Source organism: Podarcis vaucheri (genome assembly GCF_965113315.1).
Source record: "Podarcis vaucheri genome assembly, chromosome: 6".
In the NCBI taxonomy this organism is placed as follows: domain Eukaryota; kingdom Metazoa; phylum Chordata; class Lepidosauria; order Squamata; family Lacertidae; genus Podarcis; species Podarcis vaucheri.
Window position 1 is genome coordinate 18004183 of NC_138764.1, and position 144179 is coordinate 18148361.

The following is a 144179-nucleotide window of genomic DNA, read 5'->3' on the forward strand; positions in this document are numbered from 1 at the left end:
TGGTTTGACCCCTTTCCGTTTTAGCAGTACAAATTCTACAAACACCCTCCGTATCTCCTCAAAATCATTTCTCTTGCGTATTCCCTGTCTTACCTTAATAATACATGTTAATTTATCATTAATAGCTATATCCCACACCTCTTTATTGAAATACTTCCTTGTCACTTGTACAACTTGTAAACAGTGAGATTACACGAGCACCCCCCGCACCCAGTTCTCTTAGTCTTAATTCCCCTTGTTTACTGATGCACACCCAGCAAACCCCAAAGTCAGTTGCCCTCTTGTTATCTTTTCATTCAGCAGCCTAACAGCCCACGGATAGAAGCTGTTCTTTACCCTGTTGGTGTGACTAATCATGATTTCATCCAGTGGATTCACGGGACAGCCTATAATATCTTGTGCTGTATTCACCACCCTCTGTAGGCACTTCCTATCAGATGATGTCAAACCAGCGTACCACAACGTGATGCAGACACTTTCTATTGTGGACGGGTAGAAGGAGATAATCAAATGTTAATTGACATCGTTCTTCCGCAATACTCTGAGGAGGTGGAGTCTCTGTTGGGCTTTCTTAACCACCTGCGTTGTATTTATTTTCCAAGTAAGGTCTTCACTGAGATAAACTCCTTTATACCATTTATACCATTTTTATACCATTCTTCCATTTTATATTCACCTTGTCCCTTCCACTTCCTAGCTATAATAACTCGTGCAGTTGTCAATAAATTTGTGAGCAAGTCCTTCATAGCCTGCGAACTTTCCACCCCATCATAAATTGATAATCATGCTACATCTGGACTTACGGTCAGCTTTAACCCAGTGATTTCTGTTATCTCCTTAAACACCCTTTGCCAAAAAAAATGTACGTTTACACCCCTACCACATGTGAATGTAAGTCCCAGTTTCCTGGCATCCCCTCCAACATAACACAGAACATAATTTTAGGACACATTATTCACAGCACAGTCCTATATATGTTTACTCGGGAGTAAGCATCACTGTGTTCTATGGCTTCTTCTACCATGCAAAAGTGTACTGGGTTGCAGCTGCAATTCCATACATACTTTCTTGGAAATAAGCCCCACTGAGCTCAATAAAAGTTACTTCTGAGTAGACGTGTATAGGATTGTGCTGTAAGACTGCTCCCTTTTGCCAGGCATATGGTCCTCCTGCTGGTTGCTTCCTGCTGGAACGTGTCCAGAGGAGGGCAACCAAAATGGTCAAAGGCCTGGAAACGATGCCTTATGAGGAACGGCTAAGGGAGCTGGGCATGTTTAGCCTGGAGAAGAGGAGGTTAAGGGGTGATATGATAGCCATGTTCAAATATATAAAAGGATGTCACATAGAGGAGGGAGAAAGGTTGTTTTCTGCTGCTCCAGAGAAGCGGACACGGAGCAATGGATCCAAACTACAAGAAAGAAGATTCCACCTAAACATTAGGAAGAACTTCCTGACAGTAAGAGCTGTTTGACAGAGGAATTTGCTGCCAAGGAGTGTGGTGGAGTCTCCTACTTTGGAGGTCTTTAAGCAGAGGCTTGACAACCATATATGTCAGGAGTGCTCTGATGGTGTTTCCTGCTTGGCAGGGGGTTGAACTCGATGGCCCTTGTGGTCTCTTCCAACTCTATGATTCTATGATTCTATGATTCTATGCTTAATATGGGCTCCTTTTAAATGGGTTTTACCAATATTTTTCCTTGGCAGTGTTGCTGAGTTTGTAAATTTTAAGTTTTAGCCCCCTCAGGAGCCGTTTTAAGGTCTAGAGAGCAGGGTATAATTCAGGAATGTGCAATCTGCAGCTCTCCAGATATTGCAGAACTACATCTCCCATCAACCCCAGCCACTGACCACAGGCTAGCTACTGAAATATAGTCGGAGTCGAGAGTGGATTTCATGCTCTTTATTCAGCTCATAGGGTTGAGGAGGAATGGAAGTTCCCCCAGAATGTCTGCCTTATATGCATTATTTATGCAATGGGCCCCACGTGATTGGCTAATTCCGGGATTCTCCTGAAGGCCAATCAGGTTGCGGATTCCCTTCCACCTGGAGCTGGATTGGGTGGCTGCTGTGGACCAATCAGACTGCTGCATTCTGCATCCTATTGTTCTAAGACCAATCAAACTGCTGCATTCTGAATCCTATTGTTCTAGGACCAATCAGACTGCTGCATTCTGAATCCTATTGTTCTAGGACCAATCAGACTGCTGCCTTTTGGATCCTGTTCAGCTCAGTACATAACAGCTACTGTAAACCTTTCAAATAAATTGGAAAGGTGTGGTGAGCTGCTTAAATAAACACACACCTGTTGCATTGAGCTTTGACTCAAAATCCAAGTATTACGGTCCAAAGAAAATGACTGCCGTTGACTAAGCCATAGATTACAGTCGTAGAAGTGACCTGGAAGTGAAAGGCTGCCCCTGTCTTATCTCTTAGACTAGCATGAAGCATCCTTTAGAGCTTTCACAGGAAGAAAGGGAAAAGGCCCGCCGTGGTACCAGGGAGTGGAAGCAGCTGAACGAGGCGATGAGGAAAATCATTCGTTTTCCTCAAGCCATTCGCCCAGCCTGCAGGCTTTTATTTTATTATTACTCCGGTGATGGCAAAGGTTAATTCATTGATCAGAGGAGGCTATGTTGTTCCAACAATTAAAATTAATTCTTGTCTCTGTGTACAGGAAAGAGACAGATGGCAAAGATGTAGGAGGGAAGACGGAGAAAATGCAAACAGGAGAGAGGGGGGGGGGAGAAACAGCAAGCAATTTGTTTTATTTTTGAGAAAGAAATATTCCTCAGACTTGAACTAGAGGTGGCTGGATTAAAGATCATTTCTCTCAAACCGCTGAGGATAAGATTTGAAGAGCACCAGATTGCAGATCGCACAGTCTCTATCCAAACGCATGTTCGGGCTGCCCAGATTGCTATTTGGAAATCAATTCCTTCCTTCTGTTGCACCTCCCATGTGATGCTGCCTGAGGCAGGTGACTTCAGGGGGCCTTGAATATAGGCACATAAAACATACTCTCAGATTACAGAGATCTGGAACATCTGGGGAGGGAAAGATGGGGGGAAACCAACAAACCCACCAGGCAATACTATTGCCCAACACTTTTCTGTCAAGGGGTAATATGTAGAAGGCAGAGCAAGAGAGAAAAGTGTGCGGGGTTAACTAATCCGGAATAAAAAACTAATCGAGAATAAAAGTAATCTGCAATGTGGTTTGTTTGTTTTTTTACAATTTTTTAAATCAATGCCGCATTTGGTTGTTCCGAAACGACATAGAAAGGGGGGAGCACTTTAAAAAGCCAGAAAAAATAAGGAGGAAATGAAAATGAAGGAACTCTGATGGGATGTGTTATAAGAATTTTAAGGTCACAAACATAGAATAAATATTATTCAACGTCAGATTCGTTGGACTGGTTATGTTGTGCCTGATTATCATCTTCCAAAGCAGCTACTTTATTCCAAACTTAAAAATGGCTTCGGGGTTGGCGCGATCAGCTAATGGCGGATTCCCTCCGAGCTCCGGAGGGAATCGGCTCGGTGGAAGAGGGGTCCTGCCGCGGCGGCGACGCGGGGACCCTCAGAAACCACAGGCGCGGATGCCTGTGGACTTGGTGACTCGGCGGGCACCATTTGCGCCCCTCCGACTTGCAAAGAAGCCTTTTTAAAGGCTTCGGAGCGGGTGGCGGAGAGTGGCGTGGTGCTGTGAGTAGACCGCTTCTTCCACGGAGTGAAGCCACAAGCCATGCCCGAAGAGCTCTGACTTCTTTCCTTGTTCATCTGGACTACAAAAAGTAACAACCCGTGAGTATTACGGAAATTGGAATTAAAAATCGTTTTTAATTAAATTTGGTACGACCAGGGGAGGTGCCAAAAGGAAGTCCGCCTCCCCCCCTTGCAGACAACGTAAAGCAAGAATTAGACAACTAAGGTTGAGAGACTGTTTTCCTCTCTTCAAGATAAAAAAATTTAATTCCACAACTTGGATATATAATTTATTACTGGAGGATTAGAACTGAATGTTAGGGTTGAAGTGCAACCCCCCCCCCCCCCGGAACCAGGAGCGATCCGCGAGAGAGCCTGCAGGATATTTACAGAGTTTGACAGCTGTCAAATGAGCTGTCAAAGTCAGGAAATTATATTTGTTGCTACTCGAACCGGTTATTTTTGTTACATTGGACTGTGAGTTCTTGAAAAAGGAGAGGACATAAGAACAAAATAACCTGATTGTTGGAGAAAGAATACTTAGTAACCAGAATCCCTCTAGAGGGGGTTCTGAGACATTACAATGGCTACAGATGGAAAATTACAAGCAGAACTGGATAGGGTGTTTGACTTCCTGGGAAAGCTGCAAGAGCAGAGTGATGTTATGGCTGCAAATCTGACAACCTTGAATCTTAAAGTAAACAAATCTGTTGAAGTGGTTAGGGACTTGACGCAAGAAAAATCTGCAGCTGGAAAGGAAGATACATGTGTTGTTTTGGAAGAAGGCGAAGGAGGAGCTGAAATGGTACAAGTGGAGAAGGACAACCAGAGGCCTGTCAAGTTGGAATGTAAGGAAAGCAAGGTTTGGATGAAGAAAATTTGGTTTGAAACGGAGAATGAGGACTGGGGACTTTTCCCTATGGGGAGTCCGGAAGACCTATGGATTACAAATTTGATCAAGGTGAAAATTGGAATGTTTGGGACATTTGGGACACTTGGACTTAGAAAGATTAAGAAGCCGGACCTGGACTCTTTCTTTGAATATGGTGGACTGGTTGGAAAAAATATTGATCCTACTGGGTCAAAGATGCTCCGAGATCTGATGTTCAACATAAAGGACTGCCAACAAAACCGGTTGAAAGGGACTGAGAGAGATTTAAGAGCCTCGGACGTGATAGATCCAGGCTGAGAGCCGACAGACTGAAGGATAATTTTGGGGGGATCGAAACTGGGGGAGGGGGGGAAGCTTTGGAGTCCAAAGGGGTATAACTATATGTTTTATTTGATAGGTTGTTTTGTAATTATTTTAATAATTGGGAACCTCGTGAAAGGGAACTTGGGTCGACCTTAGAAAAAGGGGTTAATGTTGAGTATTAAAAGGAGGTCTAGAAGTTTAAAACAGGCTAATTAAGACGAATTAAGTAAAATATTAATAAATATTAATAAGGGATAATTTGGGTATAAAGAACTTGTTGAGCTAAATTTTGGAATTGGGATGCAAGAAGGGGAGGTGGGGGAAGTCTGGGACAGTGGTTAAGAAAATAAGGTTTTAAAATAATATGTGTTATTTGTGTGTAGTGTTGATGTGTATGTTTATGTTTTTGTGTGTCTAAAAAATTGAGAAAATCCTAATAAAAATTTTATTAAAAAAAAATAAAAATGGAAAGCGATATGCTGGTGGCTAACAAAAGAGGTTTAAAGACTCTCTCAAGGCAAATCTTTTTTAAAAATGTAGTATAAACACCGACAATTGGGGAACACTAGCCTGCGAGTGCCCCAGTTGGAGAACAGCTTTTACCAAAGGTGTCATGTGCTTTGAAGACGCTCAAACTCAGGGCGAAAGGAAGACATGTGCTAAGAGGAAGGCACGCTTGGCAAACCCTCACAGTGATCAACTCCCGCCCGGAATCCAATGTCCCCTCTGTGGAAGGACGTGGGGATCCAGAATGGGCCTCCACAGTCACTTACGGACTCACTGTTAAGACCGGGTTGGCGGAAGACAGTATTACTCAGCTACAAATGATCACCAAAGAAGAACAGTATTTGAAAGAATGGATTCCATATACAGTGGTACCTCAGGTTAAGAACTGAATTCGTTCTGGATGTCTGTTCTTAACCTGAAACTGTTCTTAACCTGAAGCCCCACTTTAGCAAATGGGGCCTCCCACTGCTGCCACGCCGCCGGAGCACGATTTCTGTTCTCATCCTGAAGCAACGTTCTTAACCCGAGGTATTATTTCTGGGTTAGCAGAGTCTGTAACCTGAAGCATCTGTAACCTGAAGTGTATGTAACCCGAGGTACCACTGTACTAGTACTAACTAGTACGCAGGTGGTGCTGTAGGGATGCGGGTGGCACTGTGGTCTAAACCACAGAGCCTAGGGCTTGCTGTTCAGAAGGTCGGCGGTTTGAATCCCTGTGACAGGGTGAGTTCCCGTTGCTCGGTCCCTGCTCCTGCCAACCTAGCAGTTTGAAAGCACATCATAGTGCAAGTATGTTAAGCCGAGGTACCACTGTATCATTGAATTTGTCCATGGCAAGTCTGCCTTTATCTGCAGGTTGTTCATATGTTGTGAGTTTGTAGAAGTCTTCAATCCAATCATAGAAGGGAGACACATTTTTATTTTTCCAACTCCCCAGTATCCGTCTTTTTGCTGTGGTAAGGGCACAGAGAGTCCACTCGTATTGCCCCTTTGTCAGGTTCCATGTGCTGGGTGTAGAATTCGAAAGGATATTTTGCTCTGTAAAGGTACATTTGGCCTCAGCGATGGGAGTCCAGTAATGAATCATTTAGCTAGTGCAATGGAGGAGGAAGAGGTTGAAAATGCGAGACTTACTGGCACCTGTAGCAGCAACAGCAGCTGGAGTGTGGCCTGCAGTGCCACCTGGTGGCCGACCTCGGAACTTCCATGCCCATCCAAGATTTAAAGCTTTAGGCATGTGTTTTACACACACACACACACACACACACACACACGAATTCACAAGCAGGAAATATCCCAAACAGCTCTTCCCCTGAAATATACTCAGAGTCGAGAGTGGATTTCATGCTCTATATTCAGCTCATAGCAGCAAGGAATGAAAGTTCCCCCACAATATCTGCTTTATATACATTATTTACACAATGGGCTGCACGTGATTGGCTAATTCTGGGATTCTCCTGTAGGCCAATCAGGTTGTGGATTCACTTCCACCTGGAGCTGGATTGGGTGGCTCCTACGGACCAATCAGACTGCTGCATTGTTCTAGGACCAATCAGACTGCTGCATTGTTCTAGGACCAATCAGACTGCTGCATGTTGGATCCTATTGTTCTAGGACCAATCAGACTGTTGCATTTTGGATCCTATTCAACTCAGTACATAACATCCCCACAAACCACCCCCAAATTTCCCAACATAGGAATAGTGTGAGTGGAGGCTGGGTGCACCACATTGGAGACCCCAGGCGGAGTAGTAGGGGAATCTCATCCTTTACTTCCATACAAGGGTGACAGGCCAAATCATCTGTCAGGATAGCTATGGTGGCCACGATTTCGCTGAAAACCCGATGTCTTAGGATTCACAACAAAGCAACGGCAAACACCTGCTAAAGACCCCCTGAAATGTTTGGCAGGGAAAACCCCACATTTCATGGCACCCCCAAAAATGAGCCTTTGGCGCCCTAACTCACGGGATTCCAATTTCTCCAAAAGTCAGACGTTGTCCGATTCACTCCAAAGCAGCGCCAAACACCCAGAGAATGCCCCCTGCAAGGTTTGGGGGTGAAAACACTACGTTTCACATCACCCCACAAAATGAGCCCTCGACGCCGTAACCCACATGGTTGTCAGGTTGTCAGGGAGATCTTGCAATTAGAGGTCAAGAGATATGTAAAAGTCATTGCTTTATATGATTCAGCCACATGGTGGAGCCATACACAAAGATTAAAGAAGCCATGATAGCCAGCTCTGAAAAGCTGGGATGGTTTGTGTCTTCAAAGGCATGGCAGTGTGGCTTGAAGTTAATGACTTGTAACACCTCACAGTCATCATCATAATATAATAATAATAATTATTTATTATTTATACCCAGCCACTTTGGGCGGCTTCCAACAAAATATTAAAATAAAATAGTCTGTCAAACATTAAAAGCTTCCCAGAACAGGGCTGCCTTCAGATGTCTTCTAAATGTCAGGTAGCTGTTGATCTCTTTGACATCTGGTGGGAGGGGGTTCCACAGGGCAGGCACAACTACCCTGTAACTTGGCTTCTCGCAGGGAGGGAACCGCCAAAAGGCCCTCAGCGCTGGACCTCAGTGTCCAGGCAGAACGATGGGGGTGGAGGCGCTCCTTCAGGTATACTGGGCCGAGGCCATTTAGGGCTTTAAAGGTCAGCACCAACACTTTGAATTGTGCCCAGAAACATACTGGGAGCCAATGTAGGTCTCGGCGGCCACTCCCAGTCCCCGGTCTAGCTGCCGCATTCTGGATTAGTTGTAGTTTCCGGGTCACCTTCAAAGGTAGCCCCACACAGAGTGCATTGCAGTAGTCCAAGCAAGAGATAACTAGAGCATGCACCACTCTGGTGAGACAGTCTGTGGGCAGGTAGGGTCTCAGCCTGCATACTAGATGAAGCTGGTAAACAGCCGCCCTGGACACAGAATTGACCTGCGCCTCCATGGACACCATGAACTGAAAGGTCCCGGCGTTACCCTGAGCCTCAGCCACAAGGAATGTGCAGCAGCAGAAAATGGTAACACTGTTCTAGGTTGCATCAACGGAAGTCCAGGGTCCTGATGAAACGAAGTCAAAGTCCTAGTCTCTCCTAGCTTGGTCAGGCCACAACTGGAGTCCTGTGTCCAGTTCTGGGCACCATCATTTAAGAAGGGTGTTGACAAGCTGGAATGTGTGCAGAGGAGGGCAACCAAAACAACCAAGGGTCTGGAAACTAAGATTTAAGAGAAACACTTGAAGGAGCTGGGTAGGTTTGGCCTGGAAAAGAGGAAACTGAGAGGAGAAACCCTGTGGAGCCTACCTTTTTCCTCGAGGTACCTTCTTTTGGCCGTTGCTTTTTCTCCAGTCCTTGCAGTGTCTCCACTCAGGGACGAATGGCAATTCCTCCCACGAACTTGGCAGGATGTGCACTGGAACCGCGGACACCGATCCGAGCTGTTCACCGCAGGGACGCCTTGGACCCATGTCCCTTGTCCCCAGGGAATGCTGTTTCCCGGCCAATGCACCAAGAAATGTAGCCTTTTTAGCCTCGGGTGAGAAGAGCTTTGTGCCCGGGACGGGGAAATGGGAGTCAACAGACACTCAAGGAATAGTTTCGGAGAAAAAACTTTATTCTGCCATCTGGGGTGGCACAGTGGCGTAGCGTGGGGGTGCAGGGGGGGCCGGCCGCACCGGGCGCAACATCTGGGGGTTAGGGGGCGCAAATCCACGGGTTAGGGGGCGCAAATTACTTGCCTTGCCCCGGGTGCTGACAACCCATGCTACGCCACTGGGGTGGCAGAAGGAGCAAGTGTGATAGATTCACAAAACAAGCACGGCTTCACAGTCATTTCCACAGAGCATATATTCCCCTTCCAGTTCCCTCGCCTTTCTCCTCCTCTTCAAGAGTCCTGCCCCATGATGTGTTTCCTGAGCATGAACAGAAAGCTCCTGTCTTGGGACTCTTTTGGACTCTTCCCAAGAAAGAGGGATGAGAAGCCTCGCGTTCCATCGTGTCCAAGATATGTTTTCTCTTTTCTCTTGCTCTATTGGCACAGTTCCCAGAAAGAAAAGCGGCAAGTTGAATGTACCTTTTGGCAAGGTCCGCTAGCCTGAGAAGCGACCTTGGTTACAGCAGAGCGAAATGTTTCCGATGCCTTTTAGTTGCTGAGAAAATGATTTGGAAAAGCTTTGAGAAGCTTTGAGCCTGCTTTTTTTTTGGGGGGGGATGACTTCGGGCCTAGGTGGGGTCACCTGTCCTCACCTCCTTCACTGAGGTACTCCAAATAATACGGCGGACCCAGGGGATCTCCCCACACCATCCCTTAACTGCTTTGGGAGTCTTCTCTTTCTAGAAGATCTCTCCCCTCCGGACTCGAACTCAGCTCCTCCACTTCACTCCTGTCTGAATACTCTCCCTAGACTATTGGAAGACACAAGATTTACCCACTCTGGAAGAATGGCAGATGAAGGTGATCGACTACATGGAATTGGCAGAAATGACTGGCAGAATCCGAGACCAGGGAGAAGAGGCGGTGGAAGAAGAATGGAAAAAATTTAAAGACTATCTACAGAAATACTGTAAAATTAATGAATGTTAAAGGGATGTTGGATTGAAAATAAGTGGTGTTAGTTAAAAGATTAATAAAAATATGTAAATATGGATGACAATGGTGGAAAATATATATTTATTATAGGTTAAGATGTTGAGTGAGGATGAATGATAGAGGGTAAGGACTTGCTGAACTAAATATCTGAACTGGAATACAAAAAGGGAGGTGTGAGGAGGTCAAGAAACTAGTGAATGAGGTATAAGATATGAAAATACTAATCTTTTTTCTGTTTTCTTTTTTGGTGTTTTTTCTTCTTTTTTCTATTCTGTTAACTGTTTTTTATTGTGTACTTCTATGTGTTTTGTTTTGTATTTTCCCATTTTGTAGCTTTTTTTGGTTTGTATTTTATGTTTAAATTTTGAAGCTTTTGATTGTTTAATAAATATTATTTTTTTAAAAAAATGAATACTCTCCCTAGACACTCAGTCTAGAGACTCCTTTCTCTAGCTGTAGATATTTCCCTCAGGGTGGATGTGAAACACACTTTTCCTAACTCTACCTCACGGTTTCTCTTAAACCACCTCCCTATCGCTATCTATATCTATCTGGCATGAGCGCAGCCGTGTGTGTGTGTGTGTGTGTGTGTGTGTGTGTGGCACAGCGGGACAGCTGCCCCCCTTCAAATAAATCAATTAAATCCATACAAACTGAGGTTCTGCCCCCCCATACATTCTGGCTTTGCCCATGCTAGCTGGACATTCCCTCAGAAACGGTTCCTTTTATTTTCCCTCCAAAAGTGCTGCTCCCCCTCCCCCTCCCCCAACTGGATGCCTTGGTAGCCAATCAGAAAGAGGCCACAGCCGTCTGGGGGGATTTCTGAGGCACTGCATCACCAGACAATCTTCCCTGGCTCTGCTGTCTGTCACACCAGGCAAACCTCCTGGCGGGCTGGGGGTGGTGAGGAGGATTGTATGAAGTCCGGGGGCCACGACTGAGAAAGCCCTGCTCCAGTAGTCACTACCTGCTGCGAGGGAGGGGGCCTTTCAGGAAGGCCTCTGAAGATGACTGTAAGGTTTGAGCAGGCCCATGTGGAATAGACCCTGTTTCTTATAGATTAAAGGTAAAGGGGCCCCTGACCATTAGGTCCAGTCACGGACGACTCTGGGGTTGCGGTGCTCATCTCGCTTTATTGGCTGAGGGAGCCGGCATACAGCTTCCAGGTCATATGGCCAGCATGACTAAGCCACTTCTGGCGAACCAGAGCAGCGCACAGAAACGCGTTTACCTTCCCGCCGGAGTGGTACCTATTTATCTACTTGCACTTTGACGTGCTTTCGAACTGCTAGGTGGGCAGGAGCATATCGATGTATGTAATTTTTTTTTCTTAATTATATTTAGTGGTAGTATGGCTGTATTGTTTTTTGTAACATGAAACCATTCAATAAAAATTATTTTTTTTAAAAAAAGGTGGGCAGGAGCAGGGACCGAGCAACGGGAGCTCACCTCGTCACGGGGATTCGAACCGCCGACCTTCTGATTCGCAAGTCCTAGGCTCTGTGATTTAACCCACAGCACCACCTGCGTCCCATCTATAATCCTTAAGGATTACTATAAGTAATCCTTATAGATTACTTTGTGTTTTATTATGTTTCAAAAACAGTGTTTCTGGTGGTGTGAGACGCCCTGAGCAACATTTGGTGGACAGGTGGGCTATGTGGGCAAGAAATAAATAAGATTGATAAAGCTGCCCTTCTATCAGGGCACTAAGAGAATTTTTTAAAAAAGAAACATTTAAAAGATGTTTTCTGCTGTTCCAGAGAAGCGGACACGGAGCAATGGATCCAAACTACAAGAAAGAAGATTCCACCTAAACATTAGGAAGAGCTTCCTGACAGTAAGAGCTGTTCAACAGTGGAATTTGCTGCCAAGGAGTGTGGTGGAGTCTCCTCCTTTGGAGGTCTTTAAGCAGAGGCTTGACAACCATATGTCAGGAGTGCTCTGATGGTGTTTGCTGCTTGGCAGGGGGTTGGACTCGATGGCCCTTGTGGTCTCTTCCAACTCTATGATTCTATGATTCTATGAAAAGATAATGAGAGAAACAGAGCTGAAATACTGCCTGGGGGACAATAGGATCCTGGAGACACGAGTTCAGCGAAACCATTCCAGCTTGAAAGCACTTGGAACGAAGTTGGATGAAGCCACTCGGAAGTTCTCCATCCAGCAATGTATTTCGAGCAATTTTGTTGGCAGGGCTGGGTCTCATCTAATCCTCAGCAATGTGTGTGGAGAGGCTAAGCCGCCTTCCCGATGTCAGCGGCTCTGCTGCTACTTATCTGAATAGGGAAGGGGTGAGGTCGAGGCTGTGCAGCTACACCAGTGGAACTGCCACCAGCAATTCCACACTCCTGTGCATCCTCCAACCTCACTGTCACCCAGCCATCCAGGTAAACAGCAGAATTGCTTTGGGATGCAACAGGCATGTGTTCAGACAGAAGGCTAACCAGATCCTTGTCTTTGACAAGCTAGTCTGTCTGGCAAGGTGTCGATGAGCTTATGCAACGAGATGTGGTGATGATGTCTGACGTATTCATCTTCCTCTGCTGAGTTTTAGGATCAGCACTGGGCATAGCAGAATCGTAGAAGTGTAGAGTTGGGTCATCTAGTCCAACCCCCTGCAGTGCAGGAATCTCTGCCGAATGTGGGTCTCGAACCCTCGACCTTGAGATTAAGAGTCTCGGGCTCTACTGACTGAGCTGGGCAGTGGTTTTGGTATCTTTCAGAAAGACTTTGGGGCAGATTTATGGAAGGTAAGTCTATGAACAACTTTCAACCATGCGAGGAAATGGAACCTCCATGTTCAGAGGCAATGTACCCCTGAGTGCCAGATGCCTGGGACCTTTATTCTGCTAATACCCTGCTGCTTGTGAACTTATGGAGGAACTTGACTGGCCATCTGTGTGTTGAGCTAATCCACCAGTGCGAGTAGATAAATAGGTACCGCTCTGGCGGGAAGGTAAATGGCATTTCCGTGCGTTGCTCTGGTTCACCAGAAGCTGCTTAGTCATGCTGGCCACATGACCTGGAAGCTGTCTGCGGACAAACGCCGGCTCCCTTGGCCTATAGGAGCTGAGGGCACTGTCATACAGTGGTTCCGCTCCTTCCTCCTGGGCCGTGTTTAGAAAGTGGTGGGGGGGATGAGTGTTCAGACCCTTTGGCCCTCACTTGTGGGGTACTTCAGGGTTCCGTCCTCTCCCCCAAGCTTTTTAACATCTATATGAAGCCGCTGGGAGAGATCATCAGGGGATTTGGACTGGGTGTCCATCAATATGCAGATGATACCCAGCTCTACCTCTCTTTCAAATCAGAACCAGTGAAGGCGGTGAAGGTCCTGTGTGAGTGCCTGGAGGCGGTTGAGGATGGATGGTGGCTAATGGATTGAGGTTGAATCCTGACAAGACAGAAGTACTGTTTTGGGGGGACAGGAGACGGGCTGGTGTGGAGGATTCCCTGGTCCTGAATAGGGTAACTGTGCCCCTGAAGGACCAGGTGCGCAGCCTGGGAGTTATTTTGGACTCACAGCTGTCCATGGAGGTGCAGGTCAATTCTGTATCCAGGGCAGCTTTCTACCAGCTCCACCTGGTACGCAGGCTGAGACCCTACCTGCCCGTGGACTGTCTTGCCAGAGTGGTGCATGCTCTGGTTATCTCCCGCTTGGACTACTGCAATGCGCTCTACGTGGGGCTACCTTTGAAGGTGACCCGGAAACTACAACTAATCCAGAATGTGGCAGCTAGACTGGTGACTGGGGGCGGCTGCCGAGACCACATAACACCAGTCTTGAAAGACCTACATTGGCTCCCAGTACATTTCCGAGCACAATTCAAAGTGCTGGTGCTGACCTTTAAAGCCCTAAACAGCCTCGGCCCAGTATACCTGAAGGAGCATCTCCACCCCCATTGTTCTGCCCGGACACTGAGGTTCAGCGCCGAGGGCCTTCTGGTGGTTCCCTCATTGCGAGAAGCAAAGCTACAGGGAACCAGGCAGAGGGCCTTCTCGGTAGTGGCGCCCGCCCTGTGGAACGCCCTCCCATCAGATAAACAACTACCTGGCATTCAGAAGACATCTTAAGACAGCCCTGTTCAGGGAAGTTTTTAATGTGTGTCATCTTAGTGTATTTTTGGTCTTTGTGGAAGCCGCCCAGAGTGGCTGGGGAAACCCAGCCAGATGGGCGGGGTGCAAATAAAAAATTATTATTATTATTATTGAGCAAGATGAGTGCCGCAACCCCAGAGTCCTCTGCGACTGGACCTAACGGTCAGGGGTACCTTTACCTAATCCACCAAGCACTTATGTTTCAGTCAAATACCGCCACCTAATGGCACCTTGCAGAAAACTATATCTATACTTGGGAGATAATGATACATGTGGCCAATGAGCAACCAGTGCAGATGTTTTAACAGGGGTGTCCTAGGCTGTTGGCTACCCAGCTGCTTCATTCTTTGCTCTTCTGCAGGCTTTGTTGCTCTAAATGTAGTGGTAGTAGGTTCAGTTTTTGCTCAAATAGTGGGAAAGAATGCAACAGCAGTGCAAGGAGATTGGGGCAAGAATGCCCTAGTTCAGATGTTTTAATTTATGGCAACAGATGGCAAGCCAATATATCAGGGTTTCCTCCCACTTTGTTTCTGCCGCTCTGTGTGGAGACCAAATGCTTTGGGAAGACAAATTTGTAGTGGTGGTATGAGATCATTTGGCCTGGGGTGGAGGCAAGCTTTGTGAAAGAGCTGCACTGCCCCCTTCTTGAGATATGGAGGGTGGCCATCTACTTGTTCTTTTCTTTCCCTTTTTTTACTGCAATGATTCCTCTTGCTACCAACCTATCATGCAATTGCAGAGCAATGTGAAAAGGTTCTTATGCTTAATTCCTACATGCCATGTTACACAGTGGCGTAGCGTGGGGGGTGCAGGGGGGGCCGGCCGCACCGGGCGCAACATCTGGGGGTTAGGGTTAGGGTGCGCAAATCCACGGGTTAGGGGGTGCAAATCCACGGGTTAGGGGGCGCAAATTACTTGCCTTGCCCTGGGTGCTGACAACCCACGCTACGCCACTGATGTTACAGTTAAAGGAATAGGAACCAAAATGGGGGCGGGGGGGCGGGTTGTCAACCTGTGGGTCTACCAAAGACTCTGTGCTGGCAAGGTACAAAACAAGCCTGGGAAATTGTGTTTTGGTTTAAAGGGACACAATATGTGCAGGCATACACTGTATATGCAAAATGGCTTGTGCTTGGCCTGTCTTGATGGGCACCAATCTGAACTTATTCTGTGGTTTATTTCTGTAGACTGTGGCATCATTAGAGTTGGCATAAGTTTCAGTATTGTTGTGGCTTTAAAATTCAGCTCTCTTCTACTGAATATTATGCAAGATTTTCCTCATCCTGATGCCACCCATTTTTGGCTGAAGCAGGGTTCACTCTGCAGCTTGTTTCCTATAGGTGGGTTGTATACGCGGGACGTGGGTGGCACTGTGGGTTAAACCACAGAGCCTAGGACTTGCCGATCAGAAGGTCAGCGGTTCAAATCCCTGCGACGGGGTGAGCTCCCGTTGCTCAGTCCCAGCTCCTGCCAACCTAGCAGTTCAAAAGCATGTCAAAGTGTAAGTAGATAAATAGGTAAATGGCGTTTCCGTGTGCTGCTCTGGTTCGCCAGAAGCGTCTTAGTCATACTGGCCACATGACCTGGAAGCTGTACGCCGGCTCCCTCGGCCAATAAAGCGAGATAAGCGCCGCAACCCCAGAGTCGGTCACGACTGGACCTAATGGTCTGGGGTCCCTTTACCTTTATACTTCCTGAAGGAAGGCGATGTGGAGTTTCATGGTGTTTACAAAGCTGGCATAACTTGATATGTAATGTATTCCCCAATGAACTCTCTTGACCCTGGTGCTAGTCTTTATCTTAAATGTGACCTGGAAGGCATGCATGACATTCCTGACTTCATAAGACCTAAAGCACAGGGCTTTTGTGTTACCAGCAAACTTTAATTATCACCTCCTGTAAAAAGAATGGCTTCCATGCAATACACAGAAGGCAGGATTCAGGAGACATACAAGATAACCAGTTAAGTCATTTCCCACATATGGTGTGTGTGGAGCCTGTATTTACTATTTACTTCATCCAGTAGATTCCAGGGTGGTTAACAATAAGCATATATCTTAATCGAAAATAGAAAGAAAAACAGCTTGCACAAGTTAGTGCCCTTGTCCCCGTGTTACAGACTAGCAATGGGTCTGCTGTTTTCTACCATTAAAACTGCCCTCTTTGGCTGCCCCGTGTGACAAGGTGCTTGCCATATCCTGGTTCCAAAATGGGGCTGCCATATTCTAGTTCCACAAAAAATCTCATGAGGTTGGCTGCCATACTATGAACACTTCCCTTGGCACAAGCTGTATTAAACGCCGTAGGACAGTTTCCCGCGTCAGCTTGCCTTGAATCATTACCCAACTTTACTCCCAACTGTATAGTTTTCTGCAAGGTGCCTTTAGGTGGCACTGTTCGACTGAAACATAAGCACTGCTGGATTAGCTAACTAGCCCAGGTGTGCTGAACCATAGCCCCTCCAGATGTTGCTGAACAACCTCCCATCCCAACCTCCCACCAAAGCGCCCAACCTCCCATCCTCAAAGCTCCCAACCTCCCATCAGCTCTAGCAAGCATAGCCAATGTCCAAGGATGCTGGGAGTTGTCCTTTGGCAACATCTGGAGGATAAAGGTTCCCCCTGCGTGATTTAGTCCACCATTCTGTTTCCAAAGGGGGCAGCGACGTATCCTGTTCCCATCTCCTCCTCCGGCTTCGCCTCCTCTTTCGCCTACATGCCCTGACGAAGGCAGAGGAGGAGCCAAGCCATATAGCGCTCCCCTCCGCTTGCGGAGCTGCAAAAGACGCAAGGAGGAGAGAGACGCGGAGACTCAGGTGGGCGCTCCGGGGACGCAGGTGATGGGACTCGGACTGGGGCGAAGGGCGAGGGGCGGCGAAGGGCCGGAGAGGGGGCGCAGATACCCCTCCTGAATCTCCCGGTCGCCGTCGAGAAGGAGCGAAGGAAGCCTGCTGGTCCCCTCTTCCTCCTCTCCTTTCCGTGCGTAAAGGCTGAGCCCACCGGGTTCCAAGTTGGGACGTGGGAAAACTTTGGTTATTTGTACGATTTCTGGTTTAATTACAGCTTGGGGAAAGGGCTGTGTAGTTGGGCAAAAGGTTTGTTAAGGATCATCAGAACTGGCAGCAAGAAAGTGCTGTGTATGTGTGATTTATCCCTCTAAACTGAGATGTCACCTTAAACACAAGGGCTGCAAGTGGCGAAATCTTATCCTTATGGAAGATTTTAAAGGAACAAAGATCGGGTCAGAGAACATCTCCTGTAACTTTAACTTTCATTAATAATCAACCAAAACAAATCTTTTGAAAGATACAAGTTTAAGGCAGCTGGAAACCCCTTAGTTTCTATCCAACATCCTTCTAACATTCATTAATTTTACAATATTTCTGTAAATAGTCTTTAAATTTCTTCCAGTCTTCTTTCACCAACTCTTCTCCCTGGTCCCGGATTCTGCCAGTCATTTCTGCCAATTCCATGTAGTCGATCACCTTCATCTGCCATTCTTCCAGAGTGGGTAAATCTTGTGTCTTCCAATACTTTGCAATGAGTATTCTTGCTGCTGTTGTAGCATACATAAAAAAAGTTCTGTCCTTCTTTGGCACCAATTGGCCGACAATGCCCAGGAGAAAGGCCTCTGGTTTCTTCAGGAAGGTATATTTAAATACCTTTTTCAGTTCATTATATATCATTTTCCAGAAAGCCTTAATCTTTGGGCACGTCCACCAAAGGTGAAAGAATGTACCTTCCGTTTCTTTACATTTCCAACATTTGTTATCGGACGAATGATAGATTTTTGCAAGCTTGACTGGGGTCATGTACCACCTGTATATCATTTTCATAATATTCTCTCTTAAGGCATTACATGCCGTAAACTTCATACCTGTGGTCCATAACTGTTCCCAGTCAGCAAACATAATATTATGTCCAACATCTTGTGCCCATTTAATCATAGCAGATTTCACCGTTTCATCCTGAGTATTCCATTTCAACAGCAAGTTATACATTCTTGACAGATTCTTAGTTTTGGGTTCTAAAAGTTCTGTTTCTAATTTTGACTTTTCCACCTGGAAGTCGATTTTTTTGTCCAAATTATATGCCTCCATTATCTGATAATAATGAAGCCAATCTCTCACTTTGTTTTTTAATTTTTCGAAACTCTGCAATTTCAATTTGTCTCCTTCTTGTTCCAAAATTTCCCAATATGTCGGCCATTTGGCCTCCATATTGAGCCTTTTCTGAGCTTTTGCTTCCATTGGTGACAACCACCTTGGGGTTTTATTTTCCAATAAGTCTTTATATCTTACCCAGACATTAAACAATGCTTTCCTGACAATCTGGTTTTTGAATGCTTTATGTGCTTTGACCTTATCATACCATAAATATGCATGCCATCCAAATACATTGTTAAAACCTTCTAAGTCTAAAATGTCTGTGTTTTCAAGAAGTAGCCATTCTTTCAACCAGCAAAAGACTGCTGATTCATAGTAAAGTTTAAGGTCTGGCAGGGCAAATCCACCCCTTTCCTTTGCATCTGTTAATATCTTAAATTTTATTCTGGGCTTCTTGCCCTGCCAGACAAATCTAGAGATATCTCTCTGCCACTTCTTGAAGCAATCCATTTTGTCCACAATTTGCAATGTTTGAAACAGAAACAACATTCTTGGTAATACATTCATCTTTATCACAGCAATACGACCCAGCAGTGAAAGCTTCAAGTTTGACCAGATTTCTAAATCTTTTTTCACTTCGACCCAGCATTTTTCATAGTTGTCTTTAAATAAGTTCCCATTTTTGGCTGTCATGTTAATCCCCAAATATTTCACTTTCTTTACCACAGTCAATCCTGTCTCATTCTGAAACCTATCTCTTTCAATCGGTGTTAAATTTTTCTCTAAAACCTTAGTTTTTAACTTGTTCAATTTAAAACCTGCCACTTGACCAAATTCTTGAATCAATTCTAAAACTCTTTTAGTACTAGATTCTGGCTCCTGTAGCGTCAATACTAAATCATCTGCAAATGCTCTCAGTTTGTACTGTTTGGCTCCGACCTGTATACCTTTAACCCTTCTAATCATATTTAGCAGAACCTCCAGGACCGATATAAAAAGCAATGGGGAGATTGGGCACCCCTGTCGTGTCCCTTTTTCTATCTTAAATTCTTCCGTCACCACATTATTTACAATTAATTTAGCTTTTTGTTCAGAATATATTGCACCTATACCATTTTCAAAATCTTGGCCTACCCCCATCCCATGTCCCATCCTGAGATGTTCTTAGACTACAAGTCCCATCATTCCTAGCTAGGAAGACCTGTGGTCGGTCAAAGATGATGGGAATTGTAGTTCAACAACATCTGGGGACCCAACCAAGATTGAGAGAGGCTGGTTCAGAGAGTGAAGGGAACAGTTTGTGGTTTTGAACAAACCCTATCCTCTAAAGCTTTCACAACTTTCATCAGTCTGAAATGGTGCATTTAGAAATATTTTCTGGCAGCCAGGAGGCCTAGGGACTTGTTTTGTAAAAGAAAGATTGAGAGAGCACTGAGGTTCTTAGAATGATTATAATTATACATCATATAATAAAGAACGATAAGTGCATGGTCATAAAAAGCTGAGGTACTTCATAAGAGTAAGTTTTCTCCTCTACAGTGCGTTAGCCTGACACCATGGCGGGTGAAGAAAATATCTCCGTAAGGAATCGCCGATCAACTTATGAGACTGCAGAAGAGAAAGAAGACTTGTCAAAGAGGCATGAAGCAGACTGGTCTTTCCCACAATCAAGCAATGGTGAGATTTATTCATCAGTAACTGCAGAGATCTTATCTGATTTAGCAGATGAAATGATAAGCAGTGAAATGATTTTAAATCTGCATGTGAACAAAAGATCTGAAGTAAATATGAATCCAATTGTTTCCAGTGTTCACCATGTTCAGTGGGTTTATTCTGAATAAAACTTTGTTGACTACAACCCAGTGCATGTATCTTTGGTGGTGTAGTTCAACGTGGTACTCAGCCAGTTCTGAGCGTGTTTGCCTTGTGCTAATAAATTGACCTTAGCACTGTATTTATTCCCTGACTAGTTTTTTTTTAGCTGTGTGCCAAATTTGTGAAGCCAGCGGAGGGGATTCTTCTAGAGAACTAGTATGACCTGACTAGGAAAAGTATCTATACCTAAATTATCCGTGTTGTAGTTTTTGTTTCAACAGCTACCAGATATTTGCCTAAAAATATGAATACTGGCATTCATTGCTAAGCTTGTTTACTCAAATTCAAGCTGGGTGTGAAACTGCCTTCTACTGAGTTGGACCAGCAGTTCATCTGACCCAGTACAGCTTACTCTGACAGGCAGTTGCTCTTCAGGCCATGTTATTGTGGTCGGGTGGGATTCCACCAAGTCTTTGTGTGCGCAGAATGAGGTCTACTCGCCCAACCAGCCTTTCCCTGCCCACGGGCCTTAGGTTGCCAATCCCTGGTGTAGATGCATTTATGAGATTTCTTTATCAGTAACTGCAGAAATCTTATCTGAATAAATATAAGAATCTTTTTGGACCTGTTGGCACATCTGTAAAGTGGATTAATTGTTGTGTTGTTACACACACCCTACGACAAAGTACATCTTGTAAACTATCGTGCACTTAGGGCTGTCATATCGATGACCACTGGATTCTAACCATAGCTGAGAACTCAAATGATGAACTGAGTTATGATGAATTTGCGTAGCTGGCAAATTGTGTTTTCAAGCTGCTCCTGTTTTCTAGCCTCACAGCACTCAACATTGTAAGCTCAGTCCTGTTTGAAAGCTCAGACCCTGTCTCAGGGAGCAGGACCTTTGGGAGGCTGAGCGATGGCCCTAATTGTGGTCTGTCAGTTTGAAAATAAAACACATTTCAAAGGGGTTTAGGATGTTGATTCTCATCCCAGGCTTCCCCAGCTGACTCCTCTGCATCTCCTTACTTCATTCTCTGGACTGCTTTTGCTCCTACAAATTTCCTTGCTGCATGTGAAGTTCTACTTCTGGTGGGCTATGTGTACAGATGTGCACTGTTGCACTATGACAGCCTTCACTTACCTTGTGCCTTCCAGGTGCCATGACAAGTTTGTGGTCCAAACTTGTCATGGCACCAGGTTGGCAAAGGCTGTAGCATCAGAAGAAAATGTTGCCAGCGATGGGATGCTGAAACCACAGGAGGAAGAAACATGTGCCTACTCCACAATTTAACCAGTGCCCTGCATACATCTCATACGGTTCATTCCCATCTTCAATCACAGATATGATTTCTTACATCTTTTATCATCTCCCCAGCATCATGTTCCACCAACTTTGTGTCAGAGACTGGTCAGAGGAGGATGTTGGAGACCGCCTCTCTAGCTTGACCCTTCCGGGGAGGAGGAAGAGGAAGACAGTATAGATTTACAACAGGGGTTTGGTCACAGCTCAGAGGCAGATGAGGGGGAAAGCTGGGAAATCATGGGGGAGCCAGAACAACACTCGGCTGACAGGTTGTTATTAGAAAGCATCCCAGACCTTCCATCTCCCAGAACCTGGTGAGCCTTAAAAGTAGGAGAGCAAAGAGCTCAAAGACAGAGGGCACATAGCAGCACCTGTAGGAGAGACGATGAGAATGGCGAATGAGGAAGTGGGAGAGACGAGGTGGGGTGGAGATTCACTCGGGACAGTGCCATTATCCAAGAGGCTGGGTTCTATAGCCTCTCTCTGTAAATACTGAATAAAAAGCGGACAGTAAGAAACATTCCCTTGTCTTTAATACGTTCCTGGGCAAGCAGCCGAAAGTCGCTGGCAGCAGCTTGACACCTTGCTCAGAAAATTGATATCATTCCTCATAGACTTTTCTCTTAAGTCCTCCTTTGTATCATTACTACTTCATTCACAAATTCCTTGACTTGATGTCCTAAACAAAATAGACTTGAAAGACTCCACGTTAGGTCTTGGAGGGCAGTGTAAAGGGGGGCGGGGAATACCCATCAATGCAAATTCCAAAATAATTGTTTATGGAATCCCATTTTGGGACATATTCAGTTTGTCATGCATAATGAATCTTCTTATCTCCATGTATCTTATCTCCAGTTGTAAAGATCATTAGGTGCTTCTTGAGGTTCCACAGCCAGGAACAGCGCATTGTGTAGTAACAGTGGGACACAGTCCTTTCCCTTTGGAGCCAACTTAAAATTGTTTCCCCTGGCATTTACATGATGTAAATTCTGGAACTGCCCACATTTTAAAAGGTTTTTCATATCTCCTCTCAGTCTCCTCTTCTCCAGGCTAAACATAATCAGCTCCCTCAACCGTTCCTCATAAGGCTTGGTTTCCAGACCCTTAATCATGTTGGTTTCCCTCCTCTGAATGCTTGGATAAACTCAGGATTAAATTGATAAAAAGCAACCAGTGCATTCCATCAGGATTTCTTGTTGGTTATGAAGTTTAAAAACTTTAGCAATGTTATTAACTCAGGTCACATGGCCACTCTTTTCTTTTCTTGAGTAAAAAAAGCCTTTGAGCCTTTGATGTGAATATACCCGTTTAAGTGTTCACACAAGCAACAAGCACCCCAATCTTCCCTCCATGGGTGGGGAAGCAATTAATCACCTTCCCCCACCCCCATGTTGCTATTGCAATCTGTTTAACAGCTCCCTGCCTGGTTTTCCTAACATTCCTCCCCACAAGAGTCTGGAGGGTTGTCATGTACTTCTGCCTCCTTCTCTGCCTTCTCCTCAGTTGGTAATGCACGAGACTCTTAATCTCAGGGTTGTGGGTTTGACCCCACGCTGAGCAAAAGATTCCTGCCTGCATTGTAAGGGGGCTGGACTAGATGACCCTTGTGGTCCCTCCCAACTCTGCAATTCTATGATTCCCCTGTAATTTTAGTACTGTATAGCAACAATAGGCTACATTGCAGGGCGGTAGTAGCCCATGCTTCCTCAGGCACAGTACCCCCTCTGCAACATGGATATTGCTTGTGTGATAAATTTCTTTCCAGCACTTGCCAGTTACAGCTCTGACTTCACTCAAATCACTAAAATGTAGGAGCAGGCTCAAATCTCCCAAAACAATTTCTTTGAATGGTGTCTGTGTGCTCTGCTTTAAAGCTTTCATTCTACAAGGGCTAAAGAGCCAGTGTGGTGTAGTGGTTAAGAGCGGTAGTCTCGTAATCTGGGGAACCGGGTTCGCTTCCCCGCTCCTCCACATGCAGCTGCTGGGTGACCTTGGGCTAGTCACACTTCTCTGAAGTCTCTCAGCCCCACACACCTCACAGAGTGTTTGTTGTGGGGGAGGAAGGGAAAGGAGAATGTTAGCCGCTTTGAAACTCCTGAAGGGGAGTGAAAGGCGGGATATCAAATCCAAACTCCTCCTCCTCCTCCTCCTCCTCCTCCTCCTCCTCTTCTTCTTCTTCTTCTTCTTCTTCTTCTTCTTCTAAAGGGCTTGCAGAGTGGGTTGTGTGTGTGTGTGTGTGTGTGTGTGCGCGCTGATGTCTCTGCATGATACCTTCCAACTGGGCAATCAGCTGTTGGAGAGGGGAAGCCCTTGCTGGCAGTGACTGCCCAAAGGTTCTTGCCAAGGTACGTGACTTTTTAGAGCCTTCTGTCACAGAAGGATGACGTGTAGTTGCTCCCATCCTGTTTGTATGGATTAAAATCACTGCAGAGGGCTCCGAGGGTGAGAGGCATAGCTGGCAGGGATGCAGAACCACTTGTCCTCATATTGTTGGACTCCCAACTCCCAGGATGGCTAGTGATCAGGGAGCTATAGTCCAGCAACAACTGGAGGTCCACATTCTCTCCATCCCTGATACTGGATCTGCATTGGAGTCTCAGTCATACACTGGAACATGATTGATAGGTCCGTATAGTTAAAGCTATGGTTTTCCCAGTAGTAATGTATGGAAGTGAGAGCTGGATGCTGATCACCAAAGAATTTATGCTTTTGAATTCTGGTGCTGGAGGAGACTCTTGAGGGTCCCATGGACTGCAAGAATATCAAACCTATCCATTCTGAAGGAAATCAGCCCTGAGTGCTCACTGGAAGGACAAATCCTGAAGCTGAGGCTCCAAGACTTTGGCCACCTCATGAGAAGAGAAGGCTCCGTGGAAAAGACCCTGATGTTGGGAAAGATTAAGGGCACAAGGAGAAGGGGATGACAGAGGACAAGATGGTTGGACAGTGTTCTCGAAGCTATCAGCATGAGTTTGACCAAACTGCGGGAGGCAGTGGAAGACAGGAGTGCCTGGCGTGTTCTGGTCCATGGGGTCACAAAGAGTCGGACACAACTAAATGACTAAACAACAACAACAAGGGGTAGGATCACTCACTGGATCATCACCTTGTTGTGGTGAGTGGGCTTGCACGTTCCTATGAAACCTTGTGAGTGAAGCTGTCAGGAGTCTTGTACTCCCAGCGAGGTCACCCAAGGTGGTAAGATCAAAGGGGAGGAACTAGACAAAGAATGATTCAAGAAGTCCTCAATGGCAGAGTGGATGGAAGCTAACAAGTGGCATGTTACAACCGCTGTGTAGGTGGATGAAAGCTGCAGCAGATAAGAATCTACTGGTTGTTGGTATAGTGGGTGAAGAGATACCAAAGGGAGATCAAAAACTGTTTATGTATGCAACAACTGCAGCAAGAATCCTTATAGCCCCAAAATGGAAAGAACAAGAAATACTAACGAAAGAAGAGTGGCAGGTGAAGATGATGGACTTTGTGGAATTGGCGAAGCTGACCGGAAAAATCCGAAACGTGATCAAACTTTCCAAAAAGACTGGAGTAAATTTATACAATACTTGAAGGACCATTGTAAACAACTAACAACACTAGCAGGGTTGTAAGAAGGCTTGTAACACTAATTGTCACTACCCTTTTATATTTATTTAAAAATTGTGATATTCTGAATGAGTGAAAGGAAAAATGGAAAATGTATAAATGCTATGATATAAAAATAATTTTTGAAAACTATGAGGCAGGAGGGAGGGAAGTCGACAGGCTCATATGAGCAAAAGAAGTAAAGTGGATAATGAAGATGTGTTTAAATATTATAAAACGGAATATTAATAAAAAATATTATACAAAAAGAATCTACCAGTTGTCATTATACTCATGCCATCGGAATAGAGCCTTACTGTGATGACTGTGCGTTGGTCAGGGTGCACTGGTCTACACACATAAAACAAATTCAAGCACAGGCGTCTTCCAAAAAACCCACCCCAATCCCAAACCCAAAAAAGTCCCATGGTGATCGGCAAATGGCAACAGGGGCAGGACCGTGAAATCTGGAAGCCCCTAGTCATGAACCGGCACATGGATGGTGGATGTAGATTCACTTGTTCCGACTCAAGGAATGAGGCAGTTGAGCAGCTCGGCAGCTGTATCCATGAGTGAGCAGTCCTATTTAGGATCCACGCTGCTCACCCTGAAAAGGTGGATACTAGCGAGGGGAGGAGGCGCATTGTGCACCCCGACACTCCCCACTGTGGCGGGCGCTGTACTGGCTGTGATGTCGCATGGGGGCGGTGTGTGTGTTAGTCACGCACCGTCCCAACGTCACCTTCCCGTCCGCTGTCAGATCAGAGGGCAGCGGCGCGCATGCTTTAAATGTCACAATGGTTTTGCGGCTCCCAGGTGTTTTTTTTCCTTCGGAAACGGGTCCAAGTGGCTCTTTTTGTCTTAAAGGTTGCAGACCCCTGGAATATACGGACTTTGTTGGATAACACAGATAATGAGCATCCCGAATGCAGGACTGTCATCATTGCAAGAGAGTTGCAACGTTTCAACACTGAAATTGTAGTGGTTCAAGAAACTCAAAGAGCAGGAGAGGAACAACTGAAGGAAGAAAAAAGAGGCTACACATTCTTTTGGAAAGGTCTACCTGAACAAGAACATCAAATACCTGGAGTAGGCTTTGCTATCAAAAACAATCTTGTGAAGCTTTTGTCAGAAGTACCTACTGGCATTAATGAGCAACTTTCAACACTTCAAATAAAACTCGCCAAAAACTAACTGGCTACTATTCTAAGCACTCATGCACCAACACTGGATGCTGATAAAGAATTAAAAGTTTTTTTTTTACTCTCAGCTGGATACCATCTTAACAGAGATGCCTAAGAAAGATAAAATCATCCTCCTGGGTGATTTTAATGCAAGAGTTGGGTGAGATTTTGATCTGTGGCCTGGAAATATTGGGAAAGAAGGAATTGGCAACAGCAACCAGAACGGAATCCTACTTTTAACTCTTAAGACCGTATTCATGGAAGACGCTTCTCAAAAGTAGGTGATGATACAAAAAGATATAAGATGCATCTAGGTACAGTGGTACCTCTGGTTATGAACTTCATTTGTTCTGGAGGTCGGTTCTTAACTTGAAACCGTTCTTAACCTGAGGTACCACTTTAACTAATGGGGCCTCCTGCTGCTGCTGCACTGCTGCCGTGCGATTTCTGTTCTCATCCTGGGGCAAAGTTCTTAACCCAAGGTACTACTTCCGGGTTAGCAGAGTCTGTAACCCAAAGTGTTTGTAACCTGAGGTACCACTGTATCATCGTTCCAGGTGAGCGTCCCTGCTGCAGCCCTCTTGAGCTTGGAGATAAAGAGGGATATGTTGAAATGATCTTTCATAGGCGTGTGGTGCTTGGAGTGTCTTGTATGCACAGTGGAACATAAATAAGCAGCCTCTTTCCCCCTGCCTCTTGGAACTATGCCCATCAGAAACTACCGAAGAGGGAGGCATCATGTGCGCACATTTCTGATACTTCTTCCCTGTTACAAGTGTGTTAACAGTGGCTACCCATCCTGTTTGCACATGTCTGCAGAGCTTGTTGCAACAATTAATTAATATTTGTTGCCGTAATTAAGACCTACCTTTGGCAATGTATGTGATGTAGCAATAAATGATGTTCAAAGATGTTTGTCACAGTGCCAATGATACAGTACGTTTTGTGGAGGACTTGGAACTAATTGCTGAGGCCACTGCATTTCTGACTGTTGTGAAAGACAACCTTCAATACCCAGAGAAGAGTTTGAATTTGATATCCCGCTTTATCACTCCCCTTCAGGAGTTTCAAAGCGGCTAACATTCTCCTTTCCCTTCCTCCCCCACAACAAACACTCTGTGAGGTGAGTGGGGCTGAGAGACTTCAGAGAAGTGTGACTAGCCCAAGGTCACCCAGCAGCTGCAGGTGGAGGAGCGGGGAATTGAAATTATAGAATAATTTTTATTAAGAATTTCAGCATAACAATTTATCAAAGACATATCATCCTAATTTCCCCTCCCCAGGAAAAACCCACCCTCCCACCCCCGCCCGGACTTCCCTCAGCTCCTCTCTGTGGTTTTTCAGCACATGTTATTCTCTGGATATTATAAAATTGTAAAGATCCTTAACTTATCTGTCTATATGTAACCAATAATAAATTTGTGTTTGTTTATTCAAAACCTGCCAAGGAGTCCAGTTCATTTTGTTGTTTCTTTAAGTACTTTGTAAAAGGTTCCCATTCTTCTTTAAAGTCACAGTTGTCCTTATCATGCAGTTTGTGCCAGTTCCACATAGTCTATCAATTTCCCTTGCCACAGTTCTTTTGTCAAGATTTCTTCATTCTTCCATCCTTGTGTTATTAAGACTCTTGCCGCCATTGTCGCATACATCAATATGTTCTTCAATTTCCTTGGCAGGTCTTTTCCTACAATCCCTAACAAAAATGCTTCAGGCTTTTTTACAAATGTTAATTGGAACATTTTCTTCAATTCATTGTATATCATTTCCCATTTTTTAAAAAAAATTCGCTACAATCCTACCACATATGATAAAAAGTCCCTTGTTTTTTCTTACATTTCCAACATATATTTGAGCCAGTTTTGTACATTCTTGCTATCTGTACTGATGTTATATACCATCTATACATCATTTTCATATACAGTGGTATCTCGGGTTAAGTACCTAATTCATACTGGAGGACTGTTCTTAACTTGAAACTGTTAGCACCACTTTAGCTAATGGGGCCTCCTGCTGCTGCTGCGCCGCCGGAGCACGCTTTCTGTTCTCATCCTGAAGCAAAGTTCTTAACCTGATGTACTATTTCTGGGTTAGCGGAGTCTGTAACCTGAAGCGTATGTAACCTGAAGCGTATGTAACCTGAGGTACCACTGTAGCTTTCTTTCAGTACCACTGTAGCTTTCTTTCAGTAAAGAACAGTCTGTAAATTTTAAATCAATTTTCCACAATCTTTCCCAATCTTCAAACATTATGTTATGGCCTATATCTTGTGCCCATTTAATCATGACTGATTTCACCTCCTCAGCTTTTGTTTCCCATTCTAGCAGAATCCTATATGCGCCTTTCAGCAACTTTACTTTCCCTTCTACAACTTCCTTCTGAAATCTAGATATCGTATAACTGAATCCTTTCTTGTTATCTTCTCTGTATATCTCGTGTAGTTGCCAATAATGTAACCAACTCTGAAAATGATCTCTTAATTGTAAAGCTTCATGTGGTGAAAGCCACCAAGGAGTCTTCTGTTCTAATAAATCTTTATATCTCTCCCATATTCTCATTAGTGATTTCCTAATTATGCGCTTATAAAAACTTTTATGTACTTTCCTTTTCCCATACCAAAGATATGCATGCCAATCAAATCTATTGTCATGTCCTTCCAGTTCTAATGCTTCTTGCTTTTCCAACTTCATCCAGTCCCTAATCCATACCAAACATGCAGCTTCATAATATAATTTAATGTCTGGGAGGACAAAGCCGCCTCTATCTTTTCAGCCTGTAGAATAAGATTTGCCCATTAGGGGTCCAATGTGGCTTGCAAGGCCATTTCTGGATTCAGGAAAGGCTTTGCATGAAAACTCCCTGCTTTGTTTTAGCAAGGGATTCCAATGCAATCCCCTTCCTGATTTAGGAGATGGTTGGCACTGGAATCTTACTGAAAGGAAGGGCATTCAAACAACTCAGTGCTACCCTTTGAACCTCCAAAATCTGGAAGTTTTTGAAAGAAATGAAACAGTTTTCAAACAGCCCAGAATGAACATGTATGAACATGTATGAACCTTTGGTTTGCAAAGCTCATCACTGTGGTTTGTGGTTCTGAAATCACTTTTTGAAAGCAAAGCATCACCTGGTATGATCTCAATGACAGGTGGTGAGCGTTACATGTAATGAGCAGTAACCAAGCCCATCTTTTCATCTTAAGCAATCTGCATTTAATGAATCTTGTGATGCCAAAACCAGGGATTTAACAACCGGTACGTACAGTATGCTCCAGGGATTGTGTTTTTGATTTTTCAAAAAGGCATGCTATCAGAGGACTCAGTTAAACTGATAGAGAAAAAGCAATTTATATGTGTTGTACGTGCAATGTAACATTTTGCCACCAGATGACGACGTGGAGTCCTGTTTTTCTCTACCTGTTTTAAATTTACAATGCTTTAAACTACAATGCTTCTTTAATGTGTCTACATCCAGCCAGAGTTTAGTGATCTAGTGTATTTTTATTGTTTACTTGATATTTACTGTTTGATGATTGGAGTCCCACACTTGGAGGAGAAAACAGTTTATTGTGGGGTGCAAGAAGCTCAGACCACACCCAAACATGTGAAAGGAAACAGTTATAGCTTCACAGAACACAGAAAGATTCAATACCTCCAATTATAGCATTCTAGTATACGTGGCCTTTATATCATAAGGCACCCATCATGCCAACTCCTGAGGGATGCACATTGTGATCAACATGCTCTTGCGTGATCAACTTGTAGGCAGCTGCATTTTGATACTCCTTATTTTGTCATACATTGCTTAAGCAAGCATTGCCCAAGTTATCATCCTGGTTTCCAATAATATAGCAAGCCCAATAGTTCACATAGCAAGTTCTTCACTTATCAAGCTGGTGGTTTAAGCAGAACCTCAGGCATTCCTGGTACATTCCTACACGCTTACTTAGAGCTCAGCAAAACCAAGCTAAAGGGGATTTCATCAATAAAAAGGATTTTTATTTTTCATTGATTAATATGAATGTTCCCTTCCCTAGTTTGGCTGGAATTTTGTTCAAGATATGCCCAAATACAATTGCTGAATGGTTGTTTAATGAGAGGAATGTCAAGAAGAACCATCTAACTGCAATTCTGTTTCTGTTTTCAGAAAAACTTATTTCTATGCATTGTACACTCGTTTTGTCACAGTTGAATGTCTTGTGTGCCGTCTTGCTCTCACTTGGCTGGTGAACTGGTGCCTGGGCTGTACCACTTGAGGGTGCAGGGGGCAAGCGGTGCATGGATGGTTGAATCCTACAGATGTCCGGCAGGTGGCCAGGCTAGAATCCTTCTCCCTAGCACCTCCTTTTTTTAGTATTTGGGTAAAGGGACCCCTGCCCATTAGGTCCAATCGTGGCCGACTCTGGGGTTGCGGCGCTCATCTCGCTTTATTGGCAGAGGGAGCCGGTGTACAGCTTCCGGGTCATGTGGCCAGCATGACTAAGCCGCTTCTGGCGAACCAGAGCAGCGCACGGAAACGCCGTTTACCTTCCCGCCAGAGCGGTACCTATTTATCTACTTGCACTTTGACTGCTTTAAAACTGCTAGGTTGGCAGGAAGTATTTGGGTAGATAAGTTTAAATGATCTGCACCAATTAACTATGGTTTTAATGCACTCTAGGAAGCGAAGCCTTGGAAATTGGAATAGGTTGTTTTTCCTTTTGGTCAGTAGTGGACAACTAATACAGGTACCTCTGGGTAGGGGAATAAGTGAAATTTTGAGGGCTAGTAACATTTGTGGACTTATTTGCAGCACTGATATTAAAATACTTTAAATTTCCAGTTTGCATGCTTTTCCTGTTTGCCTTTCATACTTGCGGACAACATTTATTTATTTATTTATTTATTTATTTATTTATTTATTTTATTTATCATTGAAAATACAGCAACGGTTTGTTTTTCCCCTCTTAGGTCATGTTGACGTTGACCATTCGGTCACTCGAAAGATGCAGCTTTTGGTGGAGGCTGAGGTAAACTTATCTGAATTGTAGTTAATATGAGTTGACAAGGAGGAATCCCTAGACAGCAAAAGAAACCTCCCATTTGTGACAGATCTATGCATAGAATGGGCCTGTTAGAAATCCTAAATCCTGTAAATTGCGAGTCACTGAAACTGGACTGCTGAAAGATTTCCTCAAATGCAAAAATTATAAACAATGCTCACTTTCCTGTGAGCTCTTATAAACTGGAGAACTAGCTAATCATGCTTCCTCAGAAAATCAAAACTAGGGCTTCTGACATTTTATTTTATTTGAACCATTACAGTCCTTTGTACTTTTATTATCCCCAACCCTTCAAATGTTCATGCTTTTCTCTGATGCCGTAGAAACCTTCAGCTGCTGTTGTAGGGCACAGGAGGCGGATGGGCTGCTTTCCTCCTCTAGTCTATTAGCAAGTGGGATGCTTAAGGAATTCATTCTTTGTGAATTCCAGTATGAATAACCTGATTTGGTTTGATCCCCGGAGGCACACTCCATTGTCTCTTGAGACAGATGGATGCCAACAATAACAACCTGATCTGCACCTCCTGGCCAGACTGAAACTTAAACCATTCACCCACTTCCACCTTTCTCAAATATTCCAGCTCTTCGCTAAGAAAGCATATCAAAATGCATTTAGAAATCTTGAGAGAGAAATGTGTGTTTAATTGCATTAAAAGAAAAAGCAGGACAAAAGAGAATTGTGAGTGCATGAGAAAGCAGATAAGTTCTCAGATATTTGCTGTTGCGTGGCGAGTTCCCGCCCCCCACCAGGATAAATAAAGACACGAGACACCATAATTTAAGGTTAATTGGGCGAATTAGGCCACATCTCCGACAAACAGAAACAGCTGATATGCGGGAAACAAACGTGAGGACTAGCCGGCGAAAAGAGGGCGAGCCCCCTCTCTGCCGGCCCTAAATAGGACAGGCCACGCCCCCCAGCCAGCTGATTGTCTGGCTGGGGGGGCAGGCCTGGCCGGGATTTCCCTGCTCTCGCAGGGGCTGCGACCAGCCCCCGCTCACATGGGGTGGGCGTGAAGCCTGCAACCCCACCTCCTGGGCAAGCCGGAAGTGGCTTTGTATGTGAAAAATAAAAGTCTTTTATTTTAAGAAGAAGAAAGTCTCACAGACTGGTTATCCATCACTAGCCAAAGCATTGCTGCTCATATTTAGTGCAGCTAGAGCCACAATAGCTGCATATCCATGTTTTGGTAAACTGGGACTGGAAGGCTGTGGGATTAGGCTGTTCCGGCATGCTACTGCTTTGGACTGCAGGGAGGATTCACATGTGGCTCTGGAACTATTGCTGGGTACCCTTTTGAGTCTTTGAACTTATCAGGAATTAATTAGTGGGAGGATGGTGGAGAAGCTTCCCTGGGAATCAGCTTATCCACCTACCGACTTTTTCCTTGTAGTGAGCAGATAGAGGAGAGAAAGATCCATGTTCCTAGTTTCAGGTGGGGCAGCAGTGAAGCCCAATAGGTCTTGCCTGCATATCAGCTGCCTCACGGAAAAGGAGCCGCAAAGTACACACATTCCTTTCCTTTTGGGGCTGTGTCTGCAATATATGAATGGGTAACAGCAGGTGACCTCATTCCCCAGGCAAATTCCCAGGGCTACATGGAAAGCAAGAACTCTGTTGTTGCTCAGGTGCTGTTTGCCCTGTGCAGCTAAAACGCTGTAGCTTGCTTTCCCTTCTCTTGGTTCTTTCTCTTTGTTTATTTTTCACTCTGTCTTGGCATCATTCTTTGTTGACTGTGTGGAGCGGCAATGGCAGATCAATCGAACAAACAAAACACCCTGTGCTTTGTGAACACCCTGCGCTGAGCAAAGCACCCCAGAAACTTCCTATCACGCTTGTCTGCTCTTCTTGCTTAATGTCAGCCATCACAGCTTCTGTTTTTTAATAACTCTGGAAGTACAAGAGTATTCCTCTCTGCTGTTGCTGCCCTTGCCCCTGCCGCCCAAATAAAATGCCACATCAAAGCAATCTTAGTGCTAAACTTCTAAAAATGCGTGGGAAATCCTAAGTGAAATGTGTTTCCCTGTTTAATTTCTTTAGACATTCTTCCCTCCATTGGGAAGAGTTGTGAGAGACCTTTTTGTTGGGTTCTGCCGGCCAGGGTGCCACCTCTGAAGCAACTTCATTAAACTGTTAGCTGTTCATTTTTTAAAGAATCTTGGTGTGTATGATGGGGAGTTAACCAGAACTGAGCATTTTGTGGGTGAAAACTGTTACCGGAAAAATCTGAGGGCTCCCTTGGACAAAATAAAGACACCAACCAGGATAACTTGGAGCAAAACAGCAGCCTGTAGGCTTGGCCTTTATTGAACTGTTGCAACAGGGTGTTCCCCTCACTTGCGAGAGAGAGGAAAGACCCAGAAAGATGGTGTGCAAGACCTTATAAAAACTTTTGAAATTCCCATCCTCTAGGTCAAGCCCACCCCCAGAAACATCATGCATACATTACAGAAAGGAGGGGTTGAGGGAGGGGTGGTGGTGGTAACCTGAGTGTCCTGTCACCTGGCTGGTTCCTCATTTCCCCCTCCCCATGAGTCACTTCCAGGTGACAAAGGGGAGTTGGCAGTTTCCTGCCCCCAGAGGGAAGATCTGATCATTGTCCTTTGTTTCAGTCCATGCTGAATCCACTCCCATATGCAAGTTCTTTGTGATCTTGATGGTCTTCTGTCTAGGACCATCAGGGTTGGCATAGCAACTGGGCAGGGCTCCTATGGATGTGCTGGGATGGTGAAGGGATTATGGTGGACCAGAACCAAGCCACCCCCCTTTGATAGTCCTTGTCATATGGAGTAAAATAAAAATGGAACAGTGCAAATCCGATGTATGGTTGATTTTTCTATGAATCAGTGCAAATCCGATGTATGGTTGATTTTTCTATGAATTTATAACAGAAGTGGGGCATATGTAGTGTGTGAGTGTGAGTGTGTGAAGTTTGTACAAACTGAATGATTGGGGTGGGGGGTTCCTGCTACAGTGCCTTCTTATATCCTGTTCTTGGACTTGTCAGCTTTCCTTAAATTTAATAGACTAAAAGAGTGTGTTTTGCATACGGTTGGTATTTGACTAGTATAACAAAAACAAAACAAAAAGCCCCTGCAGAACAAGTCAGTTTTCTGGTCAGATTTCTGTTAGATATGTTGAGTGAGTTTATTTGTAAGCAAGATGGGAGGCAGCCAGGCTAACTATGGTTTTCTTAGAAAGGCCCTGCAGTTGGCGACTTTGCTTCCTCATTCTTGGGGAGCTGCTGATAGGTGGCTTAAACCAGGAATGGGGAACCAGATGTTGCTAGACTAGGAAGTCCTATCAGCGCTGACCATTGTCCCCACTGGCCGTGACTTTGACTGGGGTCCAAGAACATGTCGTCAGTTGTGAGGAAATGAGACACGTTCATGATTTGTTGTTAGCATGGTGTAAGGAAGTCAGCCTTGCATTTGAAGGTAAAGAGTAACATGCCATTTTAGCAGGCAAATTCCAGGCAATACTTATCAATTACAGTGGTACCTCAGGTTAAGTACTTAATTCGTTCCGGAGGTCTGTTCTTAACCTGAAACTGTTCTTAACCTGAGGCACCACTTTAGCTAATGGGGCCTCCTGCTGCTGCTGCGCCGCTGGAGCCCGATTTCTGTTCTTATCCTGAAGCAAAGTTCTTAACCTGAAGCACTATTTCTGGGTTAGCGGAGTGTGTAACCTGAAGCGTATGTAACCCGAGGTACCATTGTATACTTAAGGTGTTCTCTTTTTTATTTCTTCCTCCCTCCAAATTTTATCAGCAAATGAAGCCAGCTTTCATGCAGCGGATCGACAGCCACTTTACAGAATTCGTAAATGGCTTGATTGCAAAGTCTGTGCAGCTTGAGACTTCGCCCCCTGCCTTCTCAGCCGTGTGCTCAGAGAAAGACGGTGGCTTCAAAAGCAAGTATGTTGGTTCTTGGCTGAGCCTGAAGCAGAGTTGATATGTTGATTTGTTGCTGAATATTTGTTCTTTTCACAGGGAATTAAGAGCACCTCCAGAACACGGAAAAGTTTTTGTTGCTAGAAAGTCTGTCTTTGAGTGAGTATATTAATTAGATTTTAAATTTTACTAGAGCCCTTGCTAAAGTTAAAGTTGCCTTGATCCAGTGGGTGGCTTATCTTCACATCTCGCTTCTCCCTCCCAGTAGATCCCATTCATTTTTATACTGTGTAGACTGAAAGTTGGTATTCCTAACCTTTATAAGTGTTCTAGCCCAGGCTTCCTCAACCTCAGCCCTTCAGGTGTTTTTGGCCTACAACTCCCATGATCCCTAGCTAGCAGGACCAGTGGTCAGGGATGATGGGAATTGTAGTCTCAAAACATCAGGAGGACCGAGGTTGAGGAAGCCTGTTCTAGCCAATTGGCTATTGCACATCCCAAATTCTAACTTGGATGTGGCTGGATTCTGGATTCACAGAGGCTGTTCTGTTCTGTAGAAACTGGTCAACAGAATAGAATAGGCATCCCCAAACTTGGCTCTCCAACTGTTTGGGGACTACAACTCCCACCATCCCTAGCTAACAGGACCAGTGGTCAGGGATGATGGGAATTGTAGTCCCAAAACATCTGGAGGGCCGAGTTTGGGGATGCCTGGAATAGAATGTCTATTACTGGGTAATCCAAACTCCTCATGGGTGGTCTGGTTCTCCAATAAAGTTTGTCCCTAATTTCTTTTATATACTGCCTAGGAGAACCCATAACAGAATGGTACCTTGGCCCATGTAGGTTCAGACTTGGATATGATACAGTCCTGTGTTCTCCAGGGCTCCTTTGGAGGCCAGGTGGGATTATCAATTTAATAATAAATGAATAATAAGCACTCTAAGCCTGTGAGACCCAAATATTTACATAGCATGGAGTGGGGATTACAAAAGGCTTCAGTTGGTGCAAAATGGGAGAGTGTCCAAGTGAAATGTGGTCTACAGCAGCTCTGTGGAGTTTCTGGCCTGTTCCGGCATCCTAATTTGACCCGCAAGGCCACCTTCCTCAAACTGGGTACACCTGTGGGACAGGTAAAGATGCAGTTCCCTACTGAAAGCAGGTTTGCTGACACCACCAATCAGCTGATTGGCAGTGCCAACGAAGCCCTGTGCCTTTGCTTACATGGTTTGATTTCAAACCACGCAGGCACAGGAAACTGGGTTTGCTGGCACAGTTGACTATTGGTGCCTGCAATGCCTTGTCCCAGTTTTGATTTCAAACTGCATGGGCAAAGGACTTACCCTGATGTCATTATTGTAGCAATAAGGGTTGCTCAGGCTAGCATGAAAATTAGGAATCAGGGGTCTGGGTTAAGTTGAGGCATGTCCCTCTCTAGCTTAAAAGGCTAGTGCTGTAAATTAGCTTCTTAGTGATGTGGAGATTGTTATTTTAGATCATGCTTCGAAGTATTTGAGGAGTGTTGATTCTACTACAATAGGTAGAAAGCTGTGGTTTGATCTGCAAATTTCTGAACATTGGCCATAAAATAGGCCCTGGTGAGATGTAATTAAGGTTGTTTGATTTAATTGACCTGAGACTGCATCTGTTTTAATGCCGAGTGCTGGAATTGCCCATGAGTGCAGGCTATCTTCTGCTGAGATTAAAACTCAGATGGGGGATTCTCTTGGGACTACAACTCGATGATCAACTTCTAGTAGGCGGATATTTCCGGGATGTAGGTCGCATGTTGGGACTATGTAGGAGTCAAACAGCAGATTTTCATAGTCTGTATAGTCATAGCTTCAGTATCACTGGTGGCCAATGGCTTTAATAGTTAAAAGAGGGTTGTTAATTTCATCTATTAAATAAAGGATTTAGAGGGAGGGGAGTGCAATTAGGATTAAAATGATTGCGGGGAGGATAATTCAGATTATTTCCACTTCTTGGGCATCTATAGTATTAGTGTGAGTTTTGTTGATAATATAAGACTAATAATACTATATAGTATATAGTACTAAGGCACTGATTAAAAATATATATTAATGCATGGTCATGGAAGTGAAGAAGTTCTTATATAATGGGGGAGGCTGCATTTTCGAAGCCTAGTTATGCTGGGTGTGCCACATAGGCTTGATTGATCTATAATTTAGCGCTGACAGAGCTATGTAATTTATTTACTAGGACCTCATAAGGAGAGAAACTTAAGAGGTTGTGTGACTGTCTTGAAAGTGGTTAGAGGTGGTTCAAGTCCCCTCCCTTGAGGTTTGTACATAGGTTGATTCTTCGTAGGTATGATATGGGTGCGGGCATCCGAGAAGTCATTCCAAGTTTGTGTTTGTTAATTCAAGGGTAAGTACTTCATGTTTAGCTCCCAGAGCTTCTCAGATAATAAATATTATTATAATTACTGCTGTCAGTGAAATTAAGGAGCCAACTGATGAAATAGTATTGCAGAAAGTGTATGCGTCTGGATAGTCGGAGTAACGTCGGGGCATGCCTGCTAATCCGAGGAAATGTTGTGGAAAGAATGTTATGTTGACTTCGGTAAATATTACGCCAAATTGAATTTTTGTTCATGAGGAATGCAAAGTATAACTTGTAAAGAGCAGAAATCAGTGGGCAAATCCATCTATAATTGCAAATGCAGCTCCTATTGATAGGGCATAATGGAAATGGGCAACTACATAGTAGGCATCATGAAGAATAACATCTAATGAGGAGTTGGCTAAAATAATACCTGTAAGGCCGCCTACCGTAAATAAAAAAATGAATCCCAGGGCCCAAAATATAGCGGCATCCCATTTAATTGTTCCGCCATGAAGGGTTGAGAGTCAACTAAAACCTTTTACTCCAGTAGGAATGGCAATAATTATTGTGGCTGAGGTAAAATAGGCTTGGATGTCAATGTCCATACCTACGGTAAATATGTGGTGGGCTCATACAATGAAGCCTAGAAAGCCAATTGATATTATGGCTCACACTATACCTATGTAGCCGAATGGTTCTTTTTTTCCTGCATAGTATGTGGCGATATGGGAAATTATGCCAAAGCCAGGGAGAATACTTCGTGATGACCAAAAAATCAAAATAGGTGTTGGTAGATGTTAAGTTGTGGGTGAACATATCAGACGACACAGCGATTCTTCAAACAGCTCTTGTTTATTCAGAGGCCAGAACTGAACTGAACTGAAGGGTTCAGCCAGCCTGCTTATATAGAGCTCAACTAGCACACAACAGTAACCATTTTCTATAACTATCCAATCACTGAACGTCACTTTCGATCCCTTATTTGCATATGTGGACCTGAACTATCTACAGTATCCCCCTGCTGGCTGGCCCAGGGTGAGAACTTCAGTACATAACAGTAGAGAATTGGGTATCCTCCTCCTGCTGGGTCAAAAAAAATGATGTGTTTGGGTTTTGATCTGTTAGTAGCATTGTAATTCCTACGGCCAAGACGGGAAGCTTAGTATAAGTTAAGCGCATGTAAAATATTAGGCTTAGTAAAGTGGTTAAGGCGGGGGCAGTTGCTAGTGGGATGAGGTGGTTGGTAGTTAATTCTTCTAGAATTAATCATTTAGGTAAGAAGCCAGTTAATGGGGGGAGTCCCCCTAATGCTATAAGGGTAATTATTGTGATGGTGGAGAGTGTTGGAGAGATTACTCATATTGTTCCAAAATCTTTGGCGGTTTTTGCAGTTGAAGTGATGAAAATTAGGAACATGGAGGTAGTTATTAATGGATAAATTATTAAGGTTAGAAGAAGAAGTTTCTGGCAGATAGGGGAGATGGCAGCTATTCAGCCTAGGGGTCCGATTGACGAAAATGCTATGATTTTTCATAGTTGGGTTTGATTTAGTCCAGATCATCCTCCAGTTAAGGTAGAGGAAATAGCTAGTAGTAATAAAATTGTTGTTGGGAGTTGATTAGAAGTTATATATAGTAGAGATATTGGTGGTAATTTTTGTCATGTTGCAATAATTAGAGCAGTTGTTATGCCTTGTATGACTTCTGGGTGTCAGAAGTGAACCAGGCCCAATTTTATGGCTAGGGCAATTGTTAATATAGTTGGGGTTGGTTGCATGGTGAGTTGAGTAATATCTCAAATTCCAGTATGTCGCAATAAGAATGCTTGAAAATAAAATGATGGGTGAGGCCATTGCTTGATTGATAAAATATTTTGTTGTGGTTCAGTGGATCGTGGATGATGTTGTTTGGCCAGGATTGGGATAATGGCTAGGGTGTTTAATTCTAGTCCAATTCAGGCTAGAAACCAATGGTAGCTCCGAGGGCCAAGCTGGAAATTAAAATGGATAAGATGTAGGGGCTCATTAGTAAAGGAAGGGTGAAGGAGGTGATGACAGATGACCCCACCTAGGCCCGAAGTCACACCCCCCCCAACCAGGCCTCAAAACTGTCCAAAATTCATTTCTGTCTTCTAAAAAATCCACAGACAAAGTTTTCCTCTGTTTTCTCACAAGATGCATAGGAAAAATGTTATTCTTTTATCAGTACAAGAAGGCTTCAAAAGGCTAACGAATAGGCTCTGTCATTGCCAAGAATACTCAAGCCTGAGAAGTGACTTTTATCTCATTCAGTTGCAACATCGTGAACACTCTGAAACCCCTTTGCTTCTCCCCCCCCCTTTCCTGGGAAGAGTCCCAAGACAGGAGCTTTCTGTTCATGCTCAGAGGAACTCATGGGGCAGGACTCCTGAAGAGGAGGAGAAAGGGGAGGGAACTGGATGGGAAATATATACTCTGTGCAAATGGCTGTGAACTCGTGCTTGTTTGTGAACTATCACACTTGCTCCTTCTACCAGTTCGTGGATGGTAGAAATAAAGCTTTTTCTCCGAAACTATTCCTTTAGTGTCTGTTTGACTCCCACTCCCTCTCCCGGGCGCATTATTTTTTCCCACCCAAGGTCGAAGCCTCATAAGGCTACAAGGGTTTAACCACCATTTTTGGGATATGGGCCCAAGAGCTTTGTTAGCTGACTTTACTAGAAGGTAGTATAGTGGGAGCAGAGGGTCTTGGAGTCTCAGGTGTGGGTTCGAATCCCATTCTTCTAGAGGAGGTGAGGGATTATAAATCCCTGTGATTTACTCTATCAAAGTATTCCCTAATTTCTCAGGCACACATCTTGGTAACAGTTATTAATTTAGTGGCGGGAACCCTGATAGTGAGATTGGAAGTGAGATATACCACAAGTATAGTGCTAGTGTGGCAGGGAGAAATTGTTTTTATAGGAGGTGTATTAATTGATCATAACGAAATCGTGGGTAAGCGGCTCAAGCCCATAAGAATCCAGTGGTCAGTAGGGTAGTTTTTGCTATTAAGTTAAATGTCAAAAATTCTGTTTGTGTGGTTATGGTAAGTAAAGGTAAAGGGACCCCTGACCATTAGGTCCAGTCGTGACCGACTCTGGGGTTGCGGCGCTCATTTCGCTTTATTGGCCGAGGGAGCCGGCGTACAGCTTCCGGGTCATGTGGCCAGCATGACTAAGCCGCTTCTGGCGAACCAGAGCAGCACACGGAAATCCCGTTTACCTTCCCGCCAGAGCGGTACCTATTTATCTACTTGCACTTTGACGTGCTTTCAAACTGCTAGGTTGGCAGGAGCTGGGACTGAGCAACAGGAGCTCACCCCGTCGTGGGGATTCGAACCGCTGACCTTCTGATCAGCAAGTCCTAGGCTCTGTGGTTTAACCCACAGCACCACCCGAGTCCCTGTGGTTATGGTAGGGCTAAAGAATAAAATACATGAGAGTGTGTTTATCATCAAAATGTTTATGTATTCGGCTAGGAAGAACAGTGCAAACGGTCCTGCTGCATATTTGACATTAAACCCTGAGACAAGTTCAGATTCCCCCTCAGTTAAATCAAATGGTGCGTGATTTGTTTCTGCTAGGGTTGATACGAATCATATTATTGCGAGGGGTTATGTGGGTAAGATTAGTCAAATGTGTTTTTGCGTAATGATAAGGGTGTGTATTGAGAAGGTGACAGTCAGTCTAATAATTGAAAGTGGAATAATGCCCAGGGTAACTTCATATGAGATTGTTTGTGCAATGGCTCGTAGCGCCCCTATTAGGGCATATTTTGAGTTAGATGCTCATCTGGACCATAAGATTGTATAGACTATTATGCTTAAGAGGGCAAGAAGAAATAGAAGGCCTATGTTTATGTCTGCTAGGGGGTGTGGTATTGGTACTGGAGTTCATATTATGAGGGCTAGTAAAAGGGCTAAAGTTGGTGCCAGGATAAATAATATAGGAGATGTATATGTTGGGTGAATGGGCTCTTTAATAAATAGTTTTACTCCATCAGCAATTGGTTGTAAAATGCGAAAGACCTACTATATTTGGACCTTTTCAGAGTTGCATAGAGCCTAAAATTTTGTGTTCAAGTAGCATTAGAAATGCTACAGCAATGAGAATGGGAATGATGTATGTAACAGGATTAATTATGTCATAATAATAATAATAATAATAATAATAATAATAATAATTTTTATTTATACCCCGCCCTCCCCAGCCAAGGCCGGGCTCAGATCAGCTTACAAGCAATAATAGAAACAAGTTGAATGATTACAACTTAAAAACACACTTAAACACAACTTAAAAATACAACATTAAAATATTGAAACATTAAAATATTAAAATGTAGCCTCATTGCAGGAGGAGAAGGAAAGGGGGGGGGGAAGAGAGTGAGGGAATCAAATTGGCTCCAAGCCAAAGGCCAGGTGGAACAATTCTGTCTTACACGCCCTGCGGAAAGAAATCAGATCCCGCAGGGCCCTGGTCTCATGAGGCAGAGCGTTCCACCAGGCCGGGGCCAGTGTTGAAAAGGCCCTGGCTATGGTTGAAGCCAATCTAACTTCCTTAGGGCCCAGGACCACTAGGGTGTTGCTATTTATGGACCTTAAGGTCCTCCGTGGGGCATACCGGGAGAGGTGGTCCCATAGGTATGAGGGTCCTAGGCCGTGAAGGGCTTTAAAAGTCAGAAGCAGCACCTTAAATCTGACCCTATACTCCCCTGGGAGCCAGTGCAATTGGTAAAGCACTGGGTGAATATGCTCCCATGGCAGAGACCCCGTGAGGAGCCTCGCTGCAGCATTCTGCACCCTCTGGAGTTTCTGGGGCAGCTTCAAGGGCAGCCCCGCGTAGAGCGAATTACAGTAGTCAAGCCTGGAGGTGACCGTTGCATGGATCACTGTGGCCAGGTCGGGGCAGGAAAGGTAGGGGACCCACTGCTTAATGTGGCGAAGGTGGAAAAATGTCGCCTTAGCTGTTGCTGTAACTTGCGCCTCCATGGAAAGGGAGGCGTCAAGGATTACACCCAAACTCTTAATGGAAGGCAATGGCACTAATTGGGATAATGTATATTTAATTTTTCATGGGGTAAATCAATTAATGCACTATATACATAATAGTAAATAGATCATCACCTGTAGTAAGTACAAGTAAAGCGGCAGGTGTAGAAGGAGGCAAAAAAGCCGCATAAAGCAGCATGATGGCGATGGTGGCGGATAATTTTATAGAGGTTAGCATAGTAGTTGGAGTTGGTTTTGTTGGTAAAATAGTGGCTATGAGGATTAGGCGTGTTAGAAGGCTTCCAATCGCAAGACGAATAAGGGGGTTAGTAAGGGTCAGGGGTGTTTCATTTATAATGGATGTTGTTGTTTGTGGTGTATTTAATTGGACGTAAAAAGTTATTCGTAAGGTGTAGGTTGCGGTTAGTATTGTTGCAAAAAGTGTAAGTATAAGGGCTCAGGCATTTAGGTGGGAGTTATTTATGGTTTCAATAATTGTATCTTTTGAATAGAAGCCCAATAAAAAGGGAGTTCCTGTAAGGGCAAGATTTCTGATGGTTAAACAGGTAGCTGTCGCTGGTAATATTTTTTGTACGCCCCCTATTTTTCAGATGTCTTTAAGTTGTGACTAATTGCGCCGGAGTATAACAATAGTATAGCCTTGAAGAAGGCATGGGTTGAGATGTGAAGGAAGGCAAGTTGAGGTTTAGGCCAATAGGTATCAGGCCTAGTTGGCTAGAGGTTGAAAAAGCAATAATTTTTTGTTGTTGTGTTGTGTTAGGGCACATAGGGCTGTGAATAGTATGGTGAGTGTTCCTAGGCAGAGGCAAATAGTTAAGGCTGTCTTGTTGTTTTGTAAGATTGGGTGAAGTCGGATTAAAAGGAACGCGCCAGCTACAACCATAGTGCTGGAGTGCAATAGAGCTGAAAGGGGTGTTGGGTCTTCCATTGCTGCTGGAAGCCATAGGTGTAGTCCGAATTGGGCAGATTTGCCAGCGGAGGTGAGAATTAGGGCGAAGAGGGGTAGGAGAAGCGGGGTTTTTGTTTGAATGGTTATTTCTTGAATATTTCAAGTTGCTAGGTGTGTTGCAAGTCAGGCAAGGGCTAATATAAGTCCAAAATCTCCTACGTGGTTGAAGATAATAGCCTAAAGGGCTGCTGTATTAGCATCAGGGCGGGCAAATCATAATTCCCACACTTTCTCAACCAACGAAAAGTTGAAATATATTATTGGCTGTGACACGTATTAATATGGCTAGTAAAAATACTAAGAGGTATTTGAAGAATCGGGATATGTGGGAGTCTGGTGATATATATCAGTTAGCGAATTCAAGGATAGATCATGTAACAAATAAACTACAGTGGTGCCCCACAAGACAAATGCCTCGCAAAAGACGGAAAACTCGCTAGACGAAAGAGTTTTCCGTTTTGGAGGTGCTTCGCAAAACGAATTTCCTATGGGCTTGCTTCGCAAGACGACAATGTCTTGCGAGTTCCTGCTGGTTTTTTTTCCTCCCCCTGCTTTTTCTAAGCCGCTAAGCCGCTTATCAGCTGATCCGATCAGCAGATAAGCCGCTAAAAGCCACTAAAAGCCGCTAATAGCGCTAATCCGCTAATCCTTCAATGGGCTTGCTTCGCAAGACGAAAAAACCGCTAGACGAAGATCACAGAACGGATTCTTTTCGTCTTGCGAGGCACCACTGTAATTGGGATAAATGTGAGGGGGTACATGTGTAAGACAAGGTTAATATTAATATCTCCATTGGCAATGTTCATGTAAAATTGGTTGTTGAGTCTTCTGTGCCATAGTTTATGAAAATAGCTAGGGGGATTAGGCTGACTTTGAATGCCAATTGTACAGTGGTTTTTGCGTGAAGCATGCCTCATCCTATTATGAAAGGAATTGGGTTTATATTTGTGAGAACAGGGTGTGTTAGGATAAATAGAGCTGTTAGCATGGTTGAGTGTAGGAGGAGGTCGTGCATTTTTACTTTTACTTGGAGTTGCACCAAGATTTTTGGTCCCTAAAACCAATGGATTACTTCTTTCCTATAGAAGTAAGAGGTCTAAGGATTTCATCCTTAGTTATCTGAGTTAGCAGTTCTAATTGTTTATACAGCTCTTGGTAAACAAGAAGGTAGAACCTTCTATCTCAGTCACAGTCTAGTGTTTTTGGTAAACTATATTTACAGGTGAATAATCCTGAAATTAGGGTAGGTTTTAGAATTAGAAGTCCTAGGGGTAGCAAATGTAGAATAAGGATAAGATGTTCTCGAGCATGGGTGGGAGGGAGAAGGCGAAATTGATTTGAAATGGCTCCTTGTTGGGTTATTAAGAATATGTATCGGGAATAAGTGGCAGTAATGAGGGTTTCAACCCTGGTGATGATGATGGTGGGGGATGTTCAGTTAAATAGGGCAGTAATAATTAATAACTCACCAAGTGGGTTGATTGAGGGGGGCATGGCTGTATTGGTTAAGTTAATGAATAATCATCAAGTTGATATTAATGGGAAGGCAAGTTGTATACCTCGTACAAGAAGTAAAGTTTGGGGGTGCGCACGCTCATAATTAGTGTTTGCTAGAGCAAAGAGGGCTGAGGAAGTTAGGCCATGTGCAATTATTAGGGTTATGGCTCCGGTCAAGCCTCATGGTGTTTGTATAATAATAGCAGAGGTTACTAGGCCCATATGACTTAGGGATGAGTAGGCGATGAGAGCCTTCAGGTCTGCTTGTCGTAGGCAAATTGAGCTAGTTATTACAATACCTCATAGGGCTAAAATTATGATCGGGAATATGAGGGTAGGTGGGTAGGGGTTTAATATGGATGAAATACGAATCAGGCCGTATCCTCCTAATTTTAATAAAATTGCGGCTTATACTATTGAACCAGCGATTGGGCTTTTGGAAGTCAAAGATGTGAACCATATACGGGTAATTTGACTAAAAGGCACAGCGATCCCGGTGGGGTGCCATCGCAGCTGCGCCCCCACAAACTGTGTGCCACGCCCCCAGGACACACTCCAGCTACACCCCCACCTGCTCTCCGCGCCCCCCCCCCCGGTGCATGAAGCTCCGCCACTGCCTGCTGGTTGGAAACAGTTCGGGAATCTCTTTCTCCTGTACAGCGGCACTTCTTTCCATACTACCCCCTCTAGAAAGTGGTGAAGGTCTTATATTTGTTGACAGATGAATTTTGCAGAACATATGCAGAGAAATTGCACTGAGAAAGAGTGATCGCATGTTACATTTGAAGGAGAAAAAGCAAATGGCCCAGGGAAGCCATGGCCATATCCTCCGAATCTTCTGACCATATTCCCGTTGCTTTCAGCTCTTAAGTTTAATCACTGGAAGTCCTGGAGTTTGTCCCCACCCCCCGAAATGTTCTAATGTACTTCTTATAATTATTTTCCTCAGTGAGCTATTTGAAGTGAAAGACATCCGGACCCTACATCATGTGTTCCTTGCTTTCTTCATCATGATCATTCTCAGCACCCTCATAGTAGACTCCATTGATGAAGGAAGGTAGGAAAATATTGAAGGGATCAGCTGGAGGTTTGTTTGTTTTTGTTTTGTTTTAGTGTTGGACTTGAGTCATTTCATACCTGAACCAATGAAAATGTATCTGCATGCAAAGTCTTGGAAGATGTGGAGCCCTCCCAGTGCTAACTGAAGGGCTGCAGGCTATGCCACAATAACTACAAGTTTTCCCACATGCGTGTGCTTATCCAAGGCGTCATGGATCTCTGTAGGGGTTGTATCTGTCTGTATCTCTGTGTTTGTTTTCTTGCTTTAGAGTGTTCTGTGCAGTATAAAACCTTAGGGTGTATACTTAAGTTCAGTATTTGTTTCATAAGATTTATACGCTGCCTGATTCTAAAAGGAACCTCAAAGCGGTTTACGAAAGATAAAACAAGAAAATCATGAAAAAAATCACAACCATGCTCTAAAACATGCAAAACTTAGAATACTAAAACAGATTAAAATTACCTCAACTTTCATTATAGAATTCCTTAGCTGTTACTGATTTAACCTGATGGAATATATATTTTAACCCAAGTATATGATTTTAACTTTCTGTGTTGTTTGAATCTCTTTTGAAGGTTGGTGGTGAAGTTTGATCTCCTGGTCTTCGTTTTTGGCAAATCCTCTGTCGTTGCTTCCACTTGGCTTTACATGTTCCTGTCCACCCTGACTGTGCCCTATGGGCTCTTCCTGCTGTGGGCCCAGGGCTACAATGGTTCCTCCCACAAGACAATCCGCTCCGCTTTCTTTGGGGGTCTCCTCATGATCTTCCAAATATTTGCGCTTGGAGTGGTTCCAACTTACATTGTCATTGCCTACCATTTACCACCAGTTTCTGCTGCCATAGTGATCTTTGAGCAGGTGAGTTTCATGTGGAGACCTAGTTTCTTCTGGATGTAGCTCAAGGTCATTTCACAAAGCTTGAATTAGCAAAATGCTGCTTTATGCCAGGATTTGAGTCCTTAGCTAACCTGTAATTTTGTGTACACATTCTACTTTTGCTTCTGCCTGACTTGGGGAAATATTAACGGTGACAAGTTTTCATTTTTTCCAGGAGGTTGAACCTAAGGGTGTTAGAAATGGTCAGATGCAAAAAGAAACTCACCATAATTCTTAAGGTCTAGTAGGTACTTCTGTTTTCAGATATGCTGATGGTTTAAACCACTAATAACTTGCTGCAAACACCCTCTTTTTGAGCACAGTGATGGAGAGAGCAATGCCAGTACAACTGGAAGCATTCTTGGAGGATACCGATTCTCTTGACCTCTTGCATTATGGGTGCAGACCTGGCTTGTGACTGAATCTGCTTTGGTCTCGCCTTCATCAAAAGAGGGGCAGAGGAGCTTTTGATGCTATTGACCATGGTATCCTGCTGGACCATCTCTCACTTAATTGTAAGATGTCAAATACATTTTATCTGTTATTCCACTCCTTTAGGTGCGCCTGCTGATGAAAGGCTACTCTTTCATCAGGGAGAATACTTCTCGAATACTTTCCTTTACACCACAGAAGACAAGTGAGTGACTGTTTCCTTCAATAACTGTACAGCTGTGGTGATGAAGGCACCCTCCCTTCTTCCTGTTCTGAGAGTTGGGTTCTGTGACATGGAGACAATTCAAAGACCTGTTCTAGTTCAGAAGAATGTGTGTATGGGCCTCCCCACGTTTTGCAAGATTACCAATACCATGCAACTTGTCAGTCTTCTAATGCTTATTGGAATAGCATAACATCTTGCAAAGGATATAAGAGAACCCTGGGTTTAGTGGAACAGGGGAAAGTGCTCTGACAATAGGGGGCTCATTTGGGGTGGGAGGGCGTTAAACCTGGGGTGGACTAGAGATGAGGGGCTTGTCACAGACTTGCCTTACTCATTGTAAAAAAAAAAGTAGAATAAGAATGGCATACAAACCTGATAAATTGTATAAATTTATTACTGCTAAACTCAAGCATTAATGAACAGCTTGAGACCCATAGAAAATAGGATGGAACCCTGTGGGTTTATTTTTTACTCTGTGGCATTATCTGGTACTAAACGACTCTCTCCCTTCTGCTTTTTCAGACACCGTCCAAGTTCCTAAAGTTTCCCAGTACCTGTATTTCCTCTTTGCTCCCACCCTTATTTACAGAGATGCCTATCCCCGGTAATGTCAATGTAGTTGCTCCATTGTGACTTGGCAGTTCTTATAGCCATTGTGATGGTGAGGTTGGACAGGATGCATGCTTCATAATGGAGGGCATAACACACGGGTTGGGGACCTCAGGCCCAGGGGGCAGGTGCAGTCCTCTGCAGTGGTATGGCATGGTGGGGTCACAGTCACAGTTGCCCTGAGCGCAAAATTGTTATGGATGCAAAAGTTTAACACTCGGGGCAGCCTCAATATAACTGCACATTCTGTCGCTGGGGTCCACTGAAAACAGCTTCTCCATGCGAACCAGGAGTGACCTCTCCAGACCATAGAACGGCTCTTCTTATGTCTCCTGGGTGATGCGGATAGTATTAGGCAGTTGAATGTGTTTCCCTCCCTCCCACCCAACCTCTCCGCACAGCCCCAGGCAACCCACGCTACACCACTGGCCTTTGAGCCTCTCCATCTATTGCACTACCCACTTTTGCCTCTGACCCTACCCACTGCTGGGTCTCTAATTTAACTCATGGTCCTGAATTTCAGTGGGTCTTCTCTGAGTAAAGGTTAGTTGAAGACAACCATTTGTTTCTCTGAATTTTCCCAGAGCAGGCCTAGTAGGATCCAAAATGCATTGGTTCAATGCATATCTCTTTTGAGCACACTAGTACTTTTTGCTTCTGGTTCCAATGACAGGTGCTGAGTCTGACCATCTTGGCTTTAAGATATTCTACACTTCATGGGTTTTGATGGGTTTTTTATATATAAGGTTCTAGAGTTCCTTTGTAGAAGTTGCTGTGTTATACAGTACGGGGTTGTCTTTCTATTTTCCATGGTATTCCACATTCTCCAATCTGTATATCCTATTGCCCTCAACTACTCCTTTCCTTCTTTATGCAAAATAACGAACTGTTAAAAAAATAATAGTGCAGCTGCACATTTAGTAAAGCATGCCATTTGAGCAAAATCATAACCAGCAAACAGACTTTCTTACTTTAAATATTTGCTGTTCTGGAATAGAAATTGGATTGTGTTTACTGCAGACTACATCAACTCTGCTATTATTATTTCTTTTGCACTTATTAGTTGCTTTTATTATGGAAAGTAACTCAAAGAGATTTGCTGTCTAGCAGTTGTTTGTAAAATTCTCACAAATTAGGTTTCAGTTGATGCCAAGCAAGCTCTTGTCTTGATTTAGGTGTAATGACTGTGATTTCCTTTTCTTTTCAGAACTCCTACAATAAGATGGAGCTATGTAGCTACCATGTTTGCACAGGTTAGATATTTCTGTTCCTTTGGGGATTTCTGTGTTTCTGCAGATAATTACATAGCCTTGAAAGCTGATAAAAGAGTTACTGGTTCATAAAAATATGTACTAGCCTACTGGAGTGCACAAGCCTGTATTACTTATTTTTATTTTGGCATTAAAAAAATAGACACAATGCTTTCTGAAGCTTCCATGCCTGTTCACCTGGAATTGCATCCTATTCCCTTAGATTTGGATCGCTAAATGAATAATTACCCCTAAACTAATGACAAACACACCTTCCCATTGTAAGATAAATAAAACAGTTTCACTTCTCAGGATACAATAGTACTAAATGACAAGCCTTCCTAAACCGCCTTTTAACCGATGCCTGTGTGCTAGTCCTCTTATCATCTGTAAACATTTTCCAGAGTTTAGGAAATTATGAACAGTGCAGCATCTGTATACTGTATTTTTATTTTGCTGAGTGGAGCAGATCAACTAATTTCAAGCATGGTCATATTTCTCAAATGGAGATGTAGTCCTTTCCTGGGCTGGGCTAGCCGTGCAGTGTCACATATCCTAAAAGTTCAAAGGACAATCTTGGATAAAAAGATAGTCTGTTAATCAGTCTCTGCTCGTGGGACCTGCTCCTTGCAGGACAATGAAACCGCTCCCACGGCAGCTGCTGTTGGTAAATCAGGTGTTCCACCTGGGCCCCTCCACATATACACATGCCAGCAGCGCACCTACCCAGGCCTCCCAACTGCTGGCATGGTGAGTCTGCACATGGTGGAGCCCACGTGGAATGCCGTTTATCTGAAAGAAGCACGGACTGTCGTAGTGGCACTGAAACGATTGGTCAGCTGTTGCCTACGGCTGCATACACACCAGACATTTAAAGCACATGGCTCCCCCCACAAAGAATCTTGGGAACTGCAGTTTATTAAGGGTGCTGGGAATTAGAGCTCGGGGAGGTTGGGGTTAAAGTGCATGTCTGAGGATTCTTTGGGGAATGTCATGTGCGTTAAATGTATGATCTTTACTCAGCTTAGATCTGTACACATTGGTAACTGGGATCAGCTTTCTCTCTTACGGATTCCTCCTGTGCTACTTTTATAATCAAGGGCTTTTGTTTTTACTCCTGTCTAGGCCCTTGCGTCACTCTTCTATTTGCACTATATAAGTGAAATATACATCTTTCCTGCATTTCGGAAATACGGTGGAGAGCACTTTAATGTACGAGGGCTGGCCCTTTGCATCTTGCACACCATGCTTCCAAGTGAGTGCTTTTGCGTATCACCCCGGCCCCTTTTAATTCTGGAATTTTTCTAAGCAACAAATAAATAATCAGATACAGTGGTGATATTGGCAACAACTGGCAGTGTATGGCCTGTTGGATATATGATCTTAGCTTTGTGGTTCCCCGACTTGTAGGGTTCCTGAAAACCTGTTCCTGGGGCAATAGCTTAGGCTGAGCATGAATCTCACTGTTCTGAGAGAGAACATGAGAAGTTGCCTTACACTGATCAGACCACTGGCCCATCTAGCTCAGGGTCGTCCACACTGACCAGGAGTGGATCTCCAGGGTTTCCAGACAGGGAACATTTCCTGGCTGTACCTGGAGATGCTGCAGATTGACCTTTTGCATGCGCTCATTACCACTGAGCTACTGCTCTTCTCTCTGAACACCTTTTGCAGTACAGTGGTGCCCCGCAAGACGAATGCCTCGCAAGACGGAAAACTCGCTAGATGAAAGAGTTTTCCGTTTTGGAGGTGCTTCGCAAAACGAATTTCCTATGGGCTTGCTTCGCAAGACGACAATGTCTTGCGAGTTCCTGCTGGCTTTTTTCCCTTCCCCCCCTTTTTCTAAGCCGCTAAGCCGCTTATCAGCTGATCCGATCAGCAGAGAAGCCGCTGAAAGCCGCTAATAGCACTAATAGTGCTAATCCGCTAATCCGTCAATGGGCTTGCTTTGCAAGACAAAAAAAACGCTAGACGAAGAGAATCACAGAACGGATTCTTTTCGTCTTGCGAGGCACCACTGTATGTTCCTTAATAACAGCAGTCCTGGTAGACTGGAGAAGGTGCGATCCTGCTTCATCCAACACTGCTTTTTAGTCTTGTGTTGGGGATGCAAGCAGTTGTTAGTTTCTGGACTCAGTTCAAAGTGCTGGTTTTGACCTATAAATCCTCATGTGGCTCAGGACCCCAACACCAGAAGGGCTTCCTCTCTCCTGTTGAACCAGCCTGGTCACTTTTGCATAAATATCTTAGGGAGGAGTGGAGGGTGGAACATGGAAACGGACCCTTTTAGCGGTGGCTCTCTGCTTGTAGAATGCGGTCCCCAGGGAAGAGTGCCTGGCTCCATCATTGTCTGTTTTAGATGCCAGTAAAAAACAGACAATGGTTCCTAATGGGAGGGTAATCAGTTATTTACATGGTCATTGTCAAGCAAGGGGCCAAAATCACTCCCCAGGTTCGTCCCAGGCAGGGCATTAAATTAGAAATTCAACCAAGGATTCCAGCAAGACAGTACCCTTTTATTAACTTTACCGCAGTCAAGGACAGTCCCCTAAAATGGTGGGTACTGTACTGATCCTGTACTGTACAGGTTTCAAGACACTTTTATATTCTTTCACATACAGTTTACATCATGCTAAATATATAATGAATTCTACGTTGTCCATTATGCATTAGCGATGACATGACATCCTCATGGTCTGGTCATGACCTCCATGCTCTGGTCAAGACCCCCTTACAAGTCACCACTAGTACAACAAACTAACCTCAGATCAGAACAGCCAAGTCAAACAATAAACAGATGACACAAAAGTAAATCTTTAACTCAAACAGCAGATTCTTTATCCTTGGTTCTAGTCTATATAGTCTGATATTGGTAAAGGACTTTATATACCTTCTATTTATATATGCAGGTATATAAAGGTTCAAGCTAACTAATACTTTACCAAGTATGACTAAAGCAACAGAATTATCTAAAACATTAACAATTTTTAAAATAATACTTTTATTAAATTTCTGAACATTTTACACATAACATTCCAATGCATTTTTAAAAAGGGATCTATTTTCTGTTCTTGACTTCTCAACCCATTTTCTGTGATGTTTTCCTTATCCCCCCCTTTGCTACAGCCTATGTCACTCATTTATCATAATCATAACACAATCGTCTCTAATTTTTTCTGTTGCTCTTAGCTGAAAACCTAGTAGTGTTTCTTCAAAAAATCCAAAAAGGGCTTCCATTCTTCAAAAAAGTAATCATCATTAAATTCTCTTATTATAGCTGTTAGCTTTGCTAATTCAACATAGGTCCATTACATTACACTGGGCAACAATTTTTTACTTTTTGAATGTTGTCAAGACTGATTTAGGGTATTTTTGCATTGCTGAATCAGGAAATGGCATCCGTTTCTCTCCATCAGGTCAGCTTTACTGTAAACCGAATGGTGGGCATTGATAAAGGTAAATACACGTAAAGTGCATGTTGCTGCACCATTTTTCAAACTTCAGGGCTTGAACTTCCGTTTCTTGGAACTCCTGGAATGCTCAGTGGCAGGGAGGTCTCTCTTCAGAGTCCAACAGTAGTCAGCCATCATGACTGCGTCCCAGCGACCCTGATACCTGGTCTCCATCTCTTTCATGTCCTGATGGAATCTCTCCCCCTGCTCGTCACTCATTGAACCCAGGTTCTCAGGAAACCAGTCCATATGTGAAAATAGGTAGTGCATCTTGACGCTCATGTTGCAGCCCAGGTTTCTGAAAGCAGTCAGCATGTTGTTGCCAAGTTCTGCGTAGTTTCTGGCCTTATTGTTGCCAAGAAAGTTCTTCACTACCAGAACAAATGCCTTCCACGCTTCCAGTTCCACTTCGTTTATTGAGTTTCCGAACTCTGGATCTCTGATGAGCTGACGGATCTGAGGACCGTCAAAGATGCCAGCTTTCAACTTCTCCATGGTCAATCCTGGAAAAGCCTGGCACAAGTAAGTGAAGCAGTCACCATCCTTGTCCAGAGCCTTGGTGAACTGCTTGATTAAGCCGAGCTTGATGTGCAGCGGTGGGAAGAGTATTCTGTCTCTGTCCACCAGAGGGTCATTGATGACGTTCCTTTCTTTGCAAGGCACCAATTCCTCCCGCACAGGCCAGTCCTTCTTCATGTAATGCTGAGCACGGTCCCTACTATCCCACATGCACAGAAAACATGGGTACTTGGTGAAGCCAGACTGTTGTCCCAACAAAAAGTTCACCATCTTCAGGTCAACACAAATAAACTACTTATGCTGATCATAACCAATTTTCTCCAGCACATACTTCACTGCTTCATAGTTCTCCTTCAGTGTACTCGAGTGAGCCAGGGGTATAGAGACAAACTGGTTGCCGTTGTGTAGCAGAACACATTTCAGTGATCGCTTGCTGCTGTCAATGAACAGTCTCCAATCTTTGGGTTCGTACTGTGGCACTCCAAGCTTGAGCAGAAGCTGCGCAATATCTGCACAGTACACCAAGTCCTTCTCTTCCGAGAAAAAACGGAGGTACTCTTGATGCCTGTTGCGGAAGAAGCTGATGCGAGCACTGTCAGAGAGGAGTTTTTTTCCCCTTCAATCTGGATGCCAACAGTTCGGCAGAGTCCTTTGACAAGCTGAGGTCGCGAACTAGATCATTCAACTCCTTTTGGGAAAATGGATGTGGATTATCATCTTCAAGAACCACTTCTTCTTCATGTCCTTCAACACTGGAGGCATCTTCATCACTAATGTCAGGAAGTTCTCCGAAGATAGGCACTGGAATTCATCACAATGAGCTACAGGACAACGTGCTGATTGAAGATCACGATTAACTTAGTTTTGATCCCCCAACTTTAAGCTTTGCCGCACCAATTTATGGAAGATTTTGAGGTTTTATGACTTCAAACTGATCCCTTTCGACATAATCACCCAGAACTATCAGACCTGAATACTTCTTGTCATTAAAATAATCATTTCCAATCAAAACAATTATTCGACATGGCATTTTACCCCCACCAACTTCTTCTAAAATGCTCCACACAAGCGTACATGTGAACAAAAACGTAAAAAAAGACATGTGGCCATAGCTCAAAAACTTGACCTGATTGAGCAAAACCAATGTGATTTTTGGATTCAGCACATCAGATTCATCCTAAATCAACTGAAAAAACGCAGACAACAAATTTGTTGTTGACCAGTGTTATCCATTCCTCTTTAGTAAGGACTTCTTTATCTTTCCATTTCTGAGCATAACGAATCCTAGCTGCTGTAGTTACATACATAAACAACTTAACCATCCTTAACCTGGCCCAGGGGGCGTGGCCCAGGCCCTTTCTCCCAGCTATAAAGGGACTCCTGCTGCGGGGAGGCCTCGGACCATCGGCTGAGTGAGGACTGCAGGGCCTGCTCCCTTCCAAGACCTTCTCCAACTGGCCCAGGGGGCGTGGCCCAGGCCCTTATTTGGAACAAACTTTTGGGGAAGCTGGGAAGTGTTCTGCAATTGCTTCCCTGTTCCAATGTGTTTTAAAATGTCCTCAAGCAGTCGGTGGCAATTTAAATTTGTATTTCTTTTTCCCCCCTTTTTTCTCTTGTTGGGGGTGGGTGGGTGTAATGGATATTTGGTTGGGGATTAATTTTAGTATAATTGTTCTGTTTTAGCTTTCTGTTGTTTTATTGGTTCTGTATAGTTTGTGTTTTGTTTTTAAGGGGCGGGATCAGGGCTGCCTGGGAGTGAGGCCCCAGCCAACACGATGGCTGGGACAAGTTCCACGGGGGGGGGGGGGAGCACTGGGACATCCGATCTCGGTGATCATGGGCAGGAGGTGGAGTTACGCTAAGACCAGACCATGTCATTACCGAGGAGGCAGGTTTAGTCGTTGTTTGAAGACTATCCCTGCCTCCGGGTCTGGCCTTGACCGGATGGATACTGGAATCAACAGGGGAAACCCACATAACCTGAAGGTGTTGCTGTGTAATGCCAGGTCAATGATGAATAAAACCACTGCCATCCACGACCTGATTGTGGATGGAGGATTTGACCTGGCATGTGTAACAGAGACTTGGTTGGATGAAGCAGATGGGCCTGTTCTTGCCGCTGCTTGTCCGCCAGGTTTCTCTTACGCACAGCAACCCAGGTCATGTGGGCGGGGAGGGGGGTTGCAGTGATTTTTAGGAAGTCATTAGTTTGCACCAGGCGTCCTACTGGGAAGACCCAGTTTTCTGAGTGTATGTTCTGGAAGTTGGGCTATAGGGGCAGTACAGGATTCCTTTTGGTGTACCGACCTCCCCGCTGCACCAAGGATTCCCTGTCCGAGCTGCTTCAGGTCGTGGCGGATGTTCTCCTGGAGACACCTAGTTTGGTTGTCCTAGGGGATTTTTACATCCACGCCGACACGACCTTACAAGGGGCCGCTTGGGACTTCGTGGAAAGCATGGCCTCCATGGGGCTGTCCCTGAATAAGTTGGGCCCAACTCATAGTCATGGACATGCCTTAGACCTGGTATTCACCTCTAGTGACGTGGGTGATCTGACACTAAGTAAAAGTGAAACCAAAGAAGTGCCATGGTCAGATCACTACCTGGTGCAATTTGACTTCTCCGCGACCCTTCCCCTCTGCAGGGAGGTGGGACCAATTCGGATGGTCCGCCCCCGCCACTTAATGGATCCAAATGGTTTCCAGAGAGTGCTAGGGGATGCTTTATCCCATGTTGATGGCCTTTCAGCTGATTCCCTGGTGGCCCACTGGAATGCGGAGTTAACCAGGGCTATCGACTGTCTGGCTCCGAAGCGCCCTCTCCGATTGCATGGAGCCCGGACAGCCCCATGGCTTTCCCTGGAGCTGAGGGCGATGAAACAATCGCTGAGACGGCTAGAGCGCCAGTGGCAGAAAACTCACTCTGAATCTGACCGGACACAGGTTAGAGCTCAACGTCGAGCCTACCAAGTGGCGATAGCGACGGCGAAGAAGACTTTCTTCACTGCCTCTATTGCATCTGCAGAAAATAGTAGCAGGAGACTCTTTCAGGTGGTCCGCAATTTAACGGAACCACCTTTACCACCGGGGCCTTGTAAAGACCCCAAGATCTCCTGCAACGATTTTGCAAAGTTTTTCGCAGATAAAATCACTCATATTCGGAAGGAGCTAGACACCACTGTGAGAGCAGGGCTGGGGCGGGAGAGTGCTGGAGCTCTGTCTGGTCAAGTTGCATGGAATCAATTTCAATCCGTTACCCCCCGAGGATGTGGACAGGCTGCTTGGACGCGTGAAACCAACCACCTGTCTCCTTGATCCTTGCCCATCCTGGCTAATAAAAGCAAGCCGGGAAGGGCTGAGCGATGGGCTCTGCGGGGTGGTGAATGCTTCCCTCTGTGAGGGAACATTCCCAGATCTGCTGAAAGAGGCGGTCATTAAACCGCTTCTTAAAAAACCATCTTTAGACCCAGCCAGTATGGCCAACTATCGCCCAGTCTCAAATCTTCCATTCTTGGGCAAGGTGATTGAGCGTATGGTTGCTGAACAACTCCAGGCACGCCTGGAGGATGCGGACCATTTGGATCCCTTCCAATCGGGGTTCAGGCCTCATCATGGGACTGAAACCGCCTTGGTCGCACTGGTTGATGATCTCCGGCGAGCTAGGGACAAAGGTGAGAGTTGTTTCCTGATTCTGCTGGATCTCTCACCATAACATCCTTCTGGACCGTCTAGAGGGGTTGGGAGCTGGGGGCACTGTTATACAGTGGTTTCGCTCCTTCCTCCTGGGTCGTGTTCAGAAAGTGGTGTTGGGGGATGAGTGTTCAGACCCTTGAGCCCTCACTTGTGGGGTGCCTCAGGGTTCCGTCCTCTCCCCCATGCTTTTTAACATCTATATGAAGCCGCTGGGAGAGATCATCAGGGGATTTGGACTGGGTGTCCATCAATATGCAGATGATACCCAGCTCTACCTCTCTTTCAAATCAGAACCAGTGAAGGCGGTGAAGGTCCTGTGTGAGTGCCTGGAGGCGGTTGGAGGATGGATGGCGGCTAATGGATTGAAGTTGAATCCTGACAAGACAGAAGTACTGTTTTGGGTGGACAGGGGGCGGGCTGGTGTGGAGGACTCCCTGGTCCTGAATGGGGTAACTGTGCCCCTGAAGGACCAGGTGCGTAGCCTGGGAGTCATTTTGGACTCACAGCTGTCCATGGAGGCGCAGGTTAATTCTGTATCCAGGGCAGCTGTCTACCAACTCCACCTGGTACGCAGGCTGAGACCCTACCTGCCCGTGGACTGTCTCGCCAGAGTGGTGCATGCTCTAGTTATCTCCCGCTTGGACTACTGCAATGCGCTCTACGTGGGGCTACCTTTGAAGGTGACTCGGAAACTACAGCTAATCCAGATTGCGGCAGCTAGACTGGTGACTGGGGGCAGCCGCCGAGACCACATAACACCGGTCTTGAAAGACCTACATTGGCTCCCAGTACGTTTCCGAGCACAATTCAAAGTGCTGGTGTTGACCTTTAGAGCCCTAAACGGCCTCGGCCCAATATACCTGAAGGAGCGTCTCCACCCCCATCGTTCTGCCCGGACGCTGAGGTCCAGCGCCGAGGGCCTTCTGGTGGTTCCCTCATTGTGAGAAACAAAGCTACAGGGAACCAGGCAGAGGGCCTTTTCGGTAGTGGCACCCGCCCTGTGGAACGCCCTCCCATCAGATGTCAAAATGATAAACAACTACCTGACATTCAGAAGACATCTTAAGGCAGCCCTGTTCAGGGAAGTTTTTAATGTATGATATTTTAGTGTTTTTTTGGTTTCTATGGAAGCTGCCCAGAGTGGCTGGGGAAACCCAGCCAGATGGGCGGGGTACAAATAATAAATTATTATTATTATTATTATTATTATTATTATTATTATTAGGATTTCTAACCATATAATCCCTAGCAGAAAGGCTCCAGTTTTGTTTGCTTGTTTGTTTTTGGTAAACTCATTTTTTATCTTTTAAATTCCTCATGGAGTCCCCCCCCCCCGAGAGATGGGAAAGTCTGCTTGCTCAGTTCGTGGCCTGAAAACAGAAGCACAACATTATACGTCTTCTATTTATATACCGTATTTTTTTGCTCTATAAGACTCACTTTTTCCATCCTAAAAAGTAAGGAGAAATGTGTGTGTGCGTCTTATGGAGCGAATGCAGGCTGCGCAGCTATCCCAGCAGCCAGAACAGCAAGAGGGATTGCTGCTTTCACTGCGCAGCGATCCCTCTTGCTGTTCTGGCTTCTGAAATTCAGAATATATTTTTTCTTGTTTTCCTCCTCCAAAAACTAGTTGTGTCTTGTTGTCTGGTGCGTCTTATAGAGCGAAAAATATGGTATATAAAGGTTCAAGCTAACTAATACCTTAGCAAATATGACCAAAGCAACTAAAATGCATAGCTTTACATTTACACATTAACAATCTTTAATGATCTTTATTGCTAAGCCCATTTCTTATCCTTGCTAGCTTATTTGCTGCCATTTGCACCTCACAGAGCTTTTGCAGTACAGTATATGTGGCATATACGCGGGTGGCGCTGTGGGTAAAACCTCAGTGCCTAGGACTTGCTGATCGTAAGGTCGGCGGTTCGAATCCCCGCGGCCGGGTGAGCTCCCATCTTCGGTCCCAGCTCCTGCCAACCTAGCAGTTCGAAAGCACCCTTAAGTGCAAGTAGATAAATAGGTACCGCTTTATAGCGGGAAGGGAAACAGCGTTTCCGTGTGCTGCGCTGGTGCTGGCTCGCCAGATGCAGCTTCGTCACGCTGGCCACGTGACCCGGAAGTGTTTTCGGACGGCGCCGGCTCCCGGCCTCTTAAGCGAGATGAGCACGCAACCCCAGAGTCGGACACGACTGGCCCGTACGGGCAGGGGTACCTTTATATGTGGCATAAGATCAACAAACCTTTGCCCAACACTATTAGCAAATGGTCAAGAGCAAACATCCTCAGATATTGTCCTAAGCAAGGTCAATCAATACTTTCATTGCTTCTATTTCAAGTGTTTACTATTCTAGAGCCAATACAGAGGGGGGAGGGCAAGCCATTTTCCCCTCCACATGATTGAAATAAATTTGCCTGAAATACATGTTTTCTTCATTGCTCCACAGATTTATTGTCGACATTAATCTTATTTTTTTTACTCCTTCACTGCTGGCTGAATGCTTTTGCCGAGATGCTGCGCTTTGCTGACAGAATGTTCTACAAGGTAATTGATGTGCAAGGCTCATGATATCTCTCTCTCTCACTCACACATGCACAAAACACAACACGCAAAGAAGTATTTGCTATCAGTTTTAGTGTACCTTGGTTCGTGGAACCCTCCTTTTGCTAGAAATGTCAAGAGAGAGAGAGAGTCATTTTGCCATTGATGAGGTTTCTCCTGCCTAGAGAGGCCGATCAGATACCATCAGTTTTCTGGACAACCTGTTAATACATTCCTTTACCTCTGGTTAAAAAGGGAGCCTGTGCCTTTTTTTCTGTTGACATTCCTGATTCAAAAGCATTTGTTGCTATGTGTTGTGTTACTGGGCTTTTTGGATAGAATTTTAACCTTGCTGTGACTTTTAAACATGTAAATAGTTTTGGGTATGGCGTCATGGAAGAAAAGTATGTCCACTCTATAAATTATTTAGCAGAACTCACCTGCAGCCTTCTTTTAGTGTTGGCATATACTGGCGCCTTTATTTTATTTTTTTATATAAAGATTTTATTGATTTTCACAAAATTATAAACAAAACAAATAAACATGGATCATAATCTTATTAAAATTACACTTATTAACATTGTTAATTGTTTTAAAATTAAACATATTGATTCATCACTTAACTTACATGAAATCCTAAGCCAATTAAATATCTGCAAGCTATTTCTAATGAATTTAAACATTAACTTACATGAAATCCTAAGCCAATTAAATATCTGCAAGCTATTTCTAATGAATTTAATTTTATATATTTAACTAAATAATCATTAAATTTTGTCCATTCTTCCTGATACACCTCCTCTGTCTGGTCACGGACTCTTCCAGTTAGGTCGGCTAGCTCCGAAAACTCCTCATCTGCCATTCTTCCATCGTAGGTAATTCTTGCGTTTTCACTTTTTCACTAATAAAATTCGAGTGGCAGTTGTGGCATACAAAAATAATTTATTATTCCAAGAAGAAAGGCCTCTGGTTTCTTTATAAATGTATATTTCAACATTTTTTTCCAATTCATTATAAATCTTTTCTCAGAAGTCTTTCACCTTGGGACAGGTCCACCACATGTGATAAAAAGTTCCTTCTTTTTCTTTACATTTCCAACATAAATTATCACAATTATGATATATCTTTGCTAATTTAACAGGGGTCAAATACCATCTACACATCATTTTCATTATATTCTCCTATAACATTGTACATACAGTGAACTTAACCCCTTTCTTCCACAATCTTCCCCAATCCTCAAACATTATGTTATGTCCTACATCTCTTGCCCAATCTATCATTACTGATTTAACTTGTTCATCCTTTGTATGCCACTCCAACAGTAACTTATACATTTTAGACAGATTTTTTCCCCAGATAAATTTTTATTATTTTCTTTATATAATCTTTTCCCAACAATTCTAATTATCACAATATAGTCCCTTTGACAAAGTGGTAAGGACCTAACAGAAGCAGAAGACATCAAGAAGAGGTGGCAAGAATACACAAAATTATACCAGAAAGATATGGATGTCTCGTACACCCCAGATAGTGTGGTTGCTGACCTTGAGCCAGACATCCTGGAGAGTGAAGTCAAATGGGCCTTAGAAAGCACTGCAAATAACAAGGCCAGTGGAAGTGATGGTATTCCAGCTGAACTACCGTATTTTTCGTCCCATAGGACGCTCCGTCCCATAGGACACACCTAGCTTTTTGGGAGGGAAATAAATGATTTTTTTCCCCTTTATTTCCCCCCCCAAACCAGGTCGGGGAAACCGAACCAGGTCGAGGAACAGCAGGATGGCAGTGCTGCGCCTCCCTGCTGTCCCCCGAGCTTGTGGGGCTGGCCGATGTCTGCCCGGCGTGCGGGGCACTCTGCTTCGGCGCGCCCTGCCTGCCGGGCGGCAGGCTGCTATCCACAGCGTGGGGAGCCCTGCGGGGAACTCCTGCAGGGCTCCCCACGCTGCGGATGTCTGCCCGGCACGAGGGGCGCTCTGCTTCAGGGCACCCATCACGCCGGGCGGCAGGCTACTATCCGCAGCCTAGACAGCCTAGTCTGTGGATGTCTTCCTGAAGCCTGGAGAGCGAGAGGGGTCGGTGCACACCGCCCCTCTCGCTCTCCAAGCTTCAGTGAAAGCCTGCATTCGCCCCATAGGACGCACCCAGATTTCCCCTTCATTTTTGGAGGGGGGAAAGTGCGTCCTATAGGGCGAAAAATACGGTATTTAAAATTTTAAAAGATGATGCTGTTAAGGTGCTACACTCAATATGCCAGCAAGTTTGGAAAACTCAGCAGTGGCCAGAGGACTAGAGAAGATCAGTCTACATCCCAATCCCAAAGAAGGGCAGTGCCAAAGAATGCTCCAACTACCGCACAATAGCACTCATTTCACACGCTAGCAAGGTTATGCTTAAAATTCTACAAGGAAGGCTCAAGCAGTACGTGGACCGAGAACTCCCAGAAGTGCAAGCTGGATTTAGAAGAGGCAGAGGAACCAGAGACCAAATTGCAAACATGCGCTGGATAATGGAGAAAGCTAGAGAGTTCCAGAAAGACATCTACTTCTGCTTCATTGACTATGCAAAAGCCTTTGACTGTGTTGACCGCAACAAACTATGGCAAGTTCTTAAAGAAATGGGAGTGCCTGATCACCTCATCTGTCTCCTGAGAAATCTCTATGTGGAACAAGAAGCTACAGTTAGAACTGGATATGGAACAACTGATTGGTTCAAAATTAGGAAAGGAATACGACAAGGCTGTATATTGTCTCCCTGCTTATTTAACTTATATGCAGAATTCATCATGCGAAAAGCTGGGCTGGATGAATCCCTAGCCGGAATTAAGATTGGCGGAAGAAATATCAACAACCTCAGATATGCAGATGACACAACCTTGATGGCAGAAAGTGAGGAGGAATTAAAGAACCTTTTAATGAGGGTGAAAGAGGAGAGCGCAAAATATGGTCTGAAGCTCAGCATCAAAAAAATGAAGATCATGGCCACTGGTCCCATCACCTCCTGGCAAATAGAAGGGGAAGAAATGGAGGCAGTGAGAGATTTTACTTTCTTGGGCTCCATGATCACTGCAGATGGTGACAGCAGCACGAAATTAAAAGACGCCTGCTTCTTGGGAGAAAAGCAATGACAAACCTAGACAGCATCTTAAAAAGTAGAGACATCACCTTGCCGACAAAGGTCCGTATAGTAAAAGCTATGGTTTTCCCAGTAGTGATGTATGGAAGTGAAACCTGGACCATAAAGAAGGCTGATCACCAAAGTATTGATGCTTTTGAATTCTGGTGCTGGAGGAGACTCTTGAGAGTCCCGTGGACTGCAAGAAGATCCAACCTATCCATTCTGAAGGAAATCAGCCCTGAGTGCTCACTGGAAGGACAGATCCTGAAGCTGAGACTCCAATACTCTGGCCACTTCATGAGAAGAGAAGACTCCCTGGAAAAGACCCTGATGTTGGTGGGCCGTGAGATGTTTGGAGCTGTGGGGGCTCTCAATTTTGGAGGGATTCTGAAACATCTTCTTAAATACCACATGGAGTTGAGTCTGGACTATGGAAAAGGGGCTGATTTGTTGAAAAGGGTCAAAAACATCACCAAGCTGGAGTTCCCACGAGTGAAAGGAGAATATGAAGAAGAGCTGTGAAAGGGACATGGAAGAGATTTAAGGGCCTCGGATATAAGGTTGCCAGGTTAATGCGCTAGATCAATGGGATAAAAAGGACTGACAAAACCTGGGACCAGGAGAAAGGGACGCTGGATGAAGATTGGATTGTTTTTATTTCTCTTTTTATTATCAGGATTGTTGTATAAAATTGATGAATGTTAGAAAAATGTTGTAACAAAATTATTTGGCTCTAGTAAAAATGTTTAAAGAATTAGGTAAGAATATTATGGTTGTGAGAAGTCGGTAAAAATAAGATTTAAGTTTTAAGTGTTTAAGGTTCTATATAAGATAAGATGAAAATAGATTAAGGTAACGTAATGACAGAATACTATGAAATATGGAAAGGATTTGCTGCATAATTATTAACCAGGATACAAAAAAAGGGAGGAGGAGGAGGTCAAAGAAAGAAGGTAATGAGAGTTGAGGATTTGAGAATGATGGATTTATTTTTGTTTGTTTGCGGTGTATTTTTGTTTTTTTGAATTTGTATTGTTTGAGGTGGTTTGTTTTTTCTTTGTTTTTTCTATTTTCTTTTTCTGCTTTGTTTTTTCTTTGTAATTTCAAAAATTTTCAATAAATATCATATTAAAAAAGAAAAAAGAAAAGACCCTGATGTTGGGAAAGATGGAGGGCACAAGGAGAAGGGGACGACAGAGGATGAGATGGTTGGATAGTGTTATTGAAGCTACCGGCATGAGTTTGACCGAACTGCGGGAGCCAGTGGAAGACAGAAGTGCCTGGTGTGCTCTGGTCCATGGGGTCACGAAGAGTCGGACACGACTAAACAACTAAACAACAACGTCCCTTTGACTCTGCCGAGTCTTGACTTCCCTCTCTCCTGGTAGCTGGTATATACATCACATTCTTATCGCGTATATTATTCTCATATCTCTGCTATTTTACATTGAAGGTATTATTCCAGCATTTTAGACAGATTTTTAACTTTAGATTCCAGCAACTCCGTCTCCAACTTGGATTTTTCAGAAGCAAAACCATTTTTCTTATCTAGTTTATACAATTCATTAATCTGGAGGTAGTGTAGCCAATTTAACTTATCTTTAACTTGATCAAATGGTTTTAGTTTGTATCCTTCATTATCCTCCAATAATAAATCTGAGTATCTCAACCATTTGATTTCCGTGTTTAACTTTTTCTGGGCCTTCGCCTCCATTGGTGAAAGCCATCTGGGCATCTTCCTTTCTAAAAGATCTTTGTATTTTATCCAAACATTGTACAACGATCTATGCATCATTTTCATTATATTTTCCTTTATACTGGCATCTTTAAACGTCCGCAATAAAGTGTTGCTATATTCCTTTTGGCACCTGCTAAAAACATTTTGCCTATCCAGACATGTAGAAATTGAAATGTGTCTTAATATGTTTTAGCTTATCTGCTGATTTTATCTGATGTTTTAAACTTTTATTGGCAATTTTAATGCCTTATGTATAATGCTCAGAGGTTCTATTTGTAGTCAAGCAGTATATATATACATGTTGTTAAATAAATGAATAATTCCAAGGGATCATACAAATGTGTGTTCTGATCCTGCTGCTGCTTCCACTTGGGGCCATTAATGATTAGTTTGAGCAGTTTAGAGGACAGTGATAGAAAAGGCCTCTGAATTTCAACTACCTTCTATATTTCTCTTTTCTGAATGTGGTTTGCAGGTTACCCCCCCCCCACATTGAATTAGTGTTTATGTAGAGAAAATGTCACATTTGATTTAGCTCTGATCATTTTGGATCTGAGCCTTGGAGACCTAGTGTAGCTACAAATACTGGGACACCAGTGACTTATTCTCCGGGTGGCTGTTTGGGAAGGAGGAGGTTAGGATTTAACGCCTGCAAATGAGCTCTTGGGGAATTTCAGTTATACATTGCAACAGTACACCAGATGTTCATAGAGATTGTATTGCCAATTGCTCTGTCACGGCTAAAAATTGGCCGCTGTTTCTTTAATGCTTAAAAAAGCTGGGTCAGCATGAGTCAGCGGCCTGCACCAAGTTGTATATAGAGACTGAGAAATGTTCGTTTGGTGTTGGGTTGGTTGGTTGGTTAGTGAAAGCTGGTAGTGTTGATGGGTGTACAGTTGGTCAGTCGCTTACTGTCTGTAAGCTGTTTGATTAAAGCAGGGTATAGTGTTAAGTTCACGCAGGATGGTTTTCTGATAAAGAATGGAACTCAGGTATGCGGCCACGCAAAGATGGAAAATGGGTTATATGTAATGCAGGACAAGCCTGTTAAAGCAGCCCAGGTGGTTCAGGATAATTTGCCAGTTCATAAGGGGTGTGTACATGAACTGCACTGGAAACTGGGTCACACAAATTTCTGTGTGCTTTCAGAGATGCAAAAGGTGTGCAAGAACCTAAGAGTAAATAACTGTAACTGTTTCCTAGATTGCAATGTATGTAAAATGGCCAAATCTAAGAGGAAGCCTGTGGCTTCTAAAAGTGACAGAGTATCTAAAGAGGTTTTAGAACTTGTCCATTGTGACATGATAGGTCCTTTTCCACAGAAGACTGAAGGGTTTATAAAAGGAAAACCCTTGCATCTGGGGAACCACATTTTCGAGCCAGATTAGTAGCCAGAGGGTTCACTCAGATTAAAGGGGAGAGTTATGATGAAGTGTTTTCTCCCACTGTAAAGAGTGAAAATTTTCATTTAATGCTTTCCATTGCTGCTGTAAGACAACTAGCAGTGCACCATTTTGATGTTGATGCTGCATATCTGCATGCAAATTTAGACCATGAAGTGTTAATGAGACAACCCCCTGGGTTTGAAGAGGGGAATGCTGCAGTCTGGTGTTTGAAAAAGGCTGTCTATGGTCTCAAACAAAGTGGAAGGTGTTGGAACCAGTGTTTAAATGAAGCCCTTGTAAAACTTGGTTTTAAAAGAAGTGTGGCTGATCCATGCCTGTACACCAGGGGAACAGGCAACAAATATCTAATGCTCTTAGTCTTTGTTAATGATTTGCTTGTAGCAGGGAGTTCCACAGATGAAATCCAGAAGCTCACACGTCAACTGGAAAAGAGGTTTAAGCTTAAAGCCTTAGGGCCTGTAAGCAATTACTTGGGAGTAGAAATAAGGCAGGAAGCTGATGGAAGCTTTCTATTGAGCCAGAAAGAGAAAATTCTTCATTTGATAGAGCAGTTTGGCATAGAAAACTGCAAGCCGGTTCAGACTCCCATGACACCAGATTTCCCAAAGACAGTGTGTGATGATGAATTAGATCTGCCTGAGTTGTATTACTCAAAAATAGGATCACTGTTATATTTAAGCCAGTGGTCAAGGCCAGACATTGCATGTGCTACAAATGTTCTGAGCCAACATGTATCTAAACCCAGTACTGCCGATTGGTGTGCTTTGAAAAGGGTTATCAGACATCTAAAGGGGACATTAAATGTATGTTTGAAGATATCTAGTGCACAAGACGAAAAACTAGAAGTATCTGTTGATGCGGACTGGGGAAGCTGTGTAACTATTAGAAAATCTACAAGTGGAATGGTTATGATGTTTGCCAATTCCATAATTGGATGGAGGGCAAAGAAACAAGGATTTGTTGCGACCTCATCCTGTGAGGCAGAATATGGGAGCCTGTCGCTAGCATGCAATGAAATCATGTGGTTTATACAGATACTAAAAGATCTAGATTGTAAAGTAGATTTGCCTATCCAAGTGTATGAAGATAGCCAATCGTGCATTGCATTAGCAGGCTCAGAAATAATGAAATCCACATCAAAACATATTGCTATCCGTCATGGAAATGTTAGAGATTGTGTACAGAATGTGTTAATCAAACTGAAGTATTGTCAATCACAACATAATATTGCTGATTTATTTACCAAGCCTTTGCCAGCAACATGTCATAATGAATTGATGACAAAACTGGGTTTATGTATATAATGTATGTATGTATTGTTTCTGTTGGGTTTTTTTGCATTTAAGAAACAGAAGGGGTGTCACGGCTAAAAATTGGCCGCTGTTTCTTTAATGCTTAAAAAAGCTGGGTCAGCAGGAGTCAGCGGCCTGCACCGAGTTGTATATAGAGAGTGAGAAATGTTAGTTTGGTGTTGGGTTGGTTTTGTTGGTTAGTTAGTTAGTTAGTTAGTTAGTGAAAGCTGGTAGTGTTGATGTGTGTACAGTTGGTCAGTCGCTTTTGCAGAAAGACTTTTAATAATAAAAGCAGAAAGTACTCTGCAAGGATACTTTTCTCGTGGACTCTTTTATGCCGACAAGGGTCCGAGGACCAGGCTGAGGCAACAAAGGGAGGTCAGAACCTTGTTTTGCTTTTTACAAACACTGACATGCTCTAAAACACTTGAGTAGCAGGAATGCACTTGGCACTTTGATCCTGCAGTTTTAAACACTGTCTCTAAGGTCTCTGCTCTTTTTACTTCCCTGATCCTCTCTTACAGGACTGGTGGAATTCTACATCTTATGCAAGGTATTTCCGAACCTGGAATGTGGTTGTGCATGACTGGCTGTATTACTATGCATACAGAGATGTCCTTTGGGTAAGCAACCATCTTTTAACGCACCCCCTTGCTTCAGCTCTAAAAGAAAGACATTTTTTAAATGGAATGGCAGAGATCTTTACATTTCCCCCACAAAATGATTTTATTAAAGTTCTAATGTAAAGGTGAATTACACAACATGTAAAATGCCTAGTCACTTTACCCATACAGAGATCTGACAGAAGGTGGAAAGAGAGAAGCTTGTACTTATGCAGTCTGGTTTATATCCAGTATTTGGGAAGTCACTTTTTTTTTACCAGTCTACCACTAATTTCACCCCTCTATGCCATATCCCACACTGTTCCAGCTCTCACGTTAAGTGTTTGTGGGGCTCCATTGAGTAGGAGGGATCAGCAAAAATGAGCTGCCCTGCCTTGTGCAAGTAAAAGTCCTTTTGATAGAGCAAGGCCACCACTGGAGACAACCCTCCCTGTGCAATAAATGTGAATGGGCAATTTAAGGGTGGTTATCACAAGCTGTTCACTGTTGTTTTTGAAAAATGGATATTGTCTGATACATTCACCTATCAGAGAGTCACCCTTCCCCTTATTTGTCTGTGTCTCTCTCTCACCACCAGTTATTTGGGAAGAAATTCAAAGCAGTCGCTATGCTGTCAGTCTTCACTCTTTCTGCTGTTGTGCATGAATACATCCTGGCGATGAGCTTTGGTTTCTTCTATCCAGTATTGTTCTTCTTCTACATGGGTTTTGGAAGTAAGTACCAAATATAACGGGATGCGGGTGGCGCTATGGTCTAAATCACACAGCCTAGGGCTTGCTGATCAGAAGGTCGGCAGTTTGCATCCCCGTGACGGGGTGAGCTCCCATTGCTCGGTCCCTGCTCCTGCCAACCTAGCTGTTCGAAAGCACATCAAACTGCAAGTAGATAAATAGGTAAGGTACCGCTCTGGCGGGAAGGTAAACGGCGTTTCCGTGCGCTGCTCTGGTTCGCCAGAAGCGGCTTAGTCAAGCTGGCCACATGACCCGGAAGCTGTACGCTGGCTCCCTTGGCCTATAGAGCAGGATGAGCACGCAACCCCAGAGTCGTCCATGACTGGACCTAACGGTTAGGGGTCCCTTTAGTTTACCTTTCCAAATATACCTCCCGGCAGCAGCAGTTTCTGTAAATTCTGAGGATTAGCTTTTAGTTGCCATCTATACTTAATGTTCTAAGATGCAAGGGGCTTGTGTTGCAGCCTGCCTTACCATTTGCTCCCTCTAAACCTAGAAGCCTCTCCTGACCCTAGTTAAATCTCCATTTTCTGAGACTGATCATGGCCAGAGTAGGAGGGAGGACTTCCTTGGTTTGGCTGAGGAAGAAGTTCTGATAATGCTCCAGACTGTAATATGCGGCTTTCTCAAAGACTTCTGAGATGATCCTTGGAGGTCTTCAGCTTGCAACCTGAAAAGAGGTGCTCTTTCCCCCTGTTTGGCACTGGCAGTATCAACCATCTGTCATGGTGGACAAGTATTTCTCCTATCATATAGCCAACTTTGTTTCATATGAGAAGGTGGCCCACTGATTTTTCTGTGTGATTTAAAGGGAAAGCCCTGTCTCTTTTCCACTGAAACTCCAAAAAACCATTGAGAGCCATTTATTTCTATGGAAAGAGGTACAACGTGTCATACTGATACGGACACTTTGCTAACTGGGGATCAAGGAAAGAATGCTGCTGGTGTCCTTAACAGGAATTTTGAGTGCATTTTAATTTTCTTCCGTCAGCGTTTTTCAACTTCATTCTCAGCGACCGTCGGAAAGGCCCCATTTGGACGGTGATCCTGTGGCTTACGCTTGGGCTTGGTATAACTATGATACATTACCTCTACAGCCTGGAATGGAATGCCCATAAGCACTGCCCTTTGAAAAATGTGAGTATACCACTTGTCAATGGAAATAAGAGGAACAGAGCTGAGCTGCTATTCTGGACTTCATTCAAGGCCTAAGATGTGAACGTAAAATTCAAAAACCAGATTTTTGGAAGGTTGCATTCTGCCCAGAATAGCTACCGTAGAGGTTTCTTTCTAAGAAGAATAACAAGCAGCAGGGTCAGGAAAAAACACCTTTGGAACTTCCTCCATGTCTTTTTATATGAATACTGTAAAGCTCTGAGCGAGTTTCTGCCTTTCTGGAGAGGTGAAAGCAAAAGGTTCTCAGAGGATGGAAGGGGGGCAGTAAAGAAGGGAGGGAGAGGAAGGTAATGGAAAAGAGTGAGAGGCCTTAGTGGAGCACAGTGGTTTCTTCATTCTACTTGCTGTGTTCTCTGATTCAGCTGCCACCTTTGGATCTCCTGGGTTCAAACAGAGAGAATTCACTACATCTTTGCCACATTTAATATGCGGTGCCCACTATCTTTCCTTATTTAATATGCAGTGCCAGATCAGCCCACATGCATATGCATAACCCCCTGGGGCTGGTTCTGGGACTGTCGAGGCCTCATAGTAGCTGGAGCCAAGTAGGATTGTAGTTTCAGGATTACAGACAGCAGTTCTGCTTGACCTGGAAGACCTGCCATTCAGAGAGTTAAAGCGTCTGGGTGAAGCTGACCCAAAGAAAAGCCAATTTGGGGGTCTTACAGGGAAAGGCAAGCCTTTCCCCACCCCCACCCCACTTCTAATTGCCTAGATTGGCTACTGCAAGTTGGGTGGCTGCCCAGGCTTGAGAGACAGCAACACTTTGGTTTCATCACTGGCATTTGTTCACATGGCTAACGGATAACTCTACAGAAGTGAAAGTGCCCAGCATTTCCTGCCTAACATTACTGTTCCTCTTGTGTTTTATAGCCCACTTTCCTTGACTATGTGAAACCGCGTTCCTGGACTTGCCATCTTAAGGTCTGACACCCTTTGGGATATCCCTCCGCGTCAAGGCCAGAAGATGCTTGTCTTTTAAACAATGACAACAAGTTGGGCTAGTGTGTTAAAACGACTGCAGACTTTTTCAAGGGAAACTGTCTTTAGCTATGGGAAAAGTGGGTGGTGTCTGCTACTAAGGGCTGTATCATTCCCATTTTATCCAGAACCAGTGTCTTCAGGGGTTCCTGCTCTCTAGCTAAGGACACAAGTGGACCTGATGCTGTTTATGCAATTAGTTCTTTTGAAAATAAATAGCATCTGTCGAGCCCCAATGCGGATTGGAATTGTGGCATAGGGCTGGGGAGCTTTAACAATAGGCTCCCAGTTTTGATCAGGGGGATCCCCACAGTGCTATGTGGATTAAATTTTTATAAGCAGCGAAATGCTGCCCTTTGCTACATGTCCAGTTTTAGGTTTCTTGCATTCCTCACTGAGGATTACTGCAGCGATTTGGAGGGCAAATGCAGTTTGTGTTGAAGAAGCTAGAGAGGGTGTTGGCTTGCAATGATCATGCTGCTCCACTGAAAACACTGGTTTACTTTGTGAGACAGCCTTGGGGGGGGGGGTGTGCTTAGAGCCACAGAAGGAGGGACTGTCTCATTGTGAAAAACAATACCCCTATATTGCTGACTGCTCACTGTGTAGTCTATAATCTGGAGCTTTTCTCTCAGCCGCCCTAAAGTGCATTTCTGACATGTTCTAAGAGTGCAAAGGAGTGAGTGCTATATACTAGCATAGGCACATAGGGGAAATGCAAGTTTTTTGTGTTCTTGAGCTGCTGTCCTTTGTATTGTATCGAACTGTCTGTTATGACCTATTCTTTTACTTGCAAGGGATTATGTGATCTACACTGTACTACAGAAATTGAAATCTATTTTGCTATCCATGAAACTTGTCTGCCTGCATTCATTCCAGCCTTGATGTACTGCACCTAGACAACGAACTGGTTGAAAGTGTGGTACAGTGGTACCTCGGGTTACATACACTTCAGGTTACAGACTCCGCTGACCCAGAAATAGTACCTCGGGTTAATAACTTTTGCTTCAGGATGAGAACAGAAATTACATGGCAGCGGCGCGGCAGCAGTGGGAGGCCCCATTAGCTAAAGTGGTGCCAGGTTAAGAACAGTATCAGCTTAAGAATGGACCTCCGGAACGAATTAAGTACTTAACCTGAGGTACCACTGTATTCTCCATTCTATGTTTTTGTTTTATGGTGTATTTTGTATTCTCATTTTGTATTTTTCTGCTGTGAACCGCCCTGGGATTTTGGGATGAAGGGTCAGCTACAAATCTAAATCATCATCATCATGATCATCTATGCGCATCTGTGGTGTGCACTGAGACGTGGAGTGTGTCTGTTCAGTGTGCCAGTCCAGGAGGGCTTCAGCCATTAACATTTAGTCTTCCCTTCAGTTTTCTCTTTCTCTGCTCCCCTCCCCAGACACTCCACATTCTATGCCCACCGGGGTGCCGCCTTGAATAAAATGGGGGGGGGGCAGGTAAGCCCCACCCTGCAAAACTGATCACATGATATGGTGCATGCACACAATTTGAATGCCCATCAGCTGGGGGTTGGAGGGTGGCCACCTCAAATATTGGGGGTAGTGAAGGGACCTTTGCCCTTAGGCGTAGGCTCCTATGATGCCCACTGAACAGGCTGAGTTTGCCCTACTATGATTCCCCTTTTCCAGGCAGAAGTGATAGATGCTTTTATATGTAACCCATCTAAGGGGCCATCTGGATTCATAGCAGAACCTGGCATGAAGAGTAGGCCTTTATAAACCAGTCACCTATTATCCCTAAATGGGAGGTTGGGGGGTGGGCTGTGGTGAAAAGGGTTAAAGATAACCCGCTGATAATTTTTGCAGGTTTCAAGGGTGAGGTGAATAGCAGTGGAGAGATCAGGGCAAAACCCTGGCGTGTCCTCCAGTGTTGCTATCCCTACACTGCAGTTTGGGGGACAGGGTGGGGCAGAGCCCTGGAGGACCCAGCAATACCCTGTGTTTTATCCCTATCTCGCTTGGAGGGCAGTAGGGGCCCACAAGCAACCCAGGTCATGCTCTCTGCCTTGTCAAATGCAGGGAAGGGGCAAGACCGGGCCTTTTTCCTGCTGGAACTCCCCAGGACTGAGTTATGGCACCTCTCCAAGGCATAGCTGTCAACTTTTCCCTTTTCTTGCGAGGAATCCTATTCGGAATAAGGGAATTTCCCTTAAAAAACGGGAATCGTTGGCAGCTATGCTCCAAGGGGCACCATGGCCAATTCTAAGGGAACGAAGAAGGCGATCCTGGCCAGTTCTGGCACCTCTTTTTCCAGAAAAATATCCTTGGGCAAGACTCACATAATTACAACTGACAGACATCAAGACTGGCATCTGTTCGATCTTAGTAAAAGCAACCACAACTGCTCAGTAGGCCAGTAGGCAGGTCTCAGGAAAGATTTCCCACTGCATGCTGCAGTTATGGCATTACCCCCTCATAAATTAGGGGACCGCAGGCGAGTGTGGGGTGGCGACACCGAGTGGGGTACTAAGGCGCGGGGCTGCAGCCCCTCGGATCCAGGAAGGGGCCACTCCGCCTTCCTTAAGTGGCCCCTCGGCTGTCAGCTGCATTCACAGCCACGGGCTCTACTGACCGGCAAGGGGACGCAAAGCACTTTCTAAATTGGGTTTTACTATTCGTGCCATAGCTGTCCACTTCCCCCTTTTTGCAAGGGAAACCCCCTTATTCCGAATAGGATTCCTCGCAAGAAAAGGGAAGAGTTGGCAGCTGGGCTTGGACTCAGGGAATATACAAGGGACCCCTCCCTCCCTCTGCGCGCGCATCCTTGGCCTGGCAGGGGAGGCGGACACGTCACTGCCCTTCCTTCTCTCTCTTTGGGCGCAAGCGCGGCGGACCGGCCTTTCCTGGCGCGCATGCTCCGTTGCGTCTTAGGCCAAGGACCCTTCCCGGCTCCCATCGCCGTTGTCAAGGCGTCTAATTCGGTGCCTTAAAACAAAACAACCTTTCTAAAATGGGGCGCGTGAGAGAGAAGCGGGCAGATAGCGGGGGTGCAAGCAGGGAGACGCCTGGCGCCAGTTCTGGGCGGAAGCGGCCTCTGCCCTGTCAGGCGCTGCGAGGGACGCCTGCCAGAGGCGCGCGCGGTTCCCATGGCAACAGACGCCGACGGGAAGCGCGCGGAAAGAGGTAAAGGGAGCCGCCGCTTCTCCTCCGCTTCTCCCCCCGAGGTGCTCCGGGCGGGGGGGGGGGCGAGGCCGAGGTCCCGGCGGGGCTTCTAGTCCTCATGGAAGGGGGCGAGGGAAGGGAGAAGGGGAGCTGCCCGGGAGGCCATTCACACGTGCGCCCTTCCCCCTCAGGACAGCGGGGTCGCCATGCAGCGGGCGGACTGAGCCTCCGGCAGCCCCGAGGCCGCGAACCTTCTGCGGAGGTGAGAGCGGAGAATGGGGATCAGGACCGGACCCAGAGCACCTCTGAAGGCAGCCTGCCTGGGTCGGGAGGGCAGACTCATCCTGGCCAGGGATGAGGGGAGAGGCAGCCCCAAAAACTCCTTCCCCAACCCTGGCAGAAGGAAACGGGGCTCCGTGGGTCCTACTCGGGTGTATTCTAAGGGTCTGCATAAAAGGCGGATCTACACGGATCCTCATGGATCCTCCACTTTTTAAAAAATAATTCCAACAAATGCAGTGTCAAATCACACCTAGAAGGCACGCCTACAAACTGGACTATAAAAAACGTGGATCCAACACTTTGCCGTGCTGCAGCACCATAAAAACATGGATCCGAGGCACGGATCCTCATGAATTCATATGATTTTTATACTGAAACAAAATAAAAACACCATGCTACTGTAGACCACATCTTAGTCTGTAGGAGGAACCAAAAAAATCACGCATCCACTGTTTCGTGGTGCCGCAATGGCGCAAAAACATGGTTAAAATACACGGATCCTCATGAATCCTCATGATTTTTGCACTAGATCAGCCCAAACTCACTTTCAAATTACACATCATGTCCAGGGGCACAACATCCACCACAGAAATCACGGATCCATAGCTTCCTGGCGAAACCGTGGCCCAAAAACGTGGTTTTCAAGAACGGATCTTCATGGATCCACACACTTTCTGCATCGGGCCAACCCAAACTCAGCGTCAAATCACATATCATAGTAAGGGGCACAGCCTACACCACAAAAAACTCGGATCCGCGCCTGCCTGGCCACGCCCTGGCCCAAAAACGTGGTTCCGAAGCACGGATCCTCATGAATCCTCATGATTTTTGCACTAGATCAGCCCAAAGTCACCATCAGATCAAACATCATGGCCATGGGCACAGCATCCACCACAAAAATCACAGATCCACGACTTCCTGGCGAAACCGTGGCCCAAAAACTTGGTTCCGAACCACAATCCTCATGGATCCTCACGCTTTTTGGATCGGACCACCCCAAACTCACCGTCAAATCACACATCATGTCCAGAGGCACAGCCTGCACCACAAAAATCATGGATCAACGGCTTCCTGACCATACCGTGGCCCAAAAACGTGGTTTTGAAGCACGGATCCTCATGGGTCCTCACGCTTTTTGCATTGGGCCAACCCAAACTCACCGTCAAATCACACATCATGTCCAGGGGCAGAGCCTGCACCACAAAAAACTCGGATCCACAGCTTCCTGGCCACTCCGTGGCCCAAAAACGTGGTTCCGAAGCACGGATCCTCATGGATCCTCACGCTTTTTGCATTGCGCCACCCCAAACTCACCGTCAAATCACACATCATGTCCAGGGGCACAGCCTGCACCACCAAAAACTCGGATCCACGGCTTCCTGGCCACTCCAAGGCCCCAAAACGTGGTTTTGAAGCACGGATCCTCATGGATCCTCACGCTTTTTGAATTGAGCCAACCCAAACTCACTGTCAAATCACACGTCATAGCCAGGAGCAGAGCTTGCACCATAAAAATTATGGATCCACGGCTTCCTGGCAACGCCATGGCCCAAAAAGGTGGTTTTGAAGCACGGATCCTCAAGGATCCTCACTCTTTTCGCATTGGGGCTCCCCAAACTCACCATCAAATCACACATCATAGCCACGGGCACAACTCACAAATCATGAGTTGCACTACAAAAATCACAAAAATCACAAAAATCCCCTTACCTGCACTGTTAATGTCACCACTGCAATATTATTATTAGAGCCAATAGGAGAATATATGACTACCGTATTTTTCGCTCTATAGGACACACTTTTTACCTTCCAAAAATTAAGGGAAATGTGTGTGCGTCCTATGGAGCGAATGCAGGCTCCTTGGCTTCAGCGATAGCAACACGAAGCCTCCGATGCGCAGAGGGAGCGCTCCCTCCACGCTCCAGAGGCTATGCGTTGCTTTCACTGAAGCCTGGAGAGCGAGAAAGTGACCCAGAAACTACAACTAATCCAGAACGCAGCAGCTAGTCTGGTGACTGGGAGTGGCCACCAAGACCATATAACACATGTCCTGAAAGACTTACATTGGCTCCCAGTACATTTCTGAGCACAATTCAAAGTGTTGGTGCTGACCTTGAAAGCCCTCAACGGCCTCGGCCCAATATACCTGAAGGAGCATCTCCACACCAATCATTTTGCCCAGACACTGATGTCCAGCACCAAGGGCCTTCTGGTGGTTCCCTCACTGTGAGAAGCAAAGTGACAAGGAACCAGGCAGAGGGCCTTCTTGGTTGTGGCGCCCGCCCTGTGGAATGTCCTCCCATTAGGTCAAAGAGATAAACAACTACCTGACATTTAGAAGACATCTGACGACAGCCCTGTTTAGGGACGTTTTTAATGTCTGACTTTTTAATGTATTTTTATTTCATTTTTTGGGAAGCCACCCAGAGTGGCTGGGGAAACCCAGCCAGATGGGCAGGGTACAAATTTTTTTTTAGTAGTAGTAGTAGTAGTAGTAGTAGTAGTAGTACTTTGTAGGATTTGATAATCTTTATAGGTCTTTTAAATTTCTAATCTATCTATCTATCATCTATCTATCTATCTATCTATCTATCTATCCCCTCCCCCGTTTCCCTTTCTGTACTTCCTTATCCTTATAAAATTGAATATATATATATATATATATATGCTTTCGTAGATTTTCACGGGTACAGGAATGCAGGTTTTGGTGTCTTCGGGTGTCTTCCCGTGTAAGAGTCGGGGTGTCTGTGCGACGTTTCGACGAGGTCTCACTCGTCATCTTCAGGCTGGTGCTTTCGGCTTCTTGTTACTGGAACAGAGCAGAGTCTGGTGTTTGAGTTCCTATAAATACTGTTGAGGGGTGTGGTGTATAGCCTCCAACGTTCTGGGCAGAGAGGAAGTTCCTAGATTAGTGTGCCTTTTCTTCTTTTGTTCCTTAATTACTTGAGGGATATCTTGGGTGATTTCATGAGTGATATTCTGAATACCACTGGGTGGGTCATTAAGTGTAGATTAGTTGCTAAAGCTAAAGTTGCTAAAGTTGCTAAACCAATCAACCACACCATGAGTGATATTCTGAATACCACTGGGTGGGTCATTAAGTGTAGATTAGTTGCTAAAGCTAAAGTTGCTAAAGTTGCTAAACCAATCAACCACACCAGACCCAAACCCAGACCCTCTCCACAGACATATTACAGACTCCATCCAGTAGCCAAACTATAGTGGCACCTCCGGATGCTGCACCCCCCTGCAATCCCTACACAGATCTGGCTGGCACAAGGCACAAAACCACAGCTCGCCCCTATACACGAAGCCAAGCCAGAGCACAACTAAATGCAGCACAGCCATCTTCTCAGAAAAACTCTTCACAAGCTCAAGAGGTCAAGACACGAAAGCTTTAGCAACTAATCTACACTTAATGACCCACCCAGTGGTATTCAGAATATCACTCATGAAATCACCCAAGATATCCCTCAAGTAATTAAGGAACAAAAGAAGAAAAGGCACACTAATCTAGGAACTTCCTCTCTGCCCAGAACGTTGGAGGCTATACACCACACCCCTCAACAGTATTTATAGGAACTCAAACACCAGACTCTGCTCTGTTCCAGTAACAAGAAGCCGAAAGCACCAGCCTGAAGATGACGAGTGAGACCTCGTCGAAACGTCGCACAGACACCCCGACTCTTACACGGGAAGACACCCGAAGACACCAAAACCTGCATATATATATATATATATTTAAAATTTACGGCTCCACAGTTTTCTGGGTCGCCCCATATTCATTACCCAACCACCTATGTTGCTCATGGCCAGATCACTTTGGGGCACTGCCATGCTGTAAAAAGATTCTCATGAAGCACAGATCCCCATGGATCCCTAGGTTTTTTTATGTTTGGTCACCCTGAAATCACTATCAAATCACACATGATGTATATGACCACAGAACGAACCACAAAAACCACAGAGCACAGCCAAGGAACAAACACTATATTAAATACTTTAATCCTCATGGATCGGCATGATTGTTAAATGGACTCCACCAAATTATATTATAAGATCACACCAATGTCCATGGAATGACCGAAATACAAACGCTATCTGAAATGTTCTGCATTAGCAAGAACATTGAAATAAAATGACATTCATATTCATAGCTTCCACTGTGAAGAACTGCACCTGGAAATTTTTGACACTGCTAAACCTCAAGAATGTCCAAGGCAGAGATTGTGATGATCTTACCTGTGAATGTAAATTATCAAACCAACTAGATGAAGACCACCAAAGTAACCATGAAAAACAATCACCTGTCTTGCGTCAATTCAGCTACAAATGGTTTTGGGACAAAAGTTGGTTGCTTTGCAGGGATAGTAATTATAAATGGAGGTTTAACTGCAAGTTTTTTTGAGAACAGATTTTGTCAGTGCAAACTTTGAAATAGGGGGTTTCCAACGTTGTGCCCATGGGAATCATGTTGCCTGCTGACAGCTTTCCTGGAGTCCACCACGTGTTTTTAGAAAAAGAACAGGATTAGTGGTGAATTGTGCCCAGCATGACTTCAGATTGTTCATAGTACATTTGATTGACTACAGGGGCATATGAAGGGGCAGCGGGGTGATGGTGCCCCAGGGTGCCATGCTGGGGGGAGAGTGACAGTAAGGTCGCTGTACTGGCTGCCGCTCTTGCGGCAACTGTACAGGCAGCCCCTCTCGCAGCAACCGTATGGGCCATACGGGCAGCTGCTCTCGCAGCGACTGTACAGGCTGCTGCTCGCGTGGCGTCCGTACAGGCAGCTCCTCTCACGGCGGCCGTACAGGCTGTGTGGGCAGCCGCTCTCCTGGCGACCTTCTTAGCATGTCTGTATAAGATGGATTCAAAATATCCCTATAGTTTTGCGGCTGATCATTTTTTGCACCAACTGATATACCCAGGCAAGGTACCGTAATTCCAGTGACTACGGTCCTTTCACATGTACCATTGCCCATCTGATTGCTTCTGCTGCCCAATTACAGTTCATACAAAAGGATATGGCTGCCATTAGACCCTGGATTGCAAAAGAAATAATACAGTACTGTGGGAAAACCTATTTTGAAGGACAAGACAAATATTTTCAAGTGGAAATTGATGCTGTTCCTCCCAAGAAGAGACAAATCTTGAACGAGAGTTACATTACTGTGTCTCGATCATGCCCAGAGGGATGGAAGGATACACTAACCTATTGCTCAGATATCCTTGTTTGAAGGCTGCTGGTCACTATGTTTCTTGAAGGAAGGGTGCAGGAGGCCCAGTGGTGACCTAACTATGGCTTACTGTGAAGGAAACTGCAAGGACTGGTACCACTGCTTTCGCATAGGCATTGATTCAAAAGATCTTCCAGAGGTTTTTGTGTGTCCAGACTGTCAATCCACTGTGGCCAAATAGATTTTGAAACTGCGAACTGTCATATTCCACAGGTTGGTATAATACAGCAAAATCCAAACATATAGTTTTCATCATCATGGCAGGGATGGTCCTTTTCCATAGAATTCTTATTTATGGAGTTAGTTTTTATATCCTGCTTTTCTCTACTTGAAGGAGTCTCAAAGTGGCTAAAAATCTCCTTTCCCTTCCACCCCCACAACAGACACCTTGTGAGGTAGGTGGGGCTGAGAGAGTTCAGAGAGAAGTGTGACTGGCCCAAGGTCACCCAGCAGCTGCATGTGGAGGAGCGGGGAAGCGAACCCAGCTCACCAGATTAGAGTCCACCGCTCTTAACTACCACACCACAGAAACGTATCTCTTAAAACTCTGGAGCAAGCTGTTCAGTTCAGCCTCATAGTGATACTGATTTGTGGAGGGAAGGTTGGTGATGAGCAAGATCTGTTCCCATTTCCCAACACAGAGACCATAGAGCAGTTTCTTTTGGGGGCAGAACCTGCAGAGTGTTTCTGTTCAGAATTTCCATGGCAGAAATTGGCTAAGTGCCTTTATAAACATTCAGCTTCTCAAATCGAACCCCATCATGAAACTTTCAGGTGTAGCTGTTGGAGGTGGAGGGCAGAGAAGGTGCTAGTCCTTACCTCCCTCCTCCCAGCCTATCATTGCCCAATGGGCTGAATTTCAGGGCTTTTGCATGTAAAGGGCAAGCTTGTTCTTTACTTGTTTAGACTCTTTAAACTTGGAAACAGATATTTGGCTCCATGACCAAAATGACCAAAAGGGTCAGCTTCTAGAGGACTGGAAAGATCATAATTGTACTTCCCCTACCCTCAGCCCTAACTCCGTTGAGTATTTTTTGTTATGAGACTGAGTGTTTGGGGCTGATGCTGTAGCATTCTTGTCTGGGGGCTTGATGGAAAAACAGAAAAGTGACCCTCACCTAACTCTCCAATGCCCTTCAACAAGAATGCTGTAGGAAATATTGCTAAGCCCAAAGGGAGGCAAGAATTTGCTTCAGCTCACCTTGTTAATGGCAGAGCAAAAGCTATGCGTGTGTCATTCTCAATCAGTCTACTTTCAGGGCTGATTTTAGAACCCTCTTATATCAGGCCACATGGTCACTGGAGGTGGCCCCATCATGCAAACATGACTATCCACACAGGGACCATCTATTTTTGTTTTTTTTCCTGATACTGGATTTTAAGTTACAGTTACATCTTTTTAAACAGCTGTCAGTATATCACACTGTATTCCACTTGCCTTCCGAATGAACACGTGGCTCTCACCACATAGCGGGTTAGGTTGAGACTGCTGATCCAAAGTAATCATTATTTTTTACGGTAATTACAATCCTGCTTTCCCATGTACCAGCTTACCTTGACTTCAGTAAGGCCTTTGAAAAGATCCCCCATGATATTATTGCAAAACAAGTAGTAAAATGTGGGCTAGACAAAGCTACTGTTAGGTGGATTTGTAATTGGTTGATGGGCTGAACCCAAAGGGTGCTCATCAGTGGCTCACCTTCATCCTGGAAAAAAATGACTACTGGGGTTCCACAAGGTTCTGTCCTGGGCCTGGTCCTATTCAATAGTTTTATAAATGATTTGGATGATGGAATAGAGGGTGTGCTAATCAAATTTGCAAATGACTGCAAACTGGGAGGGGTTGCTAATACACCAGAGGACAGGGTCAAAATTCAAAATGACCTGAATAGCCTAGAGAGCTGGGCCAAAACCAACAATATGGAGTTCAATAGGGAGAAATGTAAGGTACTGCACCTGGATAGAAAAAATGAAATGCACAGGTGGGGGACACTTGGCTTGACAACAGTACCTGTGAAAGGGATCTGGGAGTCTTAGTCAACCACAAGCTGAATATGAGTCAACAGTGTGATGTGGCAGCTAAGAATGCCAATGCAATTCTGGGCTGCATCAATAGGAGTATAGTGTCTAGATCAAGTGAAGTAATGCTACCACACTATTCTGGTTGGTTGGTCAGACCACACCTGAAATACTGTGTCCAGTTGAAGAAGGATATTGTCAAGTAGGAGCATGTCCAGAGGAGGGTGACCAAAATGTAAAAGGTCTGGAATTCAAGCCCTATGAGGAGAGACTTAGGGAGCTGGATTTGTTTAATCTAGAGAAGAGAAGATTAAGGAGTGACATGATAGCCATGTTTAAATATTTGAAGGGATGTCATGTTGAAGAGGGAGCAAGCTTGTTTTCTGCTGTTCTAGAGACTAGGATGCAGAATAATGGATTCAAACTATGGGAAAAGAGATTCCACCTGGGCGTGGTAATCCAGTCAGGGAAAAAGGGAGGCATACTATGTTTAGGGCACCGTTTCCAGCCCCTTCCCCTTTTCGGGGTGAGCATAGTGGATCCTAAAAAGGGCTGCTCAGTCATGGATACAGCTGCTGAGCTGCTCAACGGCCTCATTCCTTGAGTCAGAACGACTGACCTCCCATGTGTCGGTTCATGACTAGGGGCTTCACATTCCTGCCACAGTAGCCATTTAGTGATGGCCATGGGGGGAGGGTTTGGGGAGGTTGGGTTTTTGGTTTTTGGAAGACGCCTGTGCGTGAATTTGTTTTATGTGTGTAGATCAGTGCACGCTGACCAACGCACAGTCTTCGCAGTAGGGCTCTGTTCTGATGGCATGAGTAGTCACGACAAACTGGTGGATCCTATCTGCTGCAGCCTTCATTCGCCTTCAGAGCCGTTGTAACACACTGCTTGTTATCACCCGCCTGTTCTGCCGTTGAGGACTTCTTGGATCATTCTTTGTCTAACTCCTTCCCTGTTATGTACTAAGTTTGGATCCTAGAACAATAGGCAAGTAGGATCCTAGAATGCAAGAACTGATTGGCTTGCAGGAAAAGACCAATCAGGCTCCAGGAGGGAAGCAGAATCAGCTAGTCAGACGGGACTCATTGTGTAAATAATGTCTATAAAAGCCTGAGGTTTTGGGGGAAATTCAATCACTGTTTTACAAGCTGCAATAAAGAGCATGAAATCACTACAGGACTCTGAGCATATTTAATTTTCTTTGACCTTACCACCTTGGGTGACCCTGCTGGGAGTATACGAGATTCCCAATGGCTTCACTCACAAGGGTAATAGGAATGTGCAAGCCCACTCACCATGACAAGTGAGAGAACTGAGATAGATTGCACTGAGCCCTGGTTCTCATTAGACAAAGCGTTCCACCAAAAAGGCTCTGGCTCTGGTTGAGGACAGCTGGATATGTTTTGGGCCAGGGACCACCAGTAGGTTGCTGTCAGATGAGCGTCACACTCATGGGGGGTGTATTGGAAGAGAATTCCCACAGATAAGAAAGGTCACAGACTGTTTAGGGCTTTAAAGATTCGCACCAAAACATTGAACCTGATTCGATACTCCACCTGGAGCCAATCCAGCTGATGAACAACCAACTGAATGTGGGCTCTCCACAAAGTCCAAGTAATAACTCATGCATCTGCATTTTAGACCATTTGGAGTTTCTGGAGCAGTCTCAAGGGTAGCCCTGCATATCTATCTCTCTCACTCTCTCTCTCTCTCTATCACATTTATGCCCTGCACTCCCCGGCTCAGGTGTACAGCAAGTTAAAGTAGTCTAGTCTGCAGGTGACTACTGCATGGTTCACCATGGCTAGGCTGAAAAGGGACAGGTACGGTACCGATCTCCTAACCTAACATAGATTCAAAAATTCCAGTTTGGCTACATTTGTGACCAATGCCTCCATAGAGACAGAAGCATCCAGGACCACACCGGGACTCCTGATAGCGGCTACAGGTGACTATTGCGCCGCATGAAGAGCTGGGAGCTGGCAAACCAAACTGAAATTATTCTGGCCCAGCCATTGGACGCCCATCCTTAAAGGATAGAGATTCAGCCGACTCAGTTTCCTCCATCCCAGCACACCCACCTAAAAATTGGCCAATATATCCAGGGTAGCATCTGGCAGTAGATCCATGATGTTTGTGGTCAGATCTGTGGTTATGTACAAGATATTTGAATAAAGGGTGAATTTGGGGTTCCCGAATGCAAAAAGTGTGATGATCCATGAGGATCTGTGCTTCAAAACCACGTTTTTGAGCCATGGAGTGGCCAGGAAGCTGTGGATCCGTGTTTTTTGTGGTGCAGGCTGTGCCCATGGCCATGATGTGTGATTTGAAGGTGAGTTTGGGTTGGCCAATGGAAAATGCATGAGGATCCATAAGGATCCATGCTTTGAAACCACGTTTTTGGGCCACAGTATGGCCAGGAACCCGTGGATCCGAGTTTTTTTGTGGTGCAAGCTGTGTCCCATGGCATGAAGTGTGATTTGACAGTGATTTAGGGGTAGCCCAGTGCAATAAGTGTGAGGATCCACGAGGATCCGTGCTTCAAAACTACATTTTTGGGCTACGGTGTCGCCAGGAAGCCATGGATCCGAGTTTTTTGTGGTGCAGGCTGTGCCCCTGTGAATGATGTGTCATTTGATGGTGAGTTTGGGCTGATCTAGTGCAAAAAGCGTGAGGATCCATGAGGATCCGTGCTTCAAAACCACGTTTTTGGGCCTTGGAGTGGCGAGGAAGCCGTGGATCCGAGTTTTCTGTGGTGCAGGCTCTGCCCCTGGACATGATGTGTTATTTGACTGTGAGTATGGGTTGGCGCAATGCAAAAAGCGTGATGATCCATGAGGATCCGTGCTTCAAAACCACGTTTTTGGGCCATGGAGTGGCCAGGAAGCCGTGCATCCGAGTTTTTTGTGGTGCAGGCAGTGCCCCTGGACATGATGTGTGATTGGACGGTGAGTTTGGGTTGGCCCAATGCAAAAAGCGTGAGGATCCATGAGGATCCGTGCTTCAAAACCACGTTTTTGGGCCTTAGAGTGGCCAGGAAGCCGTGGATCCGAGTTTTTTGTGGTGCAGGTTGTGCCCCTGGCCATGATGTGTGATTTGACTGTGAGTTTGGGTTGGCCCAATGCAAAAAGCATGAGGATCCATGAGGATCCGTGCTTCAAAACCACGTTTTCGGGCCATGGTGTTGCCAGGAAGGCGTGGATCTCGGTTTTTGTGGTGCAGGCTGTGCCCCTGGCCATGATGTGTGATTTGACGGTGAATTTGGGCTGATCTAGTGCAAAAAGCGTGAGGATCCATGAGGATCCGTGCTTCAAAACCACGTTTTTGGGCCATGGAGTGGCGAGGAAGCCGTGGATCCGAGTTTTCTGTGGTGCAGGCTGTGCCCCTGGCTATGATGTGTGATTTGACGGTGAGTTTGGGTTGGCCCAATGAAAAAAGCGTTAAGATCCATGAGGATCCGTGGTTCGGAACCAAGTTTTTGGGCCACGGTATGGCCAGGAAGCCGTGGATCCGTGATTTTTGTGATGGATGCTGTGCCCCTGGCCATGAAGTTTGATCTGATGTAGACTTTGGGCTGATCTAGTGCAAAAAGCGTGAGGATCCATGAGGATCCGTGCTTCAAAACCACGTTTTTGGGCCTTGGAGTGGCCAGGAAGCCGTGGATCTGAGTTTTTTGTGGTGCAGGCTGTGCCCCTGGACATGATGTGTGATTTGACAGTGAGTTTGGGTTGGCCCAATGCAAAAAGAGTGAGGATCCATGAGGATCCGTGCTTCAGAACCACGTTTTTGGGCCATGGAGTGGCTAGGAAGCTGTGGATCCGAGTTTTTTGTGGTGCAGGCTGTGCCCCTGGACATGATGTGTGATTTGACGGTGAGTTTGGGGTGGCCCAATGCAAAAAGTGTGAGGATCCATGAGGATCCGTGCTTCAAAACCACGTTTTTGGGCCTTGGAGTGGCCAGGAAGCCGTGGATCTGAGTTTTTTGTGGTGCAGGCTGTGCCCCTGGGAATGATGTGTGATTTGACGGTGAGTTTGGGGTGGCCCAATGCAAAAAGAGTGAGGATCCATGAGGATCCGTGCTTCGGAACCACGTTTTTGGGCCATGGGGTGGCCAGGAAGCTGTGGATCCGAGTTTTTTGTGGTGCAGGCTGTGCCCCTGGACATGATGTGTGATTTGACGGTGAGTTTGGGGTGGCCCAATGCAAAAAGCGTGAGGATCCATGAGGATCCGTGCTTCAAAACCACGTTTTTGGGCCTTGGAGTGGCCAGGAAGCCGTGGATCTGAGTTTTTTGTGGTGCAGGCTGTGCCCCTGGGAATGATGTGTGATTTGACGGTGAGTTTGGGTTGGCCCAATGCAAAAAGTGTGAGGATCCATGAGGATCCGTGCTTCGGAACCACGTTTTTGGGCCTTGGAGTGGCCAGGAAGCCGTGGATCTGAGTTTTTTGTGGTGCAGGCTGTGCCCCTGGGAATGATGTGTGATTTGACGGTGAGTTTGGGGTTGCCCAATGCAAAAAGTGTGAGGATCCATGAGGATCCGTGCTTCAAAACCACGTTTTTGGGCCTTGGAGTGGCCAGGAAGCCGTGGATCTGAGTTTTTTGTGGTGCAGGCTGTGCCCCTGGGAATGATGTGTGATTTGACGGTGAGTTTGGGGTTGCCCAATGCAAAAAGTGTGAGGATCCATGAGGATCCGTGCTTCGGAACCACATTTTTGGGCCTTGGAGTGGCGAGGAAGCCGTGGATCCGAGTTTTCTGTGGTGCAGGCTCTGCCCCTGGACATGATGTGTTATTTGACTGTGAGTATGGGTTGGCCCAATGCAAAAAGCGTGAGGATCCATGAGGATCCGTGCTTCAAAACCACGTTTTTGGGCCTTGGAGTGGCCAGGAAGCCGTGGATCTGAGTTTTTTGTGGTGCAGGCTGTGCCCCTGGGAATGATGTGTGATTTGACGGTGAGTTTGGGGTGGCCCAATGCAAAAAGTGTGAGGATCCATGAGGATCCGTGCTTCGGAACCACGTTTTTGGGCCATGGAGTGGCCAGGAAGCTGTGGATCCGAGTTTTTTGTGGTGCAGGCTGTGCCCCTGTGAATGATGTGTGATTTGACGGTGAGTTTGGGCTGATCTAGTGCAAAAAGCGTGAGGATCCATGAGGATCCGTGCTTCAAAACCACGTTTTTGGGCCATGGAGTGGCGAGGAAGCCGTGGATCCGAGTTTTCTGTGGTGCAGGCTCTGCCCCTGGCTATGATGTGTGATTTGACGGTGAGTTTGGGTTGGCCCAATGCAAAAAGCGTGAGGATCCATGAGGATCCGTGCTTCGGAACCACGTTTTTGGGCCACGGTTTCGCCAGGAAGTCGTGGATCTGTGATTTTTGTGGTGGATGCTGTGCCCCTGGACATGATGTTTGATCTGATGGTGACTTTGGGCTGATCTAGTGCAAAAAACATGAGGATTCATGAGGATCCGTGCTTTGGAACCACGTTTTTGGGCCAGGACGTGGCCAGGCAGGTGTGGATCCGAGTTTTTTGTGGTGTAGGCTGTGCCCCTTACTATGATATGTGATTTGATGGTGAGTTTGGGTTGGCCCGATGCAGAAAGCGTGTGGATCCATGAAGATCCGTTCTTGAAAACCACGTTTTTGGGCCACGGTTTCGCCAGGAAGTCGTGGATCTGTGATTTTTGTGGTGGATGCTGTGCCCATGGCCATGATCTTTGATCTGATGGTGACTTTGGGCTGATCTAGTGGAAAAATCATGAGGATCCATGAGGATCCGTGTTTTTTAACCATGTTTTTGCGCCCCTGCGCCCCCCCGAAACAGTGGATGCGTGATTTTTTTGATGCTTTCTACAGAGTAAGACATGGTCTACAATATCATGGTGGTTTTATTTAATTTGGATGAAAAAATCATATGAATTCAAGAGGATCCGTGTAGATCCGCCTTTTACCTTTTTCCGTATTCTAAGAGCAAAACACAGAGCACGAAAATAGAAACAAAACAGTCCCACCAAATGTCCTCACACTATTCCCTATTCTTCAGTGCTCCCTCCTCTTGCCGTTTTCCGAAATCTACTGGCCATTTCAAAACAGATACATGTAGCTTAAGACAGCATTCATGCCTCTCTCTACTCAGTTTTACAGGGAAAAGGTGGTGTGAAACGGAGTATATCTTGACGGCAAGTGACTCTCTACTGCAAGAGTCCAACTTCTTCCTTGTGAATGGGTTAACGGCCACAGATGGAGCAGCTTGCAGCGCAAGCAGAAATGTAGGAACACAGTGTGTGCCTCCTGCAATTTATATCCTTTCCCCCAGGCTAGCATACCTTCTTAAACCGAATCTGAAATTGAATCACATCCATCGCGGTCATACAGTCTATCCATGTAGGTTATATATCCCTTCCAGATACATGCAGCAGCCAACAATCTGAGTCAGTGAGCAAGCCAGCCAAAATCAACATTTCGTCATGTCTGCAAACAGAGGACTCACTCCTGTGCCGCCATCTACTTCAAAGGAAGAAAACAAAAAACTGAGAGATGCTTCTTCCTTAGTTTCTGCCAGCAAGGATAGTAACGGTAAATCTTGCAGCAGGTTGTTCAGTATCGAATAGCTGCAGCCAGGGTTGAGTTTTGTTGACTGCCTCTGTCTGCAGTGTTTGGATTCCTGAAAGTACTGTGATATATTTGTAGGAGTAGGACTGTTAATATTTGGTTCAGTTCAAGCACATTTTGGGCCTAACAAGATATGCGGTTGTTGCCATCCGAGTGCATGGGGGGAGCAGGTCCTTCAGGACTGTATGGAGAGAAGGAAGTAGGACGTGGGGATCAGGTTAAGAAGAAGTGGTTGGACCTGAATCCCTTGTGCCTGCTGTTTGTTACTGCCTATAGCAGGAATATCAATTCTTCCACCTCTTCTATAAGTATCCTTTAATATGCCTCTTTACATATGGTTGCTTATCATTTAAAGAAGTCACTTTCCAATAATTAAGATAACTGGAGGAGAAAATGTCTAACTAAGGCTATCTTAGTTTTGTATGTAGTCCTAAACCTTTGGTGAGTCCATCATCACTATAAAATCCTGTCCATGCCATGGATTAAGTGAGGAAACTAGCCCTGCTGCAGTCTTAAAAATCAAATTATAATATTTTAGCATTGATAGAGGAGGAGTTAAGCAACCTTGAACTTTTAAGGGGGGGGGGCATAATTCATGAAATGCCAAGTTGGTGTTGAAGCCAGGAATGTTAAGCGCTACTCATGTTTAACACTTTTAAAAATAATTTTTTTAAAAAACCAATTCTTCATTAGTGGCAGGGTGCTCATTTGTTAAAGAATTTTAAAAAACTTAGAATGAAACACATGGTCACGAAATGTTGCAGGCATCGGGGAGGCCAATCTGTTGCTAACTGTTAGTGTGGGTAAAGGTGCTATGTAATAAGTGAACATTAGAGTCTGGTAACCATGTTCCACAAAACTGGAGGTGTGTGTACCTGTATAAAAACCCAACTCTACATATCCTCTTGGGAGTGTGTGGATTCCTTATGTCTCAGTAGCATATTTTAAGATCTTCTCTGTCTGTTCTGTCTTTAGCCTACAGGTATAGCAGACAGTCTTGTTCCAGAGGAATTTCATATTCTAAAGAACAGAGGTGTCCTGCACTTGGAGTATTATGATGAGTGAGTGTTCCTGCACTTCTTTTAGTTGCTCCTGCGTTGCATCCAGGAGTGACTCACTTGGCTAATAATAGCCTCCAAGCAGTGGACCTGCTACTGCTTACTCGGAGGGAACCGGTGAGGCAGTGGTGAGGCTGTGCCTGTGTACCAGCTGAAGCTCCAGGTCAGTTCCACTGCCTTGCCTTGCCCCTCCATGTCCTGGTGAGCAGCAGTGACTCAGCTGCCAGGAGGCCAGTGCTGCAACTCCACCCCACCTGGCGATCTGCTCCTGGTTGCGCCTACTAAATGGGATGATGTGGCAAGGCCAAAAGCACCTGCATCTGGGCAGGAAACCTATCAAAATTCTATTTCACCATTTTGCCAAGTTCAACACTTTCAATTTTTCAACTAAGGGATGCTCAACTTGCATATATTCTCAGACAGAGACCCAGGGACTTAAAATGCCACCCAAACTGAATTCCTCATGGATGGCCAGGCAGTATAATGAAGTTGGTCTCAGTTAGAATTAGATTTTTTAAATTAAAAAATCTCAAACGTAGATGTGCACGAGGGAAACTGCAAGCAGATTTGTTTACTATGGATCGATTAACAGAGCCCAGAGGCCAGAAATCTGAATTAGGACTTGAAAGCGTGAATCAGGGTTGCACTCTGCCCATTGGGCATCTCTGATCTGGCACTTTTCTCCCAGCCTGATTCACTTCTTGTACTGGAGTTAGACTGGAAGGAAAATAAATTTGAATGACACAAGGTGGGAAAAGAACAAAGACAAACATGGATGCATAATCTCATCTAGCCTAGCCCTTCATTTGGGCCCCATTTCTGCATGAGAAATATATAGCAGATTACCATTCCCCAGCCCCACTCTTTTCCTTACGCAGGTTCATTGTAGTTTTATGTCACCGTGAGTCTCATTGTAACAGAGAACATCTTCAATTAATTCACTTGCCTGCAACAGAGTGGCCCGTCTCTTAGTCTAATGTGCGGTATTTTTAAATTTACACAGTAAAAATAAAATAAATGGTTGAGTCCTAGAGTCCAAAGAGATTTTTCAAGTACAGTCGTCTATTGCTGTTAACATCATCATTATTAATCCGTTGCAGTAAATATACAACCCTGCTAGAAGACGATGAAAACAGACTGCGGGTTTTCCCATCCATGTGAGTGACACTCTGAATCAAGATGCTTTTGTAGCGCATGCTATAGAAGGTGTTGTGACTCAGAGGCATGTTGTCCCTTTGCTGCTGCCTTGCTAGGAAGCCGTCTGGGAGGCTGGAGGTCCTGCAGCTGATGAAGGTGATGGACACCATGCTGGAAAGGGCTGGAACAAATAATAAGGATGTTGGCGTAACAGGGGTTTCCCAGGTAAATAATTCCTGCCAATTCCTCATTCAATCGCATCCTCCTTGATATTGCCCACTTCTAGTTATACTGTACATCATTGCTGGTGAACCTCTACTTTATGGGCCTCGTTAGGCCTGCCGGACCTCAGAGGCTGTCCCCCGGCCATTTGAGGCAAGCGATCCCCACCTCCCCTAGACCTGACGTCATATATGAGAGTTCAAGCTGCAGTTCTGGCTAAAGGAAGGGGAATTGGCAATGCACTCTTAAGTATGCTACTGATTCTTCCTTTGCATCAAAGTCATCATCGCTTTTTGAACTTGGCACTCTTTTTTATTGTCTTGCCATGACAATGGCAAAAGGTGCCACATTCAAAAAGAACTGACTTTTTGATGCAAAGAAAGAAGCAGGAGTTCACTCTCAGGACACTCCCAATTCTTCCTTTGCATCCCTGGCTTAGATTTAAGTTGCACCTGCAAGGGAGCATTTTTCTACTGCAGCCATGGCTTATATTAAAGCCAGGCTACGAAGGAAGAATCTGGTGCACACTTGATTCTTGATTCTTTGCTTTCAAGCAGAATCAGCACCCCACAAAGTGGTTGACGCTGGGAATAGGTTTAGGGTTCCGACTCTGGCTACACATGTTTACTAGGAACAGTTGACTGGCAGGTTGAAAATCAGCAGGTTGAAAATCAGAGTCGAGCACTCTATTCCTGAACATTTTGTGCCAGTTGTTCTGTCAAAAACAGAGGTTCATGTGGATTCCGAGAAGGCAAAGAATAAAGATTTGCTCCTTCATAACATAATTTATTTAAAGGCAGGGTAGTGCAAAAGCAGGCAGCTGGTGTCCCTTCAGTCACTGGGAACGTAATAGCAAGAAATGGAGGCTCCAAGAGCAAGCCGTGGCACATACCATGGCCCTGGTCATTGCGGGCGCTCCAGAGACTTGTGTAGCTTAAATTATTCACACTTTCATTTGATTACCTTTTGTATGTGATGCAGGCCTTCACTGAAGTCCCCAAGACGCAGGGGGACTGCATATGATACATCATGTCATTCTTCTCCTGCATACATTGAACTTACATGCAGCTTGCCAGGATGGTTGACTAACGCCTTTTTCTATTAGCAGTTCTCTAAGGTGTCCAGGTGGGATGCGGGTGGCGCTGTGGTCTAAACCACAGAGCCTAGGACTTGACGATCGGAAGGTTGGCGGTTCAAATCCCCACGACGAGGTGAGCTCCCGTTTCTCGGTTCCAGCTCCTGCCAACCTAGCAGTTCGAAAGCACGTCAAAGTGCAAGTAGATAAATAGGTACCACTCCGGTGGGAAGGTAAACAGCATTTCTGTGTGCTGCTCTGGTTTCGCAAGAAGTGGCTTAGTCATGCTAGACATATGACCCGGAAAAACTGCGGACAAACGTCGGCTCCCTCGGCCAGTAAAGTGAGATGAGCGCCGCAACCCCAGAGCTGTTCACGATTGGACTTAACTGTCAGGGGTCCTTTACCCTTTACCTTTAGCTTTTTAAGGTGTCAAGAAATAGTAGCCACTAATGGATTGGGTGCTCAGGTCCTGAGGATCCTGATACTATCCATGCTCCCCAGTAACTGATTTCTTAACGCTGTTGCTCATCTTGCTCTTCCTGGTTTAAAGCTTTCTGTGTCGATCTGAAATTTTGAATCCTTATCAGCATATACGCCATTCTTAATATCCTTCTTAAACATTTCATTTATCTGAAAATAATGCAACCAATCATATACATTTTCATTAACCTGCAAGCTTCTCCCCACCGCCAGCCTCCAAACCAGGTCGGGGAATAGCGGGATGGCAGCGCTCCACCTCCCCGCTATCCCCCAAGCTTGTGGGGCTGCCCAATATCTGCCTGAAGCTCGGGGTGCGCTCCAGAGCGTGCCCCGTGCTTCGGGCTGCAGGCTGCCGCCCGCAAGCCTTGCGAGCCTGGCGGGAACTCCTGCCGGGCTCGCCAGGCTTGTGGATAGCTTCCCGAAGCCTCCAGGCTTCAGCGAAAGCCTGCATTCGCCCCATATGACGCACACACATTTCCCCTTCATTTTTGGAGGGGGAAAAGTGCGTCCTATAGGGCAAAAAATACGGTAGTTGTAATTCTGGAAATGGATCTTCACTGGAAGGGGAATATATTTTGGTACCTTGGTATTGTAGGCATCCACCAGAACTCAAAACATCCCTGTGCATATGTGGTGCATAGCATAATGCACTAAGTTTAATTTCAAACTAATTAGAAAGGATAAATTTGCAGAGTGCAAACTGCTGCTTATTTTTGTGGGGGGCGGGGAAGAGAACGGTGATGGTTTTGCCCCTCTTCTACTGCTGTTGCAATGCACCTTCCTGGCCAGTGAAATTCGCAATTCCCTCCTCCTCCATGTTGTAATCTTGAGTGCTATTTGATGAAGAAAGCTGTATTGGGGGAACACACCTTAGGTCTTTTTGTGAAACAAGGAGACTACTGAACAGCTGTCTCAATGTTATCATGTGATGCCAGTAGGCGTCCTCGTGAAAAGACATTCCCCATCTTCTCTCCAAAGAGAAGCGCTCTTCTAAGAGGGTGTCTGCCACTCAACAAGTGCTGGGTTGTGATGCATGCATGAGTTGTATCGGGTGTCAGGTTAGAAGAAATATCCCTTCTTCTATAAGAAGGAAGAATGCTGCAAAGAGGACATTTGCCACCTGTGGTTGTTGTTTTTTAACACTTAAAACATGCTGCTCAAATTAACTGAGAACCGATCAACAGCTTTTAATTTAGTTTTACAGCTTTGTTGACGAAACACCTCAAAAGTCTAAGCTGTGCTGTGCATACTTAATTGGGCACGCTCCATCCCTTTAATCATCTTATGTTCCATTTCAGGTACCGTAATTGAAAAGAACAAGCTGATCTTGGCTCACAGAATGTATGACAGTGAAAAGGCTTGGGTCAAAGGCATGAGGCATTTCATTATGATGTTGGCATCACAGGTAGAATTGCTTAAGAGCACCTGACTGGGAAAGGGATGTCAGCTAGTTTTGTTCGTTTGTTCCAGAATGGCTGTGTGTGAAAGGTGGCTTGCTGGTACTCCTGGATCCTTTGCTGTCGCTTGAGGCTCGAGTACTTTCTATCAGCTTCAGCTGCTTACTCAGCCGTGCCCCTATCTAGACAAGGATAGCCTATGCTCTGTCACCTGTGCTTTGTCAACCTCTAGGTTAGATTACTGCAATGTGTTACACATAGGGCTGCCTCTGAAGACAGTTCAGGAACCTCAGCTGGTGCTAAATTTAGCAGCCAGGTTGCTCACCGGGGCAAGATGGTTTGAGCATACTATACCAATTCTGGCATGACTGCACTGGCTGCCCATTAGTCTCTGGACCCAATTCAGAGTGCTAGTTTTGACCTATAAAGCCTTAAATCAGGGGTCAGCAAACTTGCCGTGCCTCAGGCCGGTGTCTCCAGCGCCGATCACGTGGCGGGCCGGAGGGCGGGGGAGCGCGTGCCCATACACGTGTGCACACGCTATTTCCACGCACTTCCAGGTTGGAGGAGCACCGGAAATAGCTTGTGCGCATGTGCACGGGCCTCTTCCGACCCGGATGTGCACCGGAAATAATGCTTGCGCATGCACAAATAACGCTTGCGCATGCACGAATAACACTTGCACATGCACAAATAATGCTTGGGCATGCGCACAAGCTATTTCTGGTGCTCCTCTGACCTGGAAGTGGGCAGCCGCTCAGTGCAGCACCGGTGAGAGCGGGCAGCGGCAGTGGGGGTTCTCTGTGAGCAGTACCGTATAAGGATTTGTGGAGATAATGGTGAGAAACAGCTGGGTTTCCCCAAAAAGATTTTCTGGAGCACCTCTGGCAAAGGAAATTAAGAACCTTTTCCTGATACGATTCATAAGAACATAAGAGCGTGCTGGATCAGGCCAGTCGCCCACCTAGTACAGCCTCCTGCTCTCACAGTGGCCAACTAGATGCCCATGGGAAACAAGCAGAGCATGAGCACGAGGGCACCTCTCCCGTTCTGTGGTTCCCGGCAACTGGTATTTGGAAGAATTGCTGCCTCCAACTTGGAGGTAGAGCATAGTCTTCACGGCTGGTAGCCACTGATAGCCCTCCATCACTGCCTCCTGGGGAGGAAGTTCCATAGTTTGTGCACTGTGTGAATAAGTCCTTCCTTTTGCCTGTCCCGAATCTTCCAACGTTCAGTTTCATTGAATGGCTGCAAGTTCTAAAGTTAGGAGAGAGAGGGAGAAAAAACTTCCTCTCTCCATTTTCTCAATGCCACGCATCGTTTTATAAACTTCTATCATGTTGCTTCTCACTCGGCGTTTCTCTAAACCAGGCACCCCCAAACTCGACCCTCCAGTAGTTTTGGGACTACAGTTCCCATCATCCCTGACCACTGGTCCTGTTAGCTAGGGATGATGGGAGTTGTAGCCCCAAAACATCTGGAGGGCCGAGTTTGGGGGTGCCTGCTCTAAACTAAAAGGTTCCAAAGGCTGCAGCTTTTCTTCGTAGGGCAGTCATTCCAACCCTTTGCTCATTTTGCCCACCTTTTTCTGATCCTTTTCCTTTTTAAGATGAGCCGACCAGAACTGTAAACTGTACTCCAGCTGTGGTTGCACTGTAGATTTGTGTAACAGCATCGTTCTGTTGGGCAAGCAGAAATGCTTGCTTGCACTGGCGAAACCATTGCCTTGCCAAATCAGTGTTGCATCCTTTGAAATGGAAATTATACTTTCAGCTTGACCAGTGTGTGGAATTTTATTCTCAGCTCAGAATTTGGGGCTTCTTTGAGCCCATTTTAATAATGATTTTGGAAGTTAAGAGTCTAAGGTAGCGTCTGGTCCTGACCTAATTGGCTATGATGATGATGATGTTGTTGTTGTTGACTGAATTGTTTCCTTTAAGGTTGGTACCTGAGGATGTGTTCAAGAAGATTCAGCAGTGGATCCTGACAACCACTAGTGGTTCCGAGAAAGAAAATGATCAGCTCAGCCATGAAGTAGGTGTCCTGGTGTTTTTCCAACTTCTAACAGCAGAGGCACACTTGTTTCAAACTAAAATGGAAGGCAAACTTCACTCTTAAAACACTCTAAATGTAAGCCTTTTTATGTGTAAGGTAATAATTACCTGTGCTTAGAGGAGGCCCTCCTTGTGTTTCTGCATGTGTCACTCTTCCGAGCGTGTGTCTTGATTAGAAGCAGCCAATCCCAAAGAAGTAAGTCAGGCAGAGAGAGAAGAGGCAGCCTTTTTTGAAGGCCAGCAGTTCTGCTGCGTGTCTGTATTGAGAGCAGTTGAAATGGTCAGTTTGCAGCTGATGCAGAATTGGAGAGATGTAGATTTCTATAGCAAAGCTAAAAAAAACCCACAACATAAAAAGTGGGTCTTGTTGCAGGCTAAGGATAATGATAGGTCTTGGATCTGAAAAGCTCCCCCTTTCTTCTTCCTATATGATGTCTGTCTTGTACATGTGTACAGATGTACAGAGAAAAGAAGTAAGTCCCTGGGACTTGTTCCTGTGCAAGCGGACCTAGGATTTCAGCCCTAGTGTTCATGCTGTGACTTTGTGGTAGAGCTTGAATCCACCTTGCTCTAAACTTCCTACAGCTGAACGACTTCCACAATGCTCTGAGCAAGTGGATGGTCAACCTGCTCATCCACATGGCTCCAGACCACATCTCTCGTGATACCCTCCCCTTGACTGATGCAGAAGCGGCAAGGCAGGCGGAAAGGAAGCTGCTGAACATTTTCAAGCTGGAAGGAGAAGCCACAGGCCTGGCTGCAAAGCTGAGCACATTCTCCTGCTACATAGTCAGGTATTGCTGATCCCACTGAATCTCATCCGCTTCATAAAGTCACCCCACCAGGCGGGAAGGAAGTCCATGCATGACAGAAAAGCTGTGTGGCAATGACAGAGAGCCCCATGATAGGGCACATCTAGTGATATCTCTGTCTCAGCTTCCCATACAGTAAGTGAACAGTAATGTTTCCCTCACAAGGCTGTTGGAGGATGAACACACATTTTTATTTATATGTGGTATAGATGTAGATCATGACATGACCAAGTACTGAAGGAGGTTTTTGTGGCCCGGTTTGTTTTAGTGCCTCCGCCCCACCTGTTCCACCTGGTTCTACAGGGAACCAGGCAGAGGGCCTTCTTGCTAGTGGCACCCGCCCTGTGGAATGCCCTCCCATCAGATGTCAAAGAGATAAACAACTACCTGACATTCCGAAGACATCTGAAGGCAGCCCTGTTTAGGGAAGTTATTAATGTGTGACATTTTAATGTATTTTTAATCTTTGTTGGAAGCCGCCCAGAGTGGCTGAGGAGACCCAGCCAGATGGGAGGGGTACAAATAAATTATTATTATTATTATTATTATTATTATTATTATTATTATTATTATTATATTAAAAGGGGCACAGGTAACGCTGTGGGTTAAATCACAGAGCCTAGGACTTGCCAATCAGAAGGTCAGCGGTTCGAATCCCCGCGATGGGGTGAGCTCCTGTCAACCTAGCAGTTCGAAAGCACATCAAATTGCAAGTAGATAAATAGGTACCGCTCCAGTGGGAAGGTAAACAGCGTTTCTGTGCGCTGCTCTGGTTTGCCAGAAGCAGCTTAATCATGCTGGCCACATGACCCGGAAGCTGTACGCCGGCTCCCTTGGCGAATAAAGCTAGATGAGCGCCGCAATCCCAGAGTTGGCCACGATTGGACCTAATGGTCAGGGGTCCCTTTACCTTTACCTATTATTATTATTATTATTATTATTATTATTATTATCATTATCATCATCATCATCATCATCATCATCATCATTATGCTGGTGTTGCCTAGGAGATGTTTTGACTCTTGCAGTTGTGATGAACGGGGTATCATTAGGCAAGCTCAGCCCTCCCTTGCAAGATTAGACACAATAATATTGACCTATCTAGTTGCTGTAAGGATTGCCATAAGATAATGTATGTGAAGCTTTTCATACACTCTGAAAATATTCTATAAATACTAAAATTCATCTGGGTTATTAAGCAAGCCTCCTGGGGACTCTCCCAGAAATCTAGGCAACAAAGCCAAAACCAGGACTGCAGGCAGCAAACAGACACCATTCCATCTCTCTAGATATGAGTCAGCAGAGAGGGAAGCAGGTAAAGTTGTTCCTGGCATGTCTTCAGGTCTAATTTTCCAGAATAATGCTCATCAGAAAAGCTTGCTTAGAAAATGAAAGATTTTGTGTCCTAGATCAAATGATAATTATTACTAATAATTATACTGAGCATATAATGATGTCAATAAGAATGGCACTGAGCACTTCAGACAGAGTACTCAATGCATACATTCTCTCAGTAATCCTGATCAATGCTATTAGTTAGGTTTAGTATTATTCTCATATTTCAGAAGGCAGAATGGGGAGGGAGGCTGAGATAACGGGCTGACATTTTTCAAGGCTTCCTAGAGAATTCACAGAGATAAGATTTGAAACAAGTAATTCCTGGCTTTCAAATAGTAGTGTGTCGTCCCCCCCCCCCCGCCCTTGCCTACAGTTAGTTGCCTCCCTTTTCTCATTTGTAAACTTCAAATGTAAATGGTCCTCGCGACAGAAGGAACGTGATGAAACTGGCTTTCTCATATTAAAGTGGCATTGCTGTGCCGTAACCTATTGCTGTGGGTACAGTGACATCATGTATTTCCTCAGCTGTTGCAAGGAGATGGTAGCAACGATAACACGCCAGAAGATGGTAACTCTTCAACCAGATGCAGAACATGAATTGCAACAGTTAGAGAGGATCAAGGTAAGTGAGACCAAATGTGGTCTCTTGCCATTTGTGCATCACTGTCCAAATCCATCCTACTGTTTTTGGTTTTGAAGTTGGTCATTGAATAAGTGAAATAGTTCCTCAATTGGGTCACTCTACTTGTTCTAAAGCCTTCACAATATTTAAAACCCTGAGATGGTCTTTGTTGCTGTTCCTGCCGCTGCTGTATTGATTATGGTGATGATGTGAATTTATCAGCTGCTGTTCAAAATTAAGTATTTTTTCCACGGCACTGCTGTTCAAAATTAAGTATTTTTTCCACAGCACTGCCTTATTTATTACCCTGGAATGTCTTCAAGCCTCAGCACAGTGCACAAAGGCTGTCTGAAGCAATGGAGATGACTTCAGCTGCTGGGCACTTCTCGGTGTGGGGCTTAAAGCTGTCCCTCATTCGCAGCCTCTGGTGAGCTTTCTAGGTCAGATGGGGATGTCGGATGGCAGCCAGTCCAGCGATAACAAGAGAGTTGCTGTGTAATGTGGCTTCAGCCGCCACCATTTTTATTGTCCCGGAATACCCCTGGGCACGACATCAGAACCCCGAGGCATTCTGGGGTGATAAAGATGTCATTGTCTCTCTCAGCAGCTTCAGCCTGTCACTTCTTTGCTGAGCACTGGACCAAAAAGGAAACACTAAGCAAATAGAAAAGAGGATCAGCCGCTTTGACGGGTCTTCTGAAGGCCATGGCCCCACTGTGCCAAGTGCTGCTTCTGGGCCTGGCTCCCTGCACACATAGTTCTGCGGTCCCCATGTCTGCATGTAAGCAATGGCAAGCATTTTTCACATTCTCTTGTGAGCAGCTTTCCAGGGTCCGCATGCCAGGGGTGGATGGGGCCGCAGGCGAAAGAGGACAAGTGGGATTCTTGTGACTCTTAACTTTTGCAGAGTAGGCATCATTCCAGCCACACAAAAGCCAGAGGGTTCTACATTTGCGGCTAACAAGCTGCCATCAAAATTTCTGTACATCTTGGTACATTGTGTACCTCTTGCCTACTTTTAAAGATGGCTTGCTCACAGTTGCCCACGGGCAATGCCGTGCGTACTTTTTAAAGCCCAGCCAGTTTTCAGTTAAGTGGTTTTTCTTACGCATTGTGAAATTTGAACTCTGTTAACACTTCCGATCCGGGCTGTGGTGACCCTTGTTCAGGAAGTTTCAGGATCCAGCCTGGGCCGGTGCTGTTAAGGGGGTGCCTAGTTGGAGAGGAGGAGAAAAAGTCTGCAGTTGAGCCCAGTAGTGTCACAGAAATCATGACGGCGCATGGAAGGTACCCCCAATATTTCATGTTCCTCCCTAGGCAGGAGGAAGAAAAGCCTGAAAATTTGTGGTAGTGTCAATTATGGCAGCCATCAGCAAGGGAGGACAGGAGTCTCATGTTTCTGTGAGCCATTTTTGAGAAATAGATTGGAAAAGAGAAGTGTGGGCTGTTTGAAGGCATGCAGGAAGGTCTGGGCCGCTTCAGGCTGAGTGGGAAGGCAGGCTGAGGCTGGGCTGTTCGGAAAGTCTCAAGTAGGGTTGGGACAATCATGTCTATCTTTGGCCCATGTTGCTTTTCCGACATCACTAGGGATGTTGGATGATTCCGATGGAAACGGAAACAGGTGCAAAAATTGCTGCTCTTCACATCGTCTCTCATTTTCAGGACAAGGTTCACTTTGTGTGAATGAAAGCAGCATTGACTGACACCACTGTTTGTTTGTTCCAAAGCTGTGAACATTATATAATAACATTACAGAAACTTGATTACCTTCCTCACGTGCAACCTCCTTTGAACCCAGTGGAATTTGCTTTTGTGTAAACATGCATGAGATTACCCTGTAAATCTCTGTGAGGCAATTGCAACTTCACTTCCGCAAGGCACCTACTGTTTCTTAACAGTTCCCATAATCTGGAGTTTCTCCAAGCCTTTTAATCCCTGCCAGCCATGTCTTCTGCAGTGTGCAAACCTTTTTCGTGCAATATTGTGTGTTTATACAGTCGGCTGCTGCTACTGCATGCTGGGAATTGAAAGGCGAGGAAGTGTGCCCACATTGGCATTAGAAGCCTAAGAGAGCAGGCCTAATCCTGTTTTATCAGAAGTAAGTCCTATTGAGTTCAATGAGGCTTGCTCTCAGGCAAGTGGGTTCTAGATGGGATTATTTATTTATTGAATTTATATCCTGCCCTTCCTCCCAAAGGAGTTCAGGGCAGCAAATTCATAAGCCCTGTGATATGAGAAATAGCTGGTTCCAAACAAAAAGCAAGTTGGAATGAGTCTTAAGAGCACAGGCTAGACTCAGAGCACAGAGAGCACAGAGTCTACTCAGAGGTAAGTCGCATTAAACTCTATTGTGTGAAAGTCAACTCATTTGGTGGAAAGGCAGGAAACAAATATAACAAAGAAATAGGTTCTAGTAATCAAATCAGTCTGATAGATGTGGATCAGTGCAGTTCATGTCAGAATTCACAAAGACTGAATTCTTGGGTGAAATACTGGGATTTTGGAACGCTGGGGCTCTCTGGAGGAGATGTGGCATAGTGATAGCGATAGGGGCAGGGCATTGGCCCAATGGGACTTCAGGTTTTAGCGGGCCTTTAATAGTCCTCCCTCTTAATCTTCATTTATGACAACAGTACCACTGAGAATGTAAGAAACAGTGTTTTTCATTGGTGGGTGTTACACAAACACAAGCAACCACAGCACACCTGCAATTAGGGCAACCCAAAGGCTGTTACTCCCTAGGCAGCAAATACGTGGACTTATTGATGATAGTACAGGTGTGAATGACAGGTCACAGTATGCATTTGCAGGGAAGATAATGGCTGGGATTAATGGTGGACCTCTCAAAAATCCTTGGCCCCCTACAAAGTCCAGCTCCACCTACTGCCCATTTGGGTTGGGAAGCTGAAATGAAATGGAATGAATGGAGCGCATGAAATCATTGATCGGTCGGGGCTCTCACACGGAGCCATATGCTAAGCAAAACATTGTACAACTTCAGAAGTTTGGAAGTGATTCCTCTAAGCGTAGTTCAACATAAGCAACTCTGTTTGAGCCCTCCGGAAGAGCACCACAGGGCAATTGTTTTTACAGTGGTACCTTGGGTTAAGAACTTACGGTAATTCGTTCTGGAGATCCGTTCTTAAGCTGAAACTCTTCTTAACCTGAGGCACCACTTTAGCTAATGGGGCCTCCCGCCCCCGCCACACGATTTCTGTTCTCATTCTGAAGCAAAGTTCATAACCCGAGGTACTATTTCTGGGTTAGTGGAGACCTGAAGTGTCTGTAACCTGAAGCGTCTGTAACCCGAGGTACAACTGTATTTCCCCTTTGGTGATTGGTTGCTTCTTTCGCTCTCTCTTTTTCCAGACAGAGTGCTTGGATTGGATTGAAACCTGCAACCTCCTCCTGTCTGGGATGAAGACCACTCCCACCACTTTAATCAGCCAAGAAGACCTGGTCAGCCTGTTTGGGTTAGAGGTACTGGCAGAAATAACCTTTGGTGTGACTAGTGGTGGTGGGGATTTTTTCTCCCTCTCTCCCCCACCCTCCACCTCTCTTCTGGCGCAGGGCGATAGCTCAGAAAGAGAATTTCACTAGCAGCCTTTTTGCAGGTGCTTCAACTGAAACGACAGCTGCCTCCTCGTCCGGAGCAGAGAGTGGAGAGCTCCTCCACCACAGATGTACCTGTGGAGGAAGAGAAAAAAGACAAAGAAGCTGTGGATGTTCTAAAAGATCAGGAAGCAGCAGAACAGAAGCAAGCGTTAGAAGCAGAGGTGAGCATCTCCATTAGGAAATGTACAAAGCGGTCCCTCTTCTTTCAGGGCTTTCTTTTTCACTGGGGCTCATGGCCGTGTGTTTATTGCTATCTGGTGGAAGTTTTGACATCATGAAATGGGAAGCCTGCAGTTTACAAACAGAAGAAATATATATCTGTAATGGGAATTGTAGTTGCTTGTGTGTCAGTCACTGACTTCCCTAAACTGCTTGTTGTTTAAACCTTTCCCTAACTGAAGCGCACTCCTGTGCATCTGCTTCAGTCGCTGGCAGAATCCGTTAGTGGGTGTTTCCTAAATTTTTTCCAACATAAGAATTCCTTGACAGCCAGTCTCCGCCTAGCCTCTCTGCGCGGAAGCCTTCTGCGCAGAGTAGGCGTGCCCAGTGGTGGTCCGGCACTCTCCCCACTGATCTCACTGAAAGAGTCCCTGAGCCTTCCCTCCAAAGTGCTCTCATCCCCTCCTGCCTTCTTGGTGTCACCTTGATTCCCTTCCCCCTCGGAAACCCTCTCTCTCTCCTTGCTGGTTCCCTCTCCTGCACTATCGGGGCGACTTCTCTCTCTGCTGGTCTCCGATGTCAGTTCCCTGACACTATCTATCCCTCATGACTATGGAGAAGAGATTGGAGACATATGGTGGATGCTACCTGGAAAAGCTACTTCCAGTAGGCCACACAGAAGTTGTTAATGGTGTCAGGAGTGGCATCACTGCTGTGCCCCTGGGTTGGTAGTGTGGAGGAAGCAGATTGCATGGATGGGGCTGTCAACGTGGCTGTTTTTCTTACAACTACGTCCCGCGTGATAAGCTTCCTTTACATATTAACAGGAGCAATGGGGTATTCGTTGGCTGCATCACATTGCTGGATATGTATGAACTGCCCATTTAATGCTTTGCGTTCTCCCCTTCTGTGGCTTAAATTTCTTGCTGTTCTGATCATACATCCAACATCTTCCTCTTTGATCACTTCCTGAAAAATTGCAAAACCTTTGAAAAATCTGAGGAATTGGAATTTGATGCCAGTAAATACTGGTCACTGAACTGAGAATTCCTTGCTACCGATTCTGGATTCTGGTTTCTTCTGGTGCAGAACATAAGCAGGACTGTGGGCAATGCAGCAAAAGCAAGCCTCGCAAAGGAAAGGCACCCCCTTTCTCCAGCTGTTGGTCATAAAGTGTCTACTTGAGTCAGAAACTTTATGCTACAAAGTTGTATACCACTTTATCTTTCTTAGCTTTCTCTCAAAGCATCCTGGGAACTGTAGTTTGATGAAGTGCTGAGGATTCTCTTTTCAAGGGTGGTTGAGCATGTTTAAATATGGAAAGTGGATAAGCCAAGAGTGTATACGCTTCCGATTCTCCAGCAGCAGAGAATCAGCCCCAGAATTCATGCATGGTCTGTGAACCAGGGGCATAGGAGGGGGGGGCGGAAGGGGCAGGTGACAAGATGGCCCCTGCCTCCCCCCAGCTGTAGAGCGGCCAAGGGCGCGCGCAGTCCATATGGGCGCTGCTTGCGCGGTGTCCATACGGGCTGCCACTCTCACACGCCATCTGTACGGGTGTCCGTATGGGCTGCCACGTGTGCGCACTCCGTACGGGATGCCGCTTGTGCAGTGGCATGTACGGTCGCCGTGCAAGCAGCAGCCCGTATGGATGCTGCGTGCAAGTGGCTGCCCGTACAGACTGCACATGTGCAGCATCCCATACGGTCACCGTACATGCGCAGTCCATACAGGATGCCGCACATGCTCACTTCGTACAGGCTGCCGTTCCCCTGGTGCCTGAGAGGGTTCCTCCGCCACTGCTGTGAACACTGACTCCAGGAGCTCCTGAACCACAATTGACAGCGTAGCCTTATGTGGAATATGAAAATAATTGAAGATTGTGTTGATCAGAGCCTTTTTCCTAGAAAAAATGGTGCCGGCACTCACCGCGAAGTTGTTACAGTTAAGTGCCACACTTTTAACATATCCATTAAAAAGGTGCCGGTACTGCATACTGTTGAGTACCCCCAGGGGGGAAAAAGGACTGGCGTTGATCATCATGATCCTTCCATACACCATCTGAGTCTCTTCTGTGCGCAGTTTCCTTGATGATGAGGAAACAAACATTGCATTGTGTGGTCCTTCCATTTCCCCTTGCTCCTTCTCTTTGTCCTTGCAGGAACAGCCGCCCATGCCCAGCACCAGCACTGGTGAGCAGGCCGAGAGTCTTGCGGTCACTTACCCAGTCAGATACATTGGAGATGATTCTAATGTGTATGTCAAAACCATGCAAGTGCAAGAAATCACAGTGTCACGGGTATGTATGTACGTATAAATAGATAGATCTTCTCTGGAGAGGTGTGTCTCTTTGGAAGAAGGTGTAGCAGCTGCTTTAGAGTAGAGGTTCTCAGTGTTAGTTATTTATATCCCACCTTGCAGCAGAAGAATCGTTATTTGCATCAGCCACTAGCCATAGCAATAAAACCAAGTAAAATGTACTGAAGATAGAGGTAAAAACTTAACTGTAGAAAATACATTTGGGGGTTTACATCAATAATCAAATAATAGATCTTATTCTAATTGTCCCCTCTAAAAACCATGCAGTTTTTGCTGTCACCTGATCATCTTGATCTGCTAAAAGAAAGGATGCAGTAGGAACGGTTGAGTGACCTGGCATGGACAGTAATAGAGGGGTAATAACCTCCCTCCTCAAATCTTTATAAAGAGTGCAAGCCAGAAGCACATGAGCCACTGACTCAATACTGCCATCTCTACAGGGACATAACCGTTTTTCCAGTGGAATTTTTTGAAATTGACCCTCGAGTACAGCCAAAGGCAGTATATTCAATCATGCGAAAGTGAAAGCGTGTCTGTATTTTGAAATTGTTACATTTTGCAAATAGGGTGCCAAAGTGACTAGGTGGAAAATAATCATACCATGGACAAAATTTCCTTATTTTGGCCAGATTATTCTGTCGCTCAGTGTCATATAGGCACTGTCTAATTAAATTATTTGCTTTACTGAAGCCAAATGTTAATAACTGTTGTGGTGATAAACCAGAAAAGTAGAGCTTTCGGTTGACAATTTTAGTCCAAGTGCTCGCATGACAATCTTGCAATACTAATGGTAGTATACCAGTGTAGCCCACCGTTTTTCCCCAAGGAGCTAAAGGTGGCATAGATGGTTCTCCCCCTCCTCATTTAATCCCCAACGAAACCCCTATGAGGCAGATTAGGCTGAGAGAGGCAGTGACTGGCCCAAAGTCACTCAGTGAGCTTCATTGCCGAGTGGGGATTTGAACTTTGGACTCCCAGGTCCTAGTCCAACTCTATGGCCACTACAACACACTATTACAGCAGGAAAACAGATCTGGGAAGTTCTCCTGCACTGGCCCCATTGAAAAGAACAGCAGTGGTGCATGGACACCGTTATGGGGTTTTTACAGGAGATATTCTCAGGCAATTGTGCCCTGTATAAACCTTTTCTTCTCAGAGGCAGAGTAATGGCAACTTCCAACTCTGTGCAAACAGTACAATGACCCTGTAAGGTAGGCCAGAATTATCTTTATCCCCATTCTGAAGATGTAAGGGATGAGTGAGCATCCCTTGTCTAAGGCTACCTAGTGTGCTCATAGCTGAGGCAAGATTTGAGCCAGGGACTTCAGTATGCCAGTTCTGAGACAGAAAGTAGCCTGTTGATTTATTTCCTTTCATTTCCTATAAGTTATTCACTCTTCTTATTCCAGAGGGAGTTGCATGCCAGCCAGTGGACCACAAAGGCCTCAAAGAATGAATTTGAGTTGCTGGCGTCACTGGAAATTCTGGAAGAGCGACTCGTGTGAGTATAGAACCACAGGGAAGAGATGAATGGATATGTGCATTCTTGTACAGACTAGAGACTACAGGGTATCTTGAACAGGTGGCCTATGTGATTGCAGGTGTCTATTCCGCCACAACACATTCCATTTTTAAACAAAAATAGGACGCAGGTGGCGCTGTGGTCTAAACCGCTGAGCCTCTTGGGCTTGCCGATCGGAAGGTCGGCGGTTCGAATCCCCGTGATGGGGTGAGCTCCTATTGCTCGGACCCAGCTCCTGCCAACCTAGCAGTTTGAAAGCACACCCAAAAGTCCAAGTAGATAAATAGGTACCGCTCCTGCGGGAAGGTAAACGGTGTTTCCATGCGCTGCTCTGGTTTCGCCAGAAGCGGCTTAGTCATGCTGGCCACATGAGCTGGAAAAACTGTCAGCAGACAAACGTTGGCTCCCTTGGCCAGTAAAGCAAGATGAGCGCCGCAACCCCAGAGTCGTCCACGACTGGACTTAACTGTCAGGGGTCCTTTACCTTTACCTTTAGTGATATGTGAGTTCTCATGTGGTTTTGAAGTGCTAGGAATAAAACCTCTCCTGTAGGTTTTAGAGACTTGAAATGCACTAATCAGGTGTGGATTCTTACATAGGTTGCAGTAATATTGGCTGTTAGGAACATTTTTGGGGAGTGAAGAAGCAAGAGAAAATGTATTTTTCACAGTAGGAAGCGACCAGCTAGAGTAAATCAAATTAGTGTTACTGGTTTCTTGCCTGGTCAGGGCTATGAATTCTTTCTGACACCTACTCTTTCAGAGAGGCTGAAAAGCGAGCACAGCAAGCTGAGGAAAAATCTGAAGTCCTTCATGAGGACTTGGAAGAAGCTCTGGCAAAAATCCAGAACATGGAGGGTGATCAACCAAAGCTGAAGGACTCTGAACCAAAAGAAACAAAACTCAAAGCAGGTATGGCTAAAGACTTGAAAGGTGGAATTGCAGGCTCTAAAAAAATGCTCTGGAATTTTAAGGGCAATTTCATGCACCACACGTTTAGGCGTACGTTTGAAAACATAAAATGGGAATGTGATAAACTGGTTTGCAGGCTCAGGTGCGTTCAAGGTACAAATGTGTCGGAGAACCAGGATTGCCTGCACTTGCATCTCAAGCGTACATTTGGGTGGTATAATTGAGTATGCTGCTGCTGCTGCGAAATGGCTCAAAATAGACAAAACAGGCATAGGGAAGTCACGTGTTGCACGTCTTGCTGAGCTGTGCCATTTCAGACTATGTGTATTATATTTCCATGCTGCCTACCACACAATGGGGAAAAGATGTACAGGAAGTGTGCTTTTGGAGGAGAGCGGAGAACATTCCCAGATACAGGTTGTGCTAAATACGTTGTGCTAGCGCAATGGGGTTCCTCCTCCCCTTGACATCCCCAAATCTGCTCTGGAAAGGTTGAGGGGAACTAGAGGGCAGGCTCTGGCAGAATGCTTGGCTTGCCACTACTTTGGATACAACCCACCATCTTCCCCCCTCTCCACCCGTAGTCAGAAATGGAATGTTACTGCAGAAGTTGTCCCAGATGCCTTTCTGTTCCTTTGTTTCTGCTCTTAGTAAGTAACTATGTGTAGCCACTTCCCCATCATTACTACTCCCTGAAAGTTGCAAGAATCAAAATGCTAGGCTGTACCTAAGGCAGGCTGGGGAGAGAGATGGTTTGCTGATTGAAGGTCTTTTCATTCCCCCCCCCCTCAGTAACAGCAGGCTGTTTATTTCTCCATTTAAAAATGGTAACGTGAGAATTAGCTGACTTGCCCAGTCCACCTCCTGAGTCTAATAGGGGAATCCTTTCCACATGGGCAACAAACAGAGGCCTAGTTCACACCTGTGTATCAGTTGCTTGATTTATCTGTTCTTGATTTATCTGTTCTTGATGACTGGCAGCTGTCACCTGGTCTGCCCAGGAGGGTGAGGTAGTAGACTGGACTGTGCCACTACAGACAGCAGCCAGGAAAATCACATTTTTGGTTGTTCTTTATTATAAAGTGTATCCTGTAAGCAGAATGTTAGCACAGCAGGGAATGGACTAATCTAGAACTTTTCTCCCTGGTGTGCTAGGTTTCCACTTTCAGAAACCTATTCCAAACTTAAAAATAGGAAGCGTAATGCTGGTGGTCAACAAAAGAGGTTTAAAGACTGTCTCAAAGCAAAGCTTTAAAAATGTATTATAAACACTAACAAATGGTGAACACTTGCCTGTGAGCGCTCCAATTGGAGAACAGCCTTTACCAAAGGTGTCATGGGCTTTGAAGACACTCAAACTCAGGACGCAAGGGAGAAACGTGCTAAAAGGAAGGCAAATCCACACCGTGATCAACTCCCACCTGGAAACCAATGACCCCACTGTGGAAGGACGTGGGGATCCAGAATTGGCCTCCAGAGTCACTTACGGACTCACTGTTGAGACCGTGTTCATGGAAGACAATCTTACTCAGCTACGAGTGATCGCCAAAGAAGAAGAAGACCATTCTTCCATCTGCATTGTTAAAGTGGCACAACCCATTATGCATACTCAATCTGCTACATGTGCAGCTCTGGCCTGAATAGGTGATGTTTCTGTTGAAAAGCAGTGTGTTGTGGGGTGAAAGGAAAGTTCTTCATTGCTTAATAATGTCATAATTCACTTGATGCTGCAGTCATGAAGTAATGAAGATGCATGTTACGAACCAACCCAGGGAGCTGAAGAAGCAAACTGCATTGCACTGGCTAAGAATGTGAGCAGGGAAGTCCCTAGTTGAACTCTTACTTTTATCAGCCTAAGCTGCTCATCTGCAGCGTGATACTGATCGTATCAGGATTGTTGATTTACTTTGAACAAAGTACTGTGTACATGTCAGAGATCAGTGTGTCTTAGATCATTGAAATAAGTGGGGTTGAGCACACAATGCTCTGTTGGAATATTCCCATTATGGATGAGGTTCCCACTGAGAACAGGTATACTTATGAAATGTGAACATGACAAACATGGGTTTGTGGATGCATATGCTGTTCATAACCATTCTTTGGGCAGCTGGGTTTGGTCTTGATTCCCTCAAGGCTATGCTTGGGCTGAAGCCTGGACTTGTCGCAGAGTAGAGTATGAGGTTTCTCTGAGCTACTAGTTCTCATATTGTCTAGGTGTTGACAATGTAAGTGTGTAAGTGCTTCTTGCTGTGTATCTGTCGTTGCAGAAGTTGTCGTTAAGGAACAAACTGAATCACCTTCACAGCCCAGCACTCCTAAGCCACGAACGAAGAAATTCCCCAAGCCCAAGCGCTGAAGAAGAGGCTGACCTCCAGAAGGCCTTTGGCTCCTGCTTGTAGCTGGCACTGGACACAGATGGAGGGTTGTGCATTAGTGGCTACTTGGAATTCTCCCAGCTCTGTTAAACTATTGGTTCAGTACATGGAAAGGAGTTAACTCAACCAAGTGGGATTGATTCCCAGTTTCTGTTATTTATATAGAACATATTCAAGGTCTAGGTTAGAGTTGCCCTGATATTTCACTGTATTTACCTATACAGGTTGAATTGAAGAATAACTCAATAGGAAATATTTGGGGTTTTTGTTTGAACTCCCCCCCCCCAAAAAAGAAAAGAACACTCGATCCGTCTTAGGAGTTTTTCACTAGTAGATGCATCGGGAGTGTCTTAGACCAGAGGCTTTAGTATCAGGTAATTACTTGGCATGGGACTCGGGTGGCGCTGTGGGTTAAACCACTGAACCTAGGGCTTGCCCATCAGAAGGTCGGCGGTTCGAATCCCCACTACAGGGTGAGCTCCTGTTGCTCAGTCCCAGCTCCTGCCAACCTAGCAGTTTGAAAGCATGTCAAAGTGCAAGTAGATAAATAGGTACCGCTCTGATGGGATGGTAAACGGCGTTTCCGTGCACTGCTCTGGTTCACCAGAAGCGGCTTAGTCATGCTGGCCACATGACCCAGAAGCTGTACGCTGGCTCCCTCGGCCAATAAAGCAAGATGAGTGCTTGCAAGATGAGTGCTGCAACCCCAGAGTCGTCCGCGACTGGACCTAACGGTCAGGGGTCCCTTTACCTTTACTAACTTGGCATGATTCCCTTCCCTCAAGTTCTCTAGTACAGTCATACCTTGGGTTAAATATGCTTTGGGATGAATATTTTTGGGTTGCGCTCTGTGGCGACCCATAAGTAACGGAAAGCGTTACTTCCGGGTTTCGCCGCTCGCGCATGCGCAGACGCTCAAAATGACGTCTCCCAAGCATAGCACAAGGTGAATGAACAAGCCCAGCCTTCCAAAGAGCAGGGAGGGATAGTTCCCTAATCTCATGCAGGTATTGGAATTGACAGAAGCAGTGAGAGACTTCCACTGTTCCTGGCTACTCATAAAGCCTGAAGTAAACAGAAAGAAGACTCTTCTAGCTGTGGAATCTTCTGCAAAGGGCAGGCTATTCACTCACATCACACCATGCTTTGGAGACACTTAGAACTAGCCAGATGGAATCTAACTGCTTCTGAGACACTCTTACCTTATCACAAGATGCGATCCTCATTGATTACTTCACCCAGACCCTGTACCTGTGCTGGAGGACTCGGGGAAGGGGAAGGCCCTACAGTTTCTCCTCAAACTTGGGTTCTCAGCTGTTGTTGGACTACAACTCCCATCAGCTAGCAGGACCAACAGTCAGGGATGATGGGACTTGTAGTCTCTATTATGAAGCGAGAGACTCCCTCACAACTTCCAAGTTCTCTGTGAGAGGGAGGGTCACGGCTGCTGTCCTTTTTCACAAGTCATCAGGAAGAGATTGGCGGTTGCTAATGGCACTTGTGAAACCCTGATCCTTTGTGAATGGAAGGTGACTTATCAAATATTTTAGACTGATCTGGTATCAGTACTTTTTCTGTCCCAACACTGCATCCGTTCTATAGCCTTTCCTGAAGAAATGTGTCTTCATAGGGGAACATATTTTGCCCCTTCGTTGAACTGTCTTCTCCCTCATTGCTACCCCATTCTTCCTTCAGGGGGAAATATGAGCTAGCATGGTATTTTGAGCAGGAAAGAAGAGTAAGCCAAAGTTTGGCTGTGCACACCTGTTCATGGCATTGTAAAATCATGGCCAAAAGACGCCATCTAGCAGAAATGAGCAGAAATGCAGCTTGATTTATTTAAGCACGTTCCACTTTCCTTTCTGCAGAGAACATAGGAAGCTGCTTTGTATAATTGGTTCATCTGACCGGTGCCAGATCTAGATCGGTGCAGGCAGTTTCCTGACACAGGGCGTTGAGCTGAATGGTTGCAAAATAGCAGTGTTACTGTAATGGTTCTAGGGGTTGCTCATGCGTAAGCCGGTGCAAACACCTGGTTGGGTTGCCTGAGTGAACCTTTTTTGTCCGGACAGCCACTCACCCATGGCTGTCTCAATCGCTGGCAGAATCCGTCAGTGGGCGTTTCTTAAACTTCTTCCAGCAAAGAAGCTCTTTGACGCCTAGTCTCCTCCTACTTTCTCTGCGCGAAAGCCTTCTGCGCAAGGAGGGCCTAGGCAGCGGAGGACCCTTACTCTCCCCGCTGGTCCCCGGCAAGGAGTCATGGGACCGCCTCGCCGCTTCCCCCATCTGCCCCCCTTCTCCACTAGTGCTACGCTGATTCTCTTCCCCAGAAGATGGGCTGCCTCTCCCAATCCCGGGACGCTCTCCGGAATCCCTCTGGATTTTGCTCTCTCCCTCCGGCACTGATGGCAGTTCCCTGACAGTTACTAATACCTGTATTTACTTGGTTGCCTACTCACAGTTAAGCCCTGGTCAGACAGGCGATTGAGTTGCCACAACTATGACATAGTGCACTTGAGAGCATGTGCAGAACAGAAGGCGAGGGAGGGGAGAGAAATACTGGAGGAGGCACTAAATTTTGTTTTTGCTCAGGACAGCATACTACCAAAGTCTGCCCCTGATCTGAAGAAGAAGAAGAAGAAGAGTTTGGATTTGATATCCCGCCTTTCACTCCCCTTCAGGAGTCTCAAAGCGGCTAACATTCTCCTTTCCCTTCCTCCCCCACAACAAACACTCTGTGAGGTGAGTGGGGCTGAGAGACTTCACAGAAGTGTGACTGGCCCAAGGTCACCCAGCAGCTGCATGTGGAGGAGCGGAGACGCGAACCCGGTTTCCCAGATTACGTGACTACCGCTCTTAACCACTACACCACACTGGTGTAGCATTCTCTCTTTTCAGTGGCAACAGCTCTCTTGAATCACAGGCAGAAGTGTCTTCTCTTCTGTTCCCCAAGAGCCTTTTAATTGGAAATGCATGAAATGGCTGCACCACTGAGCTATAGGTGATCCATGTGCTGCTCAGTTGGAGACTTCATTTAAAATGAGATTAATATAGATGCTGGAGGAAATGCAACATCACTCGGGCTGGAGTGCTTTTCCTCCCAAACTGCTTTGGTTGCTGCAGCTTTAATCCTGCCCCAAAAGCTGGGCACCTGTAATGAAACATCAGCCTCCTTTCGATCATAGGGAAAATTTATGCCAGCTTTTTGTTGACGAAACTATTGCGATGGGTAGATGAGACTAACCAGATTGGCCACGAACAAGCAGGGTTCAGAATTAAACGCTCTACAACTGATCATGCGATAGTTCTTTACCATCTGGCACGGAAGTACTCCTCCCCTCCCTGGGGCTACTTGTGTGCTGCCTTCTTAGATCTTAAGGCAGCCTTTGACAGTGTTCCTAGAAATATCCTTTGGGAGAAACTTGCGAAACAGGGCATCGATAGAAGACTCTTATGGCTTATAAGTCAGCTCCACGAAGGTACCTTTGCCAGAGTGAGACTTACTCCTGCGGGCGACCTTACAAATTCGATACCAATAAACAAGGGAGCCAATTCAATCTATTCATCAGTGACATGCGAGCACCCCTAGTCAACGTATCACCAAGTACACACGCGCCTAGACTAGCGGATTACCGCTGTCCACTCCTTTTATATGCGGACGACGCGGTAATTCTATCTTATACACGTGTTGGACTAACCAGAGCTCTGAAGATCTTTGCTACGTATTGTCAACTCAACCAATTAACCATCAACCATGCTAAATCTAAGATTCTGATTTTCGCCAGAAGTCGGAGATTATACGAATGGAAGCTTGGTGGAGCAAAAATAGAGCAAGTCCTAAAATTTCAATACCTAGGAGTTATTTTTCAATACAATTTGGGGTGGAAAGCACAAATTCAACACCTCCTTAACAAGGCCAAAACTCTGTCATATGCGCTCCTCCGATTTTTCTTTTCGGATGGAGCTTTGCATGTCCCCTCGGCCCTAAAGGTGTTCAAGGCAAAAGTGGTTCCCGTGCTTACTTATGCTGCCCTGCTCTGGGCCGTGATGACAGACCTTGCTCCTCTTGAGACTCTGCAAAACCAATTCCTACGTCGGCTCCTAATGCTCCCCCTGTGCGTAAGCAACGCAGCCATGCGACTAGAATTGAAGATCGCATCCTTAGAAACTTGCCTGTGGAAGCAAGTCTTCAATTATTGGTTATCATTGTGGCATAGATTACCAGACCATTACCTTGTCCAATGCTTATGGCGAGATGAATTCTCCAGCCTTTGGACTAGTAGAATTCATGCCAAACTCCTGAGCTATGGAATCTCTCCCTTAGATTCCCTAAAACTAGATCAAATCACTGCTCAAAGACTGATCCGCCAAAAACTGGATGACATCGATTTACAGCGAAATTATATGCTGGGGGGAGGTGTCTGTTCGCCCCAGAACATTGGTATCACTTTAACATACTGCGTTCCATCATACCTCTCCTCCCTCTCGACTGTTGCCCATAGGCTGGCCTTCACCAAAGCGAGGTTTAACGTTTTTCCCTCCAATGTCCTGAGACATAGATTCTCAAAGGGCCAAGCCTCCGCCATGTGCGAATGTGATAAGGAGACGCTGGAGTCGCTTCAGCACATTATGTTCACTTGCCCCTTATTCAAGGTGCCACGGGCAAATTTGTTGGGATCAATCATACAGAAACTAGAGGGTACCCCACCAAAATTCCACCTTGCCCAAATCTTGCAGGATAAGGATACCCACACGACCCTGAAAGTGGCTAGGTTCCTGGTCGCTGTCCTTACCCAAAAGTGTTGCCAAGGAGCACCACAAGCTAATTAAGGCGTAGTATGCCATTCCATCTTATAGTATTTTATTGTTATAGTAGTGTTTTAGCGGCTGTTTTTTCCCACGTGCACAAGCTGTTATTTATGTCTTGTTTTTATCTGTATGGGCCTACGGCCGTAATAAATTATTATTATTATTATTATTATTATTATTATTATTATTATTATTAAGACAAGCGAGGGACCATGTTTCTATGGTGGTAGGAGGGAGGAGCCTTGCAATAAAATAATAATAATAATAGTAATAGTAATAATATTTATACCCCGCCCATCGGGCTGGGTTTTCCCAGCCACTCTGGGCGGCTTCCAACAAAATATTAAAATATAATAGTACATTAAAAGCTTCCCTAAACAGGGCTGCCTTCAGATGTCTTCTAAAAGGAAATATATAGGAAATTATAGGAAATAATGCCTGTTTGCTTATTTTAGAAATATTTTTTAATACCAGAGTCCAGTGCCGAAGGGCACTCTACCCACTAAAATTGTTAAAAGAAGAAAGGAAATTTGCACATTCAGAATATTATATTTATTATTATTATTACTTTAAATATATAATAGGCTGCTTTTCAGCCCAGAGTCTCCAAGGGTGATGTTACAAAGTTCACATAATATCAGAGCACATAAAAACCACAAAAATACTAAAACAAGTAGCAGTGAGGCTGAAAATAAGAACAGCAAACAAAATTTACCATTCTAAAAGCTCTTAGCAAGAGCTGATCAAGTAAGAAGGTTCCACCTGACGCTGAATATGCCTCGGATTTAGCACATATTAGATGAATTTGTTGAATAGCTTGAGTTTCTTCTTTTGCAGAATTTGCCATTTTGTGTTCAAAGTTTTTCTTTTGTTTTGATGGGAACAATAGAGCAGAACAAGGGCTAAGCTCAAGTTGTGTCTGTGAGGAAGCCCCACTCCGGATTTCCTGTGTTTTCCTTCCGCTCGGTAGAAACCACCCATTTGTTTTCTTTGCTCCTTCCACTAAATCGTCTCTACTGAGTCTGAGACTCTTGGGCTGCTGATGGAACTGCCAGCCTGCATTGTCCAGGCCCAGCCCAATCCTTGTCCCTCTGCTGAAAGAGACACAGATGGTGTCCCACCTCTGTTGGCTTTAACGATAGGCGGGAAGGGAGGGCTACTCCCTGAGCCAATTAACAATTAAAGCAAACAGACAGCAAAGAGCTTTCGCAGCAAATTCCCAAACTTCGTTTGTGCTGTGCTGCTCACTTTCACTCTGTGAACTGCCTCAGGCAGGACACACCATTTTCAGGCCCAAGGAGGTGGGAGGACTGGCCTTAAGCTTCTCCCCTTCCACCACCACCACTTCTTATCTTCGTATCTTGCAATGGTACCTGCCTTTCGAAATAGGGACAAGGAACGGAATGACTAGAGAACAGGAACGCCCAACGGATGAGCTTATTATCCAGCTCTTCATCCAAGATGTTAAAAGGAAGCATGCATTAACTTTCTCCGTCCCTGTTGTTGTTGTTTATTAATTTAGTTGTGTCTGTCTCTTTGTGACTCCATGGACCAGAGCACGCCGGGCACTCCTGTCTTCCACTGCCTCCCGCAGTTTGGTCAGACTCATGCTGGTAGCTTCAAGAACACTATCCAACCATCTCGTCCTCTGTCGTCCCCTTCTCCTTGGGCCCTCCATCTTTCCCAACATCTACACCCCTTTTAATCTTGATGACATGGCTCTGCAAGGTAAAGTGTTGTTGTTGTTGCTTAGTCATGTCCGACTCTTTGTGACCCCCTGGACCAGAGCACACCAGGCACTCCTGTCTTCCACTGCCTCCCACAGTTTAGTCAAACTCATGCTGGTAGCTTCGAGAACACTGTCCCACCATCTCATCCTCTGTCGTCCCCTTCTCCTTGTGCCCTCCATCTTTCCCAACATCAGGATCTTTTCCAGGGAGTCTTCTCTTCTCATGAGGTGGCCAAAGTGTTGGAGCCTCAGCTTCACAATCTGTCCTTCCAGTGAGCACTCAAGGCTGATTTCCTTCAGAATGGATAGGTTTGTTCTTCTTGCAGTCCATGGGACTCTCAAGAGTCTCCTCCAGCACCATAATTCAAAAGCATCCATTCTCCGGCGATCAGCCTTCTTTATGGTCCAGCTCTCACTTCCATACATCACTACTGGGAAAACCATAACTTTTACTATACGGACCTTTGTTGGTAAGGTGATGTCTCTACTGAGCAATTGTGACTGGTTCAGGGTCACCCAGTGGGCTTTTCAGCAGAATAATAATTTGAACTCGGTATTGGATTTTAACTGGGAATAATATCACATGGGGGTAGTTAGATACCTAGTAAGCTTTGACTGTGCATCTAAAAATATAATGTGGAAAGAAACAAATACACATTTAAAAAAACAGGGCTGGGATGCACTCCCCCCACACAGCTAGGACTGGCTGCAATTCCCTGTTTTATACACTTGGTGGCAAAGCAGCCGCCCTCATCATATGTAGCCCAGCTGCTGACCTCTCAGTTCAGGAGTTTAAAAGTTTAAGCAGATTTAATTACAGGGGGCCCAATAGAGGATCAACCATGATTACATCAGCTACAGTTTGAAATGCAGATTCTTCTGCCGAATTCCTGTAGTGGAGTGGCAAAATGTTTTCAGACCAAGGGCCACATTGACTCATAAGCAGCCTCCAAGGGGCCGCATTCCAGTAGTGAATGGGACCCAGGGCAAACGCGGGCAGAGCAACAGCTACGAATTTTGCCTTCATTCAGCAGGCAGTTCCTACACAGACTAACATCCCCTCTCTCACGCTCCATCCAGGTGAGTTCAAGGGCACATTTCAGCCAGGCAAAAACTCTTCAGAAGGGTGCAAAGCAGGTGGGTACGAATTATGGACTAGGCAATGGGTTACGGCCTGAGGAGCTAGACAGAGAGGCCTAGAGGCTGCCCCTGGCTTAGTCCTACAACATTGGGGAATCCTTCGCCTTTGGAGCCTCTGGGTTGCTGGCGACATCTGAAGAGCGGTTGCAGCCTGTGGATTTCATGTTGTCTCCTGATGAAGGATTCATGAGGTCAAGGGGGAAAGGAAGAATAAAGGTGGACGGCTTCTCTGCAGACAGGCTTTGCAGCATGTGAAGGTAGCGGAGCTGGAGGGCGGCTGGTGTGTGGGAAAGCACCTCTGCTGCCACCTTCAGCGATTCGGAAGCAGCCCTTTCTCCTTCAGCAGCTATGACCTAGAACACAAGGTATTTAGAAGATCTTCCTTTGGGGCAGGAGGCAACGAAGCTTTGCTCAGAGTAGACCCCTTGATATCAATGGGACTAACTTTGATGGGTTCATTAATCTCAATGGGTCTACCCTGAGTAAAACTTTGTTGAGTACTGCCCGTGGTAATGGTGCCCTTCAGTGTTGTAGAAGCAACGCTGTTCGTCAGCTAACGAAAACAGGTTCTGCACAGCACTTAAAATAGTGCTACGTTGATTGCTCACCCTCAAGGCCAAAAACCACCTCTAATGTTTCCTCAGAAGCAAGTTCAACTGAGTAAAAGCCCTCCAGTGTTAATTAGATGCTTATTATTTGCAGGTTCTGGGCGTTTGTTTCTTCCTGAGGTAATTTCCTCTTATTAGCATTTGTTCCTAGTCTGAGGGCAGGGAAAAGTGATTTATTTCCTTGCATCCCCCCCCCTTTTAGTAAAATAGCACTGTTTTCCTATAAAAAATAATAAAATGGTGTGGGGGGGATAATGAAAAGAAACTTGTAATTAATTCCTACCACAGGGGAACAACTGGCTTATAAGGGACAGCATCCGGACAATATCTTATTCAAGTGTCAGCCCATACTCCCCTGTCAATGGATTTGGATTTTCCCAATCTCTGGATAATCTATTAAAGGAAGAAAAGTCAATATAAAGTCACTTATTATCTGACTTTATATTGGATGTTTTGAAGTGTGTTACATGTGGTGATATTTTCCTGTGTGCCACTTATCGCTTCAATTTCCATTTTGTTTCCGACAGCCCAAAGGAAAGCATGCAGGGTTAGCGTGGAAGAAATTTATTTCGTTCTTGTGCTGCGTAGAATTGAAACAGTCTGGAGCTTCCATTTTCCAGTGCAGCTCCCAAACAGCCTTCATGTTGTACCTCCTCCATCTCTTAGGTTTCCAGCCAAAGGAAATGGATTTACATTAAGCACCTATAAATTAACTAGTGCAAACGGGAAGGGCTCATTCCTTTAGATCAGGAGTCCCCAAACTCGGCCCTCCAGATGTTTTGGGACTACAGTTCCCATCATCCCTGACCACTGGCCCTGTTAGCTAGGGATGATGGGCAATGTAGTCCCAAAACATCTGGAGGGCCGAGTTTGGGGGTGCCTGCTTTAGATTAACAAAAGCTGGATAACCAACAGAATTAGTTTGGACCAGTGACCCACTCCCGTGTGCTGTGAGATGCAGGCAGAACCATGACCAGCGCTTGTCTGATTAGACCTGAAGAGAAGCAAGCTTGGGAGGACAGCATCTCTCTCCCCTAGCTCCCTCCTGCCCAGAGCTTCCAGTAATAAAAACATACCGTGTCCGGGTATTGCCTTACCCTCACTTTGGCCTGTCTCTGGGCTTCGGCTTGTGCAGCCAGGGACTCCTGAAGCTCTGTTGGCAACCGCACATCTTTACTGAAATTAATGAAATTAATGAAATCTGGGACTGCAGACCCAAAGTGGAAACAGCGTACAGTCATACCTCATGTTACGTTTGCTTCATGATACGTTTTTTCAGGGCGTGTCCGGCGGCGACCCGGAAGTACCAGAAAGGGTTACTTCTGGGTTTCGCCGCTCGCGCATTCGCACAAACACCAAATCACACGCACCTGCGCAGATACAGTGCTTCAGGTTGCGGGCTTTCCATGTTGCGAACGGGCCTCTGGAACGGATCCCGTTCGCAAGCAGAGGTACCACTATAAATGATTTTCTGTTTAAGAACACAAAAAGAGCCTGGCTGCTGGATCAGACCAATGGCCTATCTGGTCCAGCGCCCTGTGGGAAGCAGGACCTGAGCATGTCAGCACCCTGCCCACCTGTGATTGCCAGCAGCTGGTATGCAGAGGGTGGAGGGGAAATATAGCCACTGTGGTTGGTACAACCACTTAGCTCAGGAAGGAAACTTTGTACTGCACCGGGGGGGGGGGGGAGAGTGCTAGCTGTAGCTGGCCAGCTAGTTACCAGATTAAATGGGACCTTTGTCTTGGGTGCCAGCTGAAAAGCCAGTCACTAGTAGAAAAAGACAGTCACGGAACCAAGAAATTGCACAAAACAAATTAAATAAAGGTTTAAAAAAGTTTAAGGTAAAAATTAGAAAAACCTAGAATTGAACAAAACCTTAATAAGGCTTTGTTCAAGTCTAGGTTTTTCTAATTTTTACCTTAAGCTATTTGATTTTTATTATTTAGTTTATTTCTATAAGATAATATTTCTAGTTGGTTACTTCTCGTTTCAAGGATTTTCACGGTATTTCATTTGTTTTGTGAAAAGCCAGTCACTGGCTGAATATCCCTCTCGTTGCCACTCCTGAGTGGGCCTACTCATTTGGTAGCAACTCTAGCGACATTTACATTGGCAGTGCGATGTATCCCTGTGTCAGATTCATTCTCATTTGTTCTATCAGGAAAGTGGACATTTGCCATTGCTGTGGGAATGCCCTGAAGGAGTTTTAAATGGCCCTAGGATGTCCTCCGTGGCTGCATAAATACACAAACACTTCCCGTAGCTCTGGAATCAAGAACCTGTTGCCCTCCCACTGTTGCTGGACTCTGGCTCCCACCAACCCAATAAAACCTCAGCTTTTTTCATCCTGTTCCACTTCCCCAGCAGGATTGCAGAAGCAGCAGAAAACTGACAGACCAGGAAGGCTGAGCAGTACATCTGGTTCACAGCTGCCTTTTCTGGATGGCGCCAAACTGATTCAGTGCTGGGATCAGGACAGGAGGCAATTCTTATTCTGCCCCCACTGTGACCAGTGAGAAGACACCCAAGGCTGCCTGGCTGCCAGAAGGGATGGGAGTAATTGGCCAGAGCCCTCCCTTCCCCGCTCTTGGTGGGGCTGTGGAGCCAATTGCCACCTGGCAAGGAGAACGCCTCTCAGACTTGAGGATATCATAGCAAAATGGGAGCTCCTCAAAAGTTTAGTCCAAGGTGACTCTAAACAAATGGAGAGCTGGTCAGCTGTAGCCTTTCTGGCCATATGTAGATCCATAAAACTGCAGGAACGGGGTAACTTTTGGTGCGCTCAGCTGCCAGTTTTTAGTTTTGGTGCTGTTTCTGTTCAAACAGGTTTCTGAAGTGCTACAAATCTGAACAAGAACAATGGGGAGATGTTCTAACAAACTTTCTGGCCTCCAGTTTCAGACTTGTTCAAAGGAACCTAAAGCTGTTTATTTTTCCAGCCCGTGGGATAAATGCTGATAACTTTTATCTCCTTGCTGATAACCTTGATCTCAATTGTGTCTTTAATTGAGTTTAATTGACCCAACAGCGCTGGCTCATTCAGCAAAATTCTCTTTCTCATTCATCTGTCTAACAATCCTGAGTCATGATTGTCCTATTTCTTATACTTAAAATGAGTGTTATTTGCCCTGAAGAAACTAGTGGTTTCATGGGCCCCATAATGGGCTCACATTAGTGACTGGGCATCGTCTGTCCTGCCTGGTCTCTTCATCCAAACACTCTCCCTAAACCGTGCTTGGAGAAGGCCCCATGTGACATTTGGCAGTGAAAAAACTACGTTTCATGGCGCCCCACAATATGAGCCCTCAACACCCTTACCTGCAGGGTAAAGATTTCGCCAAAAATATGACATTATCCGATTAACTCCAAAGCGGTGCCAAACTCCAGGAAGAGCCCATGTAAAAATATGTTTCACAGCTCCCCCCCAAAAAAAAATGAGCCATCAGCACACTAAACCGTAGTTTCAAGATTTCGCCAAAAATCTGGGGTTGTCTGTAGAAATGAAAAATCACGGGAGACGAGAGAGGCAGGTGTAACATGAGGCGTCTGTCAGGGCGGGCCTTGAGAGCCTCTTTTATTGAATATTACAAGCATTGCCACAGGTGGGCCTGTGGCTGATTGGTTGATACATACACAAAGAAACTTGTGATTGGTTAACATAACTACTAAGGCGGGAATTACATGTGAGAGGTGGGGATTACATGTGATCATTTATCATTGATGGAGTAAAGGCTGGGAATCGGAGCTAGAGCTAGACAGGCATGAAGCCTCCTAATTGAATTGTAACTAGAGATTAATATGGCACAAACAATATAACAATCAGGTTCTGTAGATGTAGTCAGCTAGGCATGGAGAGCAGGTACAGTTTGTTTTCCATGAGCTTAGGATGTCTGTTACTAATGATTGATCATAGCATGTAACAATCTAACAATCAAGTTCTGTAGATGTGGTCAGCTAGGCGTGAAGAGCAGGTTCGTACAGTGTGTGCAAAAGCAGGGAAAAGCCTACAAGCAAAACTTCTCAGAAAGCATGAGAAAAGAGGAGCAAGGCTTCCCCAAAATGGAGCAGTTTGTGCAGAAAGAGACCAACAGTTATGTGCAGAAAGACTTCCCTTTAGTTGTCCGACTAACTCCAAAGCAGAGCCATATGCTGTAACAAGGCCCCATGCAACATTTGGCAGTGAAAACACTATGTTTTCCTGCACCCCACAAAATCAGCCCTCGGCGCCCTAACCCTCAGGATCAAGATTTTGCCAAATATCACAACTGGAGAAAGACCTGTTGCATAATGTAAAAGTGCTGTCTAAAATGTATAAGATATTACGGGAAAGGGATTCCTGTGCCGAGCACTGGCAAAATGGCCCGTGCAATGTTTAGCAGTGAAAACCGCATGTTTCACAGCGCCCCACAAAATGAGCCTTTGGCGCTCTATTTTTTTTCTTTCTTTTTTTATGATAATATTTATTAGTTTTCCAACAAATTGAACACAACACTGCAAAAAACCAAAAAAGAAAAAAACATACAATAATACAATACAATACAATACAATACAAAAAAACTGCAAAACACTAACATACAACTAACAAAACAAAACAAAAACCATTTAAAACACAGTCCAATTTCAATATCTTATCTTTCTTTCACTAATTTCCACGACCTCCTCACACCTCCCTTTTTGTATTCCACTTCTATTAATTGTTTCAGCAATTCCTTTCCATCTTCCTCTGTTTTCTATCCTATAATTGTCTTAACACATTCTAACCTTATTTTTCCCTTTAATGCTCTAATAATCTATTTACACTGGTGCCTCGCAAGACGAAATTAATTTGTTCTGCGAGGTTTGTCGTCTTGCGAATTTTTCATCTTGCGAAGCACGGTTAGTGGGACATTCCCGCGCTCTCCGGCCCGAGAGCGACGGTGGGGGCGACATCAGGCCCACGGCTGCTTCGGCTGCCTTCTAGCCGCTCCCTTGGCTAGTGGTTTCATGAGGGCAGGGAAACCTGCAGAGAGTGCAGCAAATGCGCCTTCCCCCTCCCCCCGCCGCCGCCGCAGCAGCAGGCCCGGGCTGGCCAATGAAGAGGGATGCACCTGCAGAGCAGCTGAGCTGGTGCAATTCTCTGCACCTCAACACCACCACCGCCCCCCGCCTCCACTACGGCAAGGAGCTGCTGCAATGGAAGGGCCGCACAGGAGCGCATGCACTCCCGTCTGCTGCGGGGGCTCCGCACAGAGGCATTGCAGCTAGATCGGATTCTGCCACGTCAGCCAAGAGCGGCCGCCAACCTGATCTCAACTTGGTGCTGGTCCGCGCCGTTCTCCTGAGCCGCCGACCACCTCGAATTGAGGTCATCGACTTCCAACCTCAGAGAGGCATTCTGAATCACGTGCTCGCTAATGGACTGCTTCCCTCCCTCAGGGACATGGCAATGGATTCAGTAGACTGGTGGATACTGGGGGGTGGGGGTGGGGATAGGTGGAGAATGACTTAATCCATAGCAGCAGCACATTTCAGGAGGGGGGGAAGGCTGATCGAAGAAGGCTGATCGCCAAAGAATTGATGCTTTTGAATTATGGTGCTGGAGGAGACTCTTGAGAGTCCCATGGACTGCAAGAAGATCAAACCTCTCCATTCTGAAGGAAATCAGCCCTGAGTGCTCACTGGAAGGACAAATCGTGAAGCTAAGGAAACAAACTTGCAAGACGTTTTTGTCTTGTGAAGCAAGCCCATAGGGAAATTCGTCTTGCGAAGCAACTCAAAAAACGAAAAACTCTTTCGTCTTGCGAGTTTTTCGTCTTGCGAGGCATTCGTCTTGCAAGATACCACTGTATACTTAATTCCTTATAACATTTCTACTAAAGCCATATAACTTCATTCCAACATTTTTCTAACATTCATTAATTTTACAGTATTTATGTAAATAGTCTTTAAACTTTTTCCAGTCTTCTTCCACCGACTCTTCTCCCTGGTCTCGGATTCTGCCAGTCATTTCCGCCAATTCCATGTAGTCCATCAACTTCATCTGCCATTCTTCCCTGGTGGGTAAATCTTGTGTCTTCCAATATTTCGCGATGAGTATTCTTGCTGCTGTTGTTGCATACATAAAAAAGGTCTATCCTTTAACACCAATTGGCCGACCATGCCCAGGAGAAAGGCCTCTGGTTTCTTAAGGAAGGTATATTTAAATACCTTTTTCATTTCATTATAAATATCCCAGAATGCCTTAATCTTGGGCACGTCCACCAAAGGTCAAAGAATGTACCTTCAGTCTCATTACATTTCCAACATTTCTTATCGGGCAAATGGTAGATTTTTTGAAGCTTAACTGGTGTCATGTACCACCTATAAATCATTTTCATTAAATTTTCTCTTAAGGCATTACATGCCGTAAATTTCATACCTGTGGTCCATAACCGTTCCCAGTCAGCCATCATTATGTTATGTCCAACATCTTGTGCCCATTTAATCATAGCTGATTTCACCGTTTCATCCTGAGTGTTCCATTTCAACAGCAAGTTATACATTCTTGACAAATTCTTAGTTTTTGGATCTAACAATTCTGTTTCCAGTTTTGATTTTTCCACCTGGAAACCAACTTTTTTGTCCAATTTGTATACCTCCTTGTCCAATTTGTATGCCTCCACAAAATGAGCCTTTGGCGCTCTAACCGAAAACCTGACGTCATCCAATTAACTCTAAAGCAGCACCAAACTGTGGAAAATGACCCCCTGCAACATTTGGCAGTGAAAATAGATATATAAAAGTCAGTGCTTTCTACGGTTCAGCCATCAGGTGTAGCAATGCACAAAGATTAAAGCCACGATAGCCAGCTCTGAAAAGCTAGGGTGGTTTGTGTTTTCTGAGGCATGGCCATGAGGCTTGGAGTTAATGACTTGTAACACATCACAGTCATGTTGACACCATGAATCACGTTGACACGATTTAGCGCTACTACGCATGCGCGAGTGGCGAAACACGGAAGTAACCCTTTCCGGTACTTGCGGGTCGCTGCGGGACCCAACCTGAAAAAAGGTAACATGAAGCAAACGTAACATGAGGTATGACTGTACTGGAAGAAGCAAAGATCACCCGTGTCGAAGCAATGATTCTTCAACATTCTTCAACATCTACTTCATTGGGCTGGTCATGTTGTTCAGATGCCTGATTATTGTCTTCCAAAGCAACAACTCTATTCCAAACTTTAAAATGGAAAGTGTAATGCTAGTGGTCAACCAAAGAGGTTTAAAGACTCTATCAAGGCAAATCTTTAAAAATGTAGTATAAACACCGACAACTGGGAAACACTAGCCTGCGAGTGCCCCAATTGGAGAACAGCTTTTACCAAAGGTGTCATGTGCTTTGAAGACGCTCAAACTCAGGGCGAAAGGAAGACGTGCTAAGAGGAAGGCACGCTTGGCAAACCCTCACAGTGATCAACTCCCGCCCGGAATCCAATGTCCCCACTGTGGAAGGACGTGGGGATCCAGAATGGGCCTCCACAGTCACTTACGGACTCACTGTTAAGACCGGGTTGGCGGAAGACAGTATTACTCAGCTACAAATGATCACCAAAGAAGAACAGTATTTGAAAGAATGGATTCCATATACAGTGGTACCTCAGGTTAAGAACTTAATTCGTTCTGGAGGTCTGTTCTTAACCTGAAACTGTTCTTAACCTGAAGCACCACTTTAGCAAATGAGGCCTCCCGCTGCTGCCACGCCACCGGAGCACAATTTCTGTCCTCATCCTGAAGCAACGTTCTTAACCCGAGGTATTATTTCTGGGTTAGCAGAGTCTGTAACCTGAAGCGTATGTAAACCACGAGGTACCACTGTATCATTGAATTTGTCTATGGCAAGTCTGCGTTTATCTGCAGGTTGTTCATATGTTGTGAGTTTGTAGAGGTCTTCAATCCAATCATAGAAGGGAGACGCATTTTTATTTTTCCAACTCCCCAGTATCCGTCTTTTTGCTGTGGTAAGGGCACAGAGAGTCCACTCGTATTGCCCCTTTGTCAGGTTCCATGTGCTGGGTGTAGAATTCGAAAGGATATTTTGCTCTGTAAAGGTACATTTGGCCTCAGCGATGGGAGTCTAGCAATGAATCATTTAGCCAGTGCAATGGAGGAGGAAGAGGTTGAAAATGCGAGACTTACTGGCACCTGTAGCAGCAACAGCAGCTGGAGTGTGGCTTGCAGTGCCACCTGGTGGCCGACCTCGGAACTTCCATGCCCATCACAGATGTAAAGCTTTAGGCATGTGTTACGGAAACCCAACTGTTTCGCCTGGTGATGGCAACAGTTCCAAAAAGAAGCATTTTGCAGAAGTGTTTGCTCTGGGCAGCCGTGCTGTTCTAACCACAACTCCCTGCTGTTACTGACTGGCTACCAGCTGAGCCAAGCTGCCAGTCGCAGAATCTGGGAGAGCAATCCGGGTTGGATTTGACCAGGAGTCAGCAAACCTTTTCAGCAAGGGGCGAGTCCACTGTCCTTCAGACCTTGGGTGGGCGGACTATATATATATATATATTTTTTTTGGGGGGGGGGAATGAACGAATTCCTATGCCCCACAAATAACCCAGAGACGCATTTTAAATAAAAGCACACTTTCTACTCATGCAAAAAACACACTGATTCCAGGACCGTCAGATTTAAAAGGCAATTGGGCCAGATCCAGCCCCCTGGGCCTTAGTTTGCCTACCCATGTACAGTGGACGCTTGAGTTGCGAACGTGATCCGTGTGGGATGCACGTTCGCAACCCACAGTGGCGCATCTGCACATGCGCGGGTTGCAATTAGTCACTTCTGTGCATGCGCAAAGTGTGATTTAGCACTTCTGTGCATGCGCGACCCCCAAAAGCCAGAAGCGACTCGTTCCGGTACTTCTGTGTTTCGGCTTGTCCATAACCTGAAAAAACACAACCTGAAGCATCTGTAACCCGAGGTATGATTGTATTTGACTCTTTATTGCAAGAATCAAAAGCAGGACAAGGGAGACAAGCGATGCCAAAGGACGTCACAAGACCTGGAGGTAGCAGGTAGCAAAGGGCATTCCCCACCTCAGGAGGGGCTGGCATGGCATCCTATGGGGCCACGTGCAAAAATGTACTAGCACTCTTACATCTAACAACAACAATTTATTTATATGTCACCCATCTGACTGGGTTGCCCCAGTCATTCTAGGATCTGAACACGGGGGGGAAGGGGGGCGCTATAAATAAGTCAGAAATTAGATGGTTTTAACAACAGAAAAAATCCCAAGGGAGCAGAAAAGTCTATTGACATGCATGACCATGGCTGCGCAGTTATTATTGGGCCAGAGATGGAAAGAAGATAAAGTCGCCACCAGAGAAAAATGGCAGATCAAGTTGATGGACTAGGCCGAAATGGCAAAAATGACAAAAATTACTGGAAGTGTAGCACCCTGCTTGTGGTTAATGCTTAGCTGGAATGAAATATTCAACGCAGCAATAGAGAAATTAATAATTTATTTGTCAGACAAATAAATGAGAGACACAGTGGTATATGGTTACCAAAGCTCTGCCCCCCTCCAGCCCTGATGGCCAGCACTTAAATTTCCTCAGCCCAGCCCCCTTGCTCCTCCTTTGGCTGCCTCTGTCCAATCAGCCTGGTTGAAATTCCTATTGGCTGTTTGCTAGAACCAATCATAAAAGATACACCCATTTCCTATTACCTTTTATGGGAGACAAAGAGCTATATTTCCTTCTATCTATAAATGGCAAACAAGTAGCCATATATCTTACATTTACCTCGACCAGGCACCTTAATTATCAGATTATCTTTGGCCTATTGCCCTATTGCCCTATTCACTGCAAAACAGATGGCTAATTGTTCTAATTTTATCTTAAACAGAGATCTTGGGTTCACCTTCTCACACACCATCTATGAAATAAGAATCTAACATAAGAATCTAACATTTCTTACTTTCTAAATCCTTTGCATAATTACATTTAAGCCAATATATTTCATACATAACATATATAGATTTTTAGAAGAAAAAGGAACTTAGAGAACTTAGAGAATTTAGCTTTTACTAAGTTCTCTGAAGCTTCAAAGCAGCTTCAGAGAGCAGCCTCTTTCCCTAGTCCAGCTGCTGTTTCTATTTGCCCTTTTAACCTTATGAAAATGTGGCTCAAGTTTTAATGGCAGGCACAATAATTCTTACTATTTACCAATTCTTAATTTTGTCTTTGCAGCTTGATTGTATTCTGTAATTTGTATAGTCAGTGTGACCTTTTGCTCCTAGCCTGTAATTTCCTTTTACAACCCTGAGGCACTTGCTTAAACAGGGGCCCTTAAACAGGAAGATAAACAGCTGCCAGAGTATTCAGGCAGCTGCTTTATACCTGGCATGAGAGAATGAGAGATACAAACATTTACAAATATATATTTTTAAACTCATTTTAAAAATGCAGGTCTTCATCAGATGCCTCAGAAGAATCAGAAATCAGGAAAACCAAAGTTTTTATAAGGAATGGGGAAAATTTATAATCTATCTTAAAAACCATTGTAAACAGTTAAAATCGTTAGTGGGGTTGGAATAATGGTGAGCTTTGGATATACAGTAATGGAGATGGAAGAGATTTGGATTATTATAAAAGATGCAGGAGGAAAGGACTAGCAATAGGACCCACACAGGGGAGGAGGGAAGCCCAGGAGATTCTGTGGAATCTTGTTTCTATTCGAGAAGCCGCCATCTAAAGAGCAAACTTTTCTGAGTGGGGTTCTCAGGGAGACAGGAGGCAATTAACTCCAATGGGAAGAAGGCCAGGGAGCTGTGGTTGCTTGCAACAGAATTATTTCTGTAAGGCCACCATTAAACAGCTCCTGAAAACGAAACACAAATAATCCCTTAGACTACTTCAGTCATCGCTCAAGGAAACTTTAAGTACCATTTGCTATTTAAAAGGCACCTCAAGACGTCGCAGCGGTTGTAACAGCAGGCAGAGTAGAAGCTGTGCCTGAGAGATCCAGCAACTACAGTGATACCTTAGGTTAAGAACTTAACTCGTTCCGGGGGTCTGTTCTTAACCTGAAGCACCACTTTAGCTAATGGGGCCTCCTGCTGCCGCTGCGCCGCCACTAAACGATTTCTGTTCTCATCCTGAAGCAAAGTTCTTAACCCGAGGTACTATTTCTGGGTTAGTGGAATCCGTAACCTGAAGCGAATGTAACCTGAGGCACTACTGTATACATCTGGCAAAGAACAAGTTCTGGCTGGGTATGGCAAAGAGTTTCCTTGCCACAAAGGTTTTTTGGTGGAAACAGATGCGTTTTTATCATCGGAAACAGAATTAGCCCTCGACGTCTGAACAACTTTTTTTGAAAAACTCCCTAAGGCGCGCGGTCACAATCTCAGCAAAAATCTGACCTTCTGCAATTCACTCAAAAATGTTGGCAAACTGTTGCAAGCGATCCCCTGAAAGGTTTTTCGGTGGAAACAGATGCGTTTTTATCAACGGAAACAGAATTCGCCCTCGACGTCTAAACAACATTTTTTTGAGAAAATCCCTAAGGTCACAATTTCAGCAAACAGCTGACGTTCTGCAATTCACTCAAAAATGTTAGCAAACTGTTGCAAACGATCCCCTGAAATCTTTTTCGGTGGAAACAGATGGGTTTTTATCATCGGAAACAGAATTAGCCCTCGACGTCTGAACAACTTTTTTTGAAAAAATCCCTAAGCCGCGCGGTCACAATTTCAGCAAAAATCTGACGTTCTGCAATTCACTCAAAAATGGTGCCAAACTGTTGCAAACGATCCCCTGAAATATTTTTCGGTGGAAACAGATGGGTTTTTAACATCGGAAACAGAATTAGCCCTCGACGTCTGAACAACTTTTTTTGAAAAAATCCCTAAGCCGCGCGGTCACAATTTCAGCAAAAATCTGACGTTCTGCGATTCACTCTAAAATGGTTCCAAACTGTTGCAAACGATCCCCTGAAATGGTTTTCGGTGGAAACAGATGTGTTTTTATCATCAGAAACAGAATTAGCCCTCGACGTCTGAACAACTTTTTTTGAAAAAATCCCTAAGCCGCGCGGTCACTATTTCAGCAAAAATCTGACGTTCTGCAATTCACTCAAAAATGGTGCCAAACTGTTGCAAACGATCCCCTGAAATGTTTTTCAGTGGAAACAGATGGGTTTTTAACATCGGAAACAGAATTAGCCCTCGACGTCTGAACAACTTTTTTTAAAAAATCCCTAAGCCGCGCGGTCACAATTTCAGCAAAAATCTGACGTTCTGCAATTCACTCAAAAATGTTGGCAAACTGTTGCAAACGATCTCCTGAAATGTTTTTCGTTGGAAACGGATGGGTTTTTATCATCGGAAACAGAATTAGCCCTCGACGTCTGAACAACCTTTTTTGAAAAAATCCCTAAGCCGCGCGGTCACAATTTCAGCAAAAATCTGACGTTCTGCAATTCACTCAAAAATGGTTCCAAACTGTTGCAAACGATCCCCTGAAATCTTTTTCGGTGGAAACAGATGGGTTTTTATCATCGGAAACAGAATTAGCCCTCGACGTCTGAACAACTTTTATTGAAAAAAGCCCTAAGCCGCGCGGTCACAATTTTAGCAAAAATCTGACGTTCTGCAATTCACTCAAAAATGGTTCCAAACTGTTGCAATCGGTCCCCTGAAATCTTTTTCGGTGGAAACAGATGGGTTTTTATCATCGGAAACAGAATTAGCCCTCGACGTCTGAACAACTTTTATTGAAAAAAGCCCTAAGCCGCATGGTCACAATTTTAGCAAAAATCTGACGTTCTGCAATTCACTCAAAAATGGTTCCAAACTGTTGCAAACGATCCCCTGAAATGTTTTTCGGTGGAAACAGATGGGTTTTTAACATCGGAAACAGAATTAGCCCTCGACGTCTGAACAACTTTTTTTGAAAAAATCCCTAAGCCGCGCGGTCACAATTTCAGCAAAAATCTGACGTTCTGCAATTCACTCAAAAAAGGTGCCAAACTGTTGCAAACGATACCCTGAAATCTTTTTCGGTGGAAACAGATGGGTTTTTAATCATCGGAAACAGAATGACTGCTCACCGCTTAAAATGGGGGGCGCCCTTTGCGTGGACGCGTGCAGCCCCTAGATCTGGAGCGGCTCCAACAGCATAGGCTTGGTTTGCCTTCCCTCAGGTTGGATACCTGGAGGTCTCCACCTACCTCAGTCAGTTGTCCAATCCCACCTGGGGGAAGTGTTGCCAAGGAGACCAGGCCAGGTAGGGGAGGGATTTCCTGCCCACACAATAGAGGGAAGATCTTACCTAGGAATCCTCACTTCGCTCCAGAGCTTCTCCCACCCTACCCACCCTCAGTTAAGGTCTTATTTTGCAGGTTAACTTTTCTTCACAGGTTTTGCAGGTTAACTTTTCTTCACAGGTATGTGGGCGCTGCTACGTTAACGTCACTGTTAAAGGGCCAGAAAGGAATTTCCCTGCATTGGCAGGTTTCGCCTTTCCCGTAGCAAAACGTCACAACTTTGGCGGTATCAGGCCTTGGGCGGAATCCTTTTGTCCATCTTCCTCTTGCGGCGGCAATACCAGGGTTCCCCGTTAAAGGGGTTTTTCTGAAGGGAGGCTTTGGCCGTACACCGAAAGGTCGTCATTGCTCCCTCCTGTGGCGGCGGCGTTACGGGGGCGGCCATCTCTGCTTGAACATATGTTCTCCAGAGCTGGCCCATCCCCCCACACACACACTGGATAACCCTGATGCTCCCTAGGTCCCCGGCTGGGGACCGGGGAGGGAGAACGCCCAATGCCTGAGCCAAGGTCTACCCACATTTGAAATTTAATAAAGTTGTGGCCAATTTAATCCCATAGCACGTTGTCTTGAGTCGTTATTCACATTACGGGGGGACCGTGCAGGATCTGGGGACTCCGCCTGTCCACGCAATTAGTCCTCGACGTCTCAACAACTTTTTTTAAAAAAATCCCTAAGCCGCGCGGTCACAATTTCAGCAAAAATCTGACGTTCTGCAATTCACTCAAAAATGGTTCCAAACTGTTGCAAACGATCCCCTGAAATCTTTTTTGGTGGAAACAGATGGGTTTTTATCATCGGAAACAGAATTAGCCCTCGACGTCTGAACAACTTTTTTTGAAAAAATCCCTAAGGCGCGCGGTCACAATTTCAGCAAAAATCTGACGTTCTGCAATTCACTCAAAAATGGTGCTAAACTGTTGCAGAAGATGCCCTGAAATGTTTTTCGTTGGAAACAGAAGGGTTTTTATCATCGGAAAAAGAATTAGCCCTCGACGTCTGAACAACTTTTTTTGAAAAAATCCCTAAGCCGCGCGGTCACAATTTCAGCAAAAGTCTGACGTTCTGCGATTCACTCAAAAATGGTTCCAAACTGTTGCAAACGATCCCCTGAAATGGTTTTCGGTGGAAACAGATGGGTTTTTAATCATCGGAAACAGAATTAGCCCTCGACGTCTGAACAACTTTTTTTGAAAAAATCCCTAAGCAGCGCAATCACAATTTCAGCAAAAATCTGACGTTCTGCAATTCACTCAAAAATGGTTCCAAACTGTTTCAAACGATCGCCTGAAATCTTTTTCGGTGGAAACAGATGGGTTTTTATCATCGGAAACAGAATTAGCCCTCGTTGTCTGAACAACCTTTTTTGAAAAAATCCATAAGCCGCGCGGTCACAATTTCAGCAAAAATCTGACGTTCTGCAGTTCACTCAAAAATCGTGCCAAACTGTTGCAAACTATCCCCAGAAAGGTTTTTCAGTGGAGACAGATGGGTTTTTATCATCGGAAACAGAATTAGCCCTCGACATCTGAACAGCTTTTTTTGAAAAAATCCCTAAGCCGCGCGGTCACAATTTCAGCCAAAATCTGACGTTCTGCAATTCACTCAAAAATGTTGGCAAACTGTTGTAAACGATCCCCTGAAATCTTTTTCGGTGGAAACAGATGGGTTTTGATCATCGGAAACAGAATTAGCCCTCGACGTCTGAACAACTTTTTTTGAAAAAAATAACTAAGCCGCGCGGTCACAATTTCAGCAAAAATCTGACGTTCTGCAATTCACTCAAAAATGGTTCCAAACTGTTGCAAACGATCCCCTGAAATCTTTTTCGGTGGAAACAGATGGGTTTTTATCATGGGAAACAGAATTAGCCCTCGACGTCTGAACAACTTTTTTTGAAAAAATCCCTAAGCCGAAGGTCACAATTTCAGCAAAAATCTGATGTTCTGCAATTCACTCAAAAATGGTTCCAAACTGTTGTAAACGATCCCCTGAAATCTTTTTCGGTGGAAACAGATGGGTTTTTATCATTGGAAACAGAATTAGCCCTCGACGTCTAAACAACTTTTTTTGAAAAAATCCCTAAGCCGCGCGGTCACAATTTCAGCAAAAACCTGACGTTCTGCAATTCACTCAAAAATGTTGGCAAGCTGGTGCAAACGATCCCCTGAAATCTTTTTCGGTGGAAACAGATGGGTTTTTATCATCGGAAACAGAATTAGCCCTCGACGTCTGAACAACTTTTTTTGAAAAAATCCCTAAGCCACGCAGTCAAAATTTCAGCAAAAATCTGAGGTTCTGCAATTCACTCAAAAATGTTGGCAAACTGTTGCAAACGATCTCCTGAATTTTTTTTTGGTGGAAACAGATGGGTTTTTATCATCGGAAACAGAATTAGCCCTCGACGTCTGAACAACCTTTTTTGAAAAAATCCCTAAGCCGTGCGGTCACAATTTCAGCAAAAATCTGACGTTCTGCAATTCACTCAAAAATGGTTCCAAACTGTTGCAAACGATCCCCTGAAATCTTTTTCGGTGGAAACAGATGGGTTTTTATCATGGGAAACAGAATTAGCCCTCGACGTCTGAACAACTTTTTTTGAAAAAATCCCTAAGCCGCGCAGTCACAGTTTCAGCAAAAATCTGACGTTCTGCAATTCACTCAAAAATGGTTCCAAACTGTTGCAAACGATCCCCTGAAATGTTTTTCGGTGGAAACACATGGGTTTTTAACATCGGAAACAGAATTAGCCCTCGACGTCTGAACAACTTTTTTTTTAAAATCCCTAAGCCGCGCGGTCACAATTTCAGCAAAAATCTGACGTTCTGCAATTCACTCAAAAATGTTGGCAAACTGTTGCAAACGATCTCCTGAAATGTTTTTCGTTGGAAACGGATGGGTTTTTATCATCGGAAACAGAATTAGCCCTCGACGTGTGAACAACCTTTTTTGAAAAAATCCCTAAGCCGCGCGGTCACAATTTCAGCAAAAATCTGACGTTCTGCAATTCACTCAAAAATGGTTCCAAACTGTTGCAAACGATCCCCTGAAATCTTTTTCGGTGGAAACAGATGGGTTTTTATCATGGGAAACAGAATTAGCCCTCGACGTCTGAACAACTTTTTTTGAAAAAATCCCTAAGCCGCGCGGTCACAATTGCAGCAAAAATCTGACGTTCTGCAATTCACTCAAAAATGGTGGCAAACTGTTGTAAACGATCCCCTGAAATCTTTTTCGGTGGAAACAGATGGGTTTTTATCATCGGAAACAGAATTAGCTCTCGACGTCTGAACAACTTTTTTTAAAAAAATCCCTAAGCCGCGCGGTCACTATTTCAGCAAAAATCTGACGTTCTGCAATTCACTCAAAAATGTTGGCAAACTGTTGCAAACGATCTCCTGAAATGTTTTTCGGTGGAAACAGATGGGTTTTTATCATCGGAAACAGAATTAGCCCTCTACGTCTGAAAAACTTTTTTTGAAAAAATCCATAAGCCCCAATTTCAGCAATAATCTGACGTTCTGCAATTCACTCAAAAATGGTTCCAAACTATTGCAAACGATCCCCTGAAATCATTTTCGGTGGAAACAGATGGGTTTTTATCATCCGAAACGGAATTAGCCCTCGATGTCTGAACAACTTTTTTTGAAAAATCCCTAAGCCGCGCGGTCACAATTTCAGCAAAAATCTGACGTTCTGCAATTCGCTCAAAAATGTTGGCAAACTGTTGCAAACGATCTCCTGAAATGTTTTTTGTTGGAAACGGATGGGTTTTTATCATCGGAAACAGAATTAGCCCTCGACGTCTGAACAACCTTTTTTGAAAAAATCCCTAAGCCGTGCGGTCACAATTTTAGCAAAAATCTGACGTTTTGCAGTTCACTCAAAAATCGTGCCAAACTGTAGCAAACTATCCCAAGAGAAGTTTTTCGGTGGAAACAGATGGGTTTTTATCATCGGAAACAGAATTAGCCCTCGACGTCTGAACAACTTTTTTTGAAAAAATCCCTAAGCCGCGCGGTCACAATTTCAGCAAAAATCTGACGTTCTGCAATTCACTCTAAAATGGTGCCAAACTGTTGCAAACGATCCCCTGAAATCTTTTTCGGTGGAAACAGATGGGTTTTTATCATGGGAAACAGAATTAGCCCTCGACGTCTGAACAACTTTTTTTGAAAAAATCCCTAAGCCGCGCGGTCACAATTTCAGCAAAAATCTGACGTTCTGCAATTCACTCAAAAATCGTTCCAAACTGTTGCAAACGATCCCCTGAAATCTTTTTCGGTGGAAACAGATGGGTTTTTATCATGGGAAACAGAATTAGCCCTCGACGTCTGAACAACTTTTTTTGAAAAAATCCCTAAGCCGCGCGGTCACAGTTTCAGCAAAAATCTGACGTTCTGCCATTCACTCAAATATGATTCCAAACTGTTGCAAACGATCCCCAGAAATGTTTTTTGGTGGAAACAGATGGTTTTTTATCATCGGAAACAGAATTAGCCCTCGACGTCTGAACAATTTTTTTTGAAAAAATCCCTAAGCCGCGCGGTCAAAATTTCAGCAAAAATCTGACGTTCTGCAATTCACTCAAAAATGTTGGCAAACTGGTGCAAACGATCCCCTGAAATCTTTTTCGGTGGAAACAGATGGGTTTTTATCATCGGAAACAGAATTAGCCCTCGACGTCTGAAAATCTTTTTTTGAAAAAAATCCATAAGCCCCAATTTCAGCAATAATCTGACGTTCTGCAATTCACTCAAAAATGGTTCCAAACTATTGCAAACGATCCCCTGAAATCATTTTCGGTGGAAACAGATGGGTTTTTATCATCCGAAACGGAATTAGCCCTCGATGTCTGAACAACTTTTTTTGAAAAATCCCTAAGCCGCGCGGTCACAATTTCAGCAAAAATCTGACGTTCTGCAATTCGCTCAAAAATGTTGGCAAACTGTTGCAAACGATCTCCTGAAATGTTTTTTGTTGGAAACGGATGGGTTTTTATCATCGGAAACAGAATTAGCCCTCGACGTCTGAACAACCTTTTTTGAAAAAATCCCTAAGCCGTGCGGTCACAATTTTAGCAAAAATCTGACGTTTTGCAGTTCACTCAAAAATCGTGCCAAACTGTAGCAAACTATCCCAAGAGAAGTTTTTCGGTGGAAACAGATGGGTTTTTATCATCGGAAACAGAATTAGCCCTCGACGTCTGAACAACTTTTTTTGAAAAAATCCCTAAGCCGCGCGGTCACAATTTCAGCAAAAATCTGACGTTCTGCAATTCACTCTAAAATGGTGCCAAACTGTTGCAAACGATCCCCTGAAATCTTTTTCGGTGGAAACAGATGGGTTTTTATCATGGGAAACAGAATTAGCCCTCGACGTCTGAACAACTTTTTTTGAAAAAATCCCTAAGCCGCGCGGTCACAATTTCAGCAAAAATCTGACGTTCTGCAATTCACTCAAAAATCGTTCCAAACTGTTGCAAACGATCCCCTGAAATCTTTTTCGGTGGAAACAGATGGGTTTTTATCATGGGAAACAGAATTAGCCCTCGACGTCTGAACAACTTTTTTTGAAAAAATCCCTAAGCCGCGCGGTCACAGTTTCAGCAAAAATCTGACGTTCTGCCATTCACTCAAATATGATTCCAAACTGTTGCAAACGATCCCCAGAAATGTTTTTTGGTGGAAACAGATGGTTTTTTATCATCGGAAACAGAATTAGCCCTCGACGTCTGAACAATTTTTTTTGAAAAAATCCCTAAGCCGCGAGGTCAAAATTTCAGCAAAAATCTGACGTTCTGCAATTCACTCAAAAATGTTGGCAAACTGGTGCAAACGATCCCCTGAAATCTTTTTCGGTGGAAACAGATGGGTTTTTATCATCGGAAACAGAATTAGCCCTCGACGTCTGAAAATCTTTTTTTGAAAAAATCCATAAGCCCCAATTTCAGCAATAATCTGACGTTCTGCAATTCACTCAAAAATGGTTCCAAACTGTTGCAAACGATCCCCTGAAATCATTTTCGGTGGAAACAGATGGGTTTTTATCATCCGAAACGGAATTAGCCCTCGATGTCTGAACAACTTTTTTTGAAAAATCCCTAAGCCGCGCGGTCACAATTTCAGCAAAAATCTGACGTTCTGCAATTCGCTCAAAAATGTTGGCAAACTGTTGCAAACGATCTCCTGAAATGTTTTTTGTTGGAAACGGATGGGTTTTTATCATCGGAAACAGAATTAGCCCTCGACGTCTGAACAACCTTTTTTGAAAAAATCCCTAAGCCGTGCGGTCACAATTTTAGCAAAAATGTGACGTTTTGCAGTTCACTCAAAAATCGTGCCAAACTGTAGCAAACTATCCCAAGAAAAGTTTTTCGGTGGAAACAGATGGGTTTTTATCATCGGAAACAGAATTAGCCCTCGACGTCTGAACAAATTTTTTTTAAAAAATCCCTAAGCCGCGCGGTCACAATTTCAGCAAAAATCTGACGTTCTGCAATTCACTCTAAAATGGTGCCAAACTGTTGCAAACGATCCCCTGAAATCTTTTTCGGTGGAAACAGATGGGTTTTTATCATGGGAAACAGAATTAGCCCTCGACGTCTGAACAACTTTTTTTGAAAAAATCCCTAAGCCGCGCGGTCACAATTTCAGCAAAAATCTGACGTTCTGCAATTCACTCAAAAATCGTTCCAAACTGTTGCAAACGATCCCCTGAAATCTTTTTCGGTGGAAACAGATGGGTTTTTATCATGGGAAACAGAATTAGCCCTCGACGTCTGAACAACTTTTTTTGAAAAAATCCCTAAGCCGCGCGGTCACAGTTTCAGCAAAAATCTGACGTTCTGCCATTCACTCAAATATGATTCCAAACTGTTGCAAACGATCCCCAGAAATGTTTTTTGGTGGAAACAGATGGTTTTTTATCATCGGAAACAGAATTAGCCCTCGACGTCTGAACAATTTTTTTTGAAAAAATCCCTAAGCCGCGCGGTCAAAATTTCAGCAAAAATCTGACGTTCTGCAATTCACTCAAAAATGTTGGCAAACTGGTGCAAACGATCCCCTGAAATCTTTTTCGGTGGAAACAGATGGGTTTTTATCATCGGAAACAGAATTAGCCCTCGACGTCTGAAAATCTTTTTTTGAAAAAATCCATAAGCCCCAATTTCAGCAATAATCTGACGTTCTGCAATTCACTCAAAAATGGTTCCAAACTGTTGCAAACGATCCCCTGAAATCATTTTCGGTGGAAACAGATGGGTTTTTATCATCCGAAACGGAATTAGCCCTCGATGTCTGAACAACTTTTTTTGAAAAATCCCTAAGCCGCGCGGTCACAATTTCAGCAAAAATCTGACGTTCTGCAATTCGCTCAAAAATGTTGGCAAACTGTTGCAAACGATCTCCTGAAATGTTTTTTGTTGGAAACGGATGGGTTTTTATCATCGGAAACAGAATTAGCCCTCGACGTCTGAACAACCTTTTTTGAAAAAATCCCTAAGCCGTGCGGTCACAATTTTAGCAAAAATGTGACGTTTTGCAGTTCACTCAAAAATCGTGCCAAACTGTAGCAAACTATCCCAAGAAAAGTTTTTCGGTGGAAACAGATGGGTTTTTATCATCGGAAACAGAATTAGCCCTCGACGTCTGAACAAATTTTTTTTTAAAAATCCCTAAGCCGCGCGGTCACAATTTCAGCAAAAATCTGACGTTCTGCAATTCACTCTAAAATGGTGCCAAACTGTTGCAAACGATCCCCTGAAATCTTTTTCGGTGGAAACAGATGGGTTTTTATCATGGGAAACAGAATTAGCCCTCGACGTCTGAACAACTTTTTTTGAAAAAATCCCTAAGCCGCGCGGTCACAATTTCAGCAAAAATCTGACGTTCTGCAATTCACTCAAAAATCGTTCCAAACTGTTGCAAACGATCCCCTGAAATCTTTTTCGGTGGAAACAGATGGGTTTTTATCATGGGAAACAGAATTAGCCCTCGACGTCTGAACAACTTTTTTTGAAAAAATACCTAAGCCGCGCGGTCACAGTTTCAGCAAAAATCTGACGTTCTGCCATTCACTCAAATATGATTCCAAACTGTTGCAAACGATCCCCAGAAATGTTTTTCGGTGGAAACAGATGGGTTTTTATCATCGGAAACAGAATTAGCCCTCGACGTCTGAACAATTTTTTTTGAAAAAATCCCTAAGCCGCGCGGTCAAAATTTCAGCAAAAATCTGACGTTCTGCAATTCACTCAAAAATGTTGGCAAACTGGTGCAAACGATCCCCTGAAATCTTTTTCGGTGGAAACAGATGGGTTTTTATCATCGGAAACAGAATTAGCCCTCGACGTCTGAAAAACTTTTTTTGAAAAAATCCATAAGCCCCAATTTCAGCAATAATCTGACGTTCTGCAATTCACTCAAAAATGGTTCCAAACTGTCGCAAATGATCCCCTGAAATCATTTTCGGTGGAAACAGATGGGTTTTTATCATCGGAAACAGAATTAGCCCTCGATGTCTGAACAACTTTTTTTGAAAAAATCCCTAACCCCGCGGTCACAATTTCAGCAAAAATCTGACGTTCTGCCATTCACTCAAAAATGTTGGCAAACTGTTGCAAACGATCCCCTGAAATCTTTTTCGGTGGAAACAAATGGGTTTTTATCATCGGAAACAGAATTAGCCCTCGACGTCTGAACAACCTTTTTTGAAAAAATCCCCAAGCCACGCGGTCACAATTTCAGCAAAAATCTGACGTTCTGCAATTCACTCAAAAATGGTTCTGAACTGTTGCAATCGATTCCCTGAAATCTTTTTCGGTGGAAACAGATGGGTTTTTATCATCGGAAACAGAATTAGCCCTCGACGTCTGAACAACTTTTTTTGAAAAAATCCCTAAGCCGCGCGGTCACAATTTTAGCAAAAATCGGACGTTTTGCAGTTCACTCAAAAATCGTGCCAAACTGTAGCAAACTATCCCCAGAAAAGTTTTTCGGTGGAAACAGATGGGTTTTTATCATCGGAAACAGAATTAGCCCTCGACATCTGAACAACTTTTTTTGAAAAAATCCCTAAGCCGCGCGGTAACAATTTCAGCAGAAATCAGACGTTCTGCAATTCACTCAAAAATGGTTCCAAACTGTTGCAAACGATCCCCTGGAACCTTTTTCGGTGGAAACAGATGGGTTTTTATCATCGGAAACAGAATTAGCCCTCGACGTCTGAACAACTTTTTTTGAAAAAATCCCTAAGCCACGCGGTCACAATTTCAGCAAAAATCTGACGTTCTGCAATTCACTCAAAAATGGTTCCGAACTGTTGCAATCAATTCCCTGAAATCTTTTTCGGTGGAAACAGATGGGTTTTTATCATCGGAAACAGAATTAGCCCTCGACGTCTGAACAACTTTTTTTGAAAAAATCCCTAAGCCGCGCAGTCACATTTTCAGCAAACATCTGAGGTTCTGCAATTCACTCAAAAATGGTGCCAAACTGTTGCAAACGATCCCCTGAAATCTTTTTCGGTGGGAACAGATGGGTTTTTAACATCGGAAACAGAATTAGCCCTCGACGTCTGAACAACTTTTTTTGAAAAAATCCCTAAGCCGCGCGGTCACAATTTCAGCAAAAATCTGACGTTCTGCAATTCACTCAAAAATCGTGCCAAACTGTTGCAAACTATCCCCAGAAAAGTTTTTCGGTGGAAACAGATGGGTTTTTATCATCGGAAACAGAATTAGCCCTCGACGTCTGAAAAACTTTTTTTGAAAAAATCCATAAGCCCCAATTTCAGCAATAATCTGACGTTCTGCAATTCACTCAAAAATGTTGGCAAACTGTTGCAAATGATCCCCTGAAATCATTTTCGGTGGAAACAGATGGGTTTTTATCATCGGAAACAGAATTAGCCCTCGACGTCCGAACAACTTTTTTTGAAAAATCCCTAAGCCGCGCGGTCACAATTTCAGCAAAAATCTGACGTTTTGCAGTTCACTCAAAAATCGTGCCAAACTGTAGCAAACTATCCCCAGAAAAGTTTTTCGGTGGAAACAGATGGGTTTTTATCATCGGAAACAGCATTAGCCCTCGACGTCTGAACAACTTTTTTTGAAAAAATCGCTAAGCCGCGCGGCCACAATTTCAGCAAAAATCTGACGTTCTGCAATTCACTCAAAAATGTTGGCAAACTGTTGTAAACGATCCCCTGAAATCTTTTTTGGTGGAAACAGATGGGTTTTTAACATCGGAAACAGAATTAGTCCTCGACATCTGAACAGCTTTTTTTTGAAAAAAGCCCTAAGCCGCGCGGTCACAATTTCAGCAAAAATCTGACGTTCTGCAATTCACTCAAAAATGTTGGCAAACTGTTGCAAACGATCCCCTGAAATCTTTTTCGGTGGAAACAGATGGGTTTTTATCATCGGAAACAGAATTAGCCCTCGACGTCTGAACAACTTTTTTTGAAAAAATCCCTAACCCCGCGGTCACAATTTCAGCAAAAATCAGACGTTCTGCAATTCACTCAAAAATGTTGGCAAACTGTTGCAAACGATCCCCTGAAATCTTTTTCGGTGGAAACAAATGGGTTTTTATCATCGGAAACAGAATTAGCCCTCGACGTCTGAACAACCTTTTTTGAAAAAATCCCTAAGCCACGCGGTCACAATTTCAGCAAAAATCTGACGTTCTGCAATTCACTCAAAAATGGTTCTGAACTGTTGCAATCGATTCCCTGAAATCTTTTTCGGTGGAAACAGATGGGTTTTTATCATCGGAAACAGAATTAGCCCTCGACGTCTGAACAACTTTTTTTGAAAAAATCCCTAAGCCGCGCGGTCACAATTTTAGCAAAAATCGGACGTTTTGCAGTTCACTCAAAAATCGTGCCAAACTGTAGCAAACTATCCCCAGAAAAGTTTTTCGGTGGAAACAGATGGGTTTTTATCATCGGAAACAGAATTAGCCCTCGACATCTGAACAACTTTTTTTGAAAAAATCCCTAAGCCGCGCGGTAACAATTTCAGCAGAAATCAGACGTTCTGCAATTCACTCAAAAATGGTTCCAAACTGTTGCAAACGATCCCCTGGAACCTTTTTCGGTGGAAACAGATGGGTTTTTATCATCGGAAACAGAATTAGCCCTCGACGTCTGAACAACTTTTTTTGAAAAAATCCCTAAGCCACGCGGTCACAATTTCAGCAAAAATCTGACGTTCTGCAATTCACTCAAAAATGGTTCCGAACTGTTGCAATCGATTCCCTGAAATCTTTTTCGGTGGAAACAGATGGGTTTTTATCATCGGAAACAGAATTAGCCCTCGACGTCTGAACAACTTTTTTTGAAAAAATCCCTAAGCCGCGCAGTCACAATTTCAGCAAAAATCTGAGGTTCTGCAATTCACTCAAAAATGGTGCCAAAGTGTTGCAAACGATCCCCTGAAATCTTTTTCGGTGGGAACAGATGGGTTTTTAACATCGGAAACAGAATTAGCCCTCGACGTCTGAACAACTTTTTTTGAAAAAATCCCTAAGCCGCGCGATCACAATTTCAGCAAAAATCTGACGTTCTGCAATTCACTCAAAAATCGTGCCAAACTGTTGCAAACTATCCCCAGAAAAGTTTTTCGGTGGAAACAGATGGGTTTTTATCATCGGAAACAGAATTAGCCCTCGACGTCTGAACAACTTTTATTGAAAAAAGCCCTAAGCCGCGCGGTCACAATTTCAGCAAAAATCTGACGTTCTGCAATTCACTCAAAAATGTTGGCAAACTGTTGCAAACAATCCCCTGAAATCTTTTTCTTTGGAAAAAGATGGGTTTTTATCATCGGAAACAGAATTAGCCCTCGACATCTGAACAGCTTTTTTGAAAAAAGCCCTAAGCCGCGCGGTCACAATTTCAGCAAAAATCTGACGTTCTGCAATTCACTCAAAAATAGTTCCAAACTGTTGCAATCGATCCCCTGAAATCTTTTTCGGTGGAAACAGATGGGTTTTTATCATCGGAAACAGAATTAGCCCTCGACGTCTGAACAACTTTTATTGAAAAAAGCCCTAAGCCGCGCGGTCACAATTTCAGCAAAAATCTGACGTTCTGCAATTCACTCAAAAATGTTGGCAAACTGTTGTAAACGATCCCCTGAAATCTTTTTCGGTGGAAACAGATGGGTTTTTATCATCGGAAACAGAATTAGCCCTCGACGTCTGAACAACCTTTTTTGAAAAAATCCCTAAGCCGCTCGGTCACAATTTCAGCAAAAATCGGACGTTCTGCAATTCACTCAAAAATGGTGCCAAACTGTTGCAAACTATCCCCAGAAAGGTTTTTCAGTGGAAACAGATGGGTTTTTATCATCGATAACAGAATTAGCCCTCGACGTCTGAACAACTTTTTTTGAAAAAATCGCTAAGCCGCGCGGCCACAATTTCAGCAAAAATCTGACGTTCTGCAATACACTCAAAAATCGTGCCAAAATGTAGCAAACTATCCCCAGAAAAGTTTTTCAGTGGAAACAGATGGGTTTTTATCATCGGAAACAGCATTAGCCCTCGACGTCTGAACAACTTTTTTTGAAAAAATCGCTAAGCCGCGCGGTCACAATTTCAGCAAAAATCTGACGTTCTGCAATTCACTCGAAAATGTTGGCAAACTGTTGCAAACGATCCCCTAAAATCTTTTTCGGTGGAAACAGATGGGTTTTTATCATCGGAAACAGAATTAGCCCTCGACGTCTGAACAGCTTTTTTTTGAAAAAATCCCTAAGCCGCGCGGTCAGAATTTCAGCAAAAATCTGACGTTCTGCAATTCACTCAAAAATGGTGCCAAACTGTTGCAAACTATCCCCTGAAATGGTTTTCGGTGGAAACAGATGGGTTTTTATCATCGGAAACAGAATTAGCCCTCGACGTCTGAACAACTTTTTTTGAAAAAATCCATAAACTGTGCTGTCACAATTTCAGCAAAAATCTGACGTTCTGCAATTCACTCTAAAATGGTGCCAAACGGTTGCAAACGATCCCCTGAAATCTTTTTTGGTGGAAACAGATGGGTTTTTAATCATCGGAAACAGAATTAGCCCTCGACGTCTGAACAACTTTTTTTGAAAAATCCCTTAGCCGCGCGGTCACAATTTCAGCAATAATCTGACGTTCTGCAATTCACTCAAAAATGTTGGCAAACTGTTGCAGACGATCCCCTGAAATGGTTTTCGTTGGGAAAAGATGGGTTTTTATCATCGGAAACAGAATTAGCCCTCGACATCTGAACAGCTTTTTTTGAAAAAAGCCCTAAGCCGCGCGGTCACAATTTCAGCAATAATCTGACGTTCTGCAATTCACTCAAAAATGTTGGCAAACTGTTGCAAACGATATCCTGAAATCTTTTTCGGTGGAAACAGATGGGTTTTTATCATCGGAAACAGAATTAGCCCTCGACGTCTGAGCAACCTTTTTTGAAACAATCCCTAAGCCGCGCGGTCACAATTTCAGCAAAAATCTGACGTTCTGCAATTCACTCAAAAATGGTGCCAAACTGTTGCAAACTATCCCCAGAAAAGTTTTTCGGTGGAAACAGATGGGTTTTTATCATCGGAAACAGAATTAGCCCTCGACGTCTGAACAACTTTTTTTGAAAACATCCCTAAGCCGCGCGGTC

At 44.7% G+C, this 144179-nt stretch overlaps 2 protein-coding genes and 2 long non-coding RNA genes across 6 annotated transcripts; all 4 read left to right on the plus strand.

Annotated features, from left to right (window-relative positions):
- The first annotated feature begins 1434 nt into the window (after nucleotides 1-1434).
- Nucleotides 1435-70594, plus strand: LOC309533848 (sterol O-acyltransferase 1-like). Of its 3 annotated transcripts, none has more exons than XM_082225500.1 (16): nucleotides 1435-1456; nucleotides 19744-19881; nucleotides 31035-31093; nucleotides 34898-35043; nucleotides 35119-35178; nucleotides 45791-45898; nucleotides 46477-46759; nucleotides 47336-47414; nucleotides 47958-48039; nucleotides 49252-49297; nucleotides 50420-50549; nucleotides 59402-59499; nucleotides 67574-67672; nucleotides 68250-68385; nucleotides 69395-69540; nucleotides 70453-70594. In XM_082225500.1, exons 2-16 carry the CDS (start codon nucleotides 19761-19763, stop codon nucleotides 70507-70509), a joined length of 1650 nt encoding a protein of 549 aa, XP_082081626.1. In that variant the 5' UTR covers nucleotides 1435-1456; nucleotides 19744-19760; the 3' UTR covers nucleotides 70510-70594. The 3 variants fall into 3 exon arrangements, with proteins under 3 accessions (XP_082081626.1, XP_082081624.1, XP_082081625.1); XM_082225498.1 differs by lacking the exon at nucleotides 1435-1456 and adding an exon at nucleotides 16784-16914; XM_082225499.1 differs by lacking the exon at nucleotides 1435-1456 and adding an exon at nucleotides 17055-17077.
- A 3204-nt stretch (nucleotides 70595-73798) lies between these two features.
- LOC309533902 lies at nucleotides 73799-88043 on the plus strand. The gene is made up of 3 exons (XR_014220496.1): nucleotides 73799-73952; nucleotides 87365-87497; nucleotides 87635-88043. It is a non-coding gene; the product is annotated as an uncharacterized lncRNA (long non-coding RNA).
- Nucleotides 88044-88848: 805 nt separating this feature from the next.
- On the plus strand, nucleotides 88849-90269 carry LOC309533904. Its single transcript, XR_014220498.1, has 3 exons — nucleotides 88849-88901; nucleotides 89999-90055; nucleotides 90152-90269. It is a non-coding gene; the product is annotated as an uncharacterized lncRNA (long non-coding RNA).
- A 4824-nt stretch (nucleotides 90270-95093) lies between these two features.
- Nucleotides 95094-109065, plus strand: LOC309533868 (axonemal dynein light chain domain-containing protein 1-like). The gene is made up of 9 exons (XM_082225541.1): nucleotides 95094-95246; nucleotides 95852-96060; nucleotides 97942-98038; nucleotides 101408-101518; nucleotides 101653-101814; nucleotides 103974-104111; nucleotides 105541-105632; nucleotides 106416-106564; nucleotides 108832-109065. Exons 1-9 carry the CDS (start codon nucleotides 95106-95108, stop codon nucleotides 108918-108920), a joined length of 1188 nt encoding a protein of 395 aa, XP_082081667.1. The 5' UTR covers nucleotides 95094-95105; the 3' UTR covers nucleotides 108921-109065.
- The last annotated feature ends 35114 nt before the right edge of the window (nucleotides 109066-144179 follow it).

Coding starts and splice junctions, on each gene's coding strand:
- LOC309533848 (XM_082225500.1), top strand. CDS start 19,761: ATGGCGGGTGAAGAAAATATCTCCGTAAGGAATCGCCGATCAACTTAT. Junction 47,415..47,957: donor CTTTACACCACAGAAGACAA/GTGAGTGACTGT, acceptor CTGCTTTTTCAG/ACACCGTCCAAGTTCCTAAA. Junction 50,550..59,401: donor CTTGCACACCATGCTTCCAA/GTGAGTGCTTTT, acceptor ATTGCTCCACAG/ATTTATTGTCGACATTAATC.
- LOC309533868 (XM_082225541.1), top strand. CDS start 95,106: ATGATGATGATGATGTTGTTGTTGTTGACTGAATTGTTTCCTTTAAGG. Junction 98,039..101,407: donor AACAGTTAGAGAGGATCAAG/GTAAGTGAGACC, acceptor CTCTTTTTCCAG/ACAGAGTGCTTGGATTGGAT. Junction 104,112..105,540: donor AAGAAATCACAGTGTCACGG/GTATGTATGTAC, acceptor TTCTTATTCCAG/AGGGAGTTGCATGCCAGCCA.